Source organism: Callospermophilus lateralis, chromosome 6 (assembly GCF_048772815.1).
Source record: "Callospermophilus lateralis isolate mCalLat2 chromosome 6, mCalLat2.hap1, whole genome shotgun sequence".
Taxonomy (NCBI): domain Eukaryota; kingdom Metazoa; phylum Chordata; class Mammalia; order Rodentia; family Sciuridae; genus Callospermophilus; species Callospermophilus lateralis.
Genome location: NC_135310.1, coordinates 81,323,386 through 81,467,564, shown reverse-complemented (window position 1 = coordinate 81,467,564; position 144,179 = coordinate 81,323,386). Strand labels below are relative to the sequence as shown.

Here is a 144,179-nt window from a genome sequence, read left to right as displayed (position 1 = left end):
ATGCATTTGTCAGATATCTTTCTCAGTTATGTAACAAATAGGCAAATTGGAACATAGGCTGCAAGTCTGAAATGAATATGCCTAAGTATGAGGACAGGACAGAGCTGACAAAGGATTTTAACATGAGGGCTACTTGAAGTTAGATCCTCCTTAAGTAGCAGAATCTGCTTGAGGAGTCCTTCGGGGGTGTGTCTGCCTACTTGAGCCCTTCTCCAAGGTCTCACTTGAGTCAGACTTGGGTCTTATAATTGTCTCCACACCTTCTATTTAACTGAAAGAGAGACTAGTAAGAAATAGAGTTTTATGATAGAAACAGTTCAAAATCAAATTTCAGGTTAAATAAATTAGAGATCAAAACCCCAGAGGAGGGAAAAAAAAGTTACTGGAAATCTTTGTTTCTTTGTTCTTTAGTGTGCTGGGAAAGAGTGATCAGAAGGGGAGACCACAAAGGGAGAGATGGAAAAGGTTGAAGATTGGGAGAAGGAGGGGTGCGAGCCTGCCTCTGCGTTAAAAGGAATATGATGTTGAAAACAACTGACAAGCAGAAACAAGCCTAAATGCTGTTGCTATGGAAACACTGTACCATCTGTGTTCTTACCTAACCTACATTAAAGGGTTATATAACCCGGTAACTGGCTAAATATTAAAGTGGACCTAACAGTGAAACATGTTATTGTTATTATTTTTTAAAATGGTGACTCTAAGTCAAAATGAAACACTGCACAATCATTCTTTTTTACCTACCTCCAAGAGAACGCTCTGTAAAGCAATGACATTTTCCCTTAAGGCAGCAAGACATGCCCCCAAGTTTCTGCAATGGCCCTGATTTTCTATCCTTGAGAGTCTATTATTTTTATTTATTTTATAACTAGGCAATGTCAAAATGCTTGAAACACATATATTGCTTCAATTGTGGTTGATTTACAATTAAACCAAAGGTAGTCTAAAACACAAAAACTGTCCTTTCCAAGAAAAAGGCACTCTCCATTGGCCAAAGATAAATCCGGTTTTCTTAAATATATGAATGTGCAAAGAATGCACTGTTCCTAGCACAGAGAATATTCGAAATCCATATTCCACATTGGATATGGAGCTTTCTTGTGCAGGAATTATGGCAAGAAGTATGGCATTACAATTGGTCTAAAAATCAGCTCTAAACCATCCCATCTACCCATGGTTTACAACAGGTATATTCAAAATGCCAGATCACAGATAAGCAGCTTCCAATCATGATGAGCCAGAATGGAGCAGGTTTGGGTTTTGCCAATTTCATCCCCAGACCATCTTTCAATCTCCCTAGAAGAACTATTTCTTATGCCAGTCATTTCCTAGTCTGTATTTTCAGCCTTCAATACTTTCCCATAAATAGCCTTCAGGCACCTCAAAGTTCAACAAGTTTAAAGATAAATTCAACATTTTCACAACCTATTACATGTCTTGTTTTCTCTATAACAGTTACTATCCAAGCTCAGAAGTTCAAAGCTACCTTCCCTCTGCCTAGGTAACTAAGTGGGTTATCTCAACTATCATATCTTAGCCTAAGCTTTCATCAGTTGCCAAACAGGTATCTTTCTAAAGTTTGTTGGGAAGGTTAAATGAGAAGGTGCATGAAACATGCTCAGAATAGCACCTGGCACTAGAAAATGCTCAGGAAATGGTGGCAGTTTCATAAGCATCCCTTGCCAGAAGACTTTGTGTTTCAGTCAGCTTTTTCACTGCTGTGACGAAAGGACCTAACCAGCACAATTGTAGAGGAGGAAAAGTTTATTTAAGGGCTCACAGTTTCAGAGATCTCCATTCATAGATAGGCGGCTGCCTACCTTGGGGCTCAAGGTGAGGCAGAACATCGTGGTGGAAGAGTGTGGCAGAGGGAAGCAGCTCACATGATGATCAGAAGGAGAGAGAGAGAGAGAGAGAGAGAGAGAGAGAGAGAGAGAGAGAGAGAGAGAGAGAGAGAGAGAGAGACTCTACTCTCCAGCTACAAAATATATATCCCACAGCCATACTTCCAATGAGCCACTTCCTCCAGCCACACCCCACCTGCCTTCAGTTACCACTCAGTTAATCACATTGGGGATTAATTCACTGGTTAGGTTAAGGTTATAACTGAATTATTTCTCTTCCAAACCTTCTTGCATTGTCTCACACGTGAGCTTTTGGGGACACCTCACATCCAAACCATAACACATCCCAAGTTCCTAACCTATATTCCTGAGAACGGTACCTCTCCATTTTCCCCATGATTGTTCTCTGCTCCCTTCAGGGCCCTAATTTTACAGAGTATATAATGATTTATCCATAGAAGTTTTCCTATACTATTGTGTGTTGTGTGTGAGAACTTGTCTTTTTTTTTTGTTTGGTTCATCATTCTTGGAAGTACTGTAATAGCAGGTCAACGCGTGGAGTGGAAGGAGCAAGCTCCTATTCCATCTTCCTGCTCCAAAAATCCATTTAATTTTTGTCCTTGGATAAAGGATGTATCAGATATTAAACTGACAAGAACAGACACTACACTCAATCTTAGCCAAAAGGCTGAGGAGTGATATAACTTGCCTTTTGAGGTTAGAGGCTTCCAGATAGAGAGAAGGCACACTTGATCAGTATATACAAGCAACATAAGGAGCCCTTCTTTGCACCTGATTGAAATGGCTAGACCCTGGACTTGGAGCAGATGCCTAACAGGATGAGCCATGGAGGGAGGTGGTGATTAGTGTGTTTCACGTGGGAGGAATGGGAATTATTTCAGCTAGGAGGTGGAGTGTAGTTGATGGTTTCCAAAAATGGCTGCATTGTTATTTCACATCCCATAAGCATTTGCAATGTGTCTCTGACACTTTTCTCTTTAAGAGATGGAGTCTATTTTCTCTCTCCTTGAATCTGGGCTAGCTTTGTGAGTTGCTCAATGAATAAAATGTGGTATAAGTAATGTAGGTCTGACAGCCTCTATATAAAAAGTTTTAAAGCTCTGTTTTTACACTCTGTGAATGCTTCTTCTAAGAATTCTTCCTTGAGACCACAAAACTGTAAGAAAACCCAGGCTGGCTATTTGGGGGTAGTCACACATTTAAAATCAATGTGCCATGGCTGACAGCCCTAGCCAATCTGCCACTCAGGTGCAGCCACATGAGTGATGCCAAGAAAGATCAACAGAAGAATCACAAGGCAACACGTGCAATTGTGAGCAAAAAATAAACTACTGAACTATTAATCATATAAATGAATGCCTTAGTAATCTGGTTCCAATCTTCCATTACAGCTCAACTTCTCACTCTGTTCTTGAATTTACATCAAAAAGTATTAAGACAAATATTAAGATCATAACTTTGTTCATAGAGTTTTATACAAGTCATCCTAAATTTGCAAAGTTGTGATAAATCTATAATATTTATAGTAAATTTTAAAATGGGAGTAATTAATTTACTAAAACTAAATTCAAACCTAGATTTAAATTTTAAGTGCTAATAGGAAATATGTGACATGGGAATTCAAGCAGCTGAATGAATATTTTTATGATCCAGCAATTGTTGCTGCAGCGTTCAGCACATGAGAGTCAAAGTGTGAGTTTTGCAAAAAAGACTTTGAACATGTGTCTTTACTCTAGTCAGTTTGATTAAACAAATTCACAAGATAAATTATTCCCACTGAGTGAATCAGGAAACAGAAACAAAAGACTGAAGGCGTTATGGCAGATTAGTCACCAGGAAGCATCTGGAAATGGAATCTTGGTGACAATTTTTAATTTGGTTATTTCTTTCTGGACATTTGCTTATAAACTAAAAATTTTAAACCCCCAGTGGAAAGAATCCAGAGGTTTCTAATTTGGAATAAACAAAATTTTGCAGGCTTTTAAAGATCAACAAAAGATTGGCTGGCTTTGCAGTTGGAAAACATGCTTGAATGTAGAAGGGGTCTTTCCAGAATTGAAAGACAATGGGGTGGAACAGCTGGCTAAGGAAGCACTCAAAACCCACCTGTCCTATGTCTTCCCAATTTGGGGAATGGATAGAGGACTGCAAAGCTTACTTTTTGCTGAAGGAAAAAAAAAGTTGTCCCTGCTTACGATTCTGGTGATGTCTGAAGTCTCAGGAAAACCCTTACACAAGATCTTAAGGTTTTAGGTGGTAAAAAACGTTTTTGATCTTCCTTATTCTTCTTAGTTATATATATATATTTGTATATTTGTCAGCAAGCAAAATAATTATATATATGTATATATATATTTGTATATTTGTCAGCAAGCAAAATAATTATGTAAATAAATTATATAAGATGTATTTATGTAAATATATATTTTATATAAATATATTTATATATTTATATAAATAAATATATAAATGTTTTATAATAACATAATATATAAATATATATTACTAAGAATATATATGTATATATGATATATATGTAATATATCATATATACATCTGACATAGTAACCTATAACATATATATTAGTAATATATATACTATATATATTCATATATATATATATATGGTGTTACTATATGTAGTATAATATGTATATTACTATATGTATGTACATAGCTATCTTCTTTTGTATTATCAGGCTCCTAAAAGTTTTATTTTTTTTTTTATATTGAGAATTTGGACTTTCCTGTTGTCACAATTATGTTTTGACTACATTTTTCCTACCATGATGAACCCTGCTAGGTAGTTACACAGTGCCTGACACCAGTTCCTCACAGGAAAGTCTGACCCTTGGTGCCTGCCTGACTGGCTTGCAGACCCTTTAGACCATTTGCTCTTTGGTTAGAATGGTATCGGTTACTGTGTCAAGGAAATTTAATCTTTAGCTTTTTAAAAACCAAACCCTACATTCTTCATTTTTACTCCATTCTTTTTTTTTAAAATCATTTAAGCTCAGGACAATCTCATTTTCCAGATGAATTTGTATAAATTAATAAATTTTGTCATTTACTTACATGCTAAAATCTGGATGAAAAGTTCTGCTAATAAATAAACTGCATGAATAACATTGTTACTTACAAATGAGTGCGTTTTATTTTTGTTTCTTTTAATATTTTGTTTTTAGTTGTAGTTGGACACCATACCTTCATTTTATTATTTATTTATTTATTTTCAACAATTTTTTAAAATATTTTTTTAAGTGTAGATGGACACAATACAATGCCTTTTTTTTTTTTTAATGTGGTGCTGAGGATCAAACCCAGCACCTCGTACATGCTAGGCGAGTGCTCTACTATTGAGCCACAACCCCAACCCCCTTTTTGTTTTCTTTTAAACAAAATTATTTAGATTTTGAATGGGCATTATTTTCACAATTAAACATCAGACTCTAGTTTTGAGATAGATATAAATATTTTTTCCTGGTTGTTTAAAATGAAAACACATTTTGCTTCTTTATTGGCACAGAAACAAATACTCACAGTATATTTTCGAAATCCTTTAGACCTTTAGAAGGGACACACTGCTGACTTCACTACCAGAACCCCATCCATCCACGTTTTTATAAGAATGTAAACAATCTGTTTCACATCATACCTTATTGCACATAGGCCTGGTTATTCCCAAGACCATTGTGATCTTGGGTGATGCGATTTGGTTCAGCTAGTCTTACAATTTTCTGTGATTTGGAGCTTCCTATCCCTAGCTGAGACCTATGGCTTCTAAGCCACAGCAGTAGAAGTCTAGCCTTGCTGTAAAACATGGATGAATAAGAAAATCAGCAGTCTGATGGGCAGAACCAAGGATGGAAATTAAGAGTATTGGAATATTAAGCTCAAAATATACAACGGGGCAAACCACATATGCTGAGCTTCCAGTTTACCAGGCAGAATGCTCTTCTTAGTTGAAATCGGAGTGGCTCTTTTCACTTCTTTCTTCCATCTTCCTTATCACTATCTCCCTCTTCAAACTTACAGTTCTGTTGAGTGTTTACCTCTCGGCTCTATGGCCTTATTGGATACTCCAGCTTTTCTTCAATTCTTCCCCTCCCCACTGCATCAGCCTAACTCCACAGGGAAAGCTGTACCCAATACAGATCCACTGCACCTTTGGGTGTTTCTTCAGCCACTGCAAAGAACAGTAGCAAGAGAGGCCTCTGGCCTCCTAGGAGGACAGTTACCAATGGAACCTGGACCAAAATGTACCAGGATCCTCCCTTCAGTACCTTTAGCTCTTTTAATTTCTAGACTATTAGTTGATCATTCATGTCAGAGACTCTTATTTTTCATAGTTTGAATTGGCTGTTAGTTTCCTGTAGACAGAAAACATGTTTAACCCAAGGTGTTGCCCAAAGGGCTTGGCACATTGATCCTAATACCAAGAAGTCCTGACTTAATAGGATCCAGAGCTTCCTGCAAAAAGATGACAATTTAAAGTGAACAAGGGAAAATTCTGACATACAAAATTGTGCATGTGTGTGTGTGTGGGGGGCGGGGTATGTGTGTGTGTGTGTGTGAGGGGGGGGGGCGGGGGCGGAGAAATCCAACTACCCAGGAAGCTGGCTCCTCACCCTGACTGTGGCTTAGACAACTTGAAGTGCTTGTTGACACTGCAAATGTTCCTCCCTTACCCATTCCCCTTACCACCAGTTTTGGATCCTGAGATGTAGGATACAGATGGAAACTGCACTTAATTCATTCAGGTGATTGTTTCATGCCTGGCTAGGTCTAGCTAGGCACACTGCCTCCAGGGAATGCTGAAACACAGAGCCCTGAGTTAAGAAAGTGGCAAGACTAAGTCTACCCTGTAAAATTGCTGGTGAGGAGGAAGGTGTAGTACTCCATACTTAACTTTGCTTCCTATCGGGGCTGGAACCAGGAAGGGTGGAGATTCAAGTTGATCATTTACACTAAACATACATAGACTTTTGTTGCAAGAGGTGTCTCCTTGTCAGCAAGCAAAAGAATTTCCCCTTGTATGATAAGCTCCTTTTCCATTCAGGACATCAGATGTTGGAATATATGTTTGAGGCTGATATGCTGATAGTGAAAGTAATTAGGTAGTATTGGCTACAAATTGAAAGTTGTATGAGAGGAAAATAAAAAGATATGCAAAGGGAAGGAATTCTGTAATATTAGGAAAGTCTCTCTGCCTATTAAGGACATGGCTGAGACACATCCAAGTGAGTTTAAGAGGAATTTCCAGATCTAATACTGTATTTGTTTCAAGAATATGCCCTGCCTTGGCCAGGTGTGGTGGCACACGCTTATAATCCTAGCAGCAAGGAGGCTGAAGCAGGAGGAGCTCAAGTTCAAAGCTAGCCTCAGTAACAGTGAGACACTAAGCAACTCAGTGAAAACCTGTCTCAAATTAAATACAGAATAGGACTGGAAATGTGGCTCAGAGATTTAGTGTCCCTTTGTTCAATCCCAGATAACCCTGCCAAAAAAAAGAATGTGCCCTGCCTTTCCATAGTCAAGATCCAGATCTGCACCTGCCCTGCCCTCTTCCCTACTAACAGGGGCTCTCCCACTCAGAGGAGTGTTTCCCTCTTATTCCGTGTCTCCTCATATATCCAGCCTCTTTCACCCCCAGTCCTACAGCATGGTTAAGTCAACAAAACTGGGTTGGTACAATCTTTTTTCTATGACATTTATTAATGGTTCATTCATACACAGTGGACATAATAGCCATATCGATCCAAAAAGTTAAATAGCTACATTCCCATTAATTGTCAGAATTCTAAACACTAAATCAGTGGTATCTCATCCTGGCTCCCTTTATTATAAAGCAATCTTATTTTCTACTAATGCTTGTGGACACAGAGTTAGAAAGGCTTGGCTAAAAGCTTACCCATTTATTTGACTAAAGAAGGCAGGCTGTTCAAGTATCATTTCTTCTGTACCCCAGCAAATAGAAAGATTATTGCATTTCTGCAAATGGAAGCACATTTCTAATATCAGATTAGAGAATTTTAGAAATACAATCATTATTCAATCTATTTTAGAGATACACTGCCAGAGATAATGCTGCTTTTCCACACACTGATTTTACATTTGCTTCTTCAAAGATTGCAAGACATTTTGCTGATATTTATATTCTAGAGTAAAGGAAGGAAGGCACACTATTACTATCCATTTTGGTAGTGGTAAATGATTCCAAGGAGGCAAGCTCTGACAATGAAACAGAAATTGGATGTAAGCTTCACGTCCAATAGCTGATAGTTAAATAACCTTGGATACTCATTTAACCCATTGAACTCACTTTTCTCAGTCACGCATTTTTTTTTCATTCAACATACATTTCTTGAAATATGTGCAAATGTTTATAGCTAGAAGAATTAAAAAAATAAAGCACTAACCCTTAATTGCATTAAAATAAATAATTCTAGGGTTCAAGGAGGAACAAATCAAAAGGCTTGGACTTCATTTCATTCAAGACAAGTCACTTCAAAGTAACTCAAAATATTTTTGACATTCAAGATTAGGATCAAGTTACACTTGATGATCCAGCTCGGGCCCCTCCCCTCTGTCCTCAGGACACACTGAATATTGCAGTCTGTTCCATGACTTTGATCTTGTGTCCTGGCTGCATGATCCCTATCCATTTTCTGTCTTCTGCACAAGGTCTGAGAGAAAAGTTGGGGATCTGAGAAAGAGAAGACTTGGCCATGCATAGCACATAGTAGGCACTCAAGTCAAAACTGATTAATTGAATTGAGTCTGTATTCTAGTTTGGATTTACAACCAATTAGACGATATGTGATTTTAGAGGGCAAGGTCCTAAACCTAATTTCTCCACGAGTCAAAGTGGGAATTTTAGACTAGGTCACCTCTACTGCCCTTTCTGCTCTAAAATTCTATGATTTTATTATTTAATATCATAGCTTTATCCTTGACTCGGATCTTCCAATGTAGGGCCCAATACCCACTGAACTGCTCTGTAAAAGAACAGTAGGTAACCTCTTGAGTTCATTGTCCTTATCTATGAAGGTGAAAACAGCCAGAGCTATCTTGTGCATTATGTAAAATAAGGACATGAGGTGCTTAGAAGCATTCCTGACAAACAGAAGGCAACCAACAAATGATAGTTTTTGTTTTTTTATATTAAATTATAGTTTTCCCTCTACTCTTTTAAGCTAATAAATTTTAAGCTCAATTGATTGGGCTTGTATTGACTACACTATAAAAATTATCTAGTTTGAAAATCTTCAGTCATGGTATTCAACATAAAGCAAATCCAGATCCTAATAACGGTTCAGCCACTTACTGCTTGTATAGACTTGGATGGCCCACTCAGAACCTCAGTACCTCATCTGTAAAATATGGATAATTATGCCTCTTTTGCCAGTTCTCTGTAAAGATTAATTGTATGTGAATAATCTGGCATAGAAATATCTTCATAAATACTAATATAATCATATATTTGTGGTGTTAGGTAAGGATGGACCCTGGGTTTCATAACTTCAAGCATGGAAGAGAACAGGTACTCATAGTTTATTAAATTCTATTTTTCCAGTTGAAGCCTACAATGATTACTGACAACATTTGCCATAATGGTTTTTATTCCCCCACCTCATCTTTATCTGGAAACTCCCAAATTATCAGAGAATTAATAACTAATGGGTGGGAAACAGATTCAGAGGATAAGAATAGTCAACCGCAATCCATTCCCAGTTCTAATGCTGCTGAGCGCAGGTGTGGAACACCTTGCAATGCAAACCAGTGGATTATACAAAAGTCATTTTGATTTGACTTTGAAATGAAGCTTGAGATATTTTGGCAACAAACTTCCACTCTAATTAAGCTCTGTCTAGGATAAAAATCAATTCCCATTTCCTGAGCTCACATCAACTGAGAGGTGACTCAAAGACCCACTTGGTTTCAGAGAAGCTCATTCTGCTACAGAAAACCCTCAGTGATCCACCAGTTGCACAGAACCAGAATTCATCTATTCATTAAGTGGGAAATCTTCAGGGAATATTGATTCTATGCATTTGGCAGGCACAACCCAGTCCCACTCACATGCATCTGTGTCCTTCCTGGCCACCTATGAGTCTGGGAGCAGCTATTAGGGACATCCAATTGCTGACCTTGTTGGCATTGTTTCTTGTGTTAGCCTGCTTTTCATTACTATAACAAAGAGTTGATATAATTAATTCAGAAAGAGAAAAAGTTGCCTGGGGATGTGAGTGATTGCCTAGCATGCACACAAGTCCTGGGCTCAATCCTCAGGACTGCAAAAACAATAAAATGGGGGTGGGGGAAAAGAGGGAGAGAGCTTTAGAGGTTTCAGTCCATGATAGTTGACCCTGTTGCTTTTGGTGGGGCAGCTTATCCTGACAGAGCTAAACTACTTACATCATTATGTCCAGGAAGTGAAAACAAAACAAAATAAAAAAAAAAAAAAAAGGAAGAAGCCAGGGTCCCATTATCTCCCTCCAGGACATGCCCTTGATGACTTAAAATCTTCCATGAGGCCCCCCGCTTAAAGTTTCCACCACCTCCCAATACTGCCAAGCTAGGGACCAAGCCTTTAATACTTTGGCTTTGTGGATCTATTTAAAGATCCAAACTGTAGCAGTTGTAGTAGGAAGCTCTATCCAGGGGCCCTAGACCCCTTCCTGAGGAATGGTCTTGCTGAGACTTTTGTTACCTAGGGCTGGGGGATGACATACCTCTGCAGGACTGGTTGGCCCCCGTGGAAAGCAGCAGCTTTGTTTAGACCATAGCTAATAAAAGCCCCAACTTTTAGAGGCTGTCCCATTTAGAATCAGAAAAGGAAAAAAAAAATCTGCAGCTCAGAAGGAAGAATGTTTTGAAGGGCATCTCACTTCATTCTTATTCCAACTTCAAAACCAACATCAAAACCTATCAGTTCCAAGTGCCTGAAGCAGGTGTTTTATGCCTGAGATGTCTGAAATAGGTCAGTTCTGACCCAGTGAAGGAACACCCTTCTGCAGTTACTTCTGAAAAGCAAAAGTTTTTTTTTTTATTTGACTTTCTTTGAAGGTAAGTTTGGGGCATTAAGTGATGTGAAGCTTTTGATCCAGTGTAGGGTAGGACGAGGAACAGGGATACAACAGTGAGAAGGGAGAAGCTATTCCTGCCTTAAGTATTTCTTAAATTAAGTAATTAATTTATTATAATTAGTTATATATGACAGCAGAATGCATTTTGATACATAGTACACAAATGCAGCACATCTTTTCATTTCTCTGGTTTGTACATCATATAGAATCGCACCATATGTGCAGTCATACATGTACCTAGGGTAAAGATGTCTATCTCATTCCACCATCTTTCCTGTCCCCCTGCCCCCTCCCCACCTCTCCCTCCCCTTTGTCCAATCACAATTCCTCCATATTTCCCATGCCCACCATCCATTATGGATCAGCATCCATTTATCATTGAGAACATTCGGCCTTTGGTTTTTTGGGTTTGGCCTCCTTCGCTTAACATGATATTCTCCAGCTCCATCCATTTACCTGCAAATGCCATATTTTATTATCTTTTAATGCTGAGTAATATACACCACAGTTTCTTTATCCAGTCATCTATTGAAGGGCATCTAGGTTGCTTCCACAATTTAGCTAATGTGAATTGAACTGTTATAAACGTTGATGTGGCTCCATTACTATAGTATACTGATTTTAAATCCTTTGGTTATAGACAGAGGAGTGGGAAAGAAGTTGGGTCAAATGGTGGATCCATTCCAAATTTTCTAAGGAATCTCCATACTGTTTTCCAGATTAGTTGTACAATTTTCAGTCCCACCAGCAATGTATGAGTGTGCCTTTTCCCCCATATCCTTGCCAACACTTATTGTTGTCTATTCTTGATAACTGCCACTCTGACCTGCGTGAGATGAAATCTTAGTTTTGATTTGCATTTCTATACATCAGTGATGAATCCTCTAAAAGAGAAATTAGGAAAACTATCCCCATTCACAATGCCCTAAGTATTGAAAAGATATTATGTGCATGTGCCTTATGGCTGGAGGACAGTGGAACTATTGAGTTGTTCTTTCTCCCTGTACAGTCTCTGCTCCCCACCCCTCACTTCTCACCATTCTTGTTACACTGCCTCAGGGGAAGTACAGGACAAGATGGGAAGCAAAAGGGCTATGGGTCATTCTGCCTTTGTTTTCCAAAATCCTAACCCTCTGGAAGAAGACCAGGCAGAGTTCTGGGGGATGTAGGAGGGAGAAAAGGCCTCCCTTTGGATTAGAAAAGAGATTTTCCCAGGTGACTACTCAGGGGGAGAAAATACACTGTAGACTCTGCTGGCTTCTGTACAGGACTAGAGGCCCTGCTCTGAGGAGGGTGTCAAGCTTCAGGGACATGACTTCAGAGGACTCCTAAAGACTACACATCCAGGTCCCGAGTGCCCAGCTTGGGTGACAGATGGCAGATCCGGGACCACAAACTCTTCTATTGTGAGGTTCCCACAGTATTAGAGACTGAATATTTATGTTCTCTTGAAATTCATATGTTGAAGCCCTAATCCCAACGGATGGTATTAGGGGGAAGTCCTTTGGGAAATAATTATACTTATTATAAATAAGTGTGAGGTGTGAGATCCTCATGTTGGGGTAAGCACCTTATGAGAGAGTAAGACGTGAGTACTCTCTCCATGTACACCCACACTGGGAGATCATCTGTGTTAGTCAGCTTCCGGTGCTCTGACCAAAAGACCTGGCAAGAACAACTTAGATTAGGAAAAGTTTATTTTAAGTTCACAGTTTCAGGGGTTTAGCCTATGGTTGGCTGGATTCATTGCTGTGGGCCCAAGGCAAGGTGAAGCATCTTGCCTGAAGTGAAAGGATGAAAGAAACTGAAGTTAAAATGTAAAGGACCAGGTATTGTAAAGTTTCTAAGCTGCACTCAAAGCCTGAAATTCCTGTGGCAGTTAAGACAATACCTGGAACTGTCCATTAGATATGTGTCGAAATTCCCCCCCTGGAGCAGCTCAGCACGTACGCACTTCGGGGCCTAAACCAATCAGTTTGAATGTGTACCCCGCTTTAGGACTGACCTATCACCCCCGCCCGACCTGTTCCCGCCAATGAATGTACTAATCATGTTTGAGAGCTGTTGTTTGATTTTCCCACTCCTCATGATGATTTGCTCTGATTTATGCAAAGCCCCCACCCTCCCCAAAAAGTTTACTTAAGCACTGCTTAACCCCTGCTCGGGGCTCTTGGCCACTCTCCCTTCTTGAGTGAGCACGGAGCCCCAGCGCGCTGGATCTTCAATAAACCCCCTTTTGCGGTTGCATGAGTTGGTCTCTTGGTGGTCTCTTCCTCCATCGTTCGCCGGTCCCTTGCAGAAGGACAGGGAAGAAAAAAGCTATTCATCTAATGGTGGCTGGGAAGGAGTGGGGGGAGAGAGAAGAACAAGAGGAAAACAGAGGAGGGGAGAAGAGAAGAAGAGGAAGAGGAAGAGAAGGGTGGGGAGTGGGGAGGGGAAAATGAGAAGGGGCCACAGAGAAAATGAATCCAAATCCCCCAAATCCCCCTCCCTTCAGCCATACCCCCCACCTGCCTACCTTTACCACCCAGTTAGTTCATTCACACTAGGATGGACTGGTTAGATGATAGCACTCATATCCTAATAATTTCACCTCTGAGTAGTCCTGCATTAACACAGGAGATTTGGGAGAACACCTCATATCCAAACCATTATATTCTGCCCCAGAACCACCCAAATTCATGTTCATCTCACAAGGCAAAATACACTAAGTGCATCTCCCTAGATTTAACTTCCCAGCACTGCCCAAAAGTTCAAGATCCAAGTCCCTTTGAAACTCAAGACAAACTCTTAGTTATGAACCCCTGTAAAAATCAAAATCAAGTTACATATATCCAATATACAGTGGCACAAAATAAACATTTCCATTCCAAAAAGGGCCAAACTGCAAGTTTTTAGAATCTTCTGGCTCTGCTATCTGTTCTCATTTCTCCTAGTACTGGTTAAAAACTTCTGGCAAAATCCGTGCCACTATCTGATTGTTGCCTGGAAGTTTTCTCAAATGGATTAATTAATCCATCATCTTTAAATTTGTCTTCCACTAAAGTCTCAGGACATGGGCAAAATGTAGAAGTTCTTTGACAAAATATGATATGAATGGCCTCTAGTCCAATCTCCCAAAAAATTTTCATTCCCCTCTGAAATCTTGTAAGCACATTTTTTTTCTGTCTTCATTCCTATCCTCATTCTAGTCTTTTGAGCTTCCACCAGAATTGTCCATGAAGTTCTGCTTATAGCATTCTAAGGCTTCTCCAGCCTGAATCTCCAAACTTTTCCAAGCACCTCCACAAACCAGTTCCAAAGACTTATGAACCATATGGTCAGGTGAGTCACAGCAACAACCCCACTTCTCAGTACCAATTTCTGTGTTAGTCAGATTTTTGTCACCATGACTGAAATACCTGAAGAGAACAGCATAGAAGAGCAAAAGGTTGACCTCATGGTTTCGGAGGTTCAATTCCTAGTCAGCCAACTCCATTGCTCTAGGCTGAAGATGGGACAGAATATCAAGGAAACAGTAGAGGAAACCTGATTACCTCATGGTGGGAGGGGGGAGAGAGAGAGAGAGAAACAAGGGAGGGGCCCACCTCCCCCAGCCACACCCCACCTGCCTATGGTTATCATCCAGTTAGTCCATTTAAATTAGGAAGGACTGATTAGGTCACAGCTCTCAAAACCTACTCATTTCACTCCTGAATGTTCCTGAATTAACAAAGGAGCTTTTAGGGGACATCTCAGATCCAAACCATAACACCATGGGAAAACATAGCAGAAGGAAGTGTGGGAAGGCTGCAATCCAGGAAGTGGGCCCACATCTGAACCAAATCTGCTGGCACCAATCTCTTTCTCTCTCTCTCAGCCACCATGAGGTAATCAGGTTTCCTCTACTGTTTCTGTGATATTCTGTCCCCTCTTCAGCCTAGAGCAATGGTGTTGGCTAACCATGGACTGAACCTCCAAAATCATGAGGTCAAACTTTCCCTCTTCTACGCTGTTCTCTTCAGGTATTTCAGTCATAGCAACAAAAAGCTGACTAACACAGAAATTGGTACTGAGAAGTGGGGTTGTTGCTATGACTCACCTGACCATGTGGTTCATAAGTCTTTGGAACTGGTTTGTGTGAGAAAAGGAAAAGCAGACTTATGAGTGGCATTCAAAAACACTCATGGGAAGATGGCCAGAGTGGACCACAAGAACTGGAATTTGAATTTGTGATTCCCCTGAGTACCAAACTCAGGATCTTAACAAAATCCTAGGCTCTAACACTTCATTTAGGACACCTTTGTATGTTGCATTATTATTTTATAATTATCAGGATCTTAAGGCAGATTAGAGATTAACACACATCATTGGGTTGGCAGTGGTGGAATTTTGTACATCAAGGAGGGAAAAATTACATGTTGTAGTATGATTTAGGAGAAGGAAATAGTAATTTCTCCTCCTCTTTCTCCTCCCTTCTCTCTTTTCTTCTTCCCCCTCCCTTCTTCCTCCTCCTTCTCTTCCTTTGGTAGATGTGCTATGTTCAATATGCAACTAAACAGAAAAATTGACACTGAAGAGCCTAAGGGATTCTTTCTGTATCCCCCAGCATGAAATATTGAGCCAGATACTGTGTCATTCTGGAAGTGTGGTACCTGTCATTGCACTGTCATGAACAATTTATTGAACTGAAGCAGTGTGGAATAATTGCTTCATCAGCAGAATCTGAAGTTGCTGCTGGTTGGCACAAGTAATTCTTCCTTAAAAATGAAATTTTCTGTTCATTTCCATCCTCAAAGTTGCAAGGAAAAGTTGAAAATATGCTATGTATCTTGAATTTTAGAGCTGGATTTATACATGAGACCCCATATATACATGTTCTAACATCTAATATCTGTCATATTATCACTTATTGTTTACTGTACTTCATATTTTAATGTTTGTTTTGACCCATTAAATTATTTTGATCCACTAAAGGATCATGACTTAAACTTTAAAAAAATCACTGTTTGAATTACAGATCAAGATGAAATGACTTATCCAGGATCATACAGAAAATAGTCATGGAGAAATTAGTGACAGGGAACAAGGATGGAACTCAGGTTCTCATTTCATTGGCTCTCATGCACCATTTAACCAGTGAATTCATAGATAAACCATTAGATGTTTCATTTTGGAATACTTAATGTTTGATGAAGCCAAACCAGCTACTCTGCAGGCTTGCCGCCATGGTTCCTATTTAATCAATGCATGACCAGCAGTGATTGTTCATCCTCCAGCCCTGGCAGCAGAAGGTAGAAGAACCCAGGAGACTTAATTTTCCATAAATCTTCATTCATCCATTTGACAAGACTAATGTTTGAGAGGAATGATGTTGGAGATACAAAGATGATTGGTCCCAACCTTTTCAAGGAGGTCACAGTCCAATAATATGATATATATATATATATATATATATATATATATATATATATATATATATATATATAAATAATATGAGATACACTGTCACATAGTTACCATGGGCTCTTAAGGGATCACTGAGGAGAGTATGTAAATCAAGTTTTGTGATCCTGGAAGACTTTATAGAGTGACAGTTCAGTCAAGTTTGAATAGAGGCTGTTAACTGGCTTGATGAAGTTTGAGTAAAGCCATAAAAACTGAGCAAACCATAAATTTCAAGGCAAGGAGGAAATAGGATGCAGTGGCGAGAGGTGAAGACAGGAGAGTGAAGGACAGTGAGGTCATAGAGCCCAAACACAAAACTCTTATATACTGACACACACAGCTCACACATACAAATACTGTGCAATCTTTGGGAGCAAGGAAGAACTTACTGACCGAGTTTATGTGCTCAACTCTCTGGTGGCCAGACTAGTGAGGATGTAATGGAGGTGGAGAGCAGGGGAGAGGCCATCTCTCCCTTTCTCAATGTCATACATTCCCCTTTTGTAATAACATCTTCCAACCCTTGCATATAAACCCCCATTTGATGAAAAGACCTTATTCCTGGTCTTTCTGTTTTCCCAAGACATCCCTGCATTTCCTGGTACAATCTTGTGGATTTAAACACCCACTTCGATGATCCCTCTAATATCAGGTTTCATAGGCCTGTGACTTCCCAGATTCTGGTGACCTCCATTCTACCTTCATCACCAGAAATAAGATCATGCCCTAGGCCAGGCCCAGTGGCACATGCCTGTAATCTCAGCAGCTCAGGAGGCTGAGGCAGGAAGATTGTGATTTCAAAGCCAGCCTCAGCAACTTAGTAAGGCCCAAAGCAACTTAGCGAGACCCTGTATTTAAATAACATAAACAGAAAGGGCTGGGTATATGGTTCTGTGGTTAAGTGCCTCTGAGTTCAATCTCCACTATCAAAGAGGGGGAAAAAAAAGTCTTGTCTTAGGTCACACCAGCCCTGAAACTGTTCTCAGATCTTATCCTGTGAAACTGCTCATATTTGTTCATTTTACTTTACCTACCTCCCACTTCTATTTATTACTATGTGCTAGAAAATGCACTTAGGAGGATACCAAGTTTATAATGCACAATGTTTACAATGTTTATTGTGCTCAGGAAGATCCTAGTAATGAGATAGACAAGCAGAGAATTATAATCCACAGTGACATATGCTATTCTACCACTGGTAACACTAATGATGGTAGTAGTAACAGAAGTCAAAATTACTGTTTGATGCTTTCTATAGCAAGGCACTCTTCCATATGTTTTATGCATATGAACTCAGTCCTCTTAGTAGGTAGATATTATTTATCTGGAAGGTGGTAGGGCCAGGATTCATAGCCAGACAATCTGGCTCCAGAAGCCATGCTTATAACCAACACCCCATACCATCAATTATAAGGGAAGACACAGTTTGCTATGGGAGACCATTAGAGGACATCTCTTGGAGGAGAAGATTCTTGCCATGAGTCTTGAAAGGTAACATAGGATTTATCAGCTGAAGCTAATAGGTTGAAAGGTGATCCATGTTGAAAGAATAAAAAGTTGGAGGTAGAGAACATTATAGGTAAAGCAAATGATTTGGCCTGGCTGGATTGTAAAATGTATATGTGGGAATAGCAAGAGAGCTGAGCACCCCAGAGGGCATTTGCTTGGTATCATTATTACAGCATTTGCATTGAGCTTCACACTGGAACTACATGTTAATTTTATCCTCTGTCAGAATTTAAGCATCTCTCCCTGAACCTAGAGTAGAGCTTTTCACATAGTAACCACTCACTTACTTACACAACTAGTTCTGGGAAGGTATTAGAGCAGATTACAAGGGTATACCTGGAAAATTTGTGCAGAAAAGCCTCATATTCAATCTCATACTGAGTCATACATGCTGAGTCACATCTGTTGATGGGAACAATGTATATATTTGTGAGTGGCAGAAGCCAGAGGCCACAAAGAGGAAGAGGATAGTTTTAGAAAAGACTGGAATTACAACCCAGGACAGACAGCAAACAACCAGGCACATGGTGAAGAACAGGACTGAAAGACACTTTCTGATTAGGGAGTAGGAATAGAAAGAACTACAGAAGTGATCCAAAGTGGCATGGGAGTTTATTCCCAGGCAAGGCATTCTGTTCCAGGTAAGCATTTCTGAATCTGCAGAGATGGCTTGCACAGGGGACAATAGGCAGAGGCAGCCAGAAAACTCACTGCAAACATTTGCAGTGGACAATGCCTGGATACCAGCACTCAGGCACTCTTGGATTGGTTGGGGTTGATCCTACATCTCAGAGGCTACAAACCTCATGGTCACTTTAGTTTTGTGAAACATGCAGCAAGGATCACATCCTCTTGGAGTGAGAGCATGGGGTTGAAATGGAGCTTGCTTTCAGCCAAGCAGCAAATGGGATTGGATTATGCCATGAATTTACATCTGAACCGTACTTCCAGGATGATGTTCTGAAAAAACATCAGCATCCAGCTGGACCCTTAGCCACCTTGGCCACCTTGGTGACCTCTTTGGAGCATCTTCTGGGCAGGGTAACTCTATAGCCCATGAATGTTACCAGTGGGATCCAGATGCAACTATGGTTCTGCACTTTATTAGATCAACCACTTTCTAGACAAGTCTCTCTGATCCTCAGTGTTCTCATCTGTAAAAGGGGAATATCTTCTCCAAAGAGCTGCTATCAGGATTAAGTGTGATTATACTTATAAAACATCTAGATTGGTACATGATACATATTAAACATTTCACAAACTACTGTAATTATTTTTTACTTTAGAAGCCTTTGACTTTTCCTGTGTATGAGTTGTAGCACACAACAAACTACATGTTGAGTGATTTCTGGGTTTATATGTTTTCCTAATATTTTGTGTTTGTTTAAAATAATTTGTTTTTAAACCATCCCTGATTTCATCCGTGTTTTATTTTGAAATAACGTGGGTGAAACCACCTTCTTCTGTCATGTTTGGGAGGCAGCAAAGCCCTGAACAGCTGTTGATGACCTTGTCTCAGCAGAACGGCCCAGCATGGCTCACATCAGATGGCAGAGCAAGAACACCCACAAGGAGAAGCAGGAGCCCATTTGCATTATAATTCTGCACATGGCATTTCTCATGACACTCAAGTGAGGCAAATGCAGAATGGTGACTGCAAGAAAAGCAGAAGCAGAAAAATAACAGGAGGGCGATGAGGACCTGGAGGCTGGGAATAGAAGCCTGCATTGACTTGGATTCTTGGTTCTGTGGCATTTCTGTTCTAAGCCCTTCTTACACTTTTTTTTTTCTCACTTTGCCCTTAGAATAATGATGTGAGATGCGGCTTATTATTTTTGTTTACTGATGAGGAATGTACATCTCAGTGTCTGGCCTGAGACCATGCAGGGAGGCTTTGCATTCATATCTTTCTGATTCCAGAGCTCATTCTCTAATTGGGAAAAATGACAAAGCTTCAGGAGAGTAGGCCTGAAATTGCACCAGACACTGTGTTCAGGAATCAGAACTCACCCTCCTTATGGAGACATCCAGAGGTTAGACAGGGTGATCCTCAGGGTTCTTCCACCCACATGAGCTAGCTGCCCTTATCACTTTGGGAAGCTCTGCTCAGTGATTCGGGAAAGCAACAAAAAAATGCATGGGGTTAACTATTTACTAGACACCCAATATTATCTCTTACTATATGTAATTCATATAAAAATTTCCACCCAATTTTCAATTATGAAAAATATTACTTTGATTCAATATTTAATCATGTTTGATTCTTCTGTATCTATGTGTCTGTCTGCCTGCATGTCTATCTATCTAACTGCATTTTTTGAATTAAGGAGAAAGGACATCTTGAAACTTCACCCCTAAATATTTCACTCTGCATCTCCTAAGAGTAAGGCCATTTCTTACATAACTCTTATACTATTATTAAACACAAGAAAATTATTGATAACCAAGTTTAATATTCTGTTCAGATTCAAATTTCCTTGTCTCCAAAAGGTCTTTCATAGCTTTTGTTTTTTGAATAAAGACTCAAACAAGTTTCACCCATTGTATTTGGTTAAGCAAGTTAAACAAGAACAGTCCCTCAATCAAGTTAAACAAGAACAATCTCTCAATCTTTGGCTTGTTTGTTTTGTTTAAACATTGACCTTTAGAAAAGGCAAGGCCAAAGTTTGTGAATTAACCTACATTCTAGATTTGTCTGATTTTTCCTCAGGGTGTTAGTTTACTCTTCCCACCCCCAAAATTTTTCCTGTGAATGGCAAGTTGACTCTAAAGGCTGGATTGAAGTTATATTAAACATTTTGGTAGGGATGTTTCTAAAAAGGTAGGAGAAATATTTTTTTTTCTCTTTAATTGCTAATTTGCAGAATAAGGAGTTGTTATATCAATTGCAAGGGCAAAATAGTTTTCTTTCTGTGAACTCTCTTATGGACTGTCAAATTTTACTGACTTAATTTTTATAATCAGTTGCAGCCATTTCTTTTGGTTTTCAGGTTACTCCAAAATCGGTCAAATGGAGCTCCTTCAAGCTGACTGGTTCCTTTGTGTCCTTTCGGCATGTTCCCATCATTCTGTTGGCCACTTCTCAGTTCAGGGTTAGAAGAAAATAACTGGGTTCACTTTGGGCTTTTCCTGTACCAAACTCAGAAACAGCCATTTCTCCAAGGAACCCTGGGTCCTTGTATTGGAAATTAGTGTTTAAAAAATGAGATCAATGCACTCAGTGAGCTCATTACCATTGGCATGTCATTGCCTGTAAGCTATTTCAGAGTTAAGTGCTAGCAAATATATTTATTTAAATCATGAGTTCAGGGACTGAGGTGTAGTTCTGTGGCAGAGTGCTTATCTAGCACACACTAGACTTAGGGTTCAATCCCCAGCACTGCAAAAAGAAACAAAAGCAAAACAACAAACCACAAAAACATGTGAATTTGTATTGAAATTTCTAAATAAAATTTAATATTATGGGATTTTTTTTAAACTTTAAAATTTTCGTATTTGTGTCTCTTTCCTCTTAAATAGAAAATTTCAGGTTCTAATAACATTAACATATTTACTTTTGCCATGGTCTATAATATATCTGAAGTAGATTTAAAATAACAGGAAATTATTGATTTCTTTGCATTTCCTTTTTGTTCTTAGAATATATTTCATTAAGGATGAATAGTTAAGAGTCTGTGTTCCAAGGCATTTGACAGAATTATATTCCATGTATATTGTGCTGCTTGTATGATACACAGGGGCAATTCGGTTCAGCCTGATTTTATATGTAGTTTGCCTTTCTAATTAAATTTTATATTTGAAAAAGTAAGACATATTTGAGCCATTATGTAGCTCAAATTCAAAATTATAAAAAATATAGTCAGAAAAATTGACTATATTCATCCATATTGTCTCCACTTTACATCACTTCCTTCCCACCTCCGGATCCCTCTAAATAACCTATTATTTTTATCTTTCACTTTGATATTTTATTGTATCTCTGTACTCCCCGCTCTTATACAAAAGATAATACACAATATTCATTTTTCAGTTCGTCGCTTTTTCCCTCCCCAACAGTTATGCAGAATCTACATAATAGTACATATATGTACATTCCTTCTTCTTTCTCGTTACTACCTACTCCAGTCTACAATCCTATACTGTTGTTACTATTTAGTCTTGGAAACAAGCAGCTTAGCTTATATCGTTTTACTCATGGCCCCTTTTGCCCTCATGCGTACCCTGCTGGTCCTCATAAGCATTTAAGGTTTTGATTCCTGCTAGGGCTTTCCAGATGTGCAGAGGGAGGAAATGTCAGGTACAACTGACTCCTAGAGGATTCATCCAGTCAACTCCACCTGCCCTTGGAGGACAGGAGGGAAAATAGGAACACACCTCTGCTGCTATTCACTCTGGGCTTTTTTCGCCTTCAGATGGGAAACAGGGAAGGAGTCAATGTAGTCTGGTTTTAACTTTTGGATCTCTTCCCACTTCCCATGAGTAGGAAACATTTCCCTCTTGGGTTAATTTAAGAAAAAGAAAAATGACTACAGGACTTACTTTCAGAAGTCACACCATTGATTTTAATGGAAAGCAAAGAAAGATTTTATTGCACAAGGAAAGCTGAAACTTCCATTTGCAAAAACAAATGTTTCCGTTTTCTCACAATAGCTTAAATATACATAAATGAGTTCTCTGTGCTTTTCCCCTGCTCATCTCCAAAGCTCATAGCATATACATGCCCTGGTTTTCTTTCTTCCATTCAGTACTTCTAGAGGTTTGGTGCTGCCTCTTTTTTTTTTTTATAATTGGTAAATATAGTTTTATTGTTTTATTACAGGTAAAGAGATTAGCATTTGATAAGATTCTATAACTTTTCTAAGATCATACTGCTTGTAAACAGAGTATTTGCAAATGATAACAAGCAAGGAAATAAAGACAGCCAAATTCCAGAGTCCATGCTATTAAACACTACATACTATAGTAACCATAGTACCTGTGTCTGTGTTGTAGTTTGGGTGTGTTTGACTCCCAAGGACAGAGGTGTTAGAGGCTTGATTCTCAAGGGGGTGGTGTTGAGGTCATGGACCTCTAAAAGCTGGAGACTGGGCTGGTCATTTAGCTCAGTGGTTGAGTGTTGAGGCCATGGATTCAATCCCTAGCACCACACCACCACCAACCACCAACACACACACACACACACACACACACACACACACACAGTGTTGGAGACTAGTGGGAGGCCCTCAGGTTATTATAGGCATGTCCTTAGAAAGGACTCTCGCTTCTGCCACTGCAGTGCCATCTGCTTCACCGGAGATGAGCTAATGCTGGTACCATGTCCTGAAATCTCCTGATCTGTGAGTTAATACACCTCTTTTCTTTACAAAGTTACATAGTCTAGGGTACTTCATTGTCATAACAGAAAATGGACTAATACAATCTGCAGCTATTTATCTTAGACACTCACTGTTATGGGTGGTTATGATTTGAATCTAGAATGTCCCCTGGAAAAACTCATGTTTTGAAAGCATGATGCCCAGTGCAGCAAGACTGAGAGGTAGGGTTTTAGGCAATGATTAGATCTCTGACCCAACCTATTCAGTTGAACAGTCTACTGGCTGGTAACTGTAAGCAAATGCACAGGACCATAGGAGATAGTCCCAGGGGACATCCCTTGGGCTGTATCTTTCCTTGGCCCCTCTGTGCTCTCTCTGCTTCCCTGTCTTCTATGTGCTGAGATTTTCTCTGAATGCCCTTCCACCATGTTATTTTCTACCTTGGAGCTGGGTGACCATGAACTGATTCCTCTGAAACTGTGAGCCAAAGTAAATCTTTTCTCCTGAGTTGCTCTTGTCAGATATTATTATCACAGCAATATAAAGCTAACTAATGTATGGATTGAATTGTGTCTTCCCAAAATTCATATGTTGAAGGCTTCAGCACCTCAGAATGGGGTGCCAACTGATGTCTCTAAAAGATGAAGAAATTTGGACACATGGAAGAGACAGCAGTGAAGTATGGCAGCAAAATACGAAGTGAGAACACAAGAAAACTTAAATTATGAACTAGGGAGAGAGGTGTCAGAAGAAATAACACCTACACCATGGAATTTTAGCCTCCAGAACTATGGCAATATAAGTTTCTGCTGTGTAAGTCAGTCAGTCTATGGCATTTTGTTTTGGCAGCCTTTGCAAAAAATTCACTCATCATATGTATTGACATAGCAACATGCGCACTGCACAGAGGTAGAGACACAAGTTAGGTTGAGAACTTAGTCTTCACACAGCCTGCTTTTCCTGTAAATAAGCATTTTATCAAATTTATGAACCTGCTGTAGAGTAGTGACAAAGAGAAACAGAAACAGAAATTTACCAAAAGTAGCAAGACAAGACAGATTTTTATCCTGGTTTCTGAACTAAGGGAAGAGACTCCAATATAAAATGAACCCTATTTCTGCTAAAAGAAAAGTGGTTCTGCCTTTTTTTTTTTTTTTGAATAGATAAACAAATGTTCTTTCTTTTGAAAATCTATTTTTGAAGCTCATTTTGTAGGTTGTTTTGTTTCTACCCTAATCTTTAAAAAAAACTATGGACGAAAACTTGGTTAAATGTAAAGCTATTTTTGTTTGTTTCACCTTTCTCTAAGTTGATCTTCTTTCCTCTTGAGAGGGTGTGCCAAAAAGAAAACATTCATGAGTGCGTTCATCAGACAACCAATGAACAACGACTATTGCCTAGATTATAAATTAGATATGTTGTAATACATGCAGAATAAATTAACCAAGTTGTCAACCTATTAGTCCTTGAACAATAACATTTCATAGAAACCAGAAGAGTCCTGTGTGAAGGTGAAAATCTTTTTAAGCTTTAAAGTCCAGAACAGGGTGTAGTCATGATAATTTCCTGGCCTGAAAGAAAAGGGGAAGGTGTTCTGAAAGAGAACGATAAAAGAAGATGAAGTGGGGCTGGAGCTGCAGCTCAGTGGCTACACACTTGCCTAGCATGTGCAAGGCACTATGTTTGATCCTTGGCACCATGTAAAATTAAAATAAAGACATTCTGTCCATCTATAACTATAAAAATTAGAAAAAAAAGAAGATAAAAAAGCAAATGAGAGGAAGGGGGAAAAGAGAAGTGAGTGACAGTACAGGGAAGAGTAGAAAGGATTTGTTCTATGTCACAGATCTAGGTCTGGTTAGGAAGTACTCGCTGCTGGGAGCTGAAAGGCATGTTTTCCAATTCTGTCATCTGCACAGGTGCCATCCAGAGAATCTGAGGAATCTGGTTGTAAGTCAAGCACTTAGGAAAATATAGTACCCCTTTTGGGGGGGGGGCAGGGGGTACTGGGAGTTGAACTCAAGGGCACTCAACCACTGAGCCACATTACCCAGCTCTATTTTGTACTTTATTAGAGACAGTGGTCTCACTGAGTTGCTTAGTGCCTCACTGTTGCTGATGATGGCTTTGAACTTGGGATCCTCCTGTCTCAGCCTCCCTAGCTGTTGGGATTACAGGTGTGCACCACTGTGCCCGGCTAGTACCTCTTTTTAATAGTAGCTAAGAGTGCCTCTTTTAATTGTAGCTAATAGAATAATGTATACTGTGTACCAGGAGCTTATCCAAGCACTTGCATTAGTTATGTCATTTCATTCTCACCCCAAGACTAGAAATTAATTTTAGTCATTATCTCCATTTTCCTGATAATGAAACTGAGGCACAGATGATGCTATGGTCTGATGTCTGAGTGTCTCCCCCAAATGTATTTTGAAGCCCAATGTGATGGTAGCGGGAGTCTGGGTATTTCAAGAGATGACCAGGTAATGAGTTTTTTTTTTTTTTTTCTTCTGTGACCATAAGACCTGACAAGAACAATTTTAGAGAGTAAATGTTTATTTGGTGTTCAGGGTTTTAGAGGTCTCAGTCCATAGATGTCTGACTCCAGCATTCTGGGCCCAAAGTGTAATGGAAGGAAGCAGCCCAGGACATGATAATCAGGAAGCAGAGACAGGTTCACTCAACAAGGACAAAACAAAAGCCCCCAAAGCACCCCTCCTAGAGACCCACCTCCTCTATCCACACCCCACCTACCTACAGTTACCATCCAGTTAATCTACATAAATATGATGAATGGATTAACATACTGATTAGGTTAAGGCTCCCATAACCCAATCGTTTCACCTCTAAACTTTCTTGCATTGTTTTACATTTGAGCTTTTGGAGGACACCTCATATATAAATCATAATAGACATGAATAGAATTACTGTTGTTATCAAAGAAACCTTGGAAAGGTTTTAGTCATTATCTCCATAATGAGATAATGAGGAAATGGGAAGAAGCCAACATCTATGAATCAGGAAATGGGCCCTCACCAGACACTGAATCTGCTGATGCCTTGATTTTGGACTTTCAACCTGCACAACTAGGAGAAATACATGTCTGTTTTATATAAAACAATCCATGGCATTTTGTTATGGCAGCCCAAAGAGATGAAGACATTTGTTAAGTAATTGACTAAGATAGTCACTATTCATTGCCACTCAGACCCTATTGTCTTTCTTGTTGGCAGAACCCCAGTAGTTTGAGTTGGTAATATGCCCACCTCTCAACGCAAACCCAAGGAATGTATGATATTGGATGTAAACCCATCTCGGTCTGCTATTCCCCTCCCCATTATGTATTTTCCCAGCATTCCTTGCAGGTGGCTATGTGACCCAATTCTGAACAGTGAGCTGACAGGCTTCTGGAAAAGCTTTTCCTCTCTGATAAGAGGAAAGCATATTTTCTGCTTGTACTCTTATTTTCTTCCTAATTGGGATTATGGTACAAAGATGCCATACTTGGAAGCCACCTTGTAAACATGAGGCAGCAAATCCAAGAAGAATGGCACTATGATGAAGAGGGCAGAACGTAAAGTGGAAAGTCTCCAGGGCTTTGAGGATATTATTGGGTCTACTAAGATAAACGTGAATTCACATCCCTGTATACATCTTGTTAACTGAAATCATCAAATGAAACTGTTGCTGCTAGGAATTTGTCAGGTTTGGCCCAATTTGCAGCTGCATATTGATCAACTGACATGGAACAGATATGGATTTTGGAAATAGGAAGCCTTTTTTTTTTTTTTTTAGATTGATAGATTGTTATTAGGTACTAAGAATTCCATCCAGTGCTTCCCACTCTCCAGCCTTGACTCCGCATACATAGTTGTTATTCTTAACAAAGCAACAAAGGCAAAATGTAGCGAATAATAGGAAAATAGAAAATGGTGACGTTTTAATTATCTAAACTTTACTTTTCTGTTTTACTATCTAAGACAGGAAGGATAATGATACATATTGCAAGTAAACTTTTGATCATACTACAAAGAATTCTTTGGAAACACCCACATTCCATGTCATTCTGCATGGTTTTCACAGTCATTCACTCACTGATCCTTGTGCTTCTACCCAGCTCTTCAGTTTGTGAGAAAACCTTTTCACTTAATCCACAACATGCACCCTCTGTTTTACTAATCTTTGCATCTCCCACATCTTAGTACAGGGTCTAATGCATAATAGGATATTGATAAATACTTCTGGTGTGGAATTAAAATTGCATAGTATTCCCCGCTATTGAAGTTATCAAAGTCACAGGCTTCAACACTTTTGCTTTTGAAAGATGACTTCTTAACAGTTATAAAATGTAAAGAAATGCAAATTGCTGAAAAGAGGGGGTTGGATATGTTACTAGTAGGGTATTCAACAAATGAGTTGAACTGAGCCAAACGGGCTTTTAAAATATTATGTGTTCCAAGCAAACATAAACTGTGATTAAAGTGATAAGGCATTTAACTATGTTGTTCTTGGGGCAAGAAAAATTTAATGAACTTTTAAAATATGTCTGATTTACAACTGGGAGCAGTTAACACAGGAAGGATTAAATTCCATAACTGAATGCTTCATTTTGTCATAAACTTAGTGATATCTAGGTCAGATCAGGGATCCCGAGCATAGCAAAGTTGCATTCACAGGAAAGACTTAGCTCTCTGGCATCACTATTAAATGGAATTTCACTTAATTCATACATGCTTCCCTCATGAAAGATGCTCCAGTGTGGTGTAGACAGTGCTGTACAGAGTGCAGTGATATCTGCAATTTAAGTTGTCCGTGAGTGTAGCAGAGAGAAGTGGATGAAAAGAATAGAGGGAAAGAAATGATAACCTGGGGTTAAGTTGCTCTATTTCTTTTTTCATCCTTTTGATTTTACTTTTAGGAAAGAGTTGAGAAATTTAAGGGTAAAGAACTCCTTGTTCTTTTCAAAAATCTTATAACTCACCATGTTAAAAAGCACTAAAAACACCATTTCCATTCAGTAGGCCTTTGAAAATCACAGAGAAAACAATGTTAAATATATTGCTTCAACAATAGTAACACTTTATTTTGTTTAATCTGACTTTTCCATTTTCTTTAATTGTATCCATCTATAAACATGTTCTTATATTTTACTGCAATTGTTCTAAATGGCCTTTATGTCTAGCATAATGAGAAATTATAATGAATTTTAAAAACTCATTAGCCTTGTATTTATGAGGAATCAAAGTAGTTTCTGAATTCAACAATAACCTAAATGCAAATTTCATGTTTATCATAACATGGTAGTTGTTAACAAAGCAGCCAACTAATAAACAATAGAGCATTAGACATTCCTATAACTTATATTGCTTAGGTTTAGTTAAGAAATCATCAATTTTGAATCTTAATTTTGTTGTAATGATTCAAGAATATGTCCTAAAGTGTCATATAAGTATATTGACTCGTAGAGTCCTACATAATTCAAAAGCAAAAATAAAACCCTGAAACCAATTATCTATTTTTTTTCTTTAAGCACTGTAAACACTTATAATAATATGTTCAACTTCCATCTTCCCCATTAGGCCATAATCTCCATGAAGGAAAGACTGTGTTTGATAGACTGTTGAATCCCCAGCAACTGATACAGCATCTGATGCCAATTGAATGAATATAGCTACAAGAAATGAACTAACACCAGGCGTTAATTTTTCCTGGGGTCACCCAGTCAGCAAATCTAGGCCCTCCTGTTGCAGCTCCAAGATGGTGCCTAGTATCATTCACATCCTGTCTCATGGCTTTTTCATGGTTGCTGGAATTCCTACAGTTTCCAGTGGGAATAAGTTTATTGGGGAAAAGAAAGATTTTTTTTTCCTGTCAAAGAGGATTGAGAACCCCTATTGGTTGGGAAGAATATGCACTATTTTAAGACTATGTCCTGAAATGTTGGTTTTGCATCTAATTCCTTACTTTACGTTTTGCCTTCATTTTATTAGATTAAGAATAGACAGAATCTGTCTGACAAAGCAACATAAAGCAGTGAATAAATTCCCTTCTTATGAATTCAAGCTGCATTATTTAACTTTATTCCTGTTCCATTTGGCTAATATCCCTTTTATCTTAAGCATGGACTCTAAACTTCATTAACATCAAAAAGATTTTGCTAAGTACATTAATGGAACATGGCACTGTACAAAGAGGCTTATACAAAACAGATCCCAGTTACTTAGAAAGTTAAAATCACAGACATGAAACAAATATTTTTAGGACTTAAATGCTTTATGCAGATGCAAGCTTTTTCCTGTTTTATTCTGGATGATTTGTAACAACTATTGAGCTGCATATTGTGACACATGCCTGTAGTCCCAGCTACCTGGGAAGCTGAGTCAGGAGGATCACTTGAGCTCATGAGTTCAAGGTCATCCAAAGCAACAAGAACCATGTTAAAAAAAAAAAAAGAAAAAGAAAAAGAAACACAACTACATACATCATCTTAATTAAGCCCCTTAAAAATAAAGAAGGTGAGGTATTGGCAAGTTGAGTAAATTGCCTGAGGTCATAAGCTGTGACATTTTTCTAGGTTTATCTCTGGACTATTCCTTAACCTTTCTGACCTACCCTTTCTCATCCACGAATCTATCATTCAATAACAATCAAAATTACTGACTCTGCTCTCAGAGGAGCAGCCACTCGGAGCAGGACAGAGATTGTGACAGGCATGATATGATGTCTGTGGAGTTCCTTAAAGAGTCAAATCCTTCAGAAGCTAGACAGTATTGGTTTAAGTGCTGTTAAGAATAGAGCTTCCCTGATGAAACAGAATGTTAATCAGATTCGATTCCATTCTAAAAATAAAATCAGGACAGTCAAGACTCCAGACTGTTTATAGAAGAATCTTTATTTAATCCGTAGATAGATCTAAATGAAGGACATTTCGCTTCCTAGCTTCTGCCCTTGTTCTCATCCCCTCTCATCATTGCTCAACTTCCCAATGGGAGACATTGCCTTTGTTCTCTCATTGGCTCTTTGTCTTCAAGCCACTGCCATTTGGCTTCTGCTTCTACCTGTCTGCTGGAAATGTTCTCATAAAGGTCAATGATGATAAGAAACCATCACCATAATATCAGCTAATGCTTCTTGTGGATTTAATGGGTGACAAACCCTGGGCTCAGTGCTTGACATTGGAGGGAGAAACCTGGAGAACCACAGGGCCACACAGGACCTGCAGTTGGTTTTGGTTTAGAGGGATCAGTATTTGAAAATCAAGACTGAAAAAAATCAAATATTCCAGACAAAAATCTGAAGGAGACGTGACATCCTGTTTGCTCTAGACCTCACCTCTAGTGCCCACCTCTTATGATGTGTCCCTTCCTCACCTCCTTTGTTTATGTCACCTGCCTGACCCCTAAAGGAGCATAATTTACTATCTGTGCTTTCCATGGGTATTCGGTTCAGGATTTAATAGCTTCTAGGAAAAAGAGACCCACTTAAAACTAGTTTAAGATTCAAGGAGGAGAGGGGCTCTTAGGGAACAGCAACTCAAAAGTAGGAACTGTAGCAGACTTGGATGCGTGGAAGTTGAGACTGGAAGAATACCGCATTGGCCTCCGAGTTAGAGTCTCTGCTTCTCACTGAACAGAGGCTCCATTCTCCTTTTGCCACAGACCAGTGTTGTCCTTCCACTTTAGCTCCCTCGTTGCCCCAACTTGCTCAAAGCTCCTCATCCTGTCCTCACCCTGCCACAGCATCTCCCTTTATAGTCCTACTACCAACTACCTTAGTCATCAGTTCTCCCACTGGAAACTCCTGAGACAGGAACTCTGGGCTAGCACATATTTTCAAGCCTGGTCATATATATGTATATCATAAATTATTTTCAAACTGTACTAGGTCATCTGGGACAAGTACACAGATGTCCAAACATCTGTGACCAAATGGACTGGGAATTTCCTTTAGCTGTTAGCCATTCCTTACTTTGTTTCCTTTAGCTATTAAGCTATTCCTTAGCTGTTGTCTACTTTTTGAAACTTTAAACTCTTGGGTTCTGTGCTACTGTATACTTTCCCATTTTGTACAGTTCTGATGGTTCCTTCATGCTTTTTATTCCTTGTTTTCCTTTCAATTCCTGTTTGTTTGTTTTTTTTTCTATACATTCTTCTTATATGCAATCACAGACTTCTACAGATTTGCATACAGACTCCATGATTTCTTCACCTGGGTTTCTTGGACCTCCTCTCACCCAAACCTAGAGATTTTTGGAAGAAATTAAAAGGTTCATGAACTTGAATGAGGAAAAAATTACATCTTTATATTTTTACTAAATGCTAACCAAAATGCTCTCCTCCTTTAATCTTAAGTGGGTCTAGTTCCAATAGTTTTACCAGTTCCTTCAATTATGAATATAGGCAATAAACCACAGCAAGAACAATACTTCTGATTTAATTACTAATAGAAGTCACAGGTAGTTTTGTTTTCTAATTGCAAATATCGCAAAATTTTGTTTTTTCCATTACTACTTCAGAATCAGGGTAACTAGTTATACTAGACCTTTATGGAATAATACTAATATAGCAGATCAAAAATGTATTTACAATTTTTTAATCGATAGATAGGCACAGTACCTTTATTTTATTTTTATGTAGTCCTGAGGATTAAATCCAGTGCCTCACACATGCCAGGCAAGTGTTCTACCACTGAGCCACAACCTCAGCCCCCCCCCCCCGCCCCCCGCCCAAATGTACTTACTCTTTTGATAACTGTTTTGCAATGTAATTAGTTTCATTTGCAATGCAATCCTTTTTATTTTCTATGCAGTACTGGAAACAAAAATATTTTTGAGAAAGGGTCTTAGACTTCATTAGACTGCTAAAAGTCCCTAGTTTTCCACTGCACACACAAAAATTTAAGGACACTCACTTCAAACAATTTTGCCAGATAGTCTATCATGACTTGTTCGTGGGACAAGTCCTAGCAACTTTGCTAAAGCCTAATGATTTAATCAGTTTTCTGAGCTCTGTCTTCGAGTTTTAGCTGCCTATTCTATCTAAAGACTTTACTCATCTGATTGGTATCCAATCTGCTCCATGATATGATACCTTGGTTTTGGTATTGAACTTGTAGCTTATATCCCTGGTTTCTTTCAACCCTCAATCACTCTTCTACTTTGTTTACTAACTCCAGGTCCCACCTCTGTACTTGCCTGATTCCTAAACTGCTAACACACTTCACTGTGCATAGAACTGTTGAGATTAACTGTTTAAATAAGGATGGGAAAAATCATTTATTACCAGAGTAATATTCTTCAACTGCAGATCCTTGGAATGCTTACAAATTAAATGCAAAATTCTCAGGGCACTTTTCTTTGTATTTTTGTTTGTGGTGGCTTTAAGAAAACTAGAAACATACCATGGATACAAGGATATTACACTGCCCTCAATAGCAGGGTTATAGGAACAGGTTAAACCAGAAACAGGAATTGGCAAACTTTTTCTGTAAGAGACCAAATAGTAAAGGCTTCAAATTTTGTAGATCATATGGTCTCTGTTGCTCTGCTATAGATAATATGAAAAGGAATGTGTTCCAATAGAATTTTAATTACAAAACAAATAGTTGTCCAAATTCAACACGTAGGTTGTAGTTTAAGGATGTCCTAGATTAAAGCACTGTCAGGACTCTGAAATTTCTGTCACCCACCACATGGCTGCTTTATTGTACTCTTCTAAAAGACTAGCTTCTTTGCCTTCAACGGTTCTCATGTTAGAACATGGTTTCTATTAATGGTTTTAATATTAAATGTCCTCCAAAGACTCATGCTTTAAAGGCTTGGTCATTATCCTGTGGCACTACTGGGACATGGTGAAACTTTTAGGAGATGGGAGTTTAATGGAAGTTAGGTTTGAGGTCACTAAGGACATGCCTTTGAAGGGGATATTGACCTGGGCTCCTCCTCTCTTTCTCTCTTTGCTTCCTGGATGCTATTTGGTGAGCAGTTTCCTCTACTATATACTCATGTAGTCATGATTTACCTCACCACAGGTCCCAAAACAATGAAGCCAACTGGCCATGGTCCGAAATTTCTGAAACCATTAGCCAAAATAAACATTTATTCTTTTAAGTTATTTATACCTGATATTTGTCAACAACAATGGAAAGCTGACTAGCACAGCTTTTGAAAGCTTTGAGCTTTTAGGTCATAAATTCAAGTTTTCTTACTTTTCCCATCCCAGATCCAAATCCTTAGGATAGGAATGTGGCCTGACCTTGCTTGATTCAGGCACTTACTCTTAAACCAATCAGCTATGGCCAGAGGGCTGGCTCTTTTTGTATGAAAAGGTGTATGAACACTCTTTGGTGGTGGTGTTGTGTTGAGGTTCTACCTCTATCACTCTAGGATCAGAGCTGAGAAACAGATCCCAGAAAAGTGAAAGGAGCTGGGTTGGTAAGCCAGTTAAGAATCCTTTGCTGTATCCATTCAAATCTACTTTTTGAACTTTTTCTTCTGCCAGCCTCCTCATGACTTTTCTGAAGCAATACCAGCTCTTTCCTGTTTTCCCCATACACTGTATACTACCTTGTATCTTTTATATCTGCAAGCTGACATTGTATTCATCTTTAAAGTCCCTTTTACAAAAGGTCAGGGACACAACATTCTATTAGTACAGTGTGCCTCCTTCTGTTGCTATTTTTGTGCCCATCTTTTTGTTTCACAGAAAATAGGTGCTCTGCTGACCGAAGAAATGACTTAACTTTTTCCATTCTGGTACCTCTCATAGAATAGGCTCTGAGTTAAATTTATTGAGCTTATATCCTCACAACTAAACAATCCAAAATGAAGAAAATGTTGATTTTTGTAAAGACTTGCATTTACACAGGAAATATGGTATTAATTTTATGAGAATTATATTATATATTATAAACATATGTCCACATTTAAAGTGGCAAAATTAAAATATATTTGCAAAATTAAATATATATATACACACACACACACACACACACACACACATATACATAAGCTACAGCGAAATTTAAATTTTTTGAACTCTAAGAAGAAATGAAACTCCACCAGGATTGTATATTCTTTTACTATACTAATAAAAAAGGAATACCACAGGAATGGCTTACTTAAGTTAAGCAATAGGAAAGGGTAGAAATTAATATTCAAAATTGCTCTAGAAAATACACCAGAATGATTTATAGAAGCAATTTACCAAAGACCCAGAGATCTCATCTTCTAATTTCATTTTTCTAGACCTATTAATTAACTTTGTTCCCAGAACTCTGCTAAAGTCCCCTGCTGAAACAAAGAAAGTAAATACAGTATTGCGGGAAAACGGATTCATTTGCACAAACTGTGAGAAGCTTGGAGCTTTTGTCAAACAGAAAACACTTGCTAAAGAAGTATTCCTAAACTACTAACAACTACCTAAAAGCTTTCTATTTAATGGCAGCCTCCTGGGAGACTGCGCAGGAATGTGCAGCAGTTTTGAAAAAGGCACAGATTTGGCTCCACTCTAAATATTAGGTGCACAGAGAGGCAGAGTTATTGTGTAGAATAGGGGGTGGGACGGGTGGGGTCCTGATTCCCAATGTTGATAGAAGGATTCTAATTTCGCTTGGTATTTATTTTTTCTACTACAATTACAGTTTTGCTAAGAAAAATAAAATATCGGTTATACTCTCATCTGGGTTTCTAATTTTCAGCGTCTGCAGAAAAAAAAAGAAAACCTCTTATTTACCTAAAAGAATTGCCTTTCTACAATCTCCAGAGATGCTGAATAAACAGGAGAGCCCAGCCCCCATCCCCCAACACACACACACACACACACACACACACACACACCCCACATCTTTAGAACCTGGCCCTCCCCATCCTGTCAACCTCAGGTCGCTGGGGCTAGTCCTGTGGGACTCCGTGGCACGATCTTATTCGTAGGAGATCATGGGTGGGGATGCTCTAAAACCATAAACCACAATACAGAACCTAAGCTCGGACTTTGAACCAAGCCATTTTGCCTAGTTTGCCTTTTCCTTCTATCACTGGGCTCCTTGCCACCCACATCACTGTTTTCCCTGGGCTGCTGTGCCCACTCCAGTCACCTGCGCGCCCAGGGGATCCAGGCACGGGAGGAGGGGGCTGAAAGCTGCTGTCCGCCGGGCACACTGGGGAGAGACGGAAACTACAACTCCCATCACGCCCCGCAGCCGCTCCCTCCTCCCTCCACCCCTCTGCCTGCGGCCGGGCGGCGCTGGGCTTTCATCTGCGGACCAGCGGGAGGGAGCCAGATCCCGGCGATCTTCCTCGACGGCAGCGCCTTTGCCTACCGTGGAGGCAGCTTAAGCCGGCTTTAGCCTCAGCGTCAGTTCAGCCCGGAGCCCTTTGGCGCACAGGGTCCGTCCCGCGCGCGGCTTGAGGATGGTCATCCGCGTGTTCATCGCTTCTTCCTCGGGCTTCGTGGCGGTGAGTGCGGCTGGGACGGCGGCGGGCTGGGGTCGCGGGGCGCTGGGCGGGGATCCTGAGGTAGGTGTGCTGCGCTCGCCCCGGCGCGTCCTGGCGCGACCGCCTGCGGAGCCGGCACCCGGCAGGTGATCCATAACACTTGGACAACAATGAAAAAGGCGGGGAAGTAAGGTGGGTGGGGGACCCCGGGCTCACCCACAAGCCCACCCTGCGCTGCCTGGAGAAGAAGACGAGGCTGTGGGAAAATGGAGTCCGTGGGGAGCCCCCTGCTCCTGTAGTGAGACTCGGAATTTTGGGGAAGGGGGTGGTTCTAGAGCTTTGTGGGTCCCCCTTCCCTTAGTTTTGTCCTTCCGGATTTGGGACGTTCAGTCTGCGTTTATTTTGTACTGGAGCTTTTCTGGGCTACTTTGGTTTGCTAATCTGACTCCCAAGTGAGACAAGTTTAAATGGGAATTGCTCTCCACCCTCTTACCTGCAACTAAGAACCTTTCTTTACTTTTATATCTGAGCAAAGAGAACAGTAAACCAGGTTTGTCCTGTTGTGCTAGGGTTGTTTGATCACTTTTTGCCCAGGGTGCAATACATATTTTTACGGAAATGTGTGCGTGCGTGTGTTCTTTCCCCTCATAATGCTGTGGGAAGGTTCATTTTGGGGATCTATAAATTGTGGTCTGTAATTACTTTTAGATGCTGTTTGGTGGATGATGTGTTTCTTTAAGTAGTTGCCCCCCTAACATCACTTTTTTAATTTTAAGAAAAAGTTAATAACCAAAGATGTCAGACTTTAAGGAAAAATTCAGTAGTATAGTTGACAGCCCACTAAGACATATAGCACATGTGTTTTACATGTTTATTGAGATTTGGTTTCCCTAGCTAAGAGTTAAGCTATAGGTTCAAAAGAATCCTGCAATACATAATCAGATGCATCAGGAAGTGCAATATTAATTGTTTAAAGTTTGCCTGCCTAGTAGCTCAATCCGATTGTCTCAAAATTTGTTTAAGTGGGTGGAATAGAAGGTAGAATAAAATATCATTTGAATATCCTTATAAATTACTAAAACTTTTTATTTAAAAATAAATCTACATAGTATGAAGATCCCTATTTGAACTAGGAACAATATATGGGAAACCCCATTTTATCTTTCTGTGCAGGCATGTTCTGGTTCTCAAACTCCTGACAGTTTCTGGTGTTTCTAATTATTTGTGGTTGCTTAGTCATACCTGCCTTTTATAGATTTTCCCCATTGAAGCTGCACTTAATGTGTTTGGAAACCTGTACTTTACTTACTAAAGATGCTTTTAGTTTCACCACAAACTTGCCTGCTTTGATAATTATTCCAATGGCACTTTATTGCTTGTGGATAGAATGCCTTATAGTATTGAGCCTAGCCAACTCTGGTAAGCCCAAGGCGAAGTCCAGGTACTTATTTGGTTTATTCTGTCAGTAGTTCTAGAACCCTGCTTTCCTCTGTCATCAATCCCATGGACAGATGCTAATGCCTGCTTTTTGTATGCTTTTCAATTTTTAAATTTAATGTTATATGTTTGTATATGGAACCAAAATTAAGAAACTTAAGTTTTAATGCATACATTGGCTAGTAATGTAAGTTTGGATTAGGTACTCCTTCTCTGTCTGAGTTTTTCTTCTGTAAAATGAAGGATTTTGAAGAATAACTCAGGGTTGTACTCTAGGTTTCAAATGCTTTGACTTCCTCAGTTGAGTAAATGCGACAGATGCTTTATAAGAGCTTCTTTTACTTGAACAATATACCTATTAGCTTCAAAGTGAGTTTATTCTTTTCCTTGGGTATTTCATTGTTGTCTCAGGTCCCATCACTGTACTGCCTGATAACATATGTTCTGGAATGGTTGCATTGGATCTGAAGGTTATCACATAGCCCACAAACACTAATTATTCATTTTAATGGTCTGCTGTGTGAAGACCCAAGTTTTTCATGTTTTAGACTATCCTCATTCGTCAAGTCTCCCCAATTATAATATTGTCTCCCATATCAGTACATAGTTTTTCTGTAATACAGATACTTTTGGTGATGTAAAGTTTATGCTCATAAACAAAAATAATGATTTCTTAGAAATAATGAAGATGTTTAGGTCAGCTCCTGGGCTGGAGAGGCTAAGCTTTCCTGGGAAAGCTTTTTTCATGCTAGCAGTATTGGGCTTGCTATTAGGGTTTTATTCAGTACTCGAGTGAGACCAGCAAGTGCATTAGAGAACAAATAATTTGATTCCCAAGTCAGTTTGGTTTTAGTTGAAGTTTATTAAACTATAAGGAAGGAATGTGACTAGAATTAGACTTAGCTAAGTCCCAGGGATTTCCAAAAAGATACTTTGCTGCAGTTAGCAATATGCTTAAATGAACTATTTAGAGAAAATCTTCTTTTCTTTTTCTGATTCCTCTGAAGTCAGAAACTTCAACAGTTGGAATAACTCCTATAATATAGGAGGGGGGGATTGCCCTGTCATCTTCCCTGGCTCAAGGTCAAGTCTGCTTTTACTAGGAATTGAAAGTAATGCGAAATTATTATATCATAGATACCCCCAAATCAGAAATCTCTTGTTATACAACTGATAATGTTGCTGTCATTCATTGTTATAATGAAGGGATATTTTATTTCCATTCTAAGAAAATAGTATAATCATAGAATTGTCATTTTAAAATTTAATTTATTCTAAATATATACCCAAAAGGGGAAGCATTGGTAACTTTGTCCAGGAAATACATTAATGTGGCTTTTTCACTTAAAAACATTAAAATCAGTCAATTAGTTCATGCATGTATTTATTCAACTATATTTTCTAACATATGTAGCCTGCCCAGTTCTGTCCTTGGTCTTTGGGGGAACCAGAGAATATAGGGTGTGGTTTCTGTCCTGAAGGAATTCACAGACCAGGTGGGGGAAATGAGATGGGAAAGGTGAAACCAGCAGTAATAAAGTACAGTCCCCAAACAGGTGCCTCCTTCAGGAACATTCTTACCAGAGATAAAATCATATAGAGTGCTGCATTGCAGGCTGTCAGATAAGGAGGGAATATGCCCGAAATTGTAAAATATGCATGTGGGAGCCTTATGCAGATGGCAGGAAGAGGAACTGAGTTAGATTTGGAGCCTTGGAAACAGTTCATGTGCCCATCTTGCTCAGGCTAGAAAGGGAGGAGCTTTGGGGGGAAGGACGGATGGGCTGCAGAGGTCCCACTTTTGAGGACAAGATAGATTCAACTTCCTGAGAGAAGCCCATGATAACAAATTCCACAGTGCTCAGCATCTCAGAGATGTTTAAAGTATCTGTTCTTATCTGTGTCCTGGAGCCTTTTGTCCCTTAGGGAACAAGGTGCTCTCTGGCAGGGAGCAACCACACCACCCACCCCATGTGATTTCAGAAGTCTTTACCTTCCTGTTTGCCTTGACTAAAATTTCTCAAAAAGCAAATAAAGAATTTTATCCTTGATTAAAGTCTCTGGGCTGAGTTAGAATTAGAGGGAAACCGGAAGTGATTTTCTAGTGAAGTCCAGCTACTTAATTTTATAGAAAAGAAAATTTGGACATAGAGTTTAAGTGGCTTGTCCTGAGATCATTTATGCTGGTCATTGTAGAACTGAGATGTAACTGGAAGCCAGATTCCCGATTCTTGAATGCATTAATTCATGAGTTCACTTATCCATGCTTTTGTTCATGTGCTAACACTCTTACCTTACCCACATCTTAGAGATTGAACCCAAGGTCTTACACATGCAAGTCCACTACCACTGAGCTACATCCTCCAGGTCTGTATTGATTAAATCATATGTTTGTCAACCAAACATTGAAAACTGAGTAGCAGGCTCTGTGTTAGGTGATATTAGATGCTAGGTGTCAAGTTGGTCAGGAAAACAGACATGGTACAAATCAGTGCCTGTCTCTCTGAAGCTCAGAGATTTAGCATGCAAAATACTTAATCAAGAGGGATGAAGGACTGATTCTGGCTTGAGAGATATTTTGATGGGGGAGGGTGAAATGAGCTAGACAGCAGTATATCCCTGGGTCTTATAGAGCTACCATCACTGAAAGCAAAAGAGACAAAGAAAATGGAAGCAAAATTGAAAAATATGGAGCTTTGTCAAGGGGTGTCCAGGTCTGTGACACTATTTTCAAGTGAAGGTGGGTACAATGGGGGAACACACAGAAACTATGCTTATAGTTGTCTTGCTTTTTCAACTGTACAATGTATATCCACTGCTTTGCATGATTGATTATTATTTTAAACATATAATTATCATGTACCATCCAAGCTGTTGCATCCCTATGGAGTGTATTCAGTGAAGCTGTATTGTGTAAGGAAGCCTTAGAAAAGAGTTCTGAAGCAGTTAAAGTCAGAATATGATCGTGTAGGATAGACAAGTGTTATTTTCTAAGTTATTCTAATGCTTTAATGAACCAGTGAGAATATGTCTAGGTTCTTTTAGATCTTTAATTTGTTGGATTAATGTCATGTCACTGTCATAGGACAAGGTAGTTATTTGTTGAGGTTTTACAGATGAAGAGGGCAGGGCCCCTGAGTCAAATCCTGGCAGGCAACTGACTCCAAAGCTTCTGGAGTAGTAGTGGTCTACTGGTCTTTGTCCATCCTGGGGGAATGAGAGCATCAGCAATGCCTGATAGCCTGCAAAGTGTAGGACAGTCCCACACAGAGAACTACCTCACCTAAAGTGCCAGTGATACCTCCTGACCAGAAATAGTGCTGAAGGGCATCAGGAGAGAAGAGTGGAGTGAGATTAAAATGAGATTTATTCAAGTAGTGATCAGGAGAGGCAGGGACAAGTTAGGGGCCAAAGACAAGGATATGGTTGTAATAGAAGGTCAGGCTAAGAAGGGTTGTTTTTTGTTTCCTAGGGCCACCATCAACAAAGCACCCAAAACTATGGTGCTTAAAAAACAGAAATATGTCTCACCGTTTTCAAAGATAGAAGTCCAAGATAAAGGAGTTGGCAAGGTTGCTTCCTTCTGAGTGCTGGGAGGCAGAATCTATTCCATGTTTGTCTCCTAGCTTCTGGTGATTGGCTGGCAATCTTTAGCATCCTTGACTTGTAGATGTATCACCCTGATATCTGCCTTTATGTTAATTGATTTTCCTGTGTGCATGTCTGTGTCTGTCCCTGTATCCAAGTTTCCCCTCTTATGAGCACACAGTCATATTGCAGTAGACCCTACCCTATCCTAATGATCTCTTCTTAATCTGCAAAGATCCATATAAGGTCACATTTACAGGTTTTTGGAGTTAGTACTTTAACATCTTTTTAGGGAATTTATTAAACACACAATAGCATGCAATATGAAGGTTGAAGTAAAAAGACTGATGGAATTTCCCCCTGGAAAGACTAAAAGACTATAGGCAAATTTCTTTTCTTTCTTTCTTTCTTTCTTTCTTTTTTTTTTGTTTTGTTATGTTGTTTTTATGTTGTTTGTTTGTTTTGTGTGTGGAGGCAGGGATTGAACCCAGGGCCTCCAACATTCTAGGCAAGTGTTTTACCACTGAGCTATATCTCTAGCAAATTTCTTAATCTTTAAGTCAGCAGTTGCATATCAAGTTATATGGAATTATAGTCTATGTATAAGGTCTTTTTATAGCAAGGAAAATTTCAAAAGGGAATACCTGACTTCAGTTTTTCTAGTATATTTTAATATTTCACAAGTTTTTTCCATTTTACAATAATGAAAATCCTACAATACTTATAAATATAATTTATAAGTTATTAAATTCTGAATAACTTATGAATATAGAGGCCTGGATTACTTTATGACATTGGGGTCTTTTATCCAATTGTATTTGGACATGTTAAATAAGCATTTAAATCCATTTTGGGAAACTAAATTTTGACAAGTATTTATAATGCGAAGCAGAAGGTGGTTTCCACATTGCAGACAGGAATGTAATACATGAATCTTTTTCTTTTCTGTTTTTCAATTTATTATTATTTTTTAATAAAACAGAAAAGGAGAACAGCTATTGTGAAAGACTCAACAGTTCCAGCAAGAAGCACTGTGAGCTACTTACTAAAGAATATTTTTCTTTAGGTTTTCCCTACATTTTAATTTATAAAAAAAATTTTAATTTATAAAAATTTCTGAAAGGAATTGTGTTTTTCTTAGTCAAGTTAGAAATGAGTGACAGAAAGTCTAGATTTATAATGAATGTTTTACTCTTTAAAATAAAAATTGGCATGATTTTCTGATCATTACATCTGTGAAAAGTACTTGTGTTATTCAGCTTTTCTTTGCTGTGACCAAAATACTGACAAGCACAGCTTAGAGAAGGGAAAGTCTATTTTGCCTCACAATTTCAGGGATTTAGTCCATGGTTACTGAACTTCATTAATGTAGGTAAGACAGAACATCATGGTAGAGGGTGTGGTGGTGGAGTGCTCTTCATTCATGGTGGCCAAGGAGGAGAGAGAGAGAGAGAGAGAGAGAGAAAGAGAAAGAGAGAGAGAGAGAGAAAGGGAGAGAGGAGGGAATATAATACAGGGATGAACATTTCCAGGGCTTGGCCCCAGTGACCCACTTCCTCCTCCCATGCCCCACCTTCCTGTACCTATAGAAACCACCCAATTAGTCCATTCAAACTAGGATGGACTGATCCTGTTATAGTTCTCATGACCTAATCATCTCAGCTCTGAATATTTCTGTATTAATGGGGAGGGGCCAGGGGAAACTCTTATCCAAATCATAACAATCTGCCCCCACCCCCTGAAAGATCAAGTCCACCTTATGGTGTACAAAGCATTAAATCCATCTTAAAGATTCCATGGTGTCAACAATTCCACCATTGCTCCAAAGTCCAAGTCCAAAGTCTTCTCTGAGATTCAGGGCAAACTTATGACTGTGAGCTCCTGTAAAAATCACTGACTACTGTGCTGCCTTGATATTTCCTCCCACCAGATTAATTAATCCATCACCTTTAAATTCAGCCTCATTGAAAACTTTAGAAGATGGGCAAAATATAGGAAAGTTCTTTGCCAGAATATAGAATGAGTGGCCTCTAATCCAATTCCCAGTAGAATCATTGTTCTCTTCTGAAATTTCATGAACACAGTCTTTACTGTTTGCATTCTGGTCTTCTGAGCTCCATAAGAATCACTCATTAAACTATGCTTACAGCCTTTTGAGGCTTCCCTATACAGCATCTCCAAACTTTTCTGAACTCTTCCCACAGACCATTTCTAAAGGCATCTGAACAAGATGGTTAGGTTAGTCACAGCAGTGACTCCTCTTCTTGGTATCAACCTCTGTGTTAGTCAGCTTTCCATTGCTGAGTCTATTGCTCTAGACCCTAGGTGAGGCAGGAAATCAGTGGTGGAAGGGCATGATGGAGGAAAGCTTCTCCATTCATGGTGGCCACGGAACAGAGAGAGGGGAGGGGGAAGGGATCTCAGGAGAGATAAACCGTTGAGGGCATACCTTTTCTACTCATGCCCCACTGCCTACACTTACCACCCAGTCAGCCCATTCAAACTAGAGTGGACTGATTAGGTTATAGTTCTTATGATCCAATAATTTCATTTGAATATTCCTGCATTATCACAGGAGCTTTTGGGGGACACCTTATGTCCAAAGCATAACTACTTTATTTTAAAATGTAGATTTAAAAAAAATGAGATCAAGAAATAATTCCCATGTTAAATATCAGTTATTTAAAAAGTTAGCATACAAGCTGTAAACTCAGAAGGAGAATCTTTCGGACTTCAGCAGCCCTTTAGCAAGAACTGCTTTATTGGGTATTATTATAGCTGCAGAGTTAGAAACTTTAAGGTTCTGATTTCAATCATATTCCATATTCATTATTTTTCTTTGATTAATTTTATATTACATTGTTTTTCCAGAGTATAAAACAGTACCTGAGCTTTTCAAATTAGAAATTTAATGAAAATTTTCTTTTTTCTGTTGCAATGGTCTGGATGTGGTTTTGTTTCCCAAAGGCTCATGTGTTGGAAGGTTGGTTCCCAGTGTGTTGATGTCAGGAGGTGGTGGAACCTTTAAGAGGGGGGGCTTGTGGGAGTGGTTGACTCACTGGGAGAGCTGCCTTCAGACCTGTTAGCTTCTGAGAGAGGAATTATTATAAAAGAGCCAACTAGGCTTGGTGGCATGTAATCCCAGTTACTCAGGAGGCTAAGTCAGAGCTGACAAGTTTAAGGCCAACCTCAGAGACTCAGGCCACAAGCAACTTAGTAAGACCTTGTCTCAAAATGAAAAATAAGAAAGGCTATGGATATGGATCAGTGATAAAGCACCCCTAGATTCAATCCTTAGCACCAAAATAAACACACACATAAACGAATAAATTAATAAATAAAAGAGCAAGCTTGACTCCTCCCTGCTGTCTGGCTTCCTGTCTTACCATGTAGTATCTCTCTCTCTCTCTCTCTCTCTCTCTCTCTCTCTCTCTCTCTCTCTCTCTCTCTCGTGTGTGCTTCTGCCATTAAGCTATCAGTCATGATGTGACAAAACCAAGGGGCCCTCACTAGAGGCTAAACTCAGAGGGCTGCCTGGTGTTGGGCTTTCAACCTTCAAACCTATGTGTTAAATAAACCTTTTTCTTACATATTACCCAGCCTCAGATATTTTGTTATAGCATGGAAAATGGACTAATATATCTGTGAAATGACAAATTAACTTATGAGGAATGTTTCGTATTCCTGATTGTGTACAATCTTCACTTTTGGGTCTCTTTCTAGTTGTAGTGTAACATGTCCTTGAACCTGTTTAGGGTTGTTTTAGATAGTGACCAACATGTACCATTACCTACTTCTTTTGCTGGGGGGGGGGCGTTGGGGTGCCTGTGAGGCTTGGGGAGGAAGGAAGGAGTTTGGGGGTTGGAATTCCAAACAGCTAGAAACTGACAGGCTAGTTTAAGGCAGTGCAGCCTCCCTTTGTCTCCCTCTTTTAATAGCCTTATCTGGTTTTATCTGCCAGCACAGGCTAATTACTCAGGAACTGGACTGACTGTGGTAATTTGCAGGATTAGTATTGTTACCTCTTATATATTTTATAGGGGTTCCTCCAAAACTCTAAAAGAAATCAACTTAGGAAAAGCATTAATTGAGTGTTTCTTCCTGGATGCATGACAGATTTGCTGTAGGACCGAAAGTTGGACCTACCTGCCAATGTGTAGGTCCATGGGGCCCCACCTACCTACAAACCTAGGCTTGTGCAGCTCCCTGAAGACTCTGTTACAATTTGGTTGCTCCCTCTGTTTCCCTTTAACAGCATTGAGAACGTATTCCTGAGGGGATCTGATTGGAACTGGCTCAGTATCTGGCAGAACCAAACAGGGTGGGTTTCCTGGAAGAGGAGGAGGTGTACATCAGGGTGTGTCTGCTTTGTTGTGGATCTTTGTGAATCTCCTGCCAGCAGAGCTTCCGAGCTTCCTAAGCAGAAGTGGAATATTGGCTGTGACTGAAGGCAGAGGGTTCTAATTATTTCAGGATGTGTTTTCCATTTCTCTGGATAATAGCCCAAATCTGGATCTAGTGGCTATAGGAGTGTAGGGCGGAGACTCAGAGACCAATTAGGTAACTTGCTTGACAGGTCAGTTCAGTGGTATTTGGTGAATGCAGTATAGAAGTCAGCAGCTATTGCTGCATACCAGTCTGATACTGAAAACAACAAAGCAAAACAAAAAGCCCAAAGCAACAACAACCAGCATAACTTTTGGTTTAGTTTGTTTTTCTTCTGTGGGTTGCACAAGGAGTGGGAGTGTGGCCTTCCTCATTCATGACATTCCCGTGTGGATTGGAGCTCACTGGTTCTCTGCTTTAATTACTATGTTTCCTTATGGAGATTAAAATGGGAATTGGCTACCTCCAATTGGCCCAGACCCTCAGTTGATAGGAACTTTGAATTGCACTTCCTTTTTATGATGAATAAACTACTTACTAGCCAGAATAGGTGTTTGGGTTGAGTATTTGCTGATTTATTTGATTCTGGAGAAGGTTTCTATTCTGTTACCTGCAATGTGCTTACTACTATGCAGATGGTCATAGTCTTGCTATATGTTATACCTGGTTTTATTCCATTTATTTATTTATTTGGGGGGTATTGGGGATTGAACTTAGAGACACTCAACCACTGAGCCATACTCCTACTTGTGTCCCATCTATGAGACAGATGTTATTGGAGGGAAGTGCACTTCATAACAAAGGCAGGGGTGAATTGACATCCTGGCTCTGACACTGATGAAAGGCATGATCTTAGGCAAGTAACCAGCCACTTTGGAAAAGTGGGATTGGAGTACACCTTATACATAGGATTGCTGTGAGACTGGAGTAAATGAATGAGGCCAGGTAGGCATTTAGCAGAGTGCCAGGTGCACAGTGAGTACTCAGTGCATGTCACCTATTATTCCTGTTATGTCATCATCACTGTCTTTAGTAATAGCAATAATAGCAGTAAAAAAAGAAAAATTAAGACCTTGAACTGTGTAAGAGCTTTAATCATCTAAAACATTATGTATAGTACATAGTACTTGTTAAGCTGAGGATACGATCTAGTGTAATTTTAGGAGAGTTTTAGTAAATTTTAAGTGTAATGTGTTTTCTACTTAAACTTGAATTAATAAGAAATTACAACGTAAGCATGCCATCCCCCAAACATACCACTTACAGATCACAGCATGCTGTGTATAAGCCCTCAAGATCATATTTATTTATTACCTGCAATGTGCTTACTACTGTACAGATGGTCCCAGTCTTGCTTTATGTTATACCTGGTTTTATTTTATTTATTTCTGTATTTTTGGGGTACTGGGGATTGAACTCAGGGACACTCAACCACTGAGCCACATCCCCAGCCCTATTTTGTATTTTATTTAGAGACAGGGTCTTACTGAATTGCTTAGTGCCTTGTTTTTTTGCTGAGGCTGACTTTGAACTCATGATCCTGCTGCCTCACCCTCCTGAGCTGCTGGGATTATAGGCATGTGCCATCATGCCCAGCGTCATACCTGGTTTTAGAGGTCTGGCTTGATTTAAAGTTTTCCAAACTTGGCAATTAGATTTTTTTCCCAAATGATAGCTTTGACTGATGGACCATGGTTGCTTGTGGTCTGGAAGGGGGTCTTGGAGTTTTGTCTGGGATCAGGAAGGAAATGATGTGATTGATGGTTGGTGCCTGCTCTGGCACCCAGAGGAAGTAGGATCAGATCTTATACCACACACATGCCATCCCTGTTGTAAACAGTGCATTTGGACTCTGTCTTTTAAATTCATATAATGAATATAGAATATTTAGAGTCCCTGAGTAACAGCTAAGAGGAATATGTGAGATACTAAGTGGAGTTGATGGATGATTTCCTTTGCAAACATTCGCTCTTTGTGCATACTTCAAATTGGGGATGTGGAATAGCAGAAAAGGAACAGGATTTTTTATATTTAATGAAGATGAGTGGTACTTCCCAGAATCCTCAGGGTGAAATTAAACATCGAATTTTGACTGCTTATGGAATGAAGGGTAGGCACATTCACATCTGGCTATGAGCAGGTACCTGGTTAAAGAGGTAAGGGGGTTTGTGGGAAAACATGATGGAGAAAGAAAGGGAGAAAGACACCTGGAATGTGTAGACTCATTGTGTTGAGCCTTGGAGCATTGAAAGGGCAGGTTAATAATTATTCTTTACCTGTACTGAGCCAGGTGGTAAGATTTTCTTATTGATTATTTAACCCTTAAATTGCTCTGCAGTTATAATCATTTTATAGATGAGAATATTGAGGTATAGGTGCACAAGTTTAATGCCAGGATCGTTCTACTCAGTGTTGGATCCTAGGTTTTATTTTGCCTTCTAATTTTGTGTCCTGTGCTTTTCCCCTTATACCACATTGTTCGGAAGAAGAGCCCCTGACCAGAGACCAGTGAGAACTTGGGTTACACTAATCCAAAAGGCAGGCTAGTATAACATGTGTGAGCTCATGCTAAAAATTGGGGATAGGGCAGAATTTCCAAAGGAGCAGTTCCAGGAGTCCTACTGGGCTGTTGAGCTGGTAATTGTAGGCAGTGTCCTTTAGGCAGGTGAAAACAATGGCTTTGCTCCTGCAGAAACTGAGAAAAGCCAAAAGGAATGTGATTTAAAATGGAAAGCTAACATTTCACTATACAGGAAGTACTAGGGGACTTTATGTTTGTTATTTATATTCCTTAAAGTAACTAAATATAGTAGTCATTCATTTCTTTTCTGCAGAGTAGGAAACCAAACCTTCAGATAACTTGCCTTATCACAGATCCCAAGAGGTCCATTGCTGACCTCTTCCTATCATCCATGTCTCAGAAAAAGAAATCAGAGATTAGAAGAAAATGAGAATGGGCGGTGCTCTCAGGGGACTGTTTATGTTTTGCTGGGTGTCCTGAAACTAAATGTATGCTGTGCCTAAAATGTGATTCTCCTTTTGTTTGTGATAAATTTGGGTAGAACTGACTTGATGTGTTAAACTGGAGTGAATGGATGGGATGAGAGGATAGGAGGGCAATTTGGGAATGGAAAGATTGGCTGGGGGGCTGAAACCCAGAGATTAGGTTGAGGCAGAAGTATGTACTACACTGGGACGTTTGGGACAAGGTGCGATCTGCTGGGACAAGTGATGGTGGGGGAGATTTGTGTCCTTATCCTCTCCATGTTAGATCTTCGGTTCCTGAGACAAAGAGCTGATCTTCACAGGCTGATCATTCCCTATTTTCTACTCTGCAAAACAAGTACTTTTGTGGGAGGGGAGGAAAGAAATTTATCAGTATGTTACAGTCTAAGGTGGGAATTCAATGCAAGACACAGAGAGTAGAAAGTGGGAGGCCAGAGTCCAGATTGTTGGTGACTGAAGGGCCTGGCAGAATGCAGAGAGCCTCCAAGGGTAAAGGGAAAGAAGCAGTTTAAAAAACACAATAATCATAACCAGTTTTTAGAAACAATATTAATATTATTAGTCATTTCACACAAGCGCATGCGCGCGCGCGCGCGCGCGCGCACACACACACACACACACACACACAAAGGCAAGAAGTATGTAGGAGTGGTAGTGAAACTGCTGTTCATAAACTTCATCTGCCTAGTTTAACTGTTCCAGGATTCTTGTATTTTGTTTATTGTCAACCATTTCTCTTTTTTAAGATCAGATTCTTTACATGCAATTTACTCTCAGAGCCTCAAAAACCTGGGAGATAACAGATTTGTGTGGTACAGGTAAGGCGATACATGGAAAGAATGTGGACTTTGGTAGCAGAAAGACCTGGGTTTGAATTATGGCTCTGCTATTCTAATGAGCAAGGAGGCTGAACAAGTCCTTTCACTTCTCTGGATGTCATAACTACTATTTGTAGAGTCATTGAAGCTTGACGATAATGACAGTCGTTATTATTATGAGTGTCGTTTAAATGTAATACAGCAATCATTCTCCATTTTTTTGTGACTTTTTAATTTTAAATGAGCTATTAAGATTGAATTAAGGAAAAAAATTGCTCTAATAATCAGATAATAGATCCTGAGTTAGACAGAATGTAGACTGAGGAAGACCCAAAACTGACATTGTTTATCAAGGTGAGTGTAGAATAGAAGTTACAATCTGGTTGTAGAGTCTAAAAACCTCTCTTTAGTGAATGAATGCAGGATTTTGAAAATTTTGAGCAAATATATTTTAAATGCTAAAGGATACTTGTCTCTCATACAAACGTGATCTGGATGTCCCACTGCGATGTCTGGAGACCTCTTGATTTGACTCCATGGATTCACCTATTCAGGATATTTCATATAAATGAAATCAGACAATTGAGACCCTTTATGTCTGGGTTCTTTCACTTAGTATGTTTTCAAGGTTCACTCATTTTGTGGAATGTATTGACATTTCATTCTTGTTATGACTAATATGCTAGTGTATGAATATACCACATTTTATTTATCCATCGATGATGAATAATTTGGGTTGTTTCCACTTTTTGACCATTGTGAATAATGCTGCTATGAACATTTGTACATAGTTTTTGTATGAAAATATGTTTTCACGTTTCTTATCTAGGAGTAGAATTGGTGGTTTATATGCTAAGTCTGTGTTTTATGGCTTTGAGAAACTGCCGAATTGTCTTCCAAAGTGGCCATTCTATTTTACACTTGCATTAGCAATGTATGACATCCTTTCCAGCCCTTGTTTTTGTCTGTCTTTTTGAGGATAGCCATGTTAGTGGACATGTATTGGAATTTCAGTGTGATTCTGATTTGCATCTCTGTAATGATTTGCATCTCTGTAATTCCACCATGCGACCAGCACATTGGTTTCATTAAAGAGGTTCGTGGCATAAAAGTTAACTAGCGAGATCAAAATAAACACACAGACTCAATTACCTTTTTCTATGACCAGGTCCGAGATGGCTCTCACCTTGAACCACCCGGTAGGGCAGCAAGGCTTACTCAGGGCTAATAGGAGAGAGAGAGAGAGCACGCCAGGGAGTGGCCTTTTATTGGGGAACAAGAAATTCAGGGGAAAATTCCATTCAGTGAAGATCGAGGCGGGCAGCATTCCAAGGTCAGGGTTAGTGATTGGCCTCAGGGTCAGTGGTCAGTCACATCCCCACATGGACAGGCTCTCGCACCTGGAGAGGGTGGGGAAAGCTCCGACACAGTTTGGCCAGAGCGCCTCACAACCAATCCGGGAGGTGCCCAATCACGTGCGAGAATGGCTTCCCACACAATGATATTAATATTGTTTTTAAAAACTGGTTATGATTATTATTGCTTTTAAAACAGATCTCATGTAGCTCTGAAGTTTAAATTTTTTCTTCCATTACACACACAAATATTAATCACATATTTTGAAAATTAATTCAGTTAATCAGTTCCTATGTATCTATGAGTACCTTCTAATTTCCAGTGTTCAGCCATGTTCAGGATACAGAGTGGGTATTTGGTATGATCTTTCCCCCACCAACAACTCATAATTGGATGAGGAGAAAAGATAAACAGAAAATGGATGATGACATAGGGCCATATGGGATGTACTCCCAAAATTGTACTTACAGGATAGGATGTACCTGTAGGTTTGTCACAAGGGCAGATTTATTTGTTTGAGGTGAGAGCAGAAAAAGTCATATACATAGCTTAAATAGAAAAATAACTTCTCTTGAACAAGATTTCACTTCAGTAAAGGCTCCAGTGGGAAACAAAAAGACTTTGTTTTCAAAATGTTTTGTATGAGCTTGTGAACTGGAACAGGTATTTTCCATGGCTTTTTGCTTTTTTTTTTTTTGGTCTGTGGAATAAATTTGGTTTGTTTATTCGTGCTGCCCTTTGTTTTAGGCTTGAGACTCCTTTTTTCATTTGTGTATATTTTAGTAGTTTGAGAGCAAATCGGTACTCTAAATCACACTGATTTTTTTTTAATACTGAGCTTGGTTCTAGGAGATAATTAACAAGGATGAGATAACTAATAATTTATGTTTTAAATTCCTTTTCTGTAAAAAGAAAAAAAAAAGACATCATCATCCTGTTAACAAGATTAGTCTCTGTGTTCCGGTCAAACAAGGTTGGAAAAACCTCATTGACCCTACAGAGCTTATGGCTTCCAGGCCCCACTGTGGGCCTGGCAGTGTGGGTCCTCTGATCTGCTTCTGGTCTGCCTTTGCAGCCTTTTCAGTCTCTTCCTTAGGCTGCTCTGTAAATGCACCTGTTTCCCCCATTCCTCTGTGTCTTTTCTGATGCCCATTTCTTTGCTTTGTCTGTGTTCACCCTGTATCACAACTAATCAGAGTCCCTGCTCCCTTCAAAACCCAGTCCAGGGTCATTTCCCCATGAAATGTTCCCCTTTCACTTCCCTTCTTTTTTACTCTCCAAACACAGTGCTCTTCCTCTGCCCACTCCAGGACAGCTTGTGGGATGGCTTCCTGGAGGCCTGGTAGTTTCCACCCTTGGTTGTGTGAGTTCTGAGTTCTTCAAGATTAGGAGCTGTTCCATTAACCTTTATATTCTCCCAAGTTTCCTATTAGAAAACTTGGCATGTAATATTTTATTGAATGATTTCAAGAGAAATACTGTTTCTGTAGTTTCCATATCACAAATAAAAAACAAATCAAAAGAGGAACAGGAATGGAGTTTATAGATAGAAGTCATTTTTTGAAAAACGTGTAGGCTGTGAGGGATATGATTTGTTTTACAACTTCTCTAAAACCAGTAGCATAAAGAATTTGTGTTTGAGAATAATTTTTATTGTATTATCATTTCTGTTTAGATATCAGACTCCTAGAACCTCCCCTGGAATGAAGCAGGATGAGGGATTGTATATTCAGAGTACATCCTGCAGGGTAGGGACTTTTCAGGAAGAAGGTGAAGTCCTCAAAGCCCCAGGGAGGGAGTGGGGGCGGGGGAAGAGCACAAAAGTGACAGCTGCCTGTGAAGGCAGACCTGAAGAACTCCAGGTGGGGGCTCTGTTGGTGTAAACTAAAACACCAGACATTTACACTTAAATGGGCTCTGAGAATGTCAGTACACCACATCAAAGTGCAAACGTGGAGTGTCATGATGATTCTTGGTCCAGAACAGATTAAATCAGGTTTGGCCTGTGTGGGTTTGAAGCACTGCGCTTAACAATGCAGAACAAATGGGGTACATTTTAGAAAGATTTCTAAATTAAAAATGGTTTAAAATAAAATGTAACAATAAATTTGTGTTTAAAGGGGTGAGCTTCACTTGTACAGAAAGCCTCCATCTCTGGTTCTAGGACAGGGTACTCCTTTGCTCCTAATTTTCCCCCCTATGTTGCAACTCCTTTTTCGCCTTACATTCTCTCTCTTTCCACCTTTTGTATAATACCTCCCACATTCTCCCCATCCTTGGAGCTGTTCACTCTGTGCTCCTTCTCTTGACATTTCTGGTGCTGTGCTTTTTGTTCTTTGCTTGCACATCTGCTGCAGGCTTGCGGTCCCCCATGCACCTTCTCTGCAGGGTACCTACCTCTCACTGGTCTGGCTCTACAGGCTGGCCTCTCTTAGAGCCAGTTTCATATTGAAGTCACTTGTTGGCATGCCCTATGACTATACACAACATCAAATTATAGGCCTAATTTGTTACCTGTATTTCCTAGGGCAGCATTTAGCATGTCACAGGTCTTATAAATGGCTTGTTAAGAGAGTGGTCTCTGCCTTTTGAAGAGATTTTATTTTTTTCTTTCTGCTGACTCTTATTTATTCATCCTTTCTCTTTTCTTTGTTAGTTTTAATTTCTCCACTTTTTCTTTTGGATCAGAGTGGAATGAAGAACTATATGGCTAAAGATTCAGAGAAATTTGAGGTAGAAACCAGAATTTGGAAGCACTCTTTAAGTAGCAGATTCTTATCTGGAATGCAAGTGTTAGGGTCATCTGCAAGAAGAGCAAGTGTCCATAGAGATTTGAGAAAGACACAAAGCCTTCTAGCTACATTTGATAAGGATGGAAACAGCACGGAGTGTCCAGCTGAAGTTAAGACAGTTGTAATTTTCATGGACAGGACACACTGGCATTGCAGAGTAACTCAAGGAGGAAGGAGCTGGTAATGTGGTGAACCCAAGACAGGAGGCGGGGCCACAGAAGGCAGAAAAGAGCTTTCAAACTTTGTCTAAGATGTGTCATCTTATACCTACGTTGGAAATGTATATATAATAAGTTATATAATTGCACATTAAATAAAGTATAATTAAAAATGATCTGCTGTCCTCCAAATTGTTTTTCAAGTGTAAATAGTAGTAGTTAAATCATCTCCGGAGTCATTTTTCATGCAGTTGAGGTCTGACTGATACAGAAATGGCAACAACATATTCCTAAACACAGTGTTGTGAGCACCACCTCTGGACATTGATAAAAGCACTGCCTTTGGCTGAAGTCCTATAATTCGTATCCATGGAAAATACTGTACTCAGCAGGATTTCCTCCTTACTGCAGGGATTTTGACTATTATAGCAAGTTTTGCTGGAACAGCTTTTCTACAAAGTATCCTCTAATTAACAGGAAGCACATACATGAAGAGTTGTATATAATTTTGAGAGAAAATCTTGCCAAATAATGGCATCGTAAATTCATATTTTATGGTTGACTGACTTAGGAAATAAACATGTAATCTTTACAGAAAATGTAAGAACAATAAAATTCAACACCCACATCTTTCATTTCATGTTTCTGCTAAAGTTTTATTATGGTCTCACATTACCAAGTGATGCAAGTTTTTAAAAAAGCGTAGACTAAAAGTAGTTTGTTAATACATCTGTTGATGGAGAAACTAGTTAGAGCCATTACATTGCATCACACAGGTGGGAAAGGACATAATCATCTGCTGGTATGTGATGAGCAGCTTCTCCAAAGCCACACTACTACTGAGACCCATAGGAATCCCAATGGGATGCTCATGTTGTTTTTATTTTCCAGAGGAATTTATGGCTAAATTGGGGAATGAGGCACAGACTTATGTGACTATTATTGTTTTAATTTTTAAAATTTTTTTATACTATGGATTAAACGCAGGGGGACTTTATCTACCATTAAACCACATTTCTGCCTCTATTTATTTATTTATGCGAAGTTGCCAAGGCTGGTCTTGAATTAGTGAGCCTCCTGCCTCAGCCTCCCAAGTAGCTGGGATTATAGGTGTACACCACTATACCTAGCCACAATCGTTAGTAAAGAGTGCAAAGTTGTCATTAAATGCTAGGTTCCCGTGATCATGGAGATGTGTGTGTTTGTGTGTGTGTATGTGTTGTATGTGTATGTATGTGTATGTGTGTGTGTGTGTGTGTGTGTGTGTGTGTGTGTATGTAAATAGGAGTTTGGTGAAGGATATGATCCTTAAGGGCAGTGGTTAGCAATATTGTGTGTGTGTGGCAGGGTCGGGGAGGATACAGAACCTTGAACTCAGGGACAATCTACCACTTTTTTTTTTATTATTACTTTTTTTCATATTGAGACAGGATCTTGCTAAGTTTCCTAGGTGGCCTTGAACTTGTGATCCTCCTGCCTCAGCCTCCCAGGTTGCTGGGATTACAGTGTGTGTCACTCTCCGAGGCTAGCCTTGTCACTATTGACATTTTGAGCTAGATAACTCCTGTAAAGGGTTATCTTGTATATCCTGTGATGTTTGACAGCATTGCTTCTGCCTACCAGCTGCCTGTAGCAGTTCTGGCAATGATCAAAAATGTCTGTAGACTTTGCCAAGTATCTCCTAGGAGAGCAAAGTCACCCCCAACTGAGAAACCCTGGAACTGCTTCCTGGGGTACAGTTGAGTGCAGTCTGAGTCTTGGAGAATAAATAGAACTTGGATAGGAAGGGTGGGTTATGTGGAGGTTATATTAGTTGAGAAGAACCATTCAAGTAAAGACCCAGCAGAATATCTAGAGGAGTGCTACTGAAGTGTGGACCATGGATGAAACTATGTATGACAATTGTGGATAATCACTTGGAAACTCCTACGGCAAATGTACAGAGTAATTTTATGTCTATCAACTGCAAAAGACTTCTATTTTGTGTATCTTTGTTATTTTGTATTTCTAGAGATTCTTTTTTCTTGTTTTAATAAAAATATCTTTAGACTATTTAAATAAAAACATCACCAAACTGGTCTTTTGTCATTGAGACTGAGAGAGGCTGTGATGAGCCTGAATGTCAGGTGCACAGTAGGGAAATAAGATAGGCTAGTTATGGTCCAGATGGAGCATGAGGTCAGAGTGGTTTCTGAGATCTAAGTGTTCGACACATCTTGGACCTGGTATATAAATATTTTTAGGATGAATAAGTGTCTGGAAAACCTCCAAGCAGAGGAGAAAGGACCTAGGAGTAAGGAAGGTACCAGCAATAGCTGTTGTGGATTTGGGAGTGACTTTTAGTAGAGTATGTTAATGTCAATTAGCCTGTCCCTGTGGTTTTAGTCTTTCAGTCACTTGATTATTTCTATTTAGAAGCATTTTCTATTCACTTACCCTTGGGCCATTATTCTGAATTGATAATGGTCCATTTGATGTTGTCATTTATGCATTTAGGACCTCGTGTCAAATATTGTACTTGCCTCTTGAGATTGTAAACACTTTTTAATATCTTTCACACAAAGTACTTTTTGTGATTATTTGGTGTTTCTTATAGCTGTCCCTTAAATAAATAAAGGATATTATATTTTGGTTCATTTGCTTCCTCTTAGAGTAGGAAATGGTCTGTGTCCTTGGCATTGTTTCTGTAGTGGTGTAGGCGGATGTGTGCATCTCTACTCAGTTGACCACTGGCGTGAGACTGGGAAAACTGACTGCTTAGCCTGTAGCCATGGGTCTGTGCACATCTTCTTTAGAATCTTTAGGGAGCTTGAGTTTGCTGAGACTCCATCTGTCACCTACCTACCTACCTACCTACCTTCCTTTGTTCCTTTCTTTCATTCGTTCGTTCATTCTTTTTCCCAAGACATATCCTCCACTAAATTATTGTCTGATGAAACAAAATCCAATACTCTGCAGAGAAAGATAGCTGTGTTTTGTACTGGAAGTCAAATGGATGAGTATATCAATATATAGGATGAATACTTCAGAAACAAACCCAGATATACATATTACATTAGGTAATACCTAGATTCAGTGGCATTTAAAAGGGAAACATAAAAAACCTTAAGATGATAGTGACTTAATATGTGATATTTTCTTAAGTGTTTAGTATATAGTAAAATCTTTCTAGATAGAAGAAGCAAGAATGTATGGCTCATAATCAAGAGAAAAATATTATTAACAGAAACAGTAACAGATCACTCAGATTATATGGTTAACAGGGACTTTATTATTGTTATTTTAAAATATACTCATTTTTATTTATTTATCTATTTATTTATTTATTGGGTACCAGGGATTGAACTCAGGGGCACTTGACTACTGAGCCATGTCCCCAGCCCGATTTTGTATTTCATTTAGAGACAAGATCTCACTGAATTGCTTAGCACTTTGCTTTTGCTTAGGCTGGCTTTGAACTCTCAATCCTCCTACCTCAGGCTTCTGAGCTACTGGGATTATAGGTGTGCACCACTGCACACAGCAAAATTTCATTTATCGACACATAAAAATTATACATATTTATGGAGTACCGGGTGATGTTTTAGTACATGTATACACTGTGAAATATTTAGGATAAACCTGTCTTCTCAAGTATTTATTCTTTACACATGGTGAAACAGAATCTTTTAGCTTTTTTGAAACACATAGCACATTATCATTGTCTGTAATCATCACTGTGTAATATACCACCAGACTTGTTCCTCCGGTCCACTATAGCTCCATTGATCAACCTTTCTCCATTCTTCCCTCCCAGCTGATCTCTCTAGCCTCTGGTAACCATGCTCCTACTCTAAACTTCTGTGTGATCAACTCTTTTAGATTGCACATACAAGTGAGATTGTGTGGTCTGTCTTTCTGTGCATGGATTATCAACTTAACATAATGACCCCTAGCTCTAACCATGTTGTGGCAAAGAATAGGATTTCTATTTTTTTTATGGTTGAATAGTATTTTATTGTATATATGTACCACATTTTTCTTATTCATTTATCAGTTGATGGACACTTGTTACCATTTCTTACTATTATGAATATTGTGCTGCAATAAACATGGGGCTGCAGATCAGATGTCTCTTTGACATACTGATTTAATTTCCTTTGGATAGGTACCCAGTAGTAGCATTGCTGGATCATATGGTCATTCGATTTGTAATTGTTTTGAGGAACTCCAATTTGTTTTTTATAATCACTGTACTAATTTACATTACCACCTTATTATTTAAGCATTACTATTTTTACACATCTTTATTAGCACTTATTATCTTTTCCTTTTGAAAAAAAGCTATTCTAACTGGAATGAATGATATCTATCTTCTTGTGGTTTTGATTTGGATTTTCCCAGTGATTTTTGAGCACTTTTTTTTCATTTATCTGGTGACCATTTGTATATATTCTTTTGAGAAATATCTTTTAAGGTTTACTGCCCATTTAAAAATCAGTTTATTTGTGAGTTTTTTTTTTTTGCTTTAGAATTGTTTGAGTTCTTCGTATTTTATAGATATTAATCCCATCAGATGTGTAGTTTGAAAATATTTTCTCCCATTCTGTGGGTTGTCCCTTTACTCTGCTGATTATTTCATTTGCTGTATAGAAGTTTCTTAGTTTGATTTGTAGTAATTTTTTAAGTTTGTAATCCCATTTGACTATTTTTACTTTTGTTTTCTGTGCTTTGGGGGACTTTTCTAAAATAACGTGCCCTTTTCAATATCCTGAAGTATTTCCCCTACATTTTCTTCTAGTAGTTGAATAGTTTCACTACTTCAAGTCTTTAATCCACTTGGAATTGATTTTTGTATACAGTGAGAAATATAGTTTCCTACCTTACATGAGTGTTCAGTTTTCCCAGCACCATTTATTGAAGAGACTGAACTTTCTTCAGTGCGTGCTCTTTGCACCTGTTTTGAGGATCGTTTGGCTGTAGATGCCTCAGACTTTATTCTTTTCTATTGGTCCGTGTGTCTGTTTCGTTACAAAAACCATGCTGTTTTGATGACTAATTTTTTGTAGTATATTTTGAAGTCAGATAGTATAAGTCTTTCTGGGTTGGCTATTGTTCGTTTGGTTTTTTGGTTTCATACAAATTTTATGATCATCTTTTCTAGTTCCATGAAGAATGTCACTGGTATTTTGATAAGGATTGCATTGAAGCATTGAATCTGTTGGTTTCTTGATACTACCAACCCATGAATATGGGTTGGATTTCTTTGACCACATCAAACATAATTTTTATATTTTGTGTCTCATTATTTCAATCTGATGTGCTTTTGTCGTTTTTCCCCCCATTCTTACTGTTTTTTTGCAACTCTGGCTCATGGTGCCATGTGTTATTTCTTTTTTTTTATTAGTTGCTCAAAACATTATAATGATCTTGACATATCATACATTTGATTCAAGTGGGGTATGAATTCTTTTTTTTCCACGTGTACAGATTGCAGGATCACATTGGTTATACAGCCACGTTTATACATATAGCCATATTAGTGTCTATTGTATTCTGCTACCCTTCCTATTCCCCCCTCCCCATCTTCCCCTCCCATCATCTCTCTCTACCCACTCTATGACACTTTTCTCTCTCTCTCTCTCTTTTTTTTCTTCCACACACCATCTTATATGTAATTTTGCATAACAGTGTGGGTCTCCTTCCATCTTCCGTGCAATTCCCCTTCTCTCTCCCATTCCCATGCATCTCTCATTCCTATTTAATGCTCTTCCTCCCTGCTCTGTTTTTAGTCGTCCCCCTTACATCAAAGAAGACATTCGGCACTTGCTCCTTAGGGATTGGCTAGCTTCACTCAGCGTAATCTGCTCTAATGCCATTCATTTCCCTGCAGATGCCATGATTTTGTTATTTTTTAGTGCTGAGTAATATTCCATTGTGTATAAATTCCACATTTTTTTTTATCCATTCATCTATTGAAGGGCATCTGGGTTGGTTCCACAGTCTAGCTATTGTGAATTGTGCTGCTATGAACATTGATGTAGCTGTGTCCCTGTAATATGCTCTTTTAAGGTCTTTTGGGAATAGTCCGAGAAGGGGAATAGCTGGGTCAAATGGTGGTTCCATTCCCAGCTTTTCAAGGAGTCTCCATACTGCTTTCCAAATTGGCTGCACCAATTTGCAGTTCCACCAGCAATGCACAAGTGTACCCTTTTCCCTACATCCTCGCCAGCACTTATTATTGTTTGACTTCATAATGGCTGCCAATCTTACTGGAGTGAGATGGTATCTTAGAGTTGTTTTAATTTGCATTTCTCTGATTGCTAGAGATGGTGAGCATTTTTTCGTGTATTTGTTAATTGATTGTATATCCTCCTCTGAGAAGTGTCTGTTCAGATCCTTGGCTCATAGAGCTTTAATCTCCAGAGTATACAAAGAACTCAAAAAATTAAAAACAAGAAAACAAATAAGCCATATGTTATTTCTTAAAGTGCTTAATTTTGGAATATTCTTCCTTTCTACTGTCTCAAAACTAATTGCTATAAGTAATATATAGAGCTTTAGGCTTTTTTTTCCCCATTTGTCATGAAATGTATGAAATTCAGACCATTCATCAGAATGGGGAAGTAGATGTTGGACTGCTTCTTAGAAGATGTGTGTTCCAGTTTTGACACCTAATGCTTACATACTGAATTATTTGTGGTACATCACTTTACTATCCTCTTTGCATCTGTTGTTTTATCTTGTCAAATAATTAGATTGTTAGGTCATTAAATAGCTGTGGGATGAATGACTAATTTCAGGAGCATGGTCAAGGCAGTGGCAACTTCACATCCACTGTTTCTGCAACTTCATCATCTACAGAGGTACTGTGCAAGTTACCTTAGAATTAAAGAGACATAGCATATATTACCTCCTTCCAGAATTTAAAATTACTTGTCTAGATAAGACCCATAGCTCGTAGACAGTAGCAGAATGAATACAAGGTAGCATATTCTTTGGTAGTTGAGAGGAAGTAAGTGAAGAATATTCTGGACTGGGGCTGTATTATGTGAGAGGTAGGCTGTAAGTTGGGTTTTGTAGGGAGAGCAGCACTTAAATATTAAGAAGGCAAAAGGACATTTGAGGCAAGGTGACTGGAGACAATCAGTGAAGATTTCTGGGGCACAGTCACTGTAGTGAGGAAGTAAGTATAGGGAAGGGAGGAATGGGGGGAGATTAGATGGAGAAATTGGTTGGAACTGAGTTGTGATAAGCCTCAAATGCCAGGCTTAGAGTGAGAACTTCATTCTGTATTTAGAGGCTCTGGAAGGTTTTAGGCCAATCAAATGATATATATATGAAATTTCAAGATATTCATTGATATAGAGAATAACCAGGAATGGCATATTATTTGGGTCCTGTTGGGAAAGAGATGGCATAGAGATGGCATATGCAAAAGAACAATTGAGAGGAACTTAAGAAAGAATAGACATGAAGTCAAGAAAAGATTTGGAAAGCACTCCAGGGGTAGCAGCTGCAAGTTGGGGAGGGAGGTGTGACTATTGGACAGGGGTGACTGAGCCATGTATGCTTTATCGTCCAGCTGGCTTGCTCAGGCTTCTTCACTTGTTGGTGTTCTCCCAATCCTTACAGCAGAAAGAGTGCAAGAAGCCCTAAGTGATTTTCAGGACTCTGCTTACATGAGACTGGTGAATACACCACTGACCAAAGAAAGTCACAGGACCAATCCGGATTCAGGGGGTGGAGAAATAGACTCTAGTTCGAGGATTTGCAGGGTCTCCTTGTCAGGGTGTAGGTAAGCAGAGAGGGAGAACTTTAAACAGCACAATATATGAAACAAGAAATAATGTTTTCACTGATCTTTAAGGTTAAAAAAAAGAAAATTTCAACTGCTACTTATTTTAAACATGGTTGATATGAAGTTCTGTGGCTTAAAATTCATATTTTATTTACTTTGTGAAAAGTTAGGGTACTCAGTGGGGAAGAAATTTACCTTTAAAAGGTAAGAATACTTGCTGTGATATGATCACACAGCAATATAGTTTTACTAAAAATCAGGTAAATTCCCCAGGTCTTTCCAGTGAATAAGTGGATGGAATTTGTATGCAGTTTTGTTTGACAGTGTGTATATTGTGGCACAGGACTGAGAATCTTTGTTGTTGTTTTAAAATTTCTATTTTCGTTTCTGTTCTGTGTTTCCTTTTCTGGACAAGCACTGATGAGGAACCCCTAACGTGGCCTGATGTCATTTCTCCAACTTGTTCATTAGTCAGTTAGATCCACTAAGCCAGAGGTGAAATGAATTAGACCTACAATTAGACCTACAATTCATTAAAAGTGTAATTAGTGTTACAAGAAATAATTAAGAGCACAGTGAAAATGTATATAAAGGAAAGACCTTACCTAACTTGGGTGCTTTTGTCAGGGAAGATTTACTTGGGAGGGGCTGGTAAGACTGAGGTCATAAGAAAACAGATTGGGTTACCTAGGCGAGGGCGGACGCACTGGGAAGGGATTTCATGGACTCTTGACTGCTTTACATCTGATGCAGGAAGAACAGAACAATTGAGCAAATGAGGGGAGACTTGGGTAATGTTAACCTTAGAGCAGTAGCTCTTAAATCTATAAATTACCTCGGAACTTATAAGAAATGCAAATATGGACTTTTAAAAACAACTGTGTGGCTCAGTGGTAGTGCACTTGCCTGGCATGTGTGAGGCACTGGGTTTAATTCTCAGCATCGTGTATAAATAAATAAAATAAAGGTCTATCAATAACTACAAAAATATTGAAAAAGCTGTCAGCTTTATTGAGATACAATTAACATACCACACATTTCACCCTTTTAAAGTATGTAATTCACTGACTTTCAATACATTTAGAGCTTAGAACATTACCCTGTTTTTCAACCATTTTTTGAGAACTTTTTTGTTACCCTACAAAGAAATCTCAAAAACTACCCTTAGCCAGCTGCCCCTCGTCCTTCCACCTTCTCTCTTCAGCCCTAGTGGACACTTGTCTAGACATCTTATTCTGGACATCTCATATCAATGGAATCTTACAATATGTGGTCCTTTGTGGCTGGCCTCTTTCACTTAGTATTATGTTTTCAGGGTTCATCCATGTTGCAGCATGTCTCAGTATTTCATTCATTTTTATGGCCAAATAATGTTCCATTATTTAAAAATATAAAATGCAGGGCTGGGGTTGTGGCTCAGCAGAAGAGCGCTTGCCTCACATGTGCAAGACCCTGGGTTTGATCCTCAGTACCATATAAAAATAAATAAGTGAAATAAAGGTATTGTGTCCAACTACAACTAAAAATAAGTAAATAACTAAATAAATGTGTGTGTGTATAAAATGCAACTTCTTGAGTTCCACCTTAATCTTACTGCATCAAAAATTCTAGGGGGTACTCTTCTGTTACCTGTATTTGAATAGGGCCTCCAGGTGAAACCCAGGCTTACTTGCAGGGTCAAGAGATACTGCTTCCGAGTGGCTGGAAGGAGGGGGATGTGAAGCTGGAGAGCTGGGTTATTCTTATCATTGCTGGTCCTTTGTCTTTACTCTCATCTTAAGGATGTTGGGAAGTTATTGAAAGGTTTTTAAACAGAGCTGTGAAATCATCCAGTTGATGTTTTAAAAACAATTCATTTAACTTTTCAATAAAAAATAATTTGGGGGAATCTAACTAAAGAAAGCTATAGGAAGCCCTTGAGGGAAGATGTTGATATGGCATTAACCAGTAGCAGTAAAGATGGAGAAATGTGGATGGGAAAGCTTTGAATGCAGAAAAGCCATACTAATGTGTGTATGTGTGTGGGTGTGTGTGTGTGACATCAGGGAGAAACAAGGTGAGATCCAGGTTTCTAGGTTAGGCAGGAGAGTGGGTGGTGGTGTCACCATTAAGGTCTTCTGATTTTTCTGTCCTATGCTTAACTCTTGGTTACTCATGCCTCTCTCTAGAATCTGTTCTTTCAGACAACCCCAGAGAAAATATACTCTTGAGAAGACACACTACATCTGGAACCATAAGTAATGTAAATAGCAATGTGTGTGCACACACTCAGCCTCTAGTAAGTGTACAAAATTAAGAATAAAAATGTCTGAGAAGGTAGAAAATAATGGTATCATCAAAGTGTTTAGACATAGGTTGTGTGTAGAAGTCTTTCCAAGCAAGGTGCATTTGCATGATTCAGAGAGAAAAGATGGAATGTTTTGAGGAGAGAGGACAAGAGATTGAAGGTTGTAGCCATTTCTAAAAAGAGCGCCTGTTAAGATTCCAGGATTCTGAAGGTGAGGTAGAGTCTGGGGTGGCTGGTGAGAGGCCTGGAAACATAGGACCAGGAGACTGTGGAACTTTTCCTTTTTAAAGCAAGAACCAATAAGAAATTGTAGAACTCTAAAAGGCCATGACCTGTGCTCAAGAAGAGCACTCTTATCTACTTTTGGATGAAAGTGGTAGGACAGTAAATTTCTGGAGGTGAAGATAGCAGCCAGATGGGAACTGTGAACTAGGGAATAGTAGGCAAGCTATGAGGGATAGTAGAATTTTCAGGATTTAGCTGCTAAAGGAAAGAGCCAGGGAGAAAGGATAGCTTGGGGTCACTAGGAAACTGGAAGAGAATATGGCTGTTTTAGCTGGTGGTGGAAGAATTAGGGAGAGGGCTGTGGAAGATGCTGGTTTTAGTTTTCATGATTCAGTACTTGGAATTAAACATTTTATTATAATTTCAAAAAAGTTATTAAATTTGAGGTAACAGATTACATAGATTTGTTGATCTTTTAAAATTTTAACTTAGTATTTTTCTACCTATTTTTAAATTACACAAAGAATGAGGAGCAATTATTGCTTTAGTACCTTGTAATCTGGATTGTGAAAGGAATTGACTAAGGTATTTGGACAATACTAGTTCCAACCAGAAAATACAGGTGAGGGCTGGGGTTATAGCTCAGTGGTAGAGCTCTTGCCTAGCATGTGTGAGGTACCAGTTCGATTCTCAGCACCACATATAAATAAAATAAAGGTACATTGACAACTAAAAAAATACAAGTGATATTTTCGTTGATGACAGATGTGCCAGTTTTGGTTGCTATGACAAAATACCTGAGGAAATCAACTTAAAGGAGAAAAGATTTATTTGGGCTCATGGTTTCAGAAGTTTCAGTCCCTAGTCTCTTATTCTTTTCTTTGGGCCTATAGTGAGGCAGAAAATCACAGCAACTAGCATGTAGCAGGACATAGCTGCTCCATATTGCATCAGCTCAAAAGCAGAGATGGGTAGGAGGGGCCGGGGACAAGATTTACTCTTTAAGGCAAGCTGCCAGTGACCTGCTTCCTCCACCTAGGCCCCACCTCCTGAAGTTTTCACCACTTCTCAATAGCGCTACCAGCTGGGGACCAAGCCTTCATAAATGAGTCTTTTGGGACATTCCAGAGTCAAATCATAAGAAGCAGCATTCAGTGACTAACAGGACAACGGTAACTTCTTGATCTATTAAAAAATATTCCTTAAACTCAAAAACAGCAGAACGTAAACTGGTGCCTACACGTTTCGGTTAGGAAATTATTGAAGTGATTGGATTTAATTACATATTAACTTCTTGAATTTAATCTATAATTCTGAAAGAAAACCAAAATGGGGTATTGACTAAAAATCAAAGGTGTTTAAATTCATGCAAGTGTCAGTTTTAAACAGACCAGGAAAGATGTTTCACGTCCCCAGGGGACCCTACTGGAGACATTTGTTAATTCCCCTTTACATGGATGAAGTCTCTTGTTCTCCCTCTTCCACCGTCTCATTTCTCTTTTCCTTTGTGCAGCAGAGAAGAGAGAATTAAAAGGTGCAGTCTTGAGAACACATATGAATGCATAGTGCCTTTTTGTTCCTAGGTTTGGCTAGTGTGGATAGGCTAGTTGAATTCTATTCAGCTAATGACAAGTCTTCTGCAAGGTGGTTAGATATATACACAAGGAGCCCCTTTTTTCTGTCTTCATCACTTCCAGTTTGCTTTAACCTGCTGCCTGGGTTGGGATGGGAGTAAGACTGGTTAGCATAAGCCTGGGTGGAAGGTAAAAATCTCAAAGAACGTGTTCTGCTAGATAGCACTATGCTCATATTTAAAAGGAAACTGGTTCTTACCAAAACATATGTTCCCAGAGGGTGGATCCCCTGTTTAAATATAGTTTTATAGCGTAGGCACTATCGTTACTTGAAAGCTGACTCCCAGTTGTTACTCATAGCTCTCTTGGGGGTGTGCTGAAACAAGGTAGAGGCAGTTATATACCTGACCCATGCCTTGACCAGTACCGGGAACTTTCTAGAATACTTTTGTGGAATGAGGAAATGAATGAGTCAGTAGATGAATGGAGGCGATATCTATTTATCTATCCATCCATCCATCCATCCATCCATCCATCCATCCAACAAAGAAGAGTTGTACTGATGTCACCAGTGACTAGCAAAGGATTCCATTTGCTGAAGAACAGAATAGCTCAGGAGGTTTGTGGCCTTAGAATAAAAACTATAAAAATAATAAGGAATGTCTGGTGAATTCTTTTGACATGCTGGGCACTCCACTGAGAACTGTGCAAGCTATTTAGTTTTCATTGCCATTTCTTTAAGCTGAATTACTACCTATATTTCACAGATTAAGGCTTTGGAAGAATAAGTAACTTGCCCAGCGAGACAAACATGCATCATTTTCTGACTATTTAGGACTAGTTAATCTCATGACTAAAATGTAACTGAAAGCTATTGGATGAGGATCAGGCCACACTGTGTTAGACCACAGGACCACCTGTTCATAGACCAGCCATGTGCCTCATAGACCTCAGCAACATGCTTTCCCTGTTTGGACTAACCTCCCTACCTTTCCTACACCATCCCTGTGTTACCGCTGCCAAACTGACATGGTGAGTGTATGGTGTTTCATCAGCGAGGTTTATTTTTGTAGCTGTGTTAAGTTTTGCACTTGTAGGCAGTTCTGTTGTCATGCTGAGTGGCCAACAAAGTGGTGGTGTTATTGATAATAGAAACAGAAGGGTGAGGAGAAAGAGGCAGATGGATGAGTTGTTGTGTGACAACAAGGGTTTTTTGATGTTCTCTTTTACCAGTGAAGTTGATGTGGCGATGGACATTTAAACGTAAATTTTCAGAAAGGCATTAGAGCTGTGGTGTTAGCCTTTGTGAAAGAGGCCAGTTTTAAGATGCAGATTTTAGATAGGTCCTCATAGAGGTGACAGCTGAAGTTGTGGGAGTATGTGATATCACCAAGGGTAAAATTATTAGTATGAAGAGAAAACAGATTCTGAAGGATTTTTTGAGGGTTTATGTCTTCATTTTGCCTGATTTGGCTGTGTCAGTATGCACTACATTCATGTCCTTTTTGCCTGTAGGTTACTACCATGTCTCATGTATTAGCAGTCATATTTTACTTCTATCTATCTATCTATTTATCTATCCATCCATCCATCCATCCTAGTGGTACTGGGGATTTAAAGTATACTTCTCTAAATATTATACTTAGTATACATCTACATAACATACTTCTATTTACCCTGACATTTTAGTTAATTTTCTCGTACTTCGTTTTAGTTTGACATTTTCTTTTCTCATCATAGATGTGCTAGAATGTTTCTAAGCAAAGAATATGGGGGCACAAGCCACACTTTCAGAAAATATATGAGTTTTTTCTTCTGTTTTTGCTGGTTTTACAAAACAGTAATTTATAAACTGTATTTTTAAATAAATTCAGTGCATATTACTATACTAATGAACTATATACATTATAAAATGTGCACAAAATAGCAATTAAATGATGAGATACAGATAACATTATCTTTAATTTCATTTTTTAATGATAAAGTGTTTCTTTTTTCCTCACCACTTTTTTTAGTGAGAACAATGTGAGCTAATGATGAATATTATAATTTGAAAATTTGCTTTTAACAGTTGTCATTGCTGAAAAAGATAATTCACAAAACACGTAGATTGCAAATGACGGATGAATATCATTAGAATTAAAGAACAATAGCAATCATTTTCTGATTCCATTCTAGTCATGCAAAGGTTGTTAAAATTTTGATACTTAAAATCACTCTGTATTATCAAATATCCATCTGTTATTCCAGAAAATCAAATGAAAGATGGTACATTTTTATATTTAAAAAACTCATTGATGTTTTCATTCAAAAGACTTTTAGGAAATTAGTAAAAATCTGTCTAGGTTTTTTTAGTGATAGGTTTTTATAGTTGATAGCATTGTTTTCAGTAACAAAATAACAGTATCAGAATTTCTTAAAGGTGCTGAAGATTGAACTCAGCACCTTTAACTTTAGCTCTGCCACTGAGCTACATCCACAGCCCTTTTTATTTTTTGAGACAGAGTCTTGCCGAGTTGCCTATGCTATCCTTGAACTTGTGATCCTCTTGCCTTAGCCTCCTGAGTTGCTGGGATTACAGATGTGTGCCATCACACCTGGTATCTGTGTGGTTTTAATAACTGCTAGTTAGCTTATCCTGATAACCATTCATTATTTCATGAAAAAAATCAGCAAATTTGGAACACTTGTTTTTTATATGAAAGAAAAAAAATCTTTAAAACATACTTGAATTTCCAATGTCAACATTATGTTTTAATATAGTAATGTTAAGTACTTAATAGAATTTATTTGCATGGACTATGATAAATATGAAGATTATAGAAACAGAAAATATTTGTAATTCAACTGAAATATCTTTACCTCATACACCTGTTATTATGGAAACTCTGTAAGGTATATTTCTAAATGCCAAGTACTTGGGAGGTAGTATGAAAAATAAATACTTTAGGATGATGAGATGTTTTTAAATTAAAACTTCTCAAATTAGAATGATGATTTTGCATTATAAACATGAAGAAAAGAAATCAGTGCAAGTTGTTCAAGAAAGCAGGACCAAAAAAGTTGACTGGTTAAAAAGAAAAACATATTAAGATTATTTTTCAAGCTCATTAATTATTTGTTTAATAGAAATACAAGTGTCTACCAAGTATTAAGAACTGTGCTAATGATACACAGATGGAAAAAACACAGTCTGTGCATCATTAAAATTGTATCGTTTTAATTTGAAACATACAATAATGATTCTTTCAAAAATTGCCCTGTATTTTACAATCCGTCTTTCTTACATTTTGATTCTCTAAAATCCAAGCTTCAATTTCTTGCAAGACAGCCTCTTTGTCATCTTTGACTTAGTAACCTGGTGTTTTCTTTCTAGTAAGATAAACTGAAATAGAAACCAGAGGCACGTGTAATCTCATTTTTAAGCATTGTTGGAATGTTGACAGCTGATGCTTGTTAGGGCTTATTCTATGCCTCTGCTGTCTTCCCCAACAATGAAACATTGGTGAGTGGCTCAATTAGGAATGTGTGCAGGGAACAGAGAATCTGACCAACTCCAGCTTAAACAGTGGTGTCATGGTGTCTCCTGGGAAATCTGGAGGCTGAACTTCATTGGGGCCTGCATTACTGGGATTCTTTTGTCCTTTACCTGATGCCTGTTCCCTCAAGGGTAAAAGGCTCCCCTGCCACACCCATCTCTAGCTCTCACACCTGGATTCCAAGCAAGGAGACCAGGAGGGACAGGGCCAAAGGCCCATGCATCTTAATCTGTCTGCTGCACCAGGAGGGCAAAGCTGATTTAGGCATACCTCTCTGGCCCCAATCTGTGTCATGTGGCTGTGTCAGCTACATGGGTGGTAGGGAAATTACAACTTTAGTTTTTTCAGCCCCCACAGGAGACGGAGGGAGTGGCTTTGGAGTAACTTGTACAGTGTCTGCCATAGTACTTCATGCCATTTGTATCCTCCTTATTTTTTCCCACATTTTATTTTATTGGTACGTTATAGTTGTACATATTGGTGGGATTTGTTGTTACATATTTGTACATGCACACAATTTAAATATAGTTTGGCCAATAGCACCCCCCATCACTCCTCCCTCCTTTCCCATGCTTCACCCCTTGGTCCCTTTCATCTACTGATCTCCCTTTGATTTTCATGAGATCCACCCCCACCCATCTTCCATTTTTCCTCTCTAGGTTTCACATATGAGAGAAAATATACCACCTTTTGCCTTCTGCATTTGACTTATTTTTCTTATCATGATGGTCCCTCTAGTTCTATCTGTTTTCCTTCAGATGCCTTAATTTCATTTTTATTTATGGCTGAATAAACCTTCACTGTGTATATTGTACATTTTTTCCATTCATTTATCCATTGATGGACACTCAGGCTGGTTCCATAGTTTGGCTATGCTATTGTGAATTGTGCTAGTATAAACATGGGATGCATGTATCACTGTAATATGATGAGTTCAGTTCTTCAGGGTAGATAATAAGGAGTGGTGTAGCTGGTTCATACAGTATCCCTCTATGACAAGGTAATGCCTAGTGCATCTAAGAGTCAAGTGTTATTTGAAGAATTTTCCATGAAATCACATATCTCTGAGTTACCTGCTCAATTGCTGAAAAGTTCCTGGGAACTTTGACAGGGAAAAGAGCCTTGGTCCCATCCTCCCTTTTTAGTTGAAAGGAGGAGTTGTCTTGGGGGCCCTCTGCCTCCTCTAGTCCAGTCTAGCCTCTTCTTTGCTAATTTTGTCAAGTTTTAAGAACATCTCTCTTTCACTCTTCTCTTTCCTCTTCCTACCTTTTGACTTTTTTCCATTTGAGATACATAAAAAGCCCTGACCAGCTTACGTCTACCTCATGTCATTAAAAAAAAAGGAAGCTTTGGGTTTGAAGTATGAAAGTAGGTGAAATAAAACCTATTGCCTTTGAAAGTACTTAGATACCGGTTTATACTTTTTGCAGAAAGCTACATCTAGGGCAAAGAGGGAAAAGCTGATATGTTTGAATGAACAGTTGAGCAAGTGTCTTTTTACTGCTTAGCTCTTTTCTTATTTAATTCTCCACTAGACCTATTGAAAAAAGAAAGCTACTGGTTTCATTTCATGGATTTGGAAACTGAGGCTGACAAAGAAGCTAAGTAATTTCTCTAAGACTACCCAAATGACAGGACCTGATTAAAACCTAAACAGTCTAAAGTACATGGGTTCTTTTTCTTTCTTTCAGTTCTCCTCTTTGTCCTTTGTGCCTCATTTGTCTATAATTAAACTTACTTTCCCACAGTTGTTCATATTCAATCTCAATTTTTTGAAAAATAAAACTATCTTATTCAAATTGTTTATGCCTCCTCATCTACTAGTGCTTCCTAAGGTCCCAGGGTGCTGCTGAATCAGCTGTGCACACTCAGAATTTAAACATGATGAGACATGTCTGGAAGCCTCTGGAAGAAATTTCCAGGGTCTTCCTAATTATATAAGTTAACTGGCAACCTCCTGGGAAAGCTCTAATCCTACAAGAGGGAGTAAAGGCATGCAAGTTTACTTAGAGGTCATTGTCACAGAGTAGGGGATAAGTCTGAGTCAATTGCGATGTAATTTATTTAGCTTGTCTTCTGATTGACTCCCTTGGGACTCTTGGGGCCAGAAGGTTGCCAGTGAAAGCTACAGCGTCTTTACTAAGATTTCCAAGGGTCGCTAAGTGTCCATGCTTTGTCAGCAAACTCTGCAGCACAGCCTGGACAGCTGCCCAGGGGCCTATGGCTGTGGTTCATGAAGACTTGGGTGCAGGCATTAGGGCCCTCTGTAGATCCTAGAGTAGAAAGGGTAAAGGTTTATCTGTGTTATGGCTGGGAAGACAGCTTGACGCACATCTAAGGAGCTTGTTTCAGAACTCCTGGAAGTATTTGGGGGAAATGGTTCAGGATGTTAGAACCCTGTGATAGCAATTGGAGGCAGAATCAGGGAAATACCAACATTTTTGCTTAATTCTCAGTTGCCATCAATTTGCAATGTATTAACAATTTAAAATCATTTGAGTAAAGCAGCACATTATGTTCTTGCAATTTTAAAAATGAACTAATAGAATTTAAATGTACAATCTTAAAACTTTCTTCAGACCTTATCAAAGCTAGAAGCAAAGTGTTTAAAACATTCAGGATCTAGAGATTCTTCTGAATTATTTTGGTTATTTCCAGTTAAATATAGAATCCTAGAACATGCTTTTTAAATTCATGCAGCTTAAGGACTGAGAAACACTGGGGTGTTTGATCCACTTTTCTGTTAGACTAAACCTGTTAAATTTATTCCTGAATTAAATTAGCAAGTGAGCTTGAATAGCTTTTCTTTAGTTTCACTAGAAATCTCTGATGTTCCTTGCTGAAGTGATAATTCTTTAATCATCCATTCAGTTAATGTTTATTGAAGACCACCTTAGTGCTCCAGTCCCTGTGTTTACAGAACTGGCATTGTGGAGGAAGAGGTGAGGGAAAGAAAAAAGGAGAGATAGATAAGTAGATAAAATTTTAATAAATGGAGACAATAAAGCATCAGCAAAGTGATTAGAGTGAGGGCTGTCTGAGACCCAAGGAAAAAGTGTCTTGCTGCCCTTCAAGTACTTGCAAACATTTTGTGTATTTATTAACAAGTGTGTATTGAGTGTCTGTTGTGTGCCAGCCACCACCGGTGATACAGCAGTAGGCAAATCAGAGAAAACCCCTGCCCTCGGGTAGTTTATATTCTAGTAGGGGGAGGTGGACAGACAAACATGTGCATGTTACATGCTAAATGCTATGGTGAAAAAACATTGAAAGGTTGAAGTTCTGCAGTGGCTGGTTAAAATGTAAAATCTGGTGGGCAGGGGAAGGCTTACTAAGAAAGTGAACTTTGAACCGTAAATTAAGAATGAAGATCTGAAATCCAACCCAACAGGTGGACGAGCTTTTCCTGCACAGGGTATTTAGTAATTAGTGTAGACTTTGGGGACCACACTTTCTCTATTGCAACTACCCAACCCTGCCATTGTAGGGCAAATTAAGCCATAGACAACATGTAAAATGAATGAGTGTTGATTTGTTTCCACATAGCTTTATTCATGGCACTGAAATTTGTATTCATATAATTTTATATGTCATGAAATATTATTTTGATTTTTTCCCAATCATCTAAATATGTACAGGTCATTTTCAGCTGCAGGCCATATAAAAATAGTGATATTTTGCCTGCCCCCAGTCTAACCCAAGAGATTTGTCAGTATTTCTTCCCTTCAATTGCTGTATATGGTATGTAATGGTGTATATTGATAAAGTGAATGCAAATTTCATCCTTTTGTAGGTATCTTCCTGTTTTAGGTCCAATACCCTGGTTGCTGCTTTATGAAGAAAGTAGTGAAAATTCATCAATTGATCCAGTTACAAATATTTACTCACTTATTTTTTTCTTTATTATTTATTTATTCTAATTTGTTATACATGATGTAATTCATTTCATATTACACATATAGAGCACAATTTTTCAAGTCACTGATTGTACACAAAGTATTTTCACACTATTCGTGTCTTCATACATGTACTTAGGGTAATAGTGTCTAACTCATTCCATCTTCATTCCTATCACCTTTCCCACTAACTTCCCCTCCCACCCCTTTCCCCTATCTGAAAGTTCCTCCATTCCTCCCATGCTCCCCCACCATCACCATTATGAGTCAGCATTCTCATATCAAAGAAAACATTCGGCCTTTGGTTTTTTTGGGATTGGCTAACTTCATTTAACATTATATTCTCCAACTCCATCCATTTACCTGCAAATGTCAGGTAATTAATGTTGAGTAATATTCCTTTGTGTATGTATGCCAAAGTTTCCCTATCCAAGGGCATCTGGGTTGGTTCCACAATTTAGCTATTATAAATTGTGCTGCTATAAACATTGATATGGCTATGCCCCTGTAGTATGCTGCTTTTAAGTCTTTTGAGTATAAACCTAGGAGTGGTATAAACCTGGGAGGGTCAAATGGTGGTTCCATTCTCAGCTTTCCAAGGAATCTCCATACTGCTTTCCACATTGGCTGCACCAATTTGGAGTCCCGCCAGGAATGTATGAGTGTGCCTTTTCCCCCACATCCTCACCAACACTTATTGTTCTTTGTGTTCTTGATAGCTGCCATTCTTACTCTAGCATTTCTCTAATTGCTAGAGATGTTGAACATTTTTTCATGTTTGTTGACTGATTATATATCCTCTTCTGAGAAGTGTCTGATCAGTTCCTTGGCTCATTTATTGATTAGGTTATTTGTTTTTTCTGTGTTAAGTCTTTTGAGTGCTTCTCCTGGTCTTGTGCCACTTAGTACCTGTATTCTTACCCTTGATTATTGTTATCATTATTATTATTACCTTGATTATTACATAATTTTTTTCATTCTTTATTTAACATCAACACATTTGAACTAGTTTTTGCATATCATGTATTTCCTCTTTAAGCCTTCAAATAAAATCTTGAACAAACATGTGTGGGAGGCCATCCTCGAACATGATTTGAGTTATCTCCCTGGCTGGGTGAGAGGCACCTAGACTCAGCGGTGTCAGAGCCTTCCCCACCCTGTCCCAGGTATGAGGGCGTGCCTGGCCACTGACCCGAAGACCCAATCGCTGGCCCTGACCTTGGGATGCTGCCCCCCTTAACCTTCATTGGATGGGATTTTAACTTGGATTTTTTGTTCCCCAACAAAAGCTCACTCCCTGGCCTGCTCTCCCTCTCTTGCTAGCCTGTTCTGTAAACTTCGCCACCGCATTAGGTGGCTGGAGGTGGGAGCTAGGAGAAGCTGGCTGGGAGCTAGGAAATAAAGGTGAATGAGAGTCTGTCTCTTTAATTTTAAAACTCACTAGCAATTTTTTATGCATCGAACCTTCTTTTATGAAGCCAGCACTGGTCGCATGGCAGAAACGTGTTTAAAAAAAAAAAAGTTTTTTGAGTGCTTTATATATCCTAGAGATTAGTTCTCTGATGTGCTTGAGGTAAAGATTTGCTCCCATTCTGTAGGCTCTCTATTCACCCCACTGATTGTTTCTTTTGCTGTCACTCACTTATTTTTAATTTATGTCTTGCAGTTTTTGTTTCCAGGCTCTACTGTGTGGTAATAGCTTTTATTTAGAAATCTTCCTGATAACACAGTATTTCTAAAGATATTCGAAGTAGCAGTTGAGAATTTTATCAGGTGGTATTACACTTGGGTGCAAACTATAGGAAACTGGATAAAGAGTGGCTTACCTTGTTAGGGGTTGGTTTGTCTGACATAGAAAAGTTTAGAGTAGGCTGTGCAAGAGAAGACTGGGGTGGCAGCTGTGAAATGTTTTCAAGGACCTGGATTCCTGCTTCCTGCTTAATCTTGGCATTTGTTTTCACCTTGTGAAATAGTTTCTGTACCTCCAGATACTGTGTCTTCCTACTTCTCTGACCCTTTTTTGTTAATTTTCTTCATGACCTTCAAGAACCTTTAAAAAACATAAACATATATCGTTGCAAATGTACTCCAAATTTTCTCCATTTTTTTTTTTTCCACAAACAAGGAAAGAGAAGGCTGAGGGCAAAAGGAGACTTTATCTTGAAGTGGAGTCTTCCCAAGGACAGTTTGCCTTACATCTCCTTGGCCAAAACTATATCATGAAATCACTTCTACCTACAGAAGCATTTGTGTAAACAGGTTTTTGTAATTGAACACATTGCTCTCCTAACAAAGCAAACTTCTTTTATTAAGAAAGGGAAATTGGTTACTGGGTAAATAGCAACTGTCGGCCTTGGCTAATAAGTGTATTTAAATAAAAACAAACATGGGACTTATAGGTACCTTCCACCCATGGATAAGTTGACACAGATGAGTCAGAGATTGTTGTCCCACAATTTACTGTTCCTTCATTTGCTCCGTAGGTTTTTAAAATATTAATTGTAAGTTGCATTACATTTCAGAAAAGCTGAAACATGGAGAGAATAAAACTCATTGTGTGAAGGAAATGATTGTGCATGGTATTGATATTTAGACTCTGGGATCATGCCCAGCACATGAGGTGCCCCTGGTGGCTTCCTATTGCTACATGGGAAGCCTTTTTGTCACCTGGGATCCACCCTTCAGGCCATGAGCTCTAAACCATCTCTGCCTGGAAAGCTTGGATCCCAGTGTTTTAGGCAACAGTCACCTCTGCAGATCTTAAAAACAACCGGTAATGGTGTGACTCATATTCTTTCCTGATGCTAAGGCCACAAACATCCACCGGGAAACTTCCTTTTCTGGCTTAAATTTTTTTCCAGTTTGTATAGTGGGTAATTTGCTATAGTATTAGCTACCTTATATGGGTCTTAGTTTTTTTCTTTTTTCTTCCATTTCTTCTTCTTCTTTTTTTTGGTAGTTGTAGATGGACAGTGTGCCTTTATTTTATTTATTTTTATGCGGTGCTAAGGATTAAACTCAGTGCTTCATACATGATAGGGAAGCACTTGCTACTGAGCTATAGCCCAAGTTCCTATTTCTTCTTTTTACTCATTTAGCTTTTCATGAAAGAGTAAGGGATCAATGGCTTACAAAAGGCTTCAGATTGTGCCTCTTGTCACAATCTGAGCACTTGGTTTATAGGAAACACAGCATCTCTGTGCCATGGACCACTCCCCTCCTGGTTGTTCTCCATATGAAGCTAGGGTACTACTGGTCTGTATGTCTACCTCTTTCTCTCAAAATGCATTCTTTCTATTAAATATTTTGAATATTAGCACATTTATAATGTTAAAAAATTTAAATAAAGCTCTTTTTCCCATTTTGTCTCCTCTTCTAGCCAGTTTTTACTTCCCTGTCCCTTTTTGTTAATTTCTCACATGACAATCAAAAATTTTCTTAAGCTGTGAATATAAGCAATAAATATGTCCAGTTTTCCATTTTTTCTATAAAGTGAGCCTAATATATAGATAATTCTCTCCATTTTCTTTTTTACCTACATATAGCTTGCAGATCTTTTCATAACAATGTTAACAATACATACAGAGCTTCTCCCTTTTTCTTTTAAAGTAGCACTGTATTAAAGTGATACCTCTGAAATACAAACCAATCACACCTCTCCTGCTTTCTCTTTTAAAATAGAGACATTATTACGTATATTTTGCTCTTTATAGCACTCTGTCATCACTATTGTTAGTAGGGAAGTATGCTGCAACATGATAGTGTTAAGGATATATTTTAATTTTAACATTCTATGATTAATTTTCACACAGAGTTTTAAGATACTGGCTCCAAGGAGGGAGAGGTGTTGAGATATAAACACTTTCAGACACCACTGATGGAGGTGTAAATGAATTTGGCCTTGTTCAGAGTCTTGCATGGGTCTATCAGGAACCTGAAAAATGTCTCTGCTGTTTGACACCTAGGTTTCATTCATAGAGCTTTGACATCAAGTAGTGTAAAGAGAGAGAGAGAGAGAGAGAGAGTCAAATTTATAACAGTGTTGCCATAGTCTAATGTTTGTGTCTCCCCAGAATTCATATGTTTAAACCTAAGCTCCAGTGCAATGACATTAGGAGGTGTGCTGTTGGAAGGGGATTAGGCTCCAGAAAAGTAACTTGATCTTTTCACCTCATGAGGACATGGCAGAAAGCTTCCATCTGAGAACCAGGAAATGGGCCCTAACCAGACTCCAATTCTGAAGCATCTTGATCTTGGATCTCTAAGCCTCCAGAACTGTGAGGAATAAATTTGTTTATATGCCACACGGTCTGGTATTTCATTATAACAGCTTGAATAGAATAAGATGTCCACTATATAAGTTACAAGTATACTAAATATCCAACAATAGAGTAGTAGTTAGCTGTATATGTACATGATGGGATTTTCAGGCAGATATTAAAATTATGCTTTTAAAAAAGTCAGTGTCTAGAGAAAGTATTTATGACATGTTATTGAATGAAAGGAGCAAGACACAGTCTGTTTTACCAAGTGTGATCCTGTGAAAGGAAAGATCAGTTGTACCACAGGGATTGCATCAACAGATGTGTCTGGTGTGTGCCAAGTTTGTATCAGTGTGTTTAGGGTGGGGTAGGAAAGTAAGGAAGCCGTGTTGTCTTTTCTGTATCCTAGTAATGAGAATATATGAATTTTAAAGTGGCCACAATTTAGGGTAAAGACAATGTTATCTGTATGTACTTTATTTGGAAAACCACGGTTTTATTATGTATCTTGATTTTTTTATTACTATCATAAATAGTTAAAATGTGTTGGAGATATGGAGCTCTCAGGAGCAGAAAGTTTAAGTTCATTTCTCTAAATTTTGACAGTGGTTGCCTAGTAGTAGCATTATAGGTCACTGTTTGTTTTATGATTTCCTGAACAAATGCATATAACTTGCTTTATAAACAAACTGGATCACAAAGAATATCGGATATCATAGTATGCTAAGAAGGCATTGTTATGGTTTGGATCTGGAATGTCTCCTGGAAGCTCTGTTGAAGGCCTGGTCCCCAATGCTGCAGTGTTCAGGGGTGGGGCTTTGGGTTAGGGCTCTGACCTCATCAATGGATTAATCCTTTGGCAGCTGAACAGACTAGGTGATTTGGTGAAAACTACAGACAGGTGGGGCATGATTGGAGGAAGTAGGTCACTGGAGGAATGCCCTTGGCACTGTCTTGTCTCTGTTTCCTTCCTCTTTCTTTCTGCTTCCTGGTTCCATGATCTGAGTACCTTTCTTCCACCATGCCCTTCCGCCATGACATTCTGCCTCACTCAGGCCCAAAGCAATGAAGCCAGTCAACTGTGGACTGACACATATGAAATCATGAGCTAGTAGTCTTTCCTCTTCCAAGTTATTCTTGTTGGGTGTTTTAGTCACAGTGATGAAAAACTGAGTTAACGCGGAATTTATATACCCAGGGGTAATGGAGAATCTTTAGCAATATTTTAAGCAGGAAAATGACATGATTGTTTTCACAAGAATATGCTCTAGTTGTTGATCAGAATAAGTAACCACTTTGACTTAAGTTTCCTCATCTATATAACAGGAACAATAAAATCTATCTAGTAGGCTTTTAAGGGGAAATTAAGTAGGAATAAATGATGCTTTTAGGCCAGTTGAAGTTTCAAATAATATAATCGCATTTCTGAAACTGTGTATCAGTGAGGCGAGAAAGTAAGCATTTCAGAAATGAGAAAAGTCTGTATTCAAGAAATTCAGATCACTTTTATAAATTTGTATTTATAATTGTGACATAATTCTCTCATCTTACAATATCACTGAACTTGAAGTTGACCTATTTTTCCAGCATTTTATTTGTGTCCGAACTAACTACACCATCTTGTTAGTCATTCATGAACTTCAACCCAGTGAACAAATGCTCTTTGCACATAGCATGTAACACATTTTTGTGGGGGTGTTTGGGTAGGATGGAGATAACTGTGTGCAAGAGCTTATTTTGTCAGCATTTTATTTTCTCTGATGAGAGGTCTTTCTAACTGCTTGATCTCTCAAAATGGTTCTTTGCCCTGGCCTTGTAAAATTTTCTTCATCCCTAAGTTTGTCCTTTATGCAGATTCTTCATAATCACTTAGAAAAGGCAATCTTGTTTTATTGTGTTTTACATGCCTGTATAAGACACTGAATATTGTCATCCCATCTGTATTAGTTAATACAGACCCTTAGCTTCTTTAGAAAGTGGATTAACATTTGGCATATCTGTAGATGTGTCCACAGCTCCTCAGGAGCACACCTGACCCCTAGTGACCAAAGAAGGAAAAGTGAAGGATAAGAAGAATGAGAGGGTTAAGAAACTGTTCACAGGAAGATGGTGCTCCTGGTTTCCTCTCACCTTGGAAGCGGAGAACATTTTCCTCTTGTGAACTGATGAACGGATTCTCTCATGGCAGTGGTTATAGCTGTGAAATGTCTGAAAGCGGCTGCTAAGGGGAATAGAAATGCTGCTCTCATCAATCAATGAAATGTTGGTTTCTCAGATGTGGTACCCACAGTTTTCAAATAGTTTTGGGCAGCAGAGCTTTAGTGACTGTAAATGTCAACTACTTGTGGGGTGGGGGTGAGATGGGAAGAGGTCATTGTCTGTGGAGAGCTGTCACTCTCTCCCCTCACGTCTGTTCCTTCTGGGCAATCTGATGGAGTCTGGGAAGCGTTCTGGGAAGTCCAGGTAGAGAAGTCTCTACGGAAGGACCTCTGTAGTCCTGCACTGGATGTCCAGTGTGCAGACAGCGCAGGACATCTCTTTCAAAAACCACCTCTTTTTTGCATCGGTTACCTCTGACAATGAGAAATTGAATCTCATTGTCATGTTTCAGTTTGGAAACATTTATTGTTTCAGATGAGCATTTCTCCTCTTTTGTTTGTCTTCTCTCTAGATAAAGAAGAAGCAGCAGGATGTGGTTAGATTTCTGGAAGCCAACAAGATAGAGTTTGAAGAGGTGGATATTACAATGTCAGAAGAACAGAGGCAATGGATGTACAAAAACATCCCCCCAGAGAAGAAGCCTGCTCAGGGCAACCCGCTGCCACCTCAGATATTTAATGGCGACCGATACTGTGGAGTAAGTGGCTGGACTGTTACCATATCATTTCATTTTTTTTACTCATAGCACATCAGCTAGAGTGCAGCTGGGTTTTTTTTTTTTTTTTTTTTTTTTTTTTTACAGTGAAGACTGTGACCTCTTCACTCAGGGCCATAATCCAATGAGGGAAAGCTGGAGGGCATATGAATCCAGCATCACATTCAGTGTGTGCATGTGAGCGGTTGTGTGGTGTCTTGGGTGTGAGTCTCTGTCTGTCTTCCTGTTTCTCTCTGCTTTGAAAGAGGGGATGGGAAGGGAAAATGTGTGTATGTGTACTTGTTACGTTCTAAATGAAGCTTATCTTTCAATTAATACATTTGGTGGGGCAGAGTAGAAGAGGGAATTATTTTTGAATCTTTATCCCTCTGTGGTATAAATAACTACTGAAAACATTATAACCCAGAGTTCCATTTTTTATGATTATGAACCAGAGGGATTCCTATGAACTTCTAAAACCTATTAGGTGTCTTTCTGCTATAAGTACCATTTAAGATGGTGAAGATAATTTTGTTTAATTATCTATCTACCTTCTTAGTCCTTTTGTTAAAAAAAAAATTTGATGAACTTCTTTCTAACGAGTAGGTTAGGATTTGCCTTTTGCTGTAGCTTTAAGTACATAGGTAGGTGTTTATTTTGGGACCATAGTTCTTTTGATGAGACCTGGAGAAGGAGAAGGAGAAGGAGCTGCAGTGCTGAGGTACTTGAGACCATAAATAGCGGGGTTGTCTTTAGGATGGAGTAAGGGATGATAGTGTGCTTTAGTGACTTCAGAGGAAGCAGTTGCCTTTCCCCAGGGCTTACTCAGAATAAGAAGTTGGAAAGTAAAGCCATGAATAGACTGCACAGCTTTCTTAGCTGTAGATGTGTGAGGAGAACCCTGAATGTGGACTAGGCATATAACTGGTCCTGGTACTGCCTTACATTGGCCAAGATACCTTTGGAAATTTACTTATCTTTTTAAGCCTGTTTCTCATCTTTAAGCAAAGGAACGTAGTATCTGTCTTACCTCCAAGGATGTCTTGTCACTGTTTCGAAAGTCCTTCTTATAATACATTATAATATGAAAATAAAGGTTATTATTTTGTGGGTTTTTTAATATCACATATTTTATCTCATATTTTACTGGGTGAAGTGTATTATAACCAAGGTGTGTACTATTCATGCATGACTGCAGAGAATAGAGCATACTATTATGCTTGTAGACCAAAGTGAGGAAACAGTTGAAAATAAAACTAAAAATCAAGTAGCGCTAGAAAGCTTAAAACAAAAATCAAGCAATTTTCTCTCCCTAGGACAGGTACGAAAATACCTCTGTGCCTTTTGTAGTGTGCGGGTACTTTCTGGGTGTAGAATTCTAGGTTGAAAGAATTTAAATGCTGTTGCTTCATTATCATCTGCTTTCCAGAGCTGCAAGTGAAATGTCTAATGCTGTTTTCCTTGATCTTTTATATGTTTGGGTCAGTCTCTTCCATATAAAGTTTTAAGGTCTCTTCTTAGGTATGTACTCAAAATTTTTTGGTAAATTACTGTCTTGTACACTATTTTGCATTCATTGTGGTGAGTGCTCAGTGTGACTTTATAACCAAGAAATTGTATGATTGTATTATTAAATATGTTCTTGTATTGTTTTCTCTGAAACACTTCTCCCTAGTTTTTCCCTGTTGCCTTTGTCTTGAGTGCCTTTTAATTTGGGCGTTAGATTTTTCATATAATTTTCTAATCTGTTTTTTTCCCTATTATCTCCCTCTTTGATTTTTTGCTTCTTCTTTAACTCTTAATTCTTTCATTTAATTTTTATGTCATTCCCCGCCCCCTTGTTTTTTAGTCTTTTTTTTTTTTTGCTTTTATTAGTGCATTATGTTATACATAATTGTTGGGTTCATTTTGACAAAATCATACATATATGGTTTTAATTCACTCCATTTCAGTCCTCAGTGCCTCTTCTTTCTTTTCCCTCCTCCCTCCCACTATTCTCTTTCGTCTACTGGTCTTCCTTTCACTCATTTGTTTATTTTTATTTTTTTACTTTATTTTATTTTTTTAACAACTAATAATCTTTTTATTTATATATGACAGCAGAATGCATTACAGTTCTTATTACACATATAGAGCACAATTTTTCATATCTCTGGTATTCACACCAATTCGTGTCTTCATACGCGTACTTTGGATAATAATGATCATCACATTCCATCATGAATTATAATCCCATACCCCCTCCCTTCCCCTCCTACCCCTCTGCCCTATCTAGAGTTTGTCTGTTTCTCCCATGCTTCTTCTCATTATCCCACTATGAATCAGCCTCTTTATATCAAAGAAAACATTCAGCATTTATTTTTTGGGGGGTGGATTGGCTAACTTCACTTAGCATTATCTTCTGTAACTTCATCCATTTACCTCCAAATTCCATGATTTTATTCTCTTTTATTGCTGAGTAATATTCCATTGTGTATATGTGCCACATTTTTTTAGCCATTCATCTATTGAAGGGCATCTAGGTTGGTTTCACAGTTTAGTTATTGTGAATTGTGCTGCTATAAACATTGATGTGGCTGTTTCCTTGTAGTATGCTGTTTTAAGTCATTTGGGTATAGACTGAGGAGAGGGATAGCTGGGTCAAATGGTGGTTCCATTCCCCGATTTCCAAGGAATCTTCATACTGCTTTCCATATTGGCTGCACTAATTTGCAGTTCCATCAGCAATGTATGAGTGTGCCTTTTTCCCCACATCCTCACCAACACTTATTGTTGTCTGTGTTCTTAATAGCTGCCATTCTTGCTAGAATAATATGAAACCGCAGAGTAGTTTTGATTTGCATTTCAGTTATTTGGCTCATTTATTATTTTGGTTTTTTTTTTTTTTTTGTGTGTGTGTGTGTGTGTGTGTGTTTAGCTTTTTGAGTTCTTTATATATCCTGGAGATTAGTGCTCTATCTGATGTGCGAGTGGTAAAAATTTGCTCCTAAGATGTAGCCTCTCTATTCACCACACAGATTGTTTCTTTTGCCAAGAAGTAGCTTTTTAGTTTGAATCTATCCGTTTATTGATTCTTGATTTTAATTCTTGTGCTATAGGAGTCTTATTAATGAAGTTGGGGTCTAATCTGACATGATGGAGATTTGGGCTTACTTTTTCTTCTGATAGGCACAGTGTCTCTGGTTTAATTCCTGGGCTTTGATCCACTTTGAGTTGAGTTTTGTGCATTATGAGGGATAGAGACTTAATTTCATTTTGTTGAATATGGATTTCTAGATTTCTCAGCACCATTTGTTGCAGAAGTTTTTTTTCTAATGTATGTTTTTGGCATCTTTGTCTAATATAAGATAACTGTAGTTTTGTGGGTTAGTCTCTGTGTCCTTTATTCTGTCCACTGATCTATCAGTCTATTTTGGTGCCAATACCATGCTGTTTTTGTTTCTATTGCTCTGTAGTATAGTTTAAGGTCTGGTCTAGTGATGCCACCTGCTTCACTCTTCCTGCTAAAGATTGCTTTAGCTATTCTGGATCTCTTATTTTTCCAGATGAATTTCATGATTGCTTTTTCCACTTCTATGAGTAATGTCATTGAGATTTTAATTGGGATTGCATTAAATCTGTATACTGCTTTTGGTGGTATGGTCATTTTGACAATATTAATTCTGCCTATCCAAGAACAAGAGAGATCTTTCTTTAATTTCTTTATTTAACATTCTGTAGTTTTCATTGCAGATGTCTTTCACCTTTTTGTTAGGTTGATTCCCAAATATTTTTTTTTTATTCGAGGCTATTGTAAATTGGGTAGTTTTCCTCATTTCCTTTTCAGAGGATTTGTTACTGATATACAGAATTGCCTTTGATTTGTGGGTGTTGATTTTGTATCTTGCTACTTTGCTGAATTTATTTACTAGTTCTCAAAGTTTTCTGGTGGAATTTTTTTGAGTCTTCTAGGTATAGTAAATAATTTGAGTTCTTCTTTATCTATTCGTATCCCTTTAATTTCTTTCATCTGTCTAATTGCTCTGGCCAGTGTTTCAAGAACTATGTTAAATAGAAATGGTGAAAGAGGACGTCCCTGTCTTGTTCCAGTTTTTAGAGGGAATGCTTTCAATTTTTCTCCTTTAGAATGATGTTGGCCTGGGGCTTAGCATAGATAGCTTTTATAATGTTGAGATACATTCCTGTTATCCCTAGTTTTTCTAGTGTTTTGAACATGTATGGGTGTTGTATTTTGTCAAATGCTTTATTCTGCATCATTTAAGATGATCATTTGATTCTTATCTTTTAAGTATATTGATGTGATGAATTACATTTATTGATTTTCATGTGTTGAACCAACCTTGTATTCCTGGGATGAACCTCACTTGATTGTGGTGCACTATCTTTTTTATATGTTTTTGTATTCAATTGCCAGAATTTTATTGAGAAATTTTTGCATCTATGTTCATTAGAGATATTGGTCTGAAGTTTTCTTTCTTTTATGTGTTTTTGCCTGGTTTTGGAATCAGGGTGATATTGGCCTCATAGAATTATGAGTTTATAAGTGCTCCCTCTTTTTCTATTTCACAAAATAATTTGTAGAATGTAGGTATTAGTTCTTCTTTATAGGCCTTGTAGAACTCAGCTGTGTATCCATCTGGTCCTGAGCTTTTCTTCGTTGGTAGGCTTCTGATTGCATCTTCTATTTTCTTGCTTGAAATTGATCTGTTCAAATTTTGTATATCATCCTGATTCAATTTGGGCAACTCATATGCCTCTAGAAATGTCAATGCCTTCCATATTCTCTATTTTATTAGAATACAAGTTTTCAAAATAATTTCTAATTATCTTATGTATTTCTGTAGTGTCTGATGTGATATTTCCTTTTTCATCCCATATGTTAGTGATTTGAGTTTTCCCTCTGCTTCTCTTTGTTAGCATGGCTAAGGGTTTGTCAATTTTATTTATTTTTTCGAAGAACTAACTTTTTGTTTTGTCATTTTTTTCAATTGTTTTTTTGTTTCAATTTCATTGATTTCAGCTCTGATTTTAATTATTTCCTGTGTCCTACTGCTTTTTGATTTGTTCTCTTTTTCTAGGGCTTTGAGATGTAGTGTTACGTCATTTCTTTGTTGACTTTTTCTTCTTTTAAGGAATGAACTCCATGCAATGTACTTTCCTCTTAGTACTGCCTTCATAATGTCCCAGAGATTTCAATATGTTGTGTCAGTGTTCTCATTTACCTCTAAGAATTTTTTAATCTCCTCCTTGATGTCTTTTGCAACCCATTGTTCATTCAGTAGCATATTATTTAGTCTCCAGGTGTTGGGATAGTTTTTACTTTTTATTTTATCGTTGATTTCTAATTTCATTCCATTGTGATCTGATAGAATGCCGGGTAGTATCTCTACTCCTTTTTTATTTGTTAAGATTTGCTTTGTGGCATAATATATGGCCTATTTTAGAGAAAGATCCATGTGCTGCTGAGAAGAAAGTGTATTCACTTGTTGAAGGATGAAATATTCTATATGTGTTATTGAGTTCTGTAGTTTCTTTGTTCAGCTTTTGTTTGGAAGATCTATCCAGTGGTGAAAGAGATGTGTTAAAATTATCCAAAATCATTGTATTGTGGTCAATTTGACTCTTGAACTTTCGAGGAGATTGTTTGATGAACATAGATGCTCCATTGTTTGGGGGATGTATATTTATAATTGTTAAGTCTTGTTGGTGTATGGTTCCCTTGAGCAGTATGTAGTATCCTTCTTTATCCTTTTTGATTGACTTTAGTTTGAAGTCTACTTTATTTGATATGAGGATGGAAATCCCTGCTTGTTTCTGCAGTCCATGTGAGTGGTATGATTTTTCCCAACCCTTCACCTTCAATCTGTGAATGTCTTTTTCTATGAGATGAGTCTCTTGGAGGCAGCATATTGTTGGGTCTTATTTTTTGACCCAATCAGCTAGCCTATGTCTTTTGATTGGTGAGTTTAGGCTATTAACACTCAGGGTTATTTGTATTCCTAGCCATTTTTTATGTCCACCCACTGCCCATGTATGTCATGGTTCAGGGCTGTAGATGTCTCCAACTTTATCCAAATAATGAAGTTTCTGTTTTTTAAATCTTTTGTTATGTTGACTGTTTGAGAGAAAGGAGGCCTTGACATCCTTGCTTTATCATTAAAAGCAAAGTCTTCAGAGCCCCTTGAAAAGGGGAATATATTGAATGAATAAAAGAGTTTAATGTTGTGAAGTCATGTTAACTTCATTCTCCTTATTTTTACTTCTTTATGACTTCTGTGTCTTGCCCTGTGGAGTCCGGGGAGGTTGTTTCAGGTAGACTGCCTGGGAGCTGGCTAGAGGTTATCATATTGATTAAACTGTGTAAGATAAATGGCATCTTCTCTGCTCCAGTGGTTTTGCTCCCAGGGTAGTGACGACAGCAACTGCTGGAGTGTGTCCTGTCATCATACTCTGTTCTGGCAGGCCTGTTGAAGACAATGTCTGCTTTTATCCACATCAAGTAAATATGACCCTGACAAAGCATTAGAGGGCAACCAGCACTAGACCTCATTTATCCACCTGCTCCTGTGCACCTTGCTTTACCCAAGGATGGTTTATGAGTGGTCTCATGTGGTTGGTTAACCTGTAGAAACCTATCACATCCCAAGTGACAGGATCCAGAGAGTCTGCCCATTCTTCTATACCCTGAATTGACCAGAAATTTATTACTCTATTTCATACTGAATGAACTAAGCATATGGTACATGGAGTAAGGGTGGCCAATGTGGTCAGTGGACTTTCCTCTCACATTTAGCATTAGACTATCCTTTCTGTTGGGAGGAATTTAAGCTGAATGGAAGTTCCCTAGCTGACTATCAGTTCCTCCCACCCAGATTTTGAACACTGAGAGAATGATGAAGAAACAGGTTCAGTTGGAGTCTGTTTGTGGCAGTGAGTATCCAGGGGTGATGGGGCCAGGCCATTGCTGTGTCTGGTGACCTTACACAGCTGCAACTGGGTATGGCCTGAGTGTGTTCTTGGCTACTCAAAACAACAAATCCTTCCTGTTTCCTAAACTGGTTCTCCAGCTTTAATGTGGGTTCTGTCCTCTCCTCACTCTGCCTCCATGGACTCCTTTCCCCTTAAGTTGCCAGTGACCTTTCTAGTTCATTTGCATTCAAGAACCAGAACTGGCACCACCATGTTGTTATTGCTGATTCCCTGGAATGTTCTGCTGTGAGCAGGATTTTTCTCTGCAAATCTGGTGATGGGTTCTAAAGATAAACGTCCCAACCCCTAGGCTTTCTGATGAGTTTTAGAGTGTGGTTTAGATTTTAGAAAGCTTGGGTCCTCATGTTCAAGGTTCTAATTCTTTTTTCTTTCTATAGAACTGGCATGTGTGGAATGTACTAGAAATGAAATCCATATATACCAAGGGAAAATATTTATTCTCCTTTATCCCTTTTTTCCCTTTCTGTTTAGCAAGCAGATGATTTGGATTTTTAAATATATTTTTCTTTTTTTTATTATTAGAAACTTTTATTTTAGTAAAAAACATGTATCGTAAAAATCTTAGCCATTTTAAAAGTACAGTTCAGTAGTATTAAATTTAATTCACATGGGTGTGAAACAAACCCCCAGAACTTTTTATCTTACAGAATTGAAACTCTGTATCCATTAAACAACTCCCCTCAGCATCCTTCCCAGCCCCTGGCCACCACCATTCTTTCTATTTCTAAGAATTTGACTACTCTAGACACCTCATTCATATAAGTGGAATTGCACAGTGTTTGACCCTTCATGACTGTCTTCTTTCACTTAGCATGATATTCTCAAGGTTTATCCATGTCATGGCTTTGATAAGACTTCCTTGTAAGGCTTCCTTTTAAGGCTGTTTCATCCATTCATCCATTAGCAGACATTTGGGTTGCTTCCATCTCCTGGCTGTTGTGAATAGTGCTGCTATGAACATGGGTGTGCAGATTTTAAATTCCGTTTGATCTATATGTCAGAGCAGGGTTCCTAGATCATACGGTAGTTCTACTTTTAATTTTTTAAGGAACAGCCAAACCATTTTCCATGGCTCTTGCAATATTTTATAGTCTCACCAGGAGTACACTAAAGTTCCAGCTTCTCCATCCTCACTCACACCTGATATTTTCTGCTTTGTTTGGTTAAGTTCTTGTGGTAGTCAGTCTATTGTGTGTGAAGTGATATCTCATTGTGTTTTTTATTTGCATATCTCTGATGATTAGTGATATTGAATATCTTTTTAATATGTTTGTTAGTCATATTTATTTATTTATTTTGGTACCAGGGATTGAACTCAGGGGCACTCGACCACTGAACCACATCCCCAGCCCTATTTTGTATTTTATTTAGAGACAGGATCTCAATGAGTTGCTTAGCACCTTGCTTTAGGTGAGGCTGGCTTTGAACCAGTGATCCTCTCCCTCAGCCTCCCAAGCTGGAATTACAGGTGTGCATAACTGTGCTTGGCAGTCATTTATATTTTATCTGTGGGAAAATATTTTTTCAAGTCCTGTTCCCTTATTTTAGTCCAGTTATTTGACTTTTTTGTTGCTAGGCTATAGTGATTCTTTCTTATATTCTCATTAGATAGTAATCACTTTTCAGGTATTTGACTTGGAGATATTTTCCCCTGTTCCTGTGTTTTTACTTTGTTGACTGTATCCTTTGATGAACAAAAGTTTTTTCAAGTTTGATATACTCCATTTATCTATTTTTGCTTTTGTTGCCTGTGCTTTTGTTGTCATATGCCAAATCCATGATAAGCTTTTCCCATGTGTTGTCTTCTAAAAGTTTTGAAGTTTCAGGTCATAGGTTTAGGTCTTTAACACATTTTGAGTCCAGTTTCATTCTTTTGTGTGCGAATATCCAGTTTTCCAATATCATTTAAGAAACTTGTCCTTTTCCCATTGAGTGGTCTCGTCATGCTTGCTATCATTAGACCATATACACAAAGGTTTGTTTTGAGCCTCTCTATACTATTAGTTTATATTTTTTGTCTTTTTGTCAATATCACACTATTTTGATTACGAAGCAGTGTGATATATTTCAATATCAGGAAGGAAGTATGAGTTCTTCAACTTTGTACTTTTTCCAGATGTTTTGGCTATTTGGAGTTCCTTGACAGGACTTTGTTTCATTTCTGCAAATAAATGCTCTTGGTATTTTAATAGGAATTACATCGAATCAGTAGATTGCTATGGGTGATATTGACATTTTAACAGTGTTGAATGTTTATTGGGTATAATGGGACATGGCTATATTCACAGTTATTTGGGAGGCTGAGGTGGGAGGATCACTTGAGCTCATGAGTTTGAAACCAGTCTGGGCTATCATAGCGAGATGACATCTCAAATCTAAATAAACAAACAAAAACCCCCAAAGCATTAAGTTTTTCAGTCCATTAAGATGGGTATCCATTTATTATGTCTTCCTTTATTTCTTTTAGCATGATTTGTAGTTCTTGGTATATAGTTAAGTTTATTACTAAATATTTTATTCTTTTGATGTTCTTATAAATAATTTTTTTTAAATTTCCTTTTCTAGTCAATCACTATTAATGTATTAGAAACACAACTAATTTTTTTTAGTTCATTTTGTGTCCTGTAGGTTTTTTTCCTCAAGCCATACTGTATTCAGCTTTATTAAAAACAGTTTTCATAAACAGTCATGTATTTCAGGCAGGACATGAGCTGACAGTACTACAACCTCCAAACTCCCTTCTTGGGTAGACTACCAAAATCAGAAATTCACTATAAACCCAATGAAGTCTTCATGTGATGCTCTGAGTAGGGCAGGTTTAGAGACACAGTTGACATTTCACATTTAACATGTTTAACAACTTTTCATGAGCCGACCCTGACTTTCAGGAAATGAAATGAAAATGTCAGAATTATCAGTCCAAAGAGCCACAGTTGAGAAAAGTAACTGTTCCTCTTTGAGGGACACTATCTCCAGATTCCTTGACATATTGTAAAACTTATTGTTGGGAGTCAGATCTCAGCAGGTCTTGGGGTTTAGGGGAGTTAAGTCTATGCCCATGGCAGAGATGAACAGGAGGACATAAAGATAAATTTAGTTTTTCTACACCACAGGACTTTTGTCCTAAGGTGGCTGTGTGTGCCATCAGTTAATCCCTCCTTCTGGGAGCCAAGAGGAAGTCTCTCAAAAAGATCAGGGAAAGGTGTTTCCCTGACAGCAATCCAGCTTTGGAGATATTCTACTGCTGATACATGCTCCTTTTCCCCAAAACAACAATGAAGTGTTCTGTGTACTAACAACATATCTTTAAAAAAATCTTTATTTTTATAAAACTTGATAAAAAATAGTGTTTCAAACCATACAGTCATCAGATATACACTGTTTTTGTCATCCTTTTCACTGCTGTGTAAAGACCTAACAATTTCAGAGGAGGAAAAGTTTATTTAGGGGCTCACAGCTTCAGAGGTCTCAGTCCATAGAAGGCCGACTCCATTCTTCAGGGCTCCAGATAAGGCGGGAAGGTCATAGCCGAAGAGTGGTGGTGAAAGCAGCTCAGGACATCATAAGGGAAGGGGAGAAAGGTGGCGGGGCGGGAGAGACACTGACTCCACTCCCCAGGAATAAAATATATACTCCAGTGATACTCCCCCAGGAACCTGCCTCCTCCAGTCACACCCGACCTGCCTGCAGTCACCAGCCAGTTCATTCCTTCAGGGGAATAATTCACTGATTGGGTCAAGGCTCTCATAATACAAACATTTCACCTCTAAACTGTGCATTGTCTTGCACATGAGCTTTTGGGGGACACCTAATATTGAAACTCTTACATACTCACTTATAAAACAATTCCCTTGGCATCTGCAGCACCTTCAGCTTTCTATGCCTGGCCAGTTTGGGCATCTTCATTCCCTCAGGGTTCTTCACATCCTTGTCAGTGTCGGATTTCTCCCTTTTCCCCTTAGGTACTGTCTCTCCCTTCTTGCAGGGGCACTTTGAGGCTTGGGTTCTGGCTTTGGAGGAGCAGGTTCATCAGACAACCTTGCAGATCTTCTCTGTGATTCATCCTTCACCTTGGCTTTATCTCTTTAGCCTCCTCTTCAGCCTTTCTCCTGGGTATGGTGGCAGTGCCAGGATGCTGGCACTGGATGCTGGGATGAAGTGGTGTGCAGCTTTGGTCAGCTTAGGGGTTGTTTTTGTGTCCCATAACTTTGCTGAATTTGTGTTTTAATTCTTTCTTTCTCTTTTTTTAAAGGAGGTACTTAGAAATGGAAATCCAGTCAAGTTTGATCTTGCTGGGAACACACTGATTCATGGATTAGCCATCAAGGGGGAAAAAGCAGTGGCTGTTCAGATAGACAGGTCAGTGTAGGTTTAGCTAAGGATGCCAGTGCTCAGTCGTAGGGCAAAGGTGAAGGGAAATAGAGCAGGGTTAGATGTAGTTAGAGTTCATTATGTAAAATCCTGTCTTATAATGAGAAAGGACAGTTTATCTGAAAGACAAACAGACAATTTTATAGAAAGATAACCTTTTGACCATTTCCATTAGGCAACTTTTAAGAATGTTTTAAAATGATTGCCAGTACCTTTTTTTACACTTTTAAGTGGTATTTAAATGAATTCAGAATATTAAATTTGTGGCTAATCATAGGATGTAAACCAAGTCGGAGGATAATAAAGCTGTTGGCTAGTTGTATTTAAATAGCAGTTTGGGGCTAACTATGCCTGCCCCCTACCACATGCTACCTGAATTGAGGCTTGAAAGTAGGCTAGAAATGGGCTAAACTAATTTTCAAGAGGAGCAGAAAGAGTGAATGACCAGCAGTAGGTTTTGATGTCACTCCTTCACCTCTCCCATGAAGAGAGACAAGGAGACGTGCTAGCCTCTACTAACAATGGTCAGAGGCTTGGGACCTCACCCCAAGCATACTGAAATGTGTCTATCTGCAGTTGTCCCAGTTACAGTGCTTATGTGAGACTTTGGAGAAGATTGTCTTGGGATCATATATTTTAAGTATATTTGGCAACTTATTTTTGAATTATGAACAACCTATTCCTATAATTATGTTTTACAAATTAGTGATTTGGATACGAGATTTAATTTTGAAAAGTCTTTCTGCTGTTTTCTGTGTGGGTTTTTTTTTTTTTTTTTTTTTTTTTTTGTGTGTGTGTGTGTGTGTGTGTGTATTCTTAAATCCCCAAATGTAAACATGAGAAATGATCTTCAACCAAGGTCTTACAAGAGGTGGTTGGAAAGAGATACTTCAAGGTTTACACATTTAAGTAATTGGTTATCTAGCATTATTATTGTTAGTGTTTCTGACTTTTTCAACACTAAAATGAATATGCAAATAGAGATAATTTGAAGAATGAGAATGGAGAAGAAGGGGCAGCAGTCAGTTTTACCTTTCAAATAAGACTGCAAACCTCTGTTCTATGTACTTTCTCTTTTCTTAAAATAGTTTTCAACTTTAAAAATCACACTGTTGAACATATGTCATTTTGTGCCCTGCTTTATTCTTTAACAAAAATAGTTCCTATGTCCTTATAAACTTATTTTTTATAAGTTCCTTTGGGTGGATTATTATAATTAACCTACTCATTCCCCTATGGTGAGCTATTTAGTTTATTTCCAGTCACTTGAAATGACGGTCCATTACTAACAAGCTGTTCTGAAGTACAGAAAATTGAAAGCTATTTTAGAAAATACATTCTCCTTTTAGCCTATTCCATTCCATTCTCAGTCTTTTATCGTTCAAGACAGGGCCTTGCTAAGTTGCTGAGGCTGGCCTAATATTTGGATCCTCCTGCCTCAGCCTTCTGAGTCACTGGGAATACAGGCATATACCAACACACCCAGCTGGGCTATTCGATCCTTCTTGCCCTCAAAATCTCAGACAGTCAACAGCAATGATTTGTGACATATGGTTACCAATAAGTGGAGTTATTGTTATTAGTTCTAGAATCTGGCTTCAAGATCAAGAAAAAGCCATTTGATGAAATAAAAGAAAGAAAATTTAAAACTAGATGATTATTGTACATATTGATGGCATAACCAGAGTCAAGTTCCTTGTTGTCCAGAGATGCCCAATATCAGAATAAAGTCTGTCTTCCCAAAACATCCATTTGACTTGGTGATTGAGCACATTGTAAAACATATTTTTTACATAGCAAAATAAACACAGTTTATAGGGCAGGATGTCCCGTTTTCATGAACTTTTAAGATTAAGCGAAGCTTCACAGGAATTTCACATTTACAGGGACTGCTTCAGAATTATCTTCCAGTCCTCTAGATCAGGGATCATGCAATCAATAAATATTTTAGGTTTTGAGAGCCACGTAATTTTCTGCATATTTAGGTCTTATTTCATTTTGATTTTTCTCTGGTTGTTTTATTTTGTTTTCCAACCCTTTAAAAAACGTTAACACTATTCAGCGCTCACGACACCTTCTGTAGTTCACCCCTACTCAGCTTGATCCATTCACATTTCCCTCAGGCTCCCAGAGTTCTTCATTGGTCACATTTGAGAAACACTGAATCGGCAGTTTCCCACGTCCTCTCATGGCAGTTAAGTATATCTTCTGACAGTGGAGTAGAATAGAACATAATGAGGGGAAAAAATTTTTACCTTTTCATAGCTTGTCTTCAATAATTATGTGCTAACAGAATTCTATTTTAAGAGTTAGTAGGCTGGGAAAAACCCTGAAGTCCTAAATTTTCATCCTCATCCCCAGGAGGATGCGCTGTACAATATAGATATTATTGAAAAGTTAATGGTGCATCATCCACATGATACTTAGAATAGAGCCCTAAAATCCCCCACACCCCTTTTGTTTTTCACTTCATACATCCAGAGTACCAAATCTCAATAATTCTGACCTATTTCTCTCTCAAAACTCAATTCAGATGTACTTGTTATTACACTGCTAATTAACTAGGACTTTGCTTATTACTCCCCCTCCCCCATTACCAGCAGGTCTAGACTTTTTACTGCTATTGACTTTTATCTCATAAAATTTTCTTGACATCTTTGCCTTCAATTGGTCCCCAAGCTCCTTGTGCCCATTTACCTTCAGCATGTTCTGTGACCTTCTTACCTTAGAACTGGTACTCAAAATGCTAGGAATATGGTACATACTTAACAAAGATCACTCCTTCTGTTTGGTTCTGCTCATGAAGGACCGAGCCTTTGCTGTGTGTGATTTGAAGTCTGTTAGTAAATTGAAAGCTATTTTAGAAAACACATTCTCTGCAGCATTCCATTTTATTAATAAAGGTCAAAGCCAAATTTATCAAAAGCAAATCCAGTGAATACAATGAAATCTTTTTGTTTGGGAAACCACCTCTATTAAAAGGTCATCTATTCTACAGATAGAATTTTCTTAGGAAATCTTTTTTTCTGAAATTGAAAATCTGTACTCTAAGCCCTTCTGTCTAAAAGATCAGTTATCTAATCAAGGAGAATCTTCTCTATCATGTGTTTTACTGTAAATATTTTTATGTGGCATCATCTCAGATGCTAGGAAGGGGAAACTCAAGTAGTGGGGAACAGGTGACAAAAATTCTTTGTCGCTGATTACTGATCAGCTGTATGCCCAGAAGCATGACAGTTGAGTTAGATATTCTTTGCAGTTCTATCTCTTTCATATAACTATAATTTTTATTCTTCTGTCTATAAATGTTTAATCTTCCATTTTCACCTTACCGAGATGTTTGCCTCGATATTCTACAGTGATGAATCCCTGGGACGTGACTTTCATAAAAATGATGACTTGTGCTGTGAATATTGAAAGCTTTCATCCAGACAGTCTGAGGCCACCCCAGGTGCATGTTTAGTAGTACATCTGAACTAACATTCAAACTGCTGGTTTCTTTCTGTTAGCAGTTTTTTTTTTTTCTTAGTCTTATATAATTAAAGATAAGGAATTAAGAGAAAAACAGTTAAAACAATAAGGGCATGTTGATACCAATGTCAGTTCAGAAAGGCTGTTTTCAGAAAGGCAGGAATCGAAAGCAGGCTTCCTTTGCCTTCTTTATAGGTGATCCCTTCCATTTTCCCAAAATGGACCCTCTTCAGTTAAGTCCTGCCTTGTTGTTTTCTAAGTTACTTCCATTCTCTGATTCATTTATTAATGTCTCTATTCCTTGATTTTAAAATTAAGAATGTTTACACTTTTCTTTGATACATGAAGGGAGGTAGCTTCTTTCATTTCTCTCCCATTTTGATCAAATACACATATATACATAGTATTGATATTTATTTCTTCTCTCTTCTGTAATTGTGATAACTATTTACATAAATATCTTATATTGGTGTAATTCTGTAAATACTGCTTCTTACAGACTTGTTCAGTAGTGTGAGCAGCCACAGAGGGTATACAACCTATTCAATCCCGGGCTTAGCGGAGAATGGCACAAACACCAGTATCCAAGGGATTCCCTTCACAGAGTTCAGCAGTTCACTCCTCCAGCACACGCTTCTCTGGAAAGACGTGAAAAGATAGCTTTTCTTTTTCATATTGCTTTTTGTTTGCTTGGACTACCTTCTGAAAAAACACTTTGTTAACTTGGCATTTCTACCTGGTAAGCTTTCTGATTTTTTAAAAACATCTTCATTTGATTTTCATTCTTAATGGATCATGTTGTTGGGTCTAAAGTTCTAGAATTAAAATCATGTTCCCTGAAGAAGCATTACTTCTTATTCTGTATTCATGGTATTGACTGGAAGACTTCATGTCTGCTGGATCAGATTTTTAGAGGTAGATTGTTTGATTTCTGTCTCTGGAAGATTTTAGTGTGTGTGTGTTTGAGTTCTGGAATGTGATTTTTTTTATTTATTCTGCACAGCAATAGCAATTGTTGCAGGTTTCAATCTGGAAATTTATTTCACTTTGGAAAAGTTCTGTTTGTTTGACTTTCCCCTCTCTTCCATTGTCTTTCTTCTTCCCCTGCGGGATTTATTGTTTTGGGGACCTTTGGCCCTTCATACCAGCAGTGCTCTTCATCTGTTTAATAATTTCCTTCTCTTGATCTTGATGCTGTGCATTCTAAGAGGCATTCTCAAGTTTTATTTTCTAGATCACTAGCTTGGTTTTTAGTCCTGTATCATTCTATTATTTAATGTATTTATCAATTTTTTTTAGCAATCAAATTTCATTTCCAGAAGCCCTTTTGTTGCTGTTGTCTTATTATTCCTTTAAAAATATTGGCTTGTTCTTGTTTGTTGGTGTAGTATTTTCTTTAATTGCTCCAAGAACATTAATTAGCAGCATTTTTCGTGGTTTCTTGTGTTCTCTGAGCTATCTCTATGTTCTCCAGCATTACTTCTGGTTTCTGGCCTTTGTCTTTCTTAGAAGCTGGCGAGACTTCTCCCCGGACTTGCACAGGTCTTTTCCCTTTGGTAGGAGGACTAAGACTGTGTATGAGGCTGGGTGGCAACAGAGAAGCAGGATGAACCCCTCCAAAGCTAATGAAAGAGAGCGTTACAAAGGCAGTGGAGGATGCTGTCCTTCCAAGACACACCTCCGTTCCATTACTTTCTGTGCCTGATTTGGAGCCCAGACTGACCACAGACTCAAGAGTTTGCTCAGCAGTTCACAGTCAGTTTTTTCCTGAGAGCACTTCTTGAGAGCTCTGACTACACTATGCAAAAGATTGCCTCTGCCATTATACACACACTTCTTTGTACTTTAGTGTTTGGCCATCACAGTCTCCAGATCATTGTAGTCATTGTCTGAGGCATGCAGTTTCTATGGGAGTTCCTTGGGAAGGATTGCTTTTCTGTTGTTTTGGTTCTGTCACTTAATTGTCATTGAACCATGGTTTCCTTTCCTGTTTACTCTACCAGTCCATTTGTATTTGCGTTATATATTCTAGGCATTTCTTAAAATTGTGTTGCTGGAGGTTGGGAATATAGCTCAGTTGGTAGAGTGCTTGCTTTGCACGCACAAGGCTCTGGGTTCAATCCCTAGCACCACACACACCCACAAAGAAAAGAAAATCGTATTGTTGGATCCCTCCAACTTCAGTGGCACTTGGATAAGAGAATAAATGGATGCATGTGCTGATATGCCATCTTGTACCATTATGGTCACCAATGTTAAACATGAATTAAGAATTTGAAAGCCTCAGCTTTGAGCTTGTGCTTATTTTGATGTTTGGCATAGAAATTGCTGAATGAAGCCTTGTTAGGTAACTACATCTCACCCATTGTACTAGGACTGGAACTGCCAACTACTTTTTCTTTCTACGTCAAGATTTCATAACATAGAGTATATCATTAAAGATCCTTATTCACTAAATCAAGAAATTTGCTCAGAGGCTATCTTTTAGGCCTGAAAAAATTCAAGCAGAAGGAGTCTCTCTCCCCATTTTAAAACAGCAGCAGCAGCCACCGTAGCCACTCTGTTATAGTCTTAAAAAAAAATCTCTTTAAATTTTCTTTTGGGTAGGCCAGATTTCCTTTTGACTCATGTATACTGATTGCTGTCACCATTTCCTTGTTGGCCCCATGTTGTTTTTGTTCCCTGCAGCCTCCTGTTTGCTTGTGTCCCTGGCATGTAGAAATAATATGGTTCTGTCACTTAATTGTCATTGAGCTGTGGGAAGCAATACAGCTTTTCAGAGTGACTGCTGTGGGCTTTCCTAACTGTTCTCTTAGGGAACACTGAAAGGGCAAAGAACTTTAAGATCTTTGTCTCAAATGCTTGCTTAGTTCATAATGGTCTAATTGGGGTGTGCAGATAATGTCCTTATGTGAGCTTGTGGAAGAATGAGACTATTGTTAACTCTACCTGTTGTAGATTTTATCTTGAGCTTCAAAATGTCTCACACATTGGTTTTCACTTGAACCTAAACAAGTATAGGTGAGGGGAGACTCTTCTTTTTTCTTTTCTTTTTCTTTTTTTTTTTTTAAACAGCTCTTCAGCTTGCTTTTTTTCCTTCTTAAAATTATAGCTTTTAAATTAATGTTAACCATAGTGAATAGGAATGCTGAGTTGTGCTATTATCTATACAGTTCAAAATTTTTTATTTTTCTAAGCAATTGGCATTAGAAATAGTTTTTATCCTTTGTCTTAAATGTAATGAAAATACACTGGCTTCTGAAACTGGCTGCTCTGATATTGCATGTGATATGTGTGTATCCTTCTACAAAGTCATTCTTAACTGATCTTTAGATCCTATAGTTACAGAATGTTGATTGTCCTGAAAATTGCAATCTGCAGGCACATATTTACAAACACTTCAGGGGAAGTGCCTTTGTATGAAATTCAGCAAGTCTATTTAGAAACCTTATGTGAGTTTTTAAACTCCAATGCTTTTAACATTTGTAGTAGAAACTCTAATATTTAAAAATATATATCAGCTTGACAAGTGAAACAATTTGATAACAAAGCAGAATTTTTTTTTATTAGAAAGTATTATGGCCCAAGGCCATAATGTAAGAATACTATATTCATATTATAATGTAATAGCAAGTGATATTTAAATTCCTAAGGCTGTGTTCTTCCTAAAGGATTTCACATCATACAATTTAATTCTGAAAGGAGGCATTAACTATTAAGAGGCTTTAGATTTTAAATTATCAATCATCTACTCTTTGCCCTAATATGACAAAGGAAATAATTTAATTTCTTGCACACTTTAGGATTTATCAAAACACTCAAAAGCTTTGAATGTTAGAAAGTTAAATTTTTATGCTATTTAAAAAAAATGGTAAATAATAGAGTAAAAAATAGGATTTACTCAAACTATATTACTAGCATGATATTACCTAATGCATGACACATTGGTCATTTATTAACAAACAACTCATCTGTTCTTTTGACACAGATTGTGTTAGTAACCCAATATATGTCATGTACTAGTCTGTTTGATTTTTAAAAATAATTTTCTATGAATTATTTTGTTTTTAAAGCTAATTATCAAATTTTGTACTTGTTACTTTCATACCTTAAATGAAATTTTCTAAACTCTTCAGTGGATCCAATTCAGTATTCAGGCAAGAAGCTCCCCAGCCTTAGTGATATGGTATTAAATTAAAAGTTCATAAAGTAACAATAAGATTTACAATTTTTATGACAAATACTGTTTAAGAGAAAATTTTCTTTTTATAAATTAGAATTGTCATTTTTAGATTTTTAAATATCTGACTTGCTAGTGATGAAAAATAAGAGCAGTTTAGTGTGGATAAATGGTTTGTTGATCATGTTACATATTTTCTCTATTTGCATATATGTACATATTTTTATGCCGCAGTCCTGCTGCAGCAAAACAACCAGGGGGTGACGAACAACTTGTATAATCGATACAGCAGGAGTATTATACAGAGGTATTTATACATTCCACACAGCTTATGTTAATTTACATAAACTAGATACAGCAGTCAACCAATAAGGAATCTCCACACTTAATGGCTCACTGGCGTTACTTCACAAACCACTCCCTCTGGCATTTTGCCAGGCGCCATCCAGACTTGTTTACAGACTCTAACATTTTTAGACGTTGTTTTTATGTGTATGAAACTTATATGCGAGCTTACCTGATTTCCAGTTTTGTGATTTGGGGAATTGTGATCATTTTGATATTTTAAATATAAACACTGAAACCTGAAGTATAATTATTGTCTCATTTCAACTTGCCTTTTATTCATTTACATGTACAATATTTTCATGTTATTGCTACAGTCTTTGAAAGTAAAATCACACTACATTTATAGAGATTGAGTCATCGTTTTTCATTTTATTACATTGTTAGTTTTACATTGCTGAATTTCACACTGACATCAGAGATTTTTAGTTAAACAGAAGAAAGAGAAGCCTATTAAACTCAAGGGCAGGAACAGAATTTTGATGTCTACTGGCCCTTGATCTTATCTATTCAGTCAAACAGGAGAGGAACAAATTTTCAAATTGATATCCCTAAAAACAAGAATATCTATGCTGGATTTTGCATTTGACTACAACTTATAGTTCACTGAAGAGCAGCTCTACTGGATGCTGCATTATTTCTGAGAAGTCTGGAATTATCTATCAGGTTACCAATAAAATCTGGAGTCCGAGGGCCTCCATAGTATCTGACACAGCTGGGAAGAAAGTCTGAGGAGGTGAAATGATAAAGTCATATAACTCACATGGTACACTGATGGGCATTAAAACCATAGATGCTGATACATGAGCATATACCCCACCCAGTTTCCCAGAAATGGGATTTGTGAAGCAGACAATGGTTAGTGCAGTGGTCTTCTCCTCAACACTGATAAGTTAGGCAGAACCAGACTATATAGGGCCTTTTACACCATATCCAAGATTTTAGTCCACATTATATAAGCAGTGAGATCTCTTGAAGCAAAGGAGTTAAGCTCAGGATAATAAGGTACCAGTTTATGAGAGGTCCTTATTGTGGAGTGGAAGATTATGAATTATCGTTTAGACTTGTTTTGTTTAAGAGTCTATAATAGTTTTTTGCTTATGTGAAACCTGAGCTCAAGGGAGAGTTCAGATCTAGAACATTCAATTAGAATGGATTTCCTAGGAAAAGAATTTAGACCCAAGAGAAGCAAAATAGGTTACAAAGAGGAACAAGCACACTGAATTTATATAGTGGATATCTAAAAGGATAGAATAAATATAGCCCATAATTTAACTCTCTTCCTCCTCTTATCATATCTTACTCTAAGCATTTGGATACAACTCTAAGCAAAAAATTGTTAAAGAGAATGTGTATGGAACAGTATTATTTCTTGAACCTAGATCAGTGAAATGTCACTAAGCTTTTTGAAAATGGCTTTGTGACAAATAATGTAACATTTTTAGTTTATGGAATTTTGCCTACATTATACACCAAACTTGGACTATTTGTGTTATCATTAGAATCATATTTTATCTTAGAAAATTACAAATGTTCTTACAAATTCCATGAAATCTTTTGTATCCAAAGCAACCTTCTACCGCCTCATTATTTTCTTTACTTGAGTGTTTTATAGTATAATTTCTGAAACTTAACATGTTGAAATCCATCCAGCTTTCCCTTAAACCTTTTCTCAAATCTTTTTCCATCAAGTCAGAAAGCTCAGAACCCCTTTATTCTTACTTCTTCCAAATCTTCACATCTGATCCACAACCAAATTTCAATTCTGCTTCTAAAATGTTTCTCTTGCCTGTCTAGGTCACCATATACGTGGCCACCATTCTGCTCCAAGCCGTCAGTGACATCTCTTACCTGAATTACCATGGTGCTCTCTTCAATTTTCTCTCTGGTTTCCTTCTTGCTGCCCCCTCTCTGAGCCATTCTTCGCATAGGTACTTAGGTATTTTCTTAAAGGAAGGCGAATCAGTTTGCTCCCTTGCTTAAAATCCTTACATTATTTCCTTTGGTACCTAAATTAAAACTTTTTTTTTCTGGTTTACAAAGTCCAGCACATGTGGCTCCCAGTCAACCTTGCCCTTTACTGTGCTTTCCCCTGCCCTGGATGACCCTGTCCCAACACGTTCTGTGCTAATTCTACATCTTCATATTTCAACTTAAATGTTGAGCCTTTCTTCTTCTTGGTTTGTCAACACAGTCTTCTCTTTAGGGCTGATCCTAAATGACAGAGCAACCAGTGCAAAGCCTGAAGCTCAGATGACCATGAATTAAAATTACTTAACTTCAAAATCACGAGATTGGTTGATAAAGATTTTGGACAAGAGAATCTGTCCACAGAGCCAAACAGTTCTGTGGGGACAGGTGCATAGAGTACTACATACATGGCATGCCCTGGGTGTGAGGCCATGTGTTATAGTCCCTGTGTTTGCTCCACGTCCTGCCCCTTGGTTGGTTGCTGCAAGGACAATTGGCCAGAACTTGTATTGTTGGATGCCTGTAATCTGCTTAGCAACTGCCTGAGTATATATACATGGTAACTGCACAATAAAATCAGACCTGCTTCCTGCTCAGTCTCCAGAGGTCTTAAATAGCGACTCCGCAGCCACATTCTCCTCTACACTGTTCCATGGACCTCCTCATTGGACGAGAGAGAACCCATGCAATTCTTGCTTAGCAAGAAGGAAACCTCTACTGTACAAGTTGCTGACTCATTTAGATTTCTAGACTAATTTCAAAAGTACTTATAATGTCATTGGCCCAGCTCAGCAGTGGATTCCTTAGGGCTCAGTGAGAGCAGCATCCAGGGGACCCCGTGCCTGGTTTCCTCTTGGGCAGGATGAAAGAAAGAGTGTGAATTTCAGCACTAGTTAAACATGGCCCCAAATCTCAGCTCTCCCACTTGGTGGTCAAACTTGGGCAATATATTGCTTCTCTTGGAGCCAGTCTCCAATCTCATGGACTGTAGTGAAGAATAAATGATGTAATGATTTTAAGGCACCTAGAAAAAAAGGAAGGCCTGCAAACGATTCTAATCATTGTCTACTGACAGTATTTATCCTTAGGAATAATTTACCATTTTAAAAGTGATTTACATCAACTTAGAAACTAGGTAGTATGATACACGTAAACTTTGGAAAGAATTCACACACTGACTAGAATTTCTCCCTGGCTTCTCTTGTGAAAGTAGCAAGAGAAAAATGATTCTGTGTCTGACGCAAAGATAAATGTTAGAGAGAATATAGTTTCTTTTAGTCTTTATTTAATCTTTTTATTCTCTCTGAAGACATAGTCTCAAAGAATGAGGAAAACTTCAAAAGCAGGATAGAAACACTGGCATTGACACATGGAGACCTTTGTGGCTTTATGTTTACCTACTGATTTTTTTTTTTTTTAAGCCCAGATAGCAAAATGTCAAGAGTGAAATTGGGAGGCAGCCTTCCATGTTGAAGCCTGGAGTAAAACCTTAGGTCAGTGTGACTCACACAGACAGGTGTTACTTTGGCACATGAGGTTTTCCTATTTTCGTGAGGTATGTGTCCCTATTTCATTTCTGTTGTCAAACGTTTTACATTTTAATCCTGTCACAGGTTTTGGATTAAAAACTTGTTACATTGATCATCATACTCAAGGAAATTTTTAGACCCTAACAGATTTAATCTAGTAGCTATGTGTCACTCTTTGGCCTGGACAGAGCAATGATACATTTTTTAATTCCATAAAGGATTTGTCAGCTGGAGGTATAATCTCAGCGACTTGGGAGGCTGAGGCTGGAGAATCCAGATTTCAAAGCCAGCCTCGGCAACTCAGCAAAACCCTGTCTCTAAATAAAATGTTAAAAAGGTATGGGGATGTGGCCTAGTGGATCAGAACCCCTGGTTTCCATCCCTGATTTAAAAAAAAAATAATAATTTGTCAGAAGACCAACCATACTGTTTTCTTTTGTTTATTGATTTTACTTTCCTCTTCTTTTTTCTAGGATTATGACAGTTTTTTTGAATCGAAGGAAAGCAACACTGTTTTTTCATTCTTAGGCCTGAAACCACGATTGGCATCAAAGGTAAGGTTTTTTTTTTCTCCTTTTTGCTTTAAAATTCATCTTTCTTGAATTCTTCTTAGGGATAGAGGTTGAAAATGTTAAAGAGATGCACAGATAGTCTCTACTCATAATTATAGACTATCTAGTATTAAGACACACTAAGATGCCTAGGTTTTTCTGTTTCTATTGTCAGTCATTGCAATAAATTAGGACATTGATTTACTTATAATTTAGACCCCATTCTAAGCAGTAGTAGCTGCTTTCTATTTTAAATTGCAATTTTTATCACAGTTCACTCTCTGCATTGGTGGATTCAAACACGGGTCAAGAATATTTGAGCAGAGTGTGCTGGCACAGCCTATAGTCCCAGCAGCTCAGGAGGCTAGTGAGTTCAAAGCCAGCCTCACCAAAAGCAAGGTGCTAAGCAACTCAGTGAGACCCTGTCTCTAAATAAAAATACAAAATAGCCCGTGAGTTCAATCCCTGGTACCCTGACCCCAAAAAGAATATTTGAAAAGAAAACTGTCTCTGCACTGAACATGTACAGTTGTTTCTTCTTGTCATTATTTCCTAAGTAACACAGTATAACACCTGTTTACCTCATGTTAGGTATTATAAGTAATCTAAGGCTGATCTGAAGTATATAGGTAGGTGTGCCTACATTATGTGCAGATATTTTCTCTAAGGAACTTGAGTATCTGCAGATCCAAGGGGGTGGGATCCTAAAATCAATTCCTCACAGATACCTAGGGACAACTGTAATTTAAATTTTTTGTGATAGCACAATCAAGGCCATTTTTGAAAATTCTTTTGCACATTTAGCTTTTTTACATTGAAGGAAGGGTGTTCTATGATAAGTGGTCAGCCTTGGAAAAAATACTGCAATTCCTAAGCCAGTCAAAATATTTTTAAAGCCCCTTTATTAAGTCATATGTCTTTTGGAAAACCTAAAGGACCCAGGTTGTATCATATTTAGACCTAAAAATTATAATTTTTTTCATAACTTAATTAATATGTATTTAATACATTACTTTCAAAATTAAAAAGATATTAAGTCAGATAATATTTTGATTATTTGACTTTTATAATTAGTACTTATTTCTTATTATAAAAATAACCTAGACTCATTTAGAAAATTTGGAAAAATATGAAGAAAGTATAAAGCAGAACATAAAAATCACTATTCACCATAAAAACTAAGCTATTCACATTGACATTTTTGTGTGTTTCCTTGTGATCTTTGTGTGTGTGTATGTATATATATATATATATATATATATATATATATATAGAGAGAGAGAGAGAGAGAGAGAGAGAAGCTGAGGTTTTGACTATATTTACAATAGAGATTGAATTCTAAAGTGTGTGTGTATGTGTGTTTTTCACACAATTGAAATGGAAGTACATTACTGGGAGTTTTATTGTCTATAAGTAATAGGTCTTTTGAGACTACCCAGGATCTCTACGATTTCTGGAACACCTGTGGGAGGAAGGCAGCGACATCAATAATGTAAATTATACACCAGTACCTGCAGTGCATAGCCAATGTGAAATCTTGCTTTGTTTTAACATCCACAAGTCAACAGATGGTTGTGGGTGGTTTCTATGTACGAGTTTTAAGTAGAGGCAAAACCCACACATAAAGTATTTACAGGTTCTTAAAAACTATTTTTATGAAGATGTAACATTTGAATACTTGTTAAAAGTTTAGAGTATTTTTATAACATGTTTCATCCAAACATATTAAACAGTATAGATTTATCTTCAAAGAACTAGAAAAACTGGGGTAGGGAAAATCTAATGAATGTATAAACCCAAGGGATACCATGGTCTATGTAAAAGCCTTTTAAAAAACACTGTGCACTTGCAATCTTTGTTCTCATTTTCCCAAAGATGTAGTTCCTTAGACACTCTGCAGTCTGACTTTTTAATTCTTTAAGCCGTTTAGGCCTGGTGGTGTAACTCAGTGGTAGAGTGCTTGCCTAGCCTGCATGAGGACCTGGGTTCCATGCCCATCACTGGCCCCATGCCCCCAAAGTAGAAAACAAAATTTATTCTGTCTAGAACTTCTTAAGAAATCTATTATCTATAAAATACACATTCTCACATGGCTTGTGGCCACAATGTTAATGTTGGTCTTGGTGCCATTGCAGCTGACTTGATTTGAGTGGACCAAGTTCAAAAGCAGTAAGGGCCTTGGGCAGCCCCACCCATTCAGCCAGCCATCTTCAGTTCCATGAACGAGAACTACCGGGACAGGAGCACTTGGGTTCAGAGCAGATGTCCATAGTGCAGTGTCTGTGTTGCTTGCTCTCACAAACGTTCAGGGGCTTAGAGGTTAAGAGCAGCTTAGACTACATCTTTATATGAGAAAAGGGAAACTATAGGAAAAATTTAGCCTTTTCTCCCCATTTTAGTGACTTATTATTCACGTTGGTAATAATTCATTATATGGTCTGCAGATTAAGGCTTTGACAGCGTGTTCAGATTTGATGTACCAAAAGATGAAACCCCTTTTCTTATCTCCTTTCCTACTCCCGCTGCAGTACGCACACATGAAAGATAAGATAGGAAAGCTATCCAGTAAACATAAGGATGCCGTTAGCATCTATAATTGCTCCACAAATGGGAAAAGAGCATTCATGGGCCCCACAGGCACAGGTGCAGTGTAGATTCCAAGTAAGTGCTCCCAGAAGTAAACGGAGCAGAGGAAGCCTGGAAATCACCAAATGGTGTCTTGCAGGCCACATTAGCTGTGGATATGTTATCTGTCCAGTGCAAAATTTTTGAAAGTCAAAAGTAAATGGGTTGCTAATATTTATTTAATTTTTAAATTTGTTCTTATTTGTTATATGTGATAGTAGAATGTGGAGTATAAATTTTCATCCTTCTGGTTGTACATGATGAAGAATTACATTGGTCGTGTAATCATATAAGTTGCTAATATTTAAAATACAGACTTTTATGCTTTTCTTGAAGTTGGGAGGTATAGAAACTCAAGAAAAGGGAACACTTTCCCCTGTGAGTGGCTGGAGCCAGCAGGGGCTGGCCCACCATGGTACTTATGCAAGCACGAGAAAAGGAGGCCTTCTTGCTAATAATTTTATGTTGAAACTCATCAAGTTTGTTATTTTAATAGACTAAGAAGAGCCTATTATAGAAGTTTTTGCTTCCTGATCTTTGCCATTCAGGGGTGATATTTAGAATACTTAACAGAAGGGAAATGTTGCCAGAGTTGGAAGCTATGGAGGCCTCCTGTGCCAGGTGACAGCTGTTTAGCAGTTGGATCATGGCTGGAGAGGAGTGGAGGGGCACTTGGGTGATTGGAGCAGCGACTATTTACTAGCAGTTATGGCCATACCAATGCTGTTCTTCACATAGGGTCAGCATAAACCAGTACCTCTGCAAGCCCCCTGGGGGAGATAATGCTCACCCATCCATGAGCTAGTAGATCGGTACCTTTAAGAGGAGACTCAGTGGGATGTTGCTTTCTACTTTTTATATTTGGCAGATTGGATGAGTGTGATTTAAATCTGGGCTCTGATCCCGAAACCCAGGATTTGCTCTTAACAATCACTTGGGGGTAATGTATTTCCAACATCTCTGTTCTTGACATTTAAAAAAAAAAATACTGCCAAGAGCAAATTTTCTTGTCAATGTAATGCAGTGCTGTAACTGGTGTTTTTGTTTGTTTGTTTTTAACAGGCAGAACCTTAGTGAGGCAAAGTGGAAGGTGACGGAGATGCATTTTGGAGCACCCATTGGTACTCGGCACACCTGCTTACCTAATGCATCACTGTGACAAAAGCCACATGCACCAGTAACTTTGCTTGCCACGAAAAGGGTGTTTTTGGAAGATGTGGGTATAATGGGGATTGCATGATTGCTTTAAACCAAATCAGGACTGTGGTGGATTTTTTCTTCCCAATTTGCCTGCAGTTGCCTCACTCACCTGAAAGTACTGTCTTCTGTTACGGGTGTGCTTCCTTAATAACTGATAGACAAGTGGGTGGTACCATTAGAGAGAAAATGTTGGGTCTGCCCTAGGATATAGTAGATGCCAGTATTGCATAAACCTACTTCTTTTTAAGCTGCTTGGATTGCATCCTTGAAATTAATCTGCCAGGCTTATTAGAATCTTTGAATAAAAAAGCAAAAAGCAATGCTGATTGACAAAAGGGCATTGAAGATTTTTGCTACAGAATCATAAACATCACTGCTCCAGTGCTTTGTAATAACACCTGTTGAAAATGTCAGATGTTCTATATTCCTTTTTGTAATGGAAACTCTTAACCCTCACAAATCCTCTAAGCTCCTACAGATGTTTCCAGAAATTACTGTTGCAATATTGCATGATCACAACCAAGTTACAGGGATGAAGATAATTACTATTGCAAGGGGAAAGTTTCACCTAAATGCACAAGACTGCTTGAAAGATATATTTTAAGAGGTGCACTAATTAGATAGTCAGTTCATAGGGAAATTGTCTGATTCGTATCTGAAGGCATTTCAGCTTTAGCAATTTATATATACATAAGTGCACATATATTTTTTAAATTCAGCTCCCCAACAGCTGCTTATTCTATTTTGTGAAAGGATTATATTTTTTTGAGAAAGGAAGATCTCAGTTAGATATATTTTGTGGACCCTTGATGATGCATATTAAAAGATACCAATATTGCTATAGAATTAATTTTTTTCTTATGTTACTTTCTTATGTAACATTGTTCTACTATTTTTCTCATCTAGCCACAGTCTCATACTTTTCAGAGTAAAATCGATACACATTCTTACTTCATATATAAGCACAAGTGAGTTTTCAGAGCAACATATATGAGAAGGGGGCTGTCTAAAGAGTAACTCTGAATTGTATTTGGCAAGCAGATCCGCTCCCATTGGAGTCGACGCTGATAAACACTGAATATGTTACTTTATTAGGGCAGAGGTGACTTTTCCATATCCTTATATTTTTTAAGGGTTTTGAATTGCCAAACATGGAACAGCCTTGAATATGATGAACTCTAAGAGGGATGACTAAAATACTCAATTATTCCTAGCATCCTAATACTAGACCTTTTATTATGATACTGAGAAGGATATGTGTAAGAAATTGAAAGAGCAAATGAATTAAAGCATCACATACCCTGTCCCCATACCTTGATAAATGTGAACTATTCTAAAGCACTTTTTGAATGCTGAAGCTGAAATCCCAGCCTGATATTTGCAGTTCAGGACTACAGTCAGACGGAAAGCATGACAGAGATCTTCTTGACTGGAAAATATATGATCTGCAGTTTTCTCTCCAAGGAAAGCTGTTGTCAAATCGTGGGTATTACTGGTTAGTTGATATTAAACAAGATCCAGGTCATATTCCATTTGATATATCCCAGGGACTATCCAGGAATGTTTATTTCTAACTGAATATTATATTTGAGTATGTTAGTATGTGAATCTTCTGCTAAGGCTTATAAATTTTTTTTTTTTTGTTTTTTTGTATGAACCCAGGGGTGCTTTTACCACTCAGCTGCATCTCTCTCTCTCTCTCTCTCTCTCTCTCTCTCTCTTTCTCTCTCTCTCTCTCTCTCTCTCTCTCTCTCTCTCTCTCTCTCTCTCTCCTTATCTATCTCTATCTCTCTCTCTTTATTGTGAGACAAAGTCTTACTAAATTGCTCAGGCAGGCTTCAAACTTTCCATCCTCCTGCCTCTGGAGACACTGGGATTACACCATCCAGTGGTGTAATTTCTTTTTAAGATACAGCAAGTTTTAAAGTTGTCATGTTGTAATTATTCAGTTTACATTTAGTCTGCTCTTACAAGTGAAAACTGAAAACCAACTTAATAAGGTTGAGGCTTTGCAAATTCTAGGATTGTAGTATCAATACCATGATTGCTAACCAGAGAAAGCCACCCAAATTTGTCTGATAACTTTCAAATTAACTATAATATGCTTAGTATGATTATATTAAACATAGTGCTAAACTACTAACAAATACAAACTATCTTACTATGATTTTGGGAGGGGGCTATAAAGAAGTACAAGAGAACACCCTCAGGTGGCAGTGTCCTTGCTAGGATAGACTAGAAGCACAGTGTATGGAATCTACCACAGTATCCAGGCTCCACAGAGTACTGAAGTATTGCCCTCCAGGACCACCCTGTTTACAGAGAATATAGTGTCCTTAATCGTACTCCTACCAGCTGAATTCCAAGCATAAAGTAATGATGTTCTTATTTCCTTTAACTAGCTGCCTTTGATTTTGATAATCCCAGTCTTTAAAACCCAGGAAAGAAGTGGATTTGCAGGCATAGATGTAATAACAAGGATATTTTAAGACAGAATTTTAGTTTCCTATAATAGGTTTCTTAGGTTGCTAAAAATCAAATATGCCATTTTAAAATTATATAAAATATAGAGTACCATCTTGCAAGGTGTATGCAGACCAGAAGAAAATTTACTTGGGGAAATAACTTGTTTTTCCAAATTCTAATGTTTTATTAAAATCAAAGAAGAGAAAAGGAAGGTATTTTGCCCTCAGACTCTAATATATTTGAGATTTTTTCTGTTTTATTCATTAATTCAACACTTACGCATAGATGTTTTGTAGCACATGAATTTAATAATGAAATGAACTTATTTTTATCTTTTTGTTATGGAAAGGTACCAAAGTTTCTTTCTGTTTTGTTTCATTTGTCTGATTTTATTGTGGGACTTTGCTTTTTCCTAGAAATGCTTTTCATTTAACAGCTCTTCTTAAGTGTCGGGATCCACTTCAATCTATATAATTATTGTTTTTTAGATATCAGTTTGTATGTGTTTGTCTCTTAAGGCATTTATATTTATACTCAGCATTAAAGAAAAATGAATTCCAGAAAACAAGTGTTCTAAGACGGAGTTTTGTTTCCTCCCATTTATCACATTTTCTAATTGTAGTTCTGGGTTTGGCTGAATCCTTTCTGTTTAGCTGGGAAGATTTGTTTTTACTCCTCTCCACAAACCTGTGCATAAAAGAACCTGTGCATGAAAGCTGCAGATTTAGTTATAAAAAAAGAAACAATGCAGATATATCATGTGATCATTTGAGGAACCATGCAGGTGGTCCTGCCTGTGTTGGGAGGGGAACACAGAGTCATCTCATACAACGACCAGTGATAGTGACCTAGGACAGAGTTAATCATTCAGCCACTGCCTTGGTTCAGTTCCTTTTGTGGTCTCAAGTGAAGCAATAGTTGATGGATATGGTCCCCTGTTGGTTGCAGAATACAAGGACAGGTTAACCACTACTTATTCTACCAGGGTCCCTTTGAGGCAGCCAGCCACCTCTGAAAGCAGAACAAAACTTTGCTGAAGGCAGTAGCTGAGGTTGCTTTTATCACTAAACTATGTCAGACCTTAGAACACCAGGATAGAGGGAGGGTAGAGGGAGGGATCAAAGGGAACAAGCTGTAAATTTGCAGAAATGTGCTAAATCATGAAACCAAATAAGCAAAATGACCACTGCCTTCCTGTGTCTCAGATCTGCAAAGTTTTCCTACTTCTAGAAATGCATGATTGGCTGTCCTTTCTATCAGCATATATTGAGCCCTTAAAATGCAATGGATCCTGGCCTGGGGATGTGACTCAAGCGGTAGCGCGCTTGCCTGGTATGCGTGCGGCCCGGGTTCGATCCTCAGCACCACATACAAACAAAGATGTTGTGTCCGCCGAGAACTAAAATAAAATAAATATTAAAAAAAAAATGCAATGGATCCTATCTGAGCAGGACAGTAGTCTCCACCCTCAAAGATGAAGCAGAAATAAAAGCAGCAGTTATGTCAAGTGGTAAATGATAGAGTTGAGTAAGTTCTTAGCACTCCAAGCTGTGGTTCATCTGAAAAATTACATGTAATATTTTTCTTTTTTAAAACCATTTCAACTTTCAAAATTTCATACTTATAGTGGAATACACATAGACACCTACATACACATATAATATATATTAAAGATAAAGCATAATAATAAATAAATCCTGTGTGCCTGCCACATACCTTACTGCCTTTTTGTGAAGCACTGTGTGTTGTTCCCCCAACCTATCCTCCTCCTTGTCCAATAAAAGGAGCCCTATCCTGCTTTCATGTTGATCACAGTCTTCCTTTTCTTTATCATTTTGTTTTCATGTATGTATCCTTAAAGAATAATAAATGGAATTAAGCTGGATATGTCTTCTGTCATTTCGTTTTTACATTTATTGCAATGGGAATTTTTACTACTAAATATTGCATTGTATGAAAATATCCCATAGAAATAGAAAAGGAAATGTTGCTATGAACCTTCTTTTGTTTGTGACTTGTGGTGCACATACCTAAGAGTGGACAATATACCTTGAATAGAATTGCTGGGTTGTACAATAAAAACACATCAGCTGTAATTGATAAGGTCAAATTGCTTTTCAAAGTAATGGTACCAATTTAATGTTCCCACAAAAATGCCAGAATTTCCAGGACTGTAGATCCTGGCCTACATTTGGAATAGTCAAATTTTTGCCAAGTTAGGTATCATAAAATGGTATCTCATTGTGGTCTCACTCGGCATATTTTCTCCTATTACTAATTTGAATGTGTTTAATAGAAATTTCTATTTCTTCTTCAAAGAAATCCCTCTTAATGTCTTTTACCTTTGTTTCTTCTTCAGTTATATTTTTGCTATTAATTTTAAATTTTTCTTTATACTTTGCTTTTATTGCTCAATACTGATTTATCTTTTTGTTTTTATTTGTAATGCCAGGGCCTTGCATATTCTAGGCAAACACTCTACTACTGAGCTGTACTTCCAGCCCATGATTTAACCATTAAAGGGAAGACAAATAGATTAAAAATAGAAAAATCTTCTGAAGCAATTTCCAGAAATATGAAAAGCATGTTAATCTTTATTCTATTTGCAGAAAATAAAGTTGAGTGCATATATTATATGCTTCTTGCATATTGATTTTCAGTGTGTCAGCATGTCAGCCAAGAAATATACTTTCGGTACTTTTCTTTGCTCTAGGATGGTTCTTTCTCTAAAGCTATTTTAAAGCTTATTAGCTCCAGTTATTTGGCAGGAAATTAACATGATTAATGTTATGGTTTAGTTTTTCTGCTACAGGACTTTACCAAAAGAAAATCTTTATATAGACTTGATGTTTGTATATACTTGTTTCCTTAGTTTGTCAAAATGCAATGGGCCTGTAGCAATAAGTTACAATGATGATATACTTAAAAACATTAAAATTATTACTCTAATTCATAGGAGATTGTATTGAACCTCTGCTTATTATCAGTGAATAATTAAGCTGAGTAAAGTGGATCAATGTCATGCTGAATATAACCCTATGTACTGTGCTGGCAGCATGCTCACATGTACAGGGACTGATTGGCAGACAGGAAAAAAAGACTTGAGTGCAGTCTTACCTTCTGAGGCGCCTGCTAACTTGGGACATATTTAATAGCCTGAGGATACTGGAATTTGAAAATGTATGAACTGAAAACTTAGTATTTTTATAATGAATAGAACATTAGACCTTTTTATATAATAGCACTATCGTGTTGTAAGATATATCATTTGGGGCCCTGTAATAATAAAAATGTACTATAACCAAAGTTTTCACTAAAAAGCTATTTGGAAAGTCTCTGTCTATACTATGTTACAGAAATGAAAGTTCTAGAATACAGACCAGTGCTTTTCAATATGGTACCAACAAAGCACATAAGCTGTCAAGCACTAAAAATGTGCTTAGTTGTACTTCACAGAAGAAATAAAATTGGTCAATAAATATATCGAAAAATGTTTAACATTTCTCTAGCAATTAGAGAAATGCAAATTAAAACTACACTGAGGACTGGGATGTAGCTCAGTGGCAAAGCCTTGCATTCGCAAAGCCCTGGGTTCCACCCCCCAGTTCCAAAAAAAGACAAAAAAAAGAACCCCACCAAAAAAAAATAAGATTAAAAAAAAAACCCCTTTAAAAAAAAAAAAACTACACTGAGATTTCATTTCACTCCAGTCAGAATGGCAAATATCAAGAATACAAGTAACATTAAATATTGGTGAGGATGTGGGGGAAAAGGTACAGACGTACATTGCTGGTGGGATGCAGATTGGTGCAGCCACTGGGGAAAGTAGTATGGAGATTCCTCAGAAAACTTGGAATGGAACCACCATTTGACCTAGTTATCCCACTTGGCATATTTCCAAAGGACTTAAAATCAGCATATTATACTGATGTGTGGAGACATCAATGTTTATAGCAGCTCAATTTGCAACAGCTAACCTATGGAACCAATCTAGGTGCCCTTCAACAGATGAATGGATTAAGAAAATGTGATACACACACACACACACACACACACACACACCACACACACACACACACACACACACACACACACACAACACAGAATATTACTCAGCCATAAAGAAGAATGAAATTATGACATTTGCAGGTAAATGGGTGGAGCTGGAGGCTATTATTTTAAGTGAAATAAGCCAATCCCAGAAAACCAAAAGCCAATGCTAACACATAATAAGGGCAAGGGAGGGAAAAATAGAAGTTCAATGGATTAGACAAAGGGGAACGAAGGAAAGGGATGGGGAATGAGAATAGGAAAGACAGTAAAATGAATTGTACATAACTTTTCTATGTTCACATATAAATACGTGACCAGTGTAACTCCACATCATGCACAACCACAAGAATGAGAAATTATACTCCATGTATGTATAATGTGCCAAAATACATTCTACTGTCATGTATATCTAAAAAGAACAAATTTTAAAAATATGCCTAGTTGAATTTGTGACACATTGAGTATAAATGTATTTCAGGTTTTGTAGACAGTATGAAAGAGTAAAATAACACATTAGTTTTATATTGATTACATATTGAAATGATAATTCCTGGATATATTGAGTTAAATGTTAAAGATAAGTTTTATCTTTTTCCTCTTTTAAAAGGTAGCCACTAGAAGCTTTTAATTTACATATATGGCTTTCATTGGTTTTCTCCAGGACTGCACTGTTCTATACCAACCTTTTTACCCCAAATTACAATAGAGAAATAAAACATCTAAAAAACGTTTTTTAGGTTTTGGCAAAATGTCTCCTTCATTTGTAATAGTGAAAGGATGTGTGAATATCTTTGGGTACATAATTTTCTAACAATGCTGTCAAGATAAAGGCTTTTCTCATTTTGCTTTTAGCCCCTCTAGCTTGAAGCATTTTTTGGCAAAAGAAAAAGTGATATATTTTTTTAAAATTTGTATTGTGTCTTGTAGATTTTCTTTTTTTGTTGTTTTTTTCCTGGAATAACAGTTGACAGTAATGTTATGGGTCATCATAATATGTGACATCTCTCTGTCCAGTCTCTTGTTACTCTGCCATTTCGTAAAGCTGATGCTTCCTGTTGAATTGGATTATATCTGCACTAGGACACAGTGTTATTTTTTGTATTTTTCTTCTTTTTTTTGAAAAGGGAATTTAATCAACCACACAGATATCATCTTTAATCATCAGAACAGTGATGAATATTAATAGGACTTAGTCCTAGATTTCTCTGTATCTAAACTCATTTGAGCTCATAAGAATATATGAGCTCAAATATAATAATATATAATCTGTCTTGAAAAAGTTTCTTTCTGGTCTCATTGCCAAGGATTAAAACAGAATAGTATTAAAGAAATATTATTTCTTTCTCTGTCCAAGTTTTTAACATTTTTCTTTTGGGCTAGGCTATTAGAAAAAAATATTTTTTGGAGGAGGGGACCTGTATTTTTATTATTAAAATAAGTGACAATATTCATTAAGGGGAGGAATTTTTTTTTCTTTTTTTCTGGTATGATTTTGTCTGGAATTTTTCCCTGAAATAAAGAGAGTGATTGAAATATAGCCCTTGCAATCCAAGAGATACCAACCACTGTGTTTTGTGTAGCTAGTAATGCTCTTGCTTTAGGCTTCATTATTAGTTATTCTAATGAATTACCACACCTATGAAGGATTAAGCTTTTGGGGATGGTATTGAATAACTTGTCCAAGATAAATGCAGACAAATAGTCTTCGTGCTAATTTGATTTAGTTTTTTGGTATTATCCCATTTAAGTTCTCTCATTTTTATCCTTGCCAATCTAGTGCATATCATGTGCTAATACATCACTAGGTGTGAAAACAGACTTAGGGTCTTGGAGGGCCCACAGCTTCGCTCAAGGACTGAGATCAATAACCAGCAATTCAGCACTGACTGTTACCCTAGCCCAGTCCTAACCTTTCCTCCCTCTCTTCTTGTCTTTGTGGTAAACCACTTAAACGATGTGCTCCAAGCCATGTCCTAACTAAATAGTAAGTGTAACAGAAATGATGACAACAGTCTTTTCACACCCACACACCCCTCTCCAAAACTGGGAATCAAAAGGGTGACTCTGCTGCAGCTTCCCTTACTGCATATCATTTCGCATGCCTAATAAATACTTATTATTATACTGAGATATTCCAATAAAAAATGAAGAACGGAATTCAGACATATTTTCTAGCCATTATAAGGTGGCTCTGCAAACAGAATTTTAGCAATTGTATTTCACAGCTAAAGTGACTACAGCATTCAGACTTGGGAGATAGCTTCTATATAACACAAGAAACCTCTTCCAAATCATGACTCATTGAGGGCACTCCAGAGTGAACCAGTTCTCTATGGGCAGCTTTACCAGGACCCCAAACATGTAAATGGTTATTTCTTCATTGAGGATAGACAGAGATCTTGCTGGAATCGGATGAAAGCAAAATGACACATGGGTGGTAAAAGAACTGGGGGTGGGGAGTGTCTAGTTCCAGAGATAGCTAGCTGTTTTTGAGTGTGCCATTTTAACCAAACATGGACTTGAGGTGTTGGTGGAGATCAGTTTTCTCCATTATTCTCCCCATTGCTGAAAACTGTTTATTGGTCATGCTTATGCAAATAAATGACCCTTTATCGTGTAGTATTTTCAATATAGTATAATTTATATTCTACTTTTTTGGTGATTGAATTAGCATTGCATGGTAATTTGTACCTGTCTTGTGTCTTTTACTTGGTGAATATCTGAAGGGAGTGGGAAATAAACCCCTTGCTGTTTCAGTAAGGGCATAATCGCCAGTCACTAGTTAAATCCAAATATATTTTTATAAAAAACTGATTTGTTCTCTCTTGCCTCATAGTCTTACTATGAGAATTTTTTTTGATACCAAGTATTATATTTGTGTTTTCCTAATATCTCTGAAGAAAGTGTGGTATTTGTAACTCAACTGTGTGAATGTTTATTGTTTATTATTTCAGAAAATAATTTTCGGGGGGCAGTGTATTTAATTTTATTTGGTTTGGACACTTTGTCCTAAGAGAGCAATTACTTGTATGTCCTCTTTTTACTGTTATACAATAAGCTTGTCATAAAAGCTGACTCTATAGTCAAATGAAATACATGGTTTGTTATATGTGTTCAACAGTCTATTTGATGTTTAAACATGTGGCCGAGTACTGAAAAGTCTAGTTTTTTCTTTTCTTTTTTTTTGGGGGGGTGGGGTGGGGCAGTGCTGGGGATTGAACCCAGAGCCTTGTGCATGTGAGGCAAGCACTCTACCAACTGAGTTATATCCCCAGCCCCCCAGTTTTTTCTAATTGTATCATTAGAGCTTTGATTCCGTATACCTTCTTTCCTGCTGACAATTACCAGTTAGTAAGTTTAAAACATGTTGTTTCAGACATATTTAAGTGCCGCAGTCTCTGGCTGGGCACAAATCACGAGTCTCCACACAGCTTGTAGATTCAAACAGCAATTCTTTATTCCCGAACTCACACCGGCCGTCTACAAACACATTCTGGGGGAATCCACGTTCTCTGCCCAAATCCACTACTGCCCAAATCCACTACTCTGCCCAAATTCACTACTCTGCCCAAATCCACTCCACATGGGCATCTGTCTCCCAAAATATACTGTCTGACCCTAAGAACTCAAGAGGAACTCAGCAGCAGGATACACCCTATTCTAAAGGGGGAACACCCTAATCTCCTATTATGCTAAACCGCCCTGGTCCTTGAGCAAGGTCACCTTTCAGAAGTCCTTCCACTAGACAGCATGGGAGTAAGCTGGCAAGGAGATTGTCATACCTACTTGGCTGATGGCTCCCAGCATTTAAGACCAATCAGGAAATAAACATCACATAGGGATTTAAACAGGAAAGTCAAACATAAGGAATTGCTAAACTCTAATTAAAGAGAAGCTATCAGATATGAGGAAACTGTATTTTACCATAGAGTGAAGGAGGATGCCCAAGGAAGGACTGACTTGAAGGGAAGCTGTCCTTCAGACCTCCTTGGAGAAGTCATAGTTGCAGTCCCCTGGATGTCAGGGAGGCTCTCTGAGCACAGGCAGGGGTAGGTGAGCCATAGTCGGTGGCCAAGCACGTGTGCTCAGGGAGGGGTTGCAGTGCAGACAGATCTGGAGCACACGTGTCCATGTTGCAAGATCCGCGGGAAATTATCATCAAGGTCAGGCCAAGGCTGCAAGGTCCTTCGGGACCTGGAGCTGAGCAGAGCTACTCACACCACTGTCCCACTGTGCAGCAGTCAGACCCTTCAGAAGAACTCCTTCCTCTTCTGGTATCCCTCCAACACACTACTGAGAAAGTAAACATCGTACTCACTGTGGAAGAGCACTCTGCCCACTACCACAGAGCCATGCTTGAAGAGTAGATTTGGAACGAAGATGCCATAAGTTGATGACTAGCAAGTTTCATAAAAGATTGTGTAAAAGGATTGTCTTAGAGACTTCTCATCTGGAATTAGTCTCATTCATTAAAAGCAAAAGGATTGTCAGCATTTCGTAAAGCATAGGTAATTTAAGCAAAGATTTCCATTACCGGCAATAATGATGCCTTGCTACCAAGTATCCAGAGGCTTGCTATGGGAAGCAAGTGACTCAGTGACTAAGCTGATGAGTGTCTTGTCACAAAAACAGATGTTCCAGGAAGACATAAAGTCAGATTACAAATCGTCTAGTCTTCCTTACTTTTTCTCAACCCAGTTTTATAAGCCTGTTGAAATTTAATTTCAAGGAAAAAGCACAGCGCTGAAGTCTTTTTTACAATTTATAAACATGACTCCTCCTGTGATCAGTTATTCAGTGATAATGTACTAACCTACTTTTAAAACAGTGTTCTTAGCCCAGCCCCGTAATCTCTCTGTAATTCAAAAACAATAAATATGAAGAGCCTGATCATTCTATAAAGGGCATAGCTATTGGCTCTCTTTTAAATTTTCTCCTGCGGCAAATGGAAAATTGAGAAAATTCTCTGCAACATATGACCCATTCATTCACCCTGAAAGTTATTACCTGGCATAGAAAACAAAGCAGAGGACTGACTATTGGGTAGGTGCCAGATCCAGCTAAATCCAATAGTGTGCACACCCAGACTCAGTCCAGGGACGCTAGCACTTTAGTGCTAGATAGGGGATCCTGCTCTATACCATTTATTAACTTTGAACAAGACTGAAGTCAAAGAAAAATTTGTCTTATTGGAAAAATAACTGGCTTCAAAAGAAGGCTGGTTCTGGAAGAACATGCCATTCCTTATCAGTGCAGCTCTCGCCTTCACACTTGAACCCTGCAGCGCCTATTTTCTGTTTTGATTTTTCTCAACAATACCTTGGGGGCTTATGTGCCATTAAGACATGTTTGCCAAGTCAGGAGTAGATGATAGAATACCAGTACCATTCTAGACCTTGTTGGGAATATGAAAGTAACTTCCAGTGTGGCTTTGTCATACTAGGAGCTTGTCAAGCAGTCTTGACATCAGTGTGGTGTGGTCAAGACCACCTGTAGAAAAGATGCTGTGTTGGTGAGGAGATGGCCCTGGATGCCTCTTGGAGCCTTTTAATTCTCAGTCTGTGGAATGGATTTTACAGATGTCTCCAAGTCAGAGACTAACAGTGGTGTTAGTTCCAGATGTCAGTTACTCTCATCCCATAAGCCCAGAATTTGTCAAGCATTAATATGCATACTAGGGACCAATAGGGAGATCTGAGACTATTTATTGTTTTGCCAAAGTATTAGTTAACTAATTTCTCCAAATGGAAAGGTCACTACTGGCTTACAGTGAAAACAGACCCAATCCGGATATTTGTTTTCATCTAACTGTGTAACTATCCACTTTTTCAGTTTGATTGACATTGTTTTATGTGCATGCACATTTTTCTAAACCCTGAACTAGCACAGCCAATTTACTCACCTTTGGATTATTTCACTGATTGAGAAGAAATCCTGCCCTTGTTGGGCTGTTTATTAATTTTAGTTCTAATGTCAAATATCAACACAAACTGCTTATAGAAGCCTGACAGAAGTCTGATAGTTTAGCAGTTACTAGTTATTGTCCTTAATATGAGCTAACTGCTGTTCAGTGTTTTTCTTGAGTAGAGCAAGTGGGTGGATGATAAAAACAGCCATGTTCTCTTGTCTTACAATAACCTTGATTATAGGCGAAGTTCTTTGCCTAACAAAAACTGTGGCTATATTTAAAGCTGTTGGAGAATGACTGCATAAATATTAAAAGTAAGATTGAGAAAGCTCTCATTTTCTGATGTGTGTGCACATATGTGTATATATATGTACATATATATAAGTGGACATTTGTCTCAATATTTATCTCTACTAAATCTCAAAGAGGGAGAGGGAAAGAGTGAGAGAGAGGGAGAGAAAATATTTTAAAACAGAATATTCTTCCAGTTATTCAACTTTTAAGTCTTAGCCTTGGTTATGAAATATGACCTATAGCAACTATCATATGTAAAATACAGCAAGTACAAAGTCAGTAACAAGAAGAATCATTGGGAGGGAATGGCAGGTAGAATTTCAGAAGTAGTTAGCAATACCATGGAATAAATAAGGACACAAGAACAAAAGAGGCAATTTTAGCATAAAAAGGAAAAATGAGCCAACAACTTTTACCATCCCCCTCCCAAAAAAGAGTCACATTTTAAAATCAAGAGAGGCAAGTCTTCTGAATTTGGCAATGTTGAGAATAATTGTTCATAGAATCAGAAAATGGTCAGATTGGGAGGTAAGTTTTTCACTTTTCTATAAATCCATCTAAATTCTCCCACCCAGCATACTTAGTAAGTTGTAAAATTTGAGAATGGGAAAGGAGCAAGTGTTAGCGACTGAGGAGTGAGCTTTCAGAGTTTATTTCCAACATTCTTAATTCATCTGTCCTTCACTGCTTGCTGCCTTGAAGACCACAGTGACTTAAAAGTGCTTCCAAAAACGCAAACAAATCTAATGGAAGGAAAAGTACTAAAACAGTGTTGAATAAACAAAACAAATTTTTTTGTGTCCACAGAACTAGATGCACTTTTAATCAATACTCAGATTTTAAAAAAAAGAAAATCTGGATGTTCTGGTGCTAATATGGACAAAACAGAACAAAAGAGCAAAACATAAGTAACCAGGCACATCATTTATTCTCTTAGTTTGAATTTTACACAGAAAACTGGATCTAGGATGGAATAGAGGAAAATGGCCATGTTCTATGATGAATATATATAGGTACATTTACTGGATAATAACATTTTGAAAAAAATAGTAAACATGCCGCATAGGTACAGAGCCAGGTGCCCTTTGGTGTCAGGACTTGGGTGGTGGCGACACCTAGAGGCCTAATAGCTGAGTACAAGTTAGAAGCTGAGCTTTGTGTTAAATTTTCACTGTTAGCCAAGGCAAACAAAAAGACATGCACACATAGCTGGGAAAATGAAATCTATCTTTCAAAAAGTCTTTAGTATATAATGTTTACTTAAATTAAATTTAAAATGAAGGATCAGGGAAGGGGAAGTTTAGCAATGTTTCAGAAAGTTACCTGTTTCTGGAGGGAGGTGTCTGTGCCTATCCTCTTTCGGGGGTTGGGGGTTGGGTGGGGGATGGGGAGAGGCCAGAAGCATCATGCTCCAGTGTGCTTTATTGCAGGGCTCATTCTTAAGGAGTTCTCGAGATTTTAACACTAAAGCATAGTCCAAGTAAGATTTCTCATAGCACCAGCCGTAGGGTCTTGCATCAGTGGGCAATAGAAAATATTTAAATAAGCATGACTTTGTGTTTGGTAAAGTGTGAGGCACTCTGCTGTTCTAGTGGGGCCAGCAGAATGCTGGGGCCAATATCTGTGGGTGCAAAAGAGACCTTGGTCAGGCCCCATAGGCTTCATCTATAGCTTCCCTTGCTGCTCAGGAAGAGAGGAGCTAGAGCAAATAAAGGGCATAGAAGAAGAACTCAGTGTACCTTTCTATTCATACATTCTGTACAATAACATTAATTCAGCAATGTACTAGATTCCTGTTGCTGCTGCAAGAAATTAACCAAACTTAATGACTTAAAAACAACACAAATACATCATAGAATTCAGAAAATCAGAAGTCCAAGGTGGATCTCACAAGTTACAATCAAGATGCTGGTAGGATGCTCTCCTTTCAACAGGCTTCAGAAGAGAATTCACTTTCTTGCCTTTTCCAGCTTCTGGAAACTGCCTGCCTTCCGTGGCTCAAGGTCACATCACTTGCACTGCTACTTACATCTCACATCCCCTTCTCTGACTGAGGCACTTCTAGCTCCCTCTTGGAAAGACTTGTGATTATTACATTGGACCCACCAACGTAATAATCCGGGATAAACTCCATCTTTAGAATCCACCTGCAAACTTACTTCTGTGGATGTGAGGCAAATGCATTTGTAGGTGCCAAGGATTAGGACATGGATGTCTTTGGGAGGGGAGGACATTATTTGCTTACCGCAGCAACATATTAGCCCACCTTATCAACCAGGCACAGGATATATAAAGTCCCTACCTCTAATGGGGTGAGCTTGGAATGGCGAAGATAGGTCAGATTTTCTAACAGAACAAGATTATAATTATAGGCAACTTAGTAACAGCTTAGCTCCGATGAGGTAATCAGTTCTGGTGTCTAGGCAAGTGACATTTGACCTAGCTCTGACCAATCAGGAAGAGTTAGCCAGATGAGTAAGACAGGAAATTTTAAACAGAGTAAATAGTTTATATAAAGGCCCAGAAATGTATAAAATAGCTCATATGATTAATAAGATATTGGGTTGTGTTGCTGAAAGTGGCAGGGAATGGCTTAGCTATGTTAAGAGGGATCCTTCTTCCTACAATAATATCTGTTCTGGGTTTTTTAAAAAAAGGAAAAGAAAAGAAAGGAGGTAGATCTGTCACATAGACATTGCTTCCTGGTTGTTCATGGTGTAGGAAATTGTGTCCAGCTCATGTCAAACAGCCAAATGTATTTTAATCTACTTTTTTTATTTGCCACTTCTACTGATAAAAAAAGAAGCTATAATGTTGGAATGATGATAAGTAGTTGACGATCCAATGAAAATATTAAAAGACAATTTCTAGAGAAGGATGTATAATATATTTTTCATAAGACTCTTAATACAGTTTTGTTCTCTCACCACTAGCCTCATGAAAATTTTAGTGAAATTTTCATTAAGAAGAAAAAGATCTCCATGGTAAAGACCCAAAGGTGAATTGTTAAGAAATGTGAAACAAATGTGATATTATTGAACCATTTTACACTAAAGAGCTTGTAAAACATCTATTTCCCTGCTATTATGGAAATTTTATTTGATTTTTATCTTTTGAATATGGACTGATCCCCAGCTGGTGCCTATTTCACCGACTGACAACAGATATGAGAAGTGTGTTTAAAGACCTTGAGGGCCACTAAATTGAGTCTCCAGACCTATGCAGATCCTGTGCCTGGAAAGCTTGTGGACAAGAAGGTTTTGGTAAGGAGAGCATGAAGATTGACAAGGAGCTGCAAACATACTTTGTACCAGACCTGCAAGAAATAGAAATTCCCCTCAGGGAACCACAGCCCAGCTGCATGCCAAAGGTAAACAGATATATATATATATATATATATATATATATATATATATATATATATATATATATATATATATACAGATCAGGCATTATATGTGTTAGATGATTTACTTGAAAGATAACCACATTGGAAGTGTCACTGACATATAGTGGAAGGTCACTTAAACTAATTCTGTCTTGGAGAGTCTGCCAGAAAGTCCTTGTTAGAGGAGATCATTTTTAAAGATGAAATCATAAGTAAATGAATGATCAATCAATAGAAAGGAATTTCCTGAGGAAGGAACTTGGGAGGAGAGAGCCTCAGTCAGAGGTAATGGCATGTCTGAGGGTACAGAGAGAGAATAAAGGTTTGGAATGATTGAGGTGTATGGACTAGCCTAGTATTCCATGCTATGAGATTCAGACATTATAAACTTTTGCTACTCAAAGTGTGGTCCAAGGACCAGCAGCATCCCGTGGAGCTTTATGAGATGCTACTCCAGTTAGAAATCTTATTTTAACAAGATCCTCAGGTGGTTCAGAGTCACAACTGTATTTGAGAAATTTTGCTATAGACAAAAACCATTGAAGAATTTAAAGTAAGTGTATCTGTTTTAGTCAGCTTTGTGTCGCTGTGACCAAAAGAACGGATAAGAATCATTCAGAAAAGGAAAAGTATTTTGGCTCACAGTTTCAGAGGTTCAGCCCATGGTCAACCGACTCCATAGCTATGGGTCACAGATGAGGCAGAACATCATGGCAGAAGACGAAAGCAGCTCAGAACATGGAAACCAGGAAACAGAAAGAGCGCTGCTCACCAGGGACAATATATAAACCCTAAAATCATGCCCCCAGTGATCTACTTCCTCCAGCCAACCCTACCTACTTAATTTCCACCTAGTTAATCCATATCAGTGGATTAGTTACAACTCTCATAATCTAATCATTTTACCTCCAAACCTATTTGCATTGTCTCATACATGAACTTTTGGAGGACATCTCATATCTAAACCATTAAAGTGTCCAAGAAGTTTACCATCATATAGCATAGTGACGGTTATGAGACAGTTTAGGAAGACCTGGAGAACAAGAAAGAAGTGTCACCCCCAAAAGTGAGAAAAACAATAGAAAGTATTTTCTGAAAAGCCAAGAGAGAGAAGGATTTCAAACAAAAGTGGTGTCAAACAAACGCTAGGGCACATCCTTTGGATTTGGTTTTGGATCTGAGTTTTGGAAGAAATCCTTAATTATTTATGCCAAAAAAAATACAGAATGGTTGCTGAAATGGAGCAATAGTGAAAGAAAATGGAATACAGCCAGCGATGCCTTTAGGAAATTACTAAAAAAAAAAAAACTTAAGTTGGTGCAAGAAAATTCTAGTAGCAATTTGGTTGTTAAGGACTCTCCTGGAAGTAGGCAAGCATTAAAAAAGGAAGATGCTTTAATAAAATCTTAGGGGAGCCAATACAACATTGGGAGCCCAGAAACAAAGGTGAAGACAGAGAAAATGGAGATCAGAGATGCTAATGGCTCTGTGAGGATTTTTACAGAAATAAATCAGAGAAAGAAGTTAAAAATATGTAACGGGGCGGGAGGCAACTCTCCATTTTAAACTGTGGTCATTAAGGGTATTTAAAGTATTGCCCTGTCTCATTAATAGCAGGAAGGATAAGCCTTCCTATTGTCTAACCTAAATAATAGCTTCTCGGTTGGCTGGTCACACTACACAGTATGTTGGAAACTCTCTGTATTAGGATTCCTCTTGGCATGTCACTCCTGTATGTAATTCTGAGTGCATGAGAAACTGGGTGGGCTGCAACATATTCTTAATTTAAGTGCTGTCTTAATTCAACTTATTATCTGGTCTACAGCAAGCTTTTAATCATTTATTTTTAATATTTGTCTTATTTATTTATGATATATTTATCTATTTATGATTTATAATTTTTATAATTTGTATACCATTTATTTATAATTTATATTTATTTATAATTTATAATTATTTATAATTTATTTATTTATCTTATTTAATTTTTTTAGTATCTTGGAAAAAAGCATTCTTCCTTCCAGGCATCAGTTCTACCCAGGAGGCAAAGCCTAGAGTGGCCTCCATGTTGATAAGTAGCACGCCCACACAGACACTTGGGTATCTAGTTGTGTCTTTCTTCTACCTTTGGCCATTCTAGAATAATGCACCAAACTTTGATATGATGATGACCTTTTGGTTCCCATTATTTTTGTGTTCTTTTTTTTTAAGTAATTAGAACTAAAAATGAGAGATTAATTGCTATACTTGTTGGAATATTTATTTTTACTCAGTCAATATATATAATAATTTCCTCTAAATAAACCATAATGAATCTGAAAGATTTTTAAATTGCCTATTAATTAGTTGAGTTGCGTTCCTGGCCCTGCAGGGAGTCCTCCCATATGTGATCTTCATTTCTTTAACACTATTTGCTTACTGTCATCACTCCCAGTTACGCTCTTCCTTTCCTGTTGCGTAGTGTGTGCAATAGAATTCACGTGGTGTTGAATCCTACTTCTAGCCTCTTTCTTAAGCCCCCTCCTACCTCCCACACCAGTGCTCTTCTCTGGGCAGCCCATCAACATTGTTCTAGTCAAGACAGAGTATCTCCCTTCAAATCATTTATTTTTCAGCTTAGGGCTTGGTATGCTTTTTCTATAAGGGACCAGTTAGTAAATATTTTAAGCTTTGTGGGCCACATATGTTCTCTATCATATACTCCTTTTTGTTTTTGAAAATAATTCTTTAAAAATACATAATCACTCTTAGCTTGCACAAAAACAGGCTTGATTTAGTGTGTGGGCTGGTAGCCTAGCTGATTGTCCACTTGGCAGGCACTTCCTTCAAGCCTTACAGAAAAGCAGACCTCATTAAGATAGTCTAATTCCTCTGTTCTTAGTCTAGTTCTTTTTCTCTTTAGCAACCTCTAGAAATAATCTACTGTAGACTATCTATGAAAGAATGTGCTGACCAGAAAACATAAGTATTCTGGATTACTCAGTAGTAGTTTCTAATTTCAAAATTAATAAATCAGTAAATTATCACAACGTGTGTGTGTGTGTGTGTGTGTGTTGTTGTTGTTGTTGTTGTTGTTGTTTCTAAATGAATCAGATTAGCTTGGCTTGTACTGAAAATTTTCTTTTGGAGGCCTGTACCATTGAAGGCTAGACTGTAGAACCTGGCTATCCCAATTTATTCCCCTGGGTGGCTCAGTCTAGGCCTCCCTTTGAAGCCAGCCTTTTCCGTTTTCTACAGGGCCAAGCAACTGAATAGAGAGCGGGAGGGGCTGGAGTCTGGCAGGTAGAGTCAGTGAGGTTTTGGTGCCAAAAGAGTGGAATCCTGAGTCCACTCCATCACTACCTTTTTGTCTTTTCGGGAGTCCTTTAACTTCTCTGTCCATTGCTTTACATGTAAGATGTCTGAAGATGATTGCCTACGCACTTTCCCATCCCTGAACCCACAGACCACTTGGCCCTCAAGAGGGTGTCCGTCTCCCATTCTTGTGAATCTAGCCTGGCCTGGTGACTTACCTTGGCCAGTAGAATGTGGAAAAAGTGACTTCTGTTTTGTGAGCTTTTGCTTTCACTCTCTTGTGCTTCCACATAAGGAAGCTCGCACTCAGCTACCCAATAATGACAGACCGTGTGGTCAGACGATCAGCCCCACGCTGAGCCAGACTGAACACAGCCACATGTGAATTCTCAAATGGCATCATGTGGAGTAGAACTGCCCAGCCATAAGAAATAATGAGTTTTAGGGTCATTTGTTTAAACGCAACAAATAACTGAACACCACAACAGCCAGGTGTTCTCTCCTCTTACGCCTCCTTCTAGCAGTAGCACAGAGCTCTGGGCCTCCGTGCTTTGGAGTGCAGCAGGATGGAGGAGGAAAGAACTCAGCAGAGCTCCCTATGGAATCCTGATACCACCCTCTCTGTTAATGTCAGTGAGTTGCAATGAATAGTCGAAGCCCAGTTACAATGGATTAAACACCGTGGAAGTTTACTTGTCTGTCACATAAAAAAACTAATCGTATGGTGAGAAGTAACTGATCAGAAACAGCATAAAGTGCCAAGACCTTTTCCATTTTAAATAAGAATATGCTTTTTCCAACATAGTAATCATATAACTTTACTGGAACACTATTTCAAATGACTAAAATGATGTTTAACTGTTTCAGAGTTACCCACACTGATTCTTAGTATAAGTGATTGATTTCAGCTTAGATGCCTTGAGGGAAGTGCCTTACATTTCGTTATAACATCTAGTCTCAATTTCACTACCTCAAGCCTGACAAAAGACCAAATAATAAGTCTGTTTCTGGAAAAATCAAGAAGTCTATGATTGAATTAATAACTGAAAGAGGTGAATTTAGTCATAATTATTAAGCTTCAGGGCCCCTGACTTGCACTTGCCTTCCAAGACTACGGAATGTGCTCACATGATCATATATTTGTGCAAAATCATCCATAAAACCAGGTAAGATTATCCCTTTGGACATACCCTGTCACCACTTCTCTTGAGTCAGTGTGTTGGGATTGAATGAGTCAAAGGGGGGTTGAATTGAGGATACATTAAGTTTGAGAAATATTGGTGTGGTCTGCAGTCACTTTTTATATGGGGAATTTATTGCCAGATGTGGCATGAGCTTCAGGAATCTTCCCCTTGCCCACGGTGCTGATTCATGGCACCAAGGCACAATGACAAATGGCCAAGGGTAGAATCATACCATAATCCTGTCCAGCAGCAGCTGCCATTGAAGAAAATAGGCATAGAAAAAATTAAGGTGTATAATGTACAGAGCCATAAGCTAGTCTGTGGAAGATCCTTTCATTAATCAGTGTGTAGAGGTATTTTTCCTGCTGCTTTTTCAAAAACAAAGTCCTCACTGATCCGGAATATAGGATATAAGTGGCATACATAATTATAAAAGCAATATGCACTTCTATTTTGTTTTATGGAAATTGTACAGAATTCCAATAAAATTCATTGTAATTTCTGTTTGGAATCACAAATCTATAGCAGATCAGTGAGTGTGTATGTGATGTCACCTATTTTATGCATCACAACACATTGCATTGATCTTAGCAATCCTGACACAGCCTGCCCTGACACAGTCTGGTGGTTCCAGACAGAGTGACCCACAAAATGGAATTCACAGGATACTTAAGATTAGTTACTGCATAAGAAAACTTGAAATGCTCTGAAATTTTATAACACCTGTACAACAGAAATTTTATAGATGTTTCCTAAAAATATACATACCATTCCCAATAATGAATTTTGGAAATTTCCAATGCTATCAATATTTTTTAAGGTTTAATCAAATTGCTAGAGTAGAAAATGAATTCAATTTTTTCTATAATTTGGATTACAAAATAATTTTCATATAAAGAGGTGATCAAAGAACATGTAATAAAAATATAGGAAACAGTATTACAGAGATGTGCTAGATAATTAATGATAAGAAATGTTACTTTTCTGAATTTGGTAATATTGTTATTAGTTTTTAAATGCATAACTGATGTGACATCTTCTCATAAGTACTTTAAGTATAATTTTAAGTATAAGTACTTATAAGTATAATTCTATTTTAATTTTGGATAGTCTCCAAGTTTCATAAAATTTGAATTCATCCTGAACGCTAGAAGATCTTGATCAGATCAGCTAAATAAAAATAGTCTGTTTTTTCAAAAGAGCAAGACTTTATATTCTGGTGTATAACTGTGATGCTGGTATTCAAAGATGGCACTTAATGAACCTGCAGATATTTTTCTCAGAGTCATACAACATGGACTCCCAGGCTGCAGGGCAAGAGTGTCTTGAGATGCTCTGATATTAGAAGGGATAATTTTATTATTTTAGGAATTGTTCTAGTATCCAATAGGAAGAGTTCTAATCCATGTTGAATTTCATATTCTGTCAGAGGTTTTGAGCAGAGACCCCCTGAGCCAAGTGCACTGTGAGCTATCTCAGTGGCCTGCACCTGTTGGACAGAGAGCCATATGCTCCACCCTGAAATAAGTTATGTTGGGCCCACACTGTGGCATACGTTCTGACTTCTGCCTCTGAACTTCTAGTTTGTGTTTAATATAGTTGTTAATTGAAAAGAGATAGTTCTTCATTTTTTTGCGAGGCAAAAGTGAATGGCAAATATGTTTAAGTTTAAATTTCACCTACTAGCATATCTTTATCTCATAACTGTGAGTTTTGCTATACTTACTTCACTTCCCCAACTTATTGCTTTAAAATAAACATTTCTCTCAGAGCAATTCAATTTTAAGAAGAGAGAGATGTTTAATAATCAAGAATAACAATTACCCAAAATATATTCTCCTCTTCATTTGAGGACATATTCCCTGGACCATATCCCAACTGCAAATAGGTTGGTTAGCAAAAGAAATGTTTTATTCATTCCTCTCTAATTAGAATTCAGGAAAGAGTTCCCAAAAGATGAGTAAATATATTCCTTTATTTTCACATTGTACCATTGTTGAATTTATGGTGTTGGAGAAAGTACCAGAATAGCTATTCACAATTTATTAGTATTCACTGCAAGAACTGACCTGAACCTCATGATAAAATAATCTTCTTAAATACCTGAACATTAAAATGTGTTTTATTTTCAGTGAAATATGCACATATAAATTTTTCCAAATAATGTTTGTCTTTGAAAGTTCATCTTTACTTTTGGAAGCATTTTCTAGAATTCTTATAATCTAATTCTAATTTCCTAAACAATTATTCCAGTGTAATAGGAAGTATTTAACCTAGAAGTTTTAGTTTTAAATGGAAAAGCTTTTAAATATAGTTTTTCTGACAACCCAGTATATTTTATTATGTTTAAACATTTTTCCCTCTCTGTTGGCACAATAAGTCATGTGCTATTAGATCATAGCACCCTTTCTTTCTCCATAGAATTTAGTTTATCTGTATTGTATAGAAATTAGTCTAGAACCATGTTTCAATTTTAGTGCTGTCAATATCTATTATTCAAATTACTCATGTGGTTGTGAATTGATGAACAAGATTAAATGTTTTGACCATCTTCTTAAACATTAAGTTCATGTTTACTCACCATTCACACTAAATCTTACACATGGATATAATGAAAATGAATTCTGTTTAGCAAGTGTCTTAGTCATCTTTCCATAACTGGACAAAATACCTGAAATAAACAACTTAAAAGGAGAAAAGACTTATTTTTCACAGTTTCAGAAATTTCAATCCATAGTCTGTCAACTCCAGTGCTTTTAGGCCTGAGGCAAGGCAAAACATAATGGCAGGGAGCATATGGTGGAGCAAAATTCTCAACTCATGGTTTCTGAAAAGCAAAAGAATAAGCTTGCTTTTATTTAAAAAAAGAAAAAGAAAAAAAGAAAGAAAGAAAGAAAAAGCTTCTCTCCCCAAACCCATTAAGCTTGAATCCATAAGTGGATTAATCCCCTCATGGGGTCAGCGCCCCTGTGATCCAATCACCTTCCAAAGACTCCCATCTCTTAACACTGCTGCATTGGCAACCAGGCTTTCAACACATGAGCTCTTAGAGGACATTTAAAATTCAAACTATAGCTTTCCACCTCCGGCCCCCAAAAGACTCATGTCCCTCTCATAATGCATACTGCATTCAGTTCATTTCTGAGAGTTCTCATAGTGTAAATGGTTCCACCATTGTTCAAAGTCCAAAGTCTCCTCTGATCTTCAAGGCACATAAAACAACAACAAATAATTTTATACTTCCAAGATACAAAGGTACAGAGTAAATATTCCCATTCTAAAAAGGGAGGAATAGAACAAAGAAAGGAAGGACCAGACAAAGCAAGTCCAAAACCCAGCAGGGCAATCATCATAAAGCTCCATGTCCAGCACCTAAGCACCTGGTTGCCTGATGTGCACTCCAAAGGACTTGAGCATCCCTGCTTCTATTGCCTTGCCAGCTGAAGCCTATTGTCTCTCTTTTGGGTTGGCTCTATTCATGGACTAAATCTTCCTGGGATCCCCACTGAAGCCTCAACTTCACTTTCACGGCTGTCTGCATCATCTTCTCAGGGGATGCTTGCAGGGACTCCAATACTGCCTTGAAATGTTGCTGAAAGTTCTCTAAAACCTCACAACTCTTGCATTCTTCATGCGTACAAAACCAGCATCATGTGAACAGGGCCAAGGAGTAGTCAGATCTACTTGAACCATGGCTGTGATGGCCTGGAAGGCTAACCTGCCCCATCAGTGATCCCTGATTTGAATAAGTCATACTGGTTTGGAATGAATGATCCAAAAGCCATCTTTATCTTACATGAAAGTTCCTGTCAACACTGACCATAAATATATTTATTGTTCATATGAGAATAATATAACTGTTGAAAAAATTTTTTGCATGATTAAGAAGGCTCCCGTAGGTATGAAATAGAAGATAATCAATTGATAGGTGGATCTTGCATGATTAGGGAAACAGCTTTGTTATGAAAAAATAATAAGTCAATAAGCATTTTACACCAGGGCTGATGATGTAGCTCAGTGGCAGAGTACTTGCTTAGTATGCAAAAGCCCTAGGTTCAATCCCAATACCCGACACAAGAAAACTTCAAAGTAGACTGATGTGTTTAATATGCATGAGGCCCTAGGTTCAATCCCCAGCACTAGACACATACACACATGCAGACATGTGTAGACATACATATACAAAACAAACAAAACAACTTTAAGCCACTATTTCTTGGTGTTTTAGTTTGGATCCAGAGTGTCCCCTAAGGTCTTATGTGTTGAAGGCTTGGTCACCAATGCAGCAGTGTTCAGAGGTGGGGCCTTTGGAAGGTGACTCAACCATGAGAGCACTGACCTCATAAGTGGATTAACCCATTTATGGATTTATGGCTTAATGGGCTTGGGGGAAGAAGAATAGAAGCAAGTTTTTCTTTGCTTCCTAGCCACCATGGAGTGAGTAGCTTTAGTCCATCACGTGCTCCAAGCGTACAATGTTTACCTTGACACAGGCCCAAAGTGATGGTGGCAGATGATGATGGATGAGAACCATGAACAAAAATAATTTTTTCCTCCTTTTATGTTAATTTTCTCAGGTATTTTGCTCAGAGTGATGAACTGCTGACTAATATGGAAAATTAGTTCTAAGAAGTAGGATCATTACTGTGACTTTACCTGACAATGTGGTTCAGAAGTCTTTGGAATTGGCTTGCAGGAGGAATTTGGAAAAGCTTGGAGAAGCAGACTAGAAAACTCTTAGAATGCTGAGTGGAGCTTAATGAATGAGCTCAGAAGACCAGAATACTAACAGGAATGCTGATAGTAAAGGCTGTTTTTCATAAGGTTTCAGATGAAAATTAGGAGTGTGTTGGGAATTAGACTACAGGCCCTTTTGTTACATTCCTGCAAAGAACTTGCCTACATTCTGTGCATGCCCTAAGACTATGCACTAGACTGAGGTTAAAGGTAATTAATCTGGTGGAGTAAATTTCAATGCAATACAGCATTCAGGCACTATGGGTATTGCTGGCCACCTTTAGCCAGACTTATAGTGAGAATCAAAAACAAAAAGCAGAGCAGAAAGATTTGAAAAACTTGCAGTTTTTCCAGAAAAAGATTGTGTTTAAAGTCACATGCAAGGAGGGTATGCTTGTTAAAGAGATCAATGCCTTTTAAAGGCCAAGTACTTTGCACTGGGACATTAAGAAAGATTCTTGGGGCAGCTCAGGAATCAGCAAGACATTCCCACTTTAGGCTCAAAGACCTTAGTTTGAGAAGAGAGCCCCATGGCATGCAGTTGCACAGAACTGTCTGGAGAATTATTTCCCCAGGATTCATTTCCCCATATTCAGTCATCCATGAAATCAAAGGCCACTACTACTCAAGCTGGTTTGAGACCTTGGCATTGTCCACATAATGCTGATTTTGTAGGCATACAGAATGCATGAGTTGTGGTGACTTAAAGACTTCCTCTGACATTTCAAAGAATGGGGCAGGATTGGAGTCCCTGCAGCATTCCCTGAGAGGAATCTCTGGGACTCAATGATTCTTAAAAAAAAAGCATACCCAATGCTAAACATATTGGCAAACTAACAACAGTTTTCTTCTTTGATTTATTTAAAAGATAATTTTGTTTTATTGTATGAACCAATTTTTTTCAATACTTTATTTTTTAGTTGTAGTTGGACACAATGCCTTTATTTCACTTATTTATTTTCATGTGGTGCTGAGGATCGAACCCAGGGTCTCACATGTATGAGACTATCACTCTACCCCCGAGCCACAACCCCGGCCCTGTATGAACCAAATTTTTAGGGTTGGCCACTAACCTGAATAGAAAAAATCTTGGATCTCAAAGACAGCATAAAACATTAATATCTGCTGTTAACCATTTTAGTGAAGTTCCTGAAATGGCAGTTCCTAGACTCCTTATCATCTTGGATAGGTGGTCATGGACTTTCATATACCTTTGTGCTCCAAGCATCTCTTACAGTGGTCTTCTCCTAGCTTCATGACTCTGATTACTGATTTTCAGTATCACCATTGGGGATATGGTCACTCATCAGCCTCTGAGGTCAGTGTTTTTGCCATCCTTCACTCTAATTGTTGCCACACCGAGATGAGAATTGCCTCCTTATGTCAGTAAAGAAGTGTGTGTGGGAGGTTCATCAGCTTCTTTCACAGTAAACTATTGTGTCTGCTTCACTCTCAAACTTGACACTTCTCTCACTCCCCTCTCCAGGAATTTGGAGAGAAGTTCTAGAAAGTCTATGTCAAGAAAGTTGCTCATAGTTCCACTCAGAATGACTCCTTCTCTGGCATTTAGGGTTTGCACCTTACTCTATTTACACCTCTATAAAACATAACTCAGACTGGTAGCTTATAACAAAGGAGATTATTTCTCACAGTTCTGGAGGCCCTAAAGTCCAGGATCACAAGGCACTGGCAGATTTGGTTTCTGGCAAGTGCTTTGTAGGGCCCATTTCCCTACACAGTGGAACAGGCAAAGCTGCTCCAAGGAGCCTCCTTTTAAAGGCACCAATCCCCTTCACGAGGGCTTCACCTTCGTGATCTATTATGCCCCCAAAGTCCCCACTCTTATACTATCACCATGGAGTTAAATTTTCAACATGTGCACTTTCAGGGTCACAAGCATTCAGATCATATAAATAGCCTCTTTTGAATCTCACTCCTTCAATTCTAATCCTTTATCTAGTAGGGTAAGGGATATCTGTGGTTCTCCAGTTGTTTAGGATGATTTTATTGGAAGAGAGTATATTTCAATGCTTCTACTCATCTTTTCAAAGAGGTTCATCGGTTTTGATGTGTACATGAAGCCACGGGCTGTGCAGCCTGCAGTTGGTCATCCCATGATGCGCTGGATTTCATAGCACGAGGTGCAGCTTCCACCTTTGTTCTTAGAGCCTTGCTTTATTTTATCCTCAGGAGTTCTATATGATGTGTCTATTAGAACTATGTCCTTCCTATCTTGTAAGAACTAAGGTATATTCTCTCTTGCTGCTCATATTTCTCTGAGTAGAATCATTATAATTTTCTGTTTCCTTTCTGCTTAAATAGCTTTCCCCTGTGTTATATTGCCTTGATGAATACCAAGTTCTTATACCTCCTTTTTGCATAAACAATGAGTTTCTCCATTGTCAAATGAAAAATATCCTTCATCTTGCCTTGAAAAAACCTTCCAAAACCTCCATTCCTGCCCTATCCATCTTCATTTCCAGCTTCCCATGATACCCATCTGCTTCCGCCTGGTTGGGTTCTTCTTTTTTGGAGTGTGTCTTTTTCTTACCCTGTACCAAGCTTGTCTGATTCCCCATCAGGGATGGCTTTTCACCCCTCTCCTTGCTCCCATCAGTCCAAGTCTTCTTCTTCTTCTTCTTTTTTTAATTGTTAATTAATTTTATTTTATTCATTTATTTATATGAAGTGCTGAGAGTCAAACCCAGTGAGGCAAGCGCTCCACCACTGAGCTACAACTCCAGCCATGTGTACTTTCTTCTTTATAGGCCCTTTCCCGACTACTTAGGCTGAGTTTAAGCTCATTCTTTTCTGAATGATACTGTAATTTGCTTCCAAAATTTTTCTTTTGCCTCATAATCATCAACCTAGCCTAATTTTCTTATCCATGAAGATTACAGATATTAAAGAATATGATCTGTAATTTTGACTTTCCATCCTTCTTTCCCATTGATCTTAGCAGAGAGTTTTCCCATGGAAGGTGCTAAGTAAGCATTTCTTGAGCAAATGACCTGCAGCATCTGTTGGGTGAACTATTCTATATCAAATATGGACACTTGCCTGTTGTCCAACAAATAGCTTGTCCTTTTCTTCCCCCAGCTGGAGGGGGTGAGACAGCATGTGAGTACACATTGCCCATTCAGTTAAATGCTTGGCATACTTGGAATTTGCTTGCTGCGGGGAGGTCACCTGGCCCTGGCTTTAGCTCCCTGACACTCTCATTAGGTGTTTTAGAACACTTTGTCTACTAATTCCCCTGTGGAATATTGTCATCATTCTATCTGTCTCCATCATGTGTTTAACTTTTAACCATACTTATTATCAGTAGGAATTATACCACATACTTGTATGACAAAGTGCTTATAATGTGTTTGTGATATATATATGTATATACATATGCATATATATATATATGCACTTGCATTTGAACTTCAAAATAATATTATGAAATGTAAGGAGCACATGATATAACTGATCCTCAGAAAGGATAGATGATGGTCATAGTACATACAGTTTTCTGGTGTTTTTATCTAATTTCATGCTATCATCAGTAGAAACCTTAACAATTTTCATTTGATAGACAGGTTTTATTTCTGCTACGTAATACTCTTCTCCTTCCATCATTTTTCCGTTAAAACTTCCATTTTGTTCTGGCTTCCCATGAAGCAGCTGTACCTTAGTGTAATTCATTCCTAGCCTCGATGTTTCATGATGCAAATCCCTTCTCTCACTGCTGATGATATAGCATAGAGTTGGACAAATTTCTTCTATGAAGAACCAGAGCGTATACATTTTAAGCTTTTCAGGCCCTGTGGTCTCTATCATAACCACTCAACTCCTGTAATTGTAGTGTCAAATCAGCAAAAGCACAATACATAAATAAGTGATGTGGCTGTGTTCCAACAAAACTTTTATGAACTTTGAAATTTGAATTACATATGTTTCATAAAACATTCCCTTTGGCTTCTTTTACAATCATTTAAAGATGTAAAAATCATTCTCAGCTTACAGGCTTTACAAATGCAGGTGGCCAGCCAGATTTGTCCTGCTGACTATAGTTTGCCAACACTTTATATAGTATATTTATTAAAGGAGAGCCTAGATATAAACCAGGGTACTTTAATTAGAAGCAAAACTGGCTCGAATCCAGTTCCACCTGTGGAATTTCAAAGCTGTTCCTAAGTTTCCTGTTTAGGGTAGACATAGGCTTTTGTGACTTCCCTTATCTTCTTCCTTATGTCAGAGCCTTTCCTGTAATTTGTGGATCCTGCTATGAAATACATCCCCTTAACTGAGTCCCCCCAAGTACACCCCCACCCACACAAGTCTTCTTGAGCAAAACTGAGCTTACTGAGAAATTGAGTGGAAGATTTGTCACAGAAACCCAAGCAATGTCTAGAAGAACTGTGATGTCGCGCTTCTTAAAATGTCATTCTATCACTTCACTGCTGGTTTTTTCTTTCTTTTTTCCAAAAATAAAGAATATATCTTCTTTAAGAGAACTGATCTAAGTTTTTACAAAAGTGGTACCTTTTCTGTCCTTTTGAATGTTAGGTATTGTGTTAGTCAGCTTTTCCTACTGTAATCAAAAGTCCCGACAAGAATAATTAGAGGATAAAAATTTTATTTGGTGATCATAGTTCCAGAGATCTCAATCCATAGACAGCTGAGTGCCTTGCTCTGGGTCCAGGGTGAGTCAGAATGTCCTGGTGGAGAAGTGTGGTGGAGGAAAGCAGCTCAGGACATGGCACCGGGTACCAGGGAGAGACTCCACTCACCAGGGATAAAATATAAACCCCAAGGTCACACCTCCATTGACCTGCCTCCTCCAGTTACACACTGCTTACCTTCAGTTATCACATGGTTAATCCCTGTCAGGGAATTAATGCACTGATTAGGTTAAGACTCTCATAACCCAATAATTTTACCTCTAAACTTTCTTTTATTATCTCACACAGGAGCTTTTGGGGAACACCTCATTTCTGAACCATAACAGGTATATTCACTTGTTCATTTATTCAACATGTACTTTGTGAACATCTACTACAGTGCTGTCCAAAGTAACTTTCTGTAGACATAGAAATATTCCATATCTGTGCCATCCAATACAGCATCCTCTAGCCGCATGTAACCTTTGAGCATTTAAAATATGGAGAGTGAAACTGAGGAAGTGAATTTATACTATATTTAACTTCAGTTAATTTACATTTAGATAGCCACATTTGGCTAGTGCTGCCACAATGGGCAACACAGATCTAAGGTGCAGGTCAGTAAGATGCTGTATGAGGCTCTGCTAATTCTTGGTTCTTAAAACTTAGGACAAGGTTGGTACTGGCCCTCACTGCCACTGTTCCAGACTTAATTAAAACTTTGCAGTTTATCGTGGCTTTCATATAATTAATAACTCTCCAAGCTTTGACTCTTCACATCTGTCACGTAGCTGAGGTTAATCTCTGGCTTTTAAGATTTTTTTTTCTTTTTCCCTTCAGTTGTACATGAATGCAAAGGTTCTTTTCCCCCAAGAGCACACTCCTTATTCCAAGCACATCTTTAGCTATGTGTTCAAAAGTTCTATCAATTCCAGCTGTTTCTTCACCAAGTATAGAAACACAACAGCTGGCCTTTGTTTTAAATGCCTCCCATGTGGGCTAAATATTTCATCTTATATACCGTTTCGATATGTTGACATGGGGATGAACCATATGGAAACTATCCTATGGAAATATTGATGCTAATAACCAAGATGATTGACCCAGCCACATTAGGAGGGCTGTGAAATAGAGGGAGGGAATTTCTCTGAAATGTGCATGGCCATTTAATTACTGTAGACAAACAGTCTCTAAGGCTGTGCAGCCAGCTTTTGGAACTGTCACAAGAATAAAATTAACCTGTGTTGTATAGCACAGTTCAACCATTGTTGCCAGGCCACTTGGTACATCTTGCCAGAGGATGTTATTCAAATATGATATTCAAATATGCATGGGTCTTGGAAAAGCCTGGATTTATGACCCTAGCGGTCATAAATTTAGAGGCTAAATTAGTGTTGGAATTCACTATAAAATTGTGAGTAAATGACAAGGTGTTGTCTAAGAGGTCTAGTATATTAAGAAGACTAACTAGCTCCAGGCTTCCCTAGATACTTGATTCACTTAGCAAATGGTAGATGTGTAGAGTTCTAGAATTCTTCAAGACAAGAGATAATGATAAGTCCTCTCCAGATTAGAAGACAGATTAATTATAGAACATCTAGTTTGGGGTTGGAGGTGTTGTTCAGTGGTAGAGCATTTGCCAAGCATGTGCAGGGCCCTGGGTCCGATCCTCAACAATGAAACATTAATCTAGTTTTGACCTTATCATAATTATATGATTATCTCTCACTTAACAATTATTAATTCCCTTTGTTCCCTGAATTTTGAGGCTTCCATCCCTAAGGAGGAGCCATGTCCAAAGGAGTCCTCTCCCAGATGCTGTGGCCAGCCCACATACTTCCAAGGAACGGAGGTACCCTGAAAGAACTGAGAGGCAGGACAGAGGGGAACACTAACTGCACAAGATGACATTTATCAGTGACATTTATCAGTGTCACAAGCATGATAAATGCAGTCCTCCACTGTAAGCAGGGAAAACTCAGAAACAAGAAATTCTTACAGAGAATAATCAGGAAAGATGAGCTCAAATTAAAAAACACTAAAGAAAAAAGAAATAAATCACCAAATCAAGAATGCCGACTCAACAAAATGAAGAATTTGAGGCTAGATAGAAAAGAATAAACACGTTTAATGGACATAAAGAAATATTTAGTATTAAGAAATGAAGAGGACCAAGATATGTACAAAATGACCAGGAAAGTTAAAATAAAGCCTGTCAAATAGAGAAATATGTATGATTGCAATGGATAACTTAATAGCAGTTAGACCTAGTTGAAAGGAGATTTGTGAATGATAAATTAGGATCTAAAAGAATTATAAAAAATAAATAATAAACAAGATAAAATATTTTTTTAAAAGTATAGTGTAAGGAGGTTTAACAATATTCATTTTATAGTTTAAGAAGGCAACAGAATGGAGGAAAAATGATATTCAAGAACATACTGAAATTTTTCCAAAATTGTAGGAAGGCTTAAATTCTCAGGTCCAGAAAACACAAACAAATCTGAGAAAAATAAAAATAGTTTTTACTTACATCCATTGATATGAAAGGACACAGAGAAGTTTATAAAATGATCTATGAGGATCCAAAGACAAATTACAGTAAAACTAGAAAAACAGGCAACTTCTCAACACAATCAATGAATGCTAGCTAACAGTAGAAAACAGTGAAATAATATCTTTAAAGTGATGAGAGAAAATAACTATCAACTTAGAATAGCATGCTCACAGAAACTCTTTTTTAGAGTGAGCAACATAAATAAATTTCAGACAAAGCCAAGAATGTCCGTTATAAATTATCTACATACTCTAAAAATAAATAACATACAACGTCTAACTTAAAGAATTACACATCATCCTCAGTGGACATATATTGTGTCCATAATCAGAAAGCAAAACTGCTACTCATGTGTAACACTGTGAGTAAAGGATGCTTTAGAGAAGAGAGACAAAAGGTGCTCTCCCATTTAGAGTGATATAACCAGTGACTAGCACAGGACCTGGTAGAGGACAGATGGTTGCTTGTCTGCAGACAGAATATGTATCTTCATTTACTTTTTTTCTATTTGACACTTCCCATTTTAGCATCCATGTTAGCATGTCATTTTCAAAAGCCACCAAATATATCAAGGTGTTGTTTATCTATTAATGGCTAAACTGGCTTATCTCAGGTTAGGAATTAATAAGTTTTATTTTAAATAAACCTAGTGTCAATTTACTGTGAAAGATTGCTAATAGTGCAGTAGGCAAGAGAGATTTCAAATGCCAACCCATAGGTAACAACTTACATCTAATTTTATGAGCGTTAATAAATATCCAAGACATTATAGTTTTGAGACTACTCCTTTGCTGTGGGAAAGAATTATTTTAAACTACATTTTGGCCCAAGCTCAAATAACACTTTGAAGAGCAAGGGATAGTATGGTAAAACAATTGCTGCCTGGTGATCTTAAGAATTGGATTCTAGCCCAGCTGCTCTTTGGCTTCACCCTGATCACTTGACACAGTGTGTTAGTCCACTTTCCCTCACTGTAACAAAATAGCTGAGATGATTAACTTTTGAAAAAGAGAGGTTTATTTTGGCTCACAGTTTTGGACATTCCAATCGATGACTGATTGGGCAACACATTATGGCAAAAGCTGTGGCAGGAGCAAAACCACTCATCAGGAGCCAGGGAGCAAAAAGAGGAAGAAGAAGGGGCCAGGGTTCCACAATCCCCTTTAAGGATACACCTCCAATAACCTAAAGATCTCCCACTAGGTTTTACCTCCTAAAGCTTCCCTCACCTCCCAATATCATCACCTTGGGGACCAAGCTCTAACACATAGGGCTCTGGGGTACCCTGAAGATCCAAACTATAACACATAGATTCTTAATTTCCATCTTTGAACTAAGGTCTTGAACTAAATCACCTTCAAAGGATATAGGACTGTTACCATTCTGTATTTTACTACAAGAATAATTTTAAAAACAGACCTATTGTTCACACCAACAAAAAAGCTATAATAACATCTTTAACTGTGTCTTCAGAAACATTATGGAGGGGGGTCCTTGAGTCTCACTATTATCTGAGTGTACTATCAAGGCTGATTTAACCTTTAAACACAGTGGGCACTATGTATGGCCCATGATACTTATAGGGGTCCATAGAGATTTTTTAATTGTAGTTGATTTTAAAAATCAGAAGAAAAAATATGAACATAATAATAACGAATACAGTTGATAAATATGCAGGCTAGATTACATTTCATACCAACTCAGTCATAAAATTTGATTTTTATGACTTTTTAATGGAGAAAAGTGCCTATGGGTCATAATGTAGCTCTATCTACTGTCCTGTTGTAGAGGAATTTATAAAACTTCAGATTTGATGAAAACTAGCCGAGTCTGTAAGGTTCTCTGCATTCTAGGACCAGTAGTTGGTACTTGATGGCTACATGTAGATATAAAGTTACATTTTGAGAGTAAAACTAGTAAAATGAACATGATGAATGAGCCCAATAATTTACAAAAATGACTTTAAAATACATGAAGTCTCCTGGGAAGAGCAAAGTTAGGATACCCATGATAGAGCTGTAACCATTATTGAGCATTTATGATGTGCCAGGTGCTGCACTGTGTGGTATGGGCACATTCTTGCTTAGTCTCTAACACAGCCTTGTGAGTTAGCATTATCATGGACCTATGTATAGAAGGATTTGACGCATGAAACATTAGGTTAACTGACTGAACGTCACCTGTTTGGTAAAGTGATAGAAAGAGGGTTTGAGCACAGAGTTTGATTTGGAAGATTGCAAAGATGCCCCCAACAAAAGCCCCACCCCTGTGGAAGCACACTGAAGCCTATATGGCGTTAGCAGAGCTCAGCGAGGCTGGGCGGGACAGCGTGGCACTGAGGGAGGAAAAGCAGAGACAAGGTGGCTCCAGATGGATTACATCTAACCATGAACACCAAAAGTCAAGGCTGATGGAAGAAACTGTAAACTTTTTTACAGCCGTATTAGATACAAACCTCTTCGGACACTCACCATTCAAATCCTCTTAACTCTGCAAGTCAGCATGGTTTCCAGGTAAATCACTGTCAATGGGCTTTCGTGAGGAACATCTGAAAAAAATTTGTATTAATAATAGACTGACAGTTGTAGAAATAAAATCCAAGTTTCCAATGGTTGCTGTTATAAGAGATCAAAAAACATTGAAATTGGTGATTAAGAATATGAACAAGTGACCATTCCCACAGACTGATGGGAGTCACAAAAGAGAGGATCATCTGGTGACGAGATGTCAGAACTGAAGTGGAGAAGAAAGAAACAAACAAGAAGACTGCCTTTCGCCATGCTGCTAAGGGTTCTAAGAGTCCTAGCAAGATCACATTGGAAGTTATAAACACTGTGCATAGTGTTTATAGATTTTAGTAACTAATTATACACAAGTTAATTCAGAGTAATTTGTTTATAGCTCTTAATTCATATGGTCTTCATGAAGTTATTCTGTTTGCTATTATTCCTTTTGTGAACTTTATTAAGGATTGAATTAATGAGATTCTCCAGAATTAATGTCTATATCAAATTGACCTTGATTGGTGTATTTACCACGCTTTTTATTCTCTGATGCTTTGACATCTTATGACTTTGCTGCCCCTGGAGGACTGCTCTTCTCAAGGTTGGTGCATTTCAAGAGATAAAAAAAACTACTCAACCACGAGTGTGTCAATCACCTCAAAATGTATACCCCTATCCCTAACCATTTTTTTTTATTTGCTGTTTCACTCTTGGCCACTAAGCATCTGCCCTAACCACCTCAGAGTTAAGCATCAGACAGCAGGGAACAGTTCCTATACCCCAGAGCCCTGGGAACTTCTTCAAACTAGTCCATTGTAGGCATGCTGACCCTGCCTCACCAGTTCCTCCCCACAATAAAGGATCTTGTCCACATTTCCTCCCCAGATCCTCTGCACGACTTAGGTGCCTCCCCTTCTTTACTTCCCCATAGCATGGTGTGCCCCCTTCTCATTGGATCTCCAAATATATCTACCTTTTTTATTTTACGGTGCTGGGGATGGATGCAACTCAGGGCCTCACCCATCCTAGGCAATTGTGCTAACACTACCCCAAGCCCATGGTCTGGTTTTTCCAACACAGTTGTCTCCTGGTTTGTGAGCCTTGACATACCTAGATAATAACCTATATTTCAAAGTAAATAGTAATTGTCTCTAAGATACTGGCAGGAAAACTAAGTTAGATAGAACCTCTCTTCACTGTATTAGAACCTCTCTTTCACTGTCAGCTTGGGCTGCCATAATAAAATACCTTCAGTCCTCAATATACTATAGCTCTTAATTCGTATGGTCTTAATTCATATACAATAAACCATTATTGGTTTGCAAGTTTGACTTTCAATGGTATGAAAGTGATACTCATTCAGTAGAAACTGTGCTTGGAATTTTGAAGCTGATCTTTTCCCAAGATAGTGATTCAGGGTTGGGGCTGGATTGAAAACCAGATCTGCCCCCCAAACTATGCCCTGGATACTGTGTAGCCTCTAATCCAACAAAGGGGATTCCCCCTTGTATTACTACACAGAGACCCGTGTGACTTAGATTTCTAGCTCTGGACTCCCTTTGTTTCAATTACATGCTTGTCTAGAAGCTTCTGAGGCCTTCCTAGGATCCTGATAGAAACTTTCTCTGTGTGGCAGTGTCTGACCAGTCATTAGAAAGGAATATTCCTGACTGCTTATCCCAGGATTAATAAATTGGTATTGTGGGCTGGGGGTGTGGCTCAAGTGGTAGCGTGCTCGCCTGGCATGCGTTTGGCCCAGGTGCGATCCTCAGCACCACATACAAACAAAGATGTTGTGTCCGCCAAAAACTAAAAAATAAATATTAAAAAATTCTCTCTCTAAAAATAAATAAATAAATAAATTGGTATTGCATCCAGTACCTTAGGAATTTTTGCTTTGCTTTTTATTTTAAATCACTCAAGCCTAATAATTGAGGGAATACTAAAAAATTTAGTTACTGACCCTGGAAATGTCATGTGCAGGCCTTGGCTATAGTGACCATAACAATGAACCACCTCATTATGCATTGCCCTTCATCCTGGCCAGTCTTTCTGTCTCACCCCTTTTGGCCTGTCTCAGGCACCATGGAATTCTTCTGACAAGGTCCCAATTGATTTTGCCATCTATGTTATTATTTGGACTTAATGTGGATCTGTGTTAATATTCTTTCTGACACTGAAATAAATTATCTGAACAGCTGTGCCTTTCATTCCAATGAAAAGTCTTACATGTGGCATTATTCTTGATTTTTAAAATAATTTTAAATTTCTCAGTATTATTCACAGGAAACCAGGGATTCGTTTCTGAGTAAAGAA

General features: G+C 38.1%; 1 protein-coding gene and 1 non-coding gene across 2 annotated transcripts; one reads left to right on the top strand and one right to left on the bottom strand.

The window, feature by feature from the left end:
• Positions 1-2,354: 2,354 nt before the first annotated feature.
• LOC143402637 (U2 spliceosomal RNA) lies at positions 2,355-2,544 on the bottom strand. Its single transcript, XR_013091720.2, has one exon. It is a non-coding gene; the product is annotated as a U2 spliceosomal RNA (small nuclear RNA).
• A 32,930-nt stretch (positions 2,545-35,474) lies between these two features.
• On the top strand, positions 35,475-111,111 carry Sh3bgrl2 (SH3 domain binding glutamate rich protein like 2). Its single transcript, XM_076859985.2, has 4 exons — positions 35,475-35,659; positions 79,414-79,599; positions 102,927-103,007; positions 106,692-111,111. The coding sequence occupies exons 1-4, from the start codon at positions 35,615-35,617 to the stop codon at positions 106,701-106,703; spliced, it is 324 nt and encodes a 107-aa protein (XP_076716100.1). The 5' UTR covers positions 35,475-35,614; the 3' UTR covers positions 106,704-111,111.
• Positions 111,112-144,179: the final 33,068 nt, after the last annotated feature.

Coding starts and splice junctions, on each gene's coding strand:
- Sh3bgrl2 (XM_076859985.2), top strand. CDS start 35,615: ATGGTCATCCGCGTGTTCATCGCTTCTTCCTCGGGCTTCGTGGCG. Junction 35,660..79,413: donor CTTCCTCGGGCTTCGTGGCG/GTGAGTGCGGCT, acceptor TCTTCTCTCTAG/ATAAAGAAGAAGCAGCAGGA. Junction 79,600..102,926: donor ATGGCGACCGATACTGTGGA/GTAAGTGGCTGG, acceptor TCTTTTTTCTAG/GATTATGACAGTTTTTTTGA.